The sequence below is a fragment of the Drosophila busckii genome, chromosome 3R, assembly GCF_011750605.1.
Source record: "Drosophila busckii strain San Diego stock center, stock number 13000-0081.31 chromosome 3R, ASM1175060v1, whole genome shotgun sequence".
In the NCBI taxonomy this organism is placed as follows: domain Eukaryota; kingdom Metazoa; phylum Arthropoda; class Insecta; order Diptera; family Drosophilidae; genus Drosophila; species Drosophila busckii.
The window spans coordinates 10562997-10704656 of NC_046607.1; the positions used below are offsets into that span (position 1 = coordinate 10562997).

At 39.6% G+C, this 141660-nt stretch overlaps 11 protein-coding genes and 2 long non-coding RNA genes across 22 annotated transcripts; 3 read left to right on the forward strand and 10 right to left on the reverse strand.

Annotated features, from left to right (window-relative positions):
• Nucleotides 1-16878: 16878 nt before the first annotated feature.
• Nucleotides 16879-61064, reverse strand: LOC108604810. Of its 2 annotated transcripts, none has more exons than XR_001915362.1 (3): nucleotides 60766-61064; nucleotides 40008-40445; nucleotides 16879-16930 (listed from the first exon to the last, which is right to left on the reverse strand). It is a non-coding gene; the product is annotated as an uncharacterized LOC108604810 (long non-coding RNA). The 2 variants fall into 2 exon arrangements; XR_001915361.1 differs by lacking the exon at nucleotides 16879-16930 and adding an exon at nucleotides 31851-31881.
• Nucleotides 61065-68339: 7275 nt separating this feature from the next.
• On the reverse strand, nucleotides 68340-71140 carry LOC108604288 (homeobox protein abdominal-B). Its single transcript, XM_017993699.1, has 5 exons — nucleotides 70661-71140; nucleotides 70061-70260; nucleotides 69726-69933; nucleotides 69063-69277; nucleotides 68340-69008 (listed from the first exon to the last, which is right to left on the reverse strand). Exons 1-5 carry the CDS (start codon nucleotides 71052-71054, stop codon nucleotides 68817-68819), a joined length of 1209 nt encoding a protein of 402 aa, XP_017849188.1. The 5' UTR covers nucleotides 71055-71140; the 3' UTR covers nucleotides 68340-68816.
• A 43559-nt stretch (nucleotides 71141-114699) lies between these two features.
• LOC108602662 (V-type proton ATPase subunit e) lies at nucleotides 114700-115140 on the forward strand. Its single transcript, XM_017990808.1, has one exon. The coding sequence runs from the start codon at nucleotides 114754-114756 to the stop codon at nucleotides 115018-115020; it is 267 nt and encodes an 88-aa protein (XP_017846297.1). The 5' UTR covers nucleotides 114700-114753; the 3' UTR covers nucleotides 115021-115140.
• A 1176-nt stretch (nucleotides 115141-116316) lies between these two features.
• Nucleotides 116317-119123, reverse strand: LOC108603666 (adenosylhomocysteinase-like 2). Of its 2 annotated transcripts, XM_017992659.1 has the most exons (6): nucleotides 118803-119122; nucleotides 118684-118744; nucleotides 118157-118226; nucleotides 117432-118098; nucleotides 116678-117361; nucleotides 116317-116619 (listed from the first exon to the last, which is right to left on the reverse strand). In XM_017992659.1, the coding sequence occupies exons 2-6, from the start codon at nucleotides 118732-118734 to the stop codon at nucleotides 116613-116615; spliced, it is 1479 nt and encodes a 492-aa protein (XP_017848148.1). In that variant the 5' UTR covers nucleotides 118735-118744; nucleotides 118803-119122; the 3' UTR covers nucleotides 116317-116612. The 2 variants fall into 2 exon arrangements, with proteins under 2 accessions (XP_017848148.1, XP_017848150.1); XM_017992661.2 differs by lacking the exon at nucleotides 116317-116619 and having other exon boundaries at nucleotides 116673-117361; nucleotides 118803-119123.
• A 1279-nt stretch (nucleotides 119124-120402) lies between these two features.
• Nucleotides 120403-123762, reverse strand: LOC108603669. 2 transcript variants are annotated; one of them, XM_017992665.1, is made up of 3 exons: nucleotides 123531-123762; nucleotides 121008-121048; nucleotides 120403-120740 (listed from the first exon to the last, which is right to left on the reverse strand). In XM_017992665.1, the coding sequence occupies exons 2-3, from the start codon at nucleotides 121018-121020 to the stop codon at nucleotides 120469-120471; spliced, it is 285 nt and encodes a 94-aa protein (XP_017848154.1). In that variant the 5' UTR covers nucleotides 121021-121048; nucleotides 123531-123762; the 3' UTR covers nucleotides 120403-120468. The 2 variants fall into 2 exon arrangements, with proteins under 2 accessions (XP_017848154.1, XP_017848155.1); XM_017992666.1 differs by lacking the exon at nucleotides 123531-123762 and adding an exon at nucleotides 122364-122651.
• Nucleotides 123763-125090: 1328 nt separating this feature from the next.
• LOC108603667 (leucine-rich melanocyte differentiation-associated protein) lies at nucleotides 125091-126902 on the forward strand. 2 transcript variants are annotated; one of them, XM_017992663.2, is made up of 3 exons: nucleotides 125091-125185; nucleotides 125331-125753; nucleotides 125819-126902. In XM_017992663.2, the coding sequence occupies exons 2-3, from the start codon at nucleotides 125440-125442 to the stop codon at nucleotides 126270-126272; spliced, it is 768 nt and encodes a 255-aa protein (XP_017848152.1). In that variant the 5' UTR covers nucleotides 125091-125185; nucleotides 125331-125439; the 3' UTR covers nucleotides 126273-126902. The 2 variants fall into 2 exon arrangements, with proteins under 2 accessions (XP_017848152.1, XP_017848151.1); XM_017992662.2 differs by having other exon boundaries at nucleotides 125111-125273.
• Nucleotides 126790-128098, reverse strand: LOC108603668 (ER membrane protein complex subunit 2). Its single transcript, XM_017992664.2, has 4 exons — nucleotides 128000-128098; nucleotides 127417-127825; nucleotides 127205-127361; nucleotides 126790-127141 (listed from the first exon to the last, which is right to left on the reverse strand). Exons 1-4 carry the CDS (start codon nucleotides 128031-128033, stop codon nucleotides 126860-126862), a joined length of 882 nt encoding a protein of 293 aa, XP_017848153.1. The 5' UTR covers nucleotides 128034-128098; the 3' UTR covers nucleotides 126790-126859.
• Nucleotides 128099-128223: 125 nt separating this feature from the next.
• Nucleotides 128224-129495, reverse strand: LOC108602633 (retinol dehydrogenase 12-like). Its single transcript, XM_017990777.1, has 5 exons — nucleotides 129426-129495; nucleotides 129117-129368; nucleotides 128903-129059; nucleotides 128584-128843; nucleotides 128224-128525 (listed from the first exon to the last, which is right to left on the reverse strand). Exons 1-5 carry the CDS (start codon nucleotides 129437-129439, stop codon nucleotides 128303-128305), a joined length of 906 nt encoding a protein of 301 aa, XP_017846266.1. The 5' UTR covers nucleotides 129440-129495; the 3' UTR covers nucleotides 128224-128302.
• On the forward strand, nucleotides 128646-129723 carry LOC108602636. Its single transcript, XR_001915251.1, has 2 exons — nucleotides 128646-128732; nucleotides 129446-129723. It is a non-coding gene; the product is annotated as an uncharacterized LOC108602636 (long non-coding RNA).
• A 3-nt stretch (nucleotides 129724-129726) lies between these two features.
• On the reverse strand, nucleotides 129727-130236 carry LOC108602635. 2 transcript variants are annotated; one of them, XM_017990780.2, is made up of 2 exons: nucleotides 129905-130236; nucleotides 129727-129849 (listed from the first exon to the last, which is right to left on the reverse strand). In XM_017990780.2, exons 1-2 carry the CDS (start codon nucleotides 130160-130162, stop codon nucleotides 129766-129768), a joined length of 342 nt encoding a protein of 113 aa, XP_017846269.1. In that variant the 5' UTR covers nucleotides 130163-130236; the 3' UTR covers nucleotides 129727-129765. The 2 variants fall into 2 exon arrangements, with proteins under 2 accessions (XP_017846269.1, XP_017846268.1); XM_017990779.2 differs by having other exon boundaries at nucleotides 129733-129855.
• A 177-nt stretch (nucleotides 130237-130413) lies between these two features.
• On the reverse strand, nucleotides 130414-137494 carry LOC108602628 (acyl-CoA Delta(11) desaturase). 4 transcript variants are annotated; one of them, XM_017990770.1, is made up of 5 exons: nucleotides 137410-137494; nucleotides 132904-133226; nucleotides 131650-131986; nucleotides 131399-131584; nucleotides 130414-131337 (listed from the first exon to the last, which is right to left on the reverse strand). In XM_017990770.1, exons 2-5 carry the CDS (start codon nucleotides 133214-133216, stop codon nucleotides 131019-131021), a joined length of 1155 nt encoding a protein of 384 aa, XP_017846259.1. In that variant the 5' UTR covers nucleotides 133217-133226; nucleotides 137410-137494; the 3' UTR covers nucleotides 130414-131018. The 4 variants fall into 4 exon arrangements, with proteins under 4 accessions (XP_017846259.1, XP_017846260.1, XP_017846257.1 ...); XM_017990771.1 differs by lacking the exon at nucleotides 137410-137494 and adding an exon at nucleotides 135693-135720; XM_017990768.1 differs by lacking the exon at nucleotides 137410-137494 and adding an exon at nucleotides 135502-135672.
• Nucleotides 137495-138275: 781 nt separating this feature from the next.
• LOC108602631 (acyl-CoA Delta(11) desaturase) lies at nucleotides 138276-139828 on the reverse strand. Of its 2 annotated transcripts, none has more exons than XM_017990774.1 (5): nucleotides 139777-139828; nucleotides 139349-139625; nucleotides 138955-139291; nucleotides 138710-138895; nucleotides 138276-138652 (listed from the first exon to the last, which is right to left on the reverse strand). In XM_017990774.1, the coding sequence occupies exons 2-5, from the start codon at nucleotides 139623-139625 to the stop codon at nucleotides 138334-138336; spliced, it is 1119 nt and encodes a 372-aa protein (XP_017846263.1). In that variant the 5' UTR covers nucleotides 139777-139828; the 3' UTR covers nucleotides 138276-138333. The 2 variants fall into 2 exon arrangements, with proteins under 2 accessions (XP_017846263.1, XP_017846262.1); XM_017990773.1 differs by having other exon boundaries at nucleotides 139733-139789.
• A 263-nt stretch (nucleotides 139829-140091) lies between these two features.
• On the reverse strand, nucleotides 140092-141604 carry LOC108602630 (probable enoyl-CoA hydratase echA8). The gene is made up of 3 exons (XM_017990772.1): nucleotides 141404-141604; nucleotides 140561-141349; nucleotides 140092-140505 (listed from the first exon to the last, which is right to left on the reverse strand). The coding sequence occupies exons 1-3, from the start codon at nucleotides 141501-141503 to the stop codon at nucleotides 140246-140248; spliced, it is 1149 nt and encodes a 382-aa protein (XP_017846261.1). The 5' UTR covers nucleotides 141504-141604; the 3' UTR covers nucleotides 140092-140245.
• Nucleotides 141605-141660: the final 56 nt, after the last annotated feature.

The following is a 141660-nucleotide window of genomic DNA, read 5'->3' on the forward strand; positions in this document are numbered from 1 at the left end:
TATCTATATATAATAGGGTGTGTTCACTTAATTGGTGTGTAAATTGTACAAAATGCTAGTGCAAATTTGACATCTGAAACAATTCTGAGAATATTTTCTATAACAAATATGATTCCGGATAAATTTATATAAAAAAAAGTTCTATTTAAAACTATTATTTAGCATCAAGACGAAACATGATGACTCGGCTAATATATAGTGTGTAATTGGAAATATTTGAAGAATTTTTCGTGGAATGTGATTTTGCAATACTTGTTTATTAATATATATGAAAATATATTCGTAATATATTGGTTTACTGCTGATAAGCATGCAGCGCTACAGGCGACAAATGTTGCAACATAAGCAGCGCCATCTATTGCGCAAGAGCTGCAACATGGGCAAAAGGGAAACTGAGCACTGTAATGTTAAAAACAGAGGAAAGAATGTGAGTCCTGTAGGATATTGAAAGCCTGATTGAAGACTAATTTTCTAATTTCCAAAAACAGTTCAAAATTGCTGCCCCAGGTATATTTATCAACTAAATATTTATACAAGTGAGTGTATTTATAGAATTGGATGAGCAGGAGCAAGCGAAGCTATAGTTGGGCAACGTGAATTGAAAAGCCATTGAACTTCAGCGCACAGATACAGATACAAAAACACTTACAAATACAAATACAGCATGGAGAGGCAGAGAAAATATATACGGGCTATAGCGACAGAGATAACGTAACGAAAACTCACTTGACAACGCCAAATGAATTTATGAACATGCGCCTCCGTTTCGTTGTCCCGGTCCCGGTCTCGGTCTAGAGCAAGAATAAGAATACGAACAAGAAGAAGAATGAGTATGAGTTTGAGTGTGAGCATGAGCAACAACAACAGCATGCAACCGGTTGTCATGGCAACAATGGCCGCTGTGGCTGGCGGCGAAGGAGCGCACAAAGCGCACAGCCGAAGAACATATAATTCGGCCATATTTGATTTTGGAAATGCTTGAAATTGTTGTTGCCTGTCATTGCCACTGCTACGCCCCTGTTGTTCTAGTTCTCCCTCCCTCTCCCAACATTGCTCTTGCTCTTGCCACACAGATTGGGGTGGGTTTTCAGTTCAGTTCAGTTCAGTTTTGCTCTCTACTCATTTTCTATTTTCTGACTGCGCGTCGCTCGGACTTAATTCGTTGTATCTTTTTCCATATCCCATTATTGGTATTCAACTAAAATTGTCCTTATCTACGCATAGCGACGCATACAATCATCAGCTTTAGACACATGGAGCTAAATATAAGCACACAACAATGGATTCGATTCCCACACAGCTTTGAGTTAAGATTTTACGATGATCTGTAGTAAAAATTTACGATTTGGCAATTAAGAAACAGTGCGCTAAACACGTCTTTAAAAACAAATAAATCACCTCGATATTGTCTACTAGCTTTTGTTATTTATATATAAATTTAGATATGTATTTGTATTTTGTATTTGTTTAGCTGGCTGTGAGTGAGTGAGCGAATCTTGTATAGACCTCAGCCATATTTAATATGCAGCGGAGGCTTATGGGCTTAAATGGCCATCGATTAACTATAAAATTGACGATTTACGATTACTCGTTCCGCAATAAAATCAATGATTCGTTGAGTTGGACGCACGTAAACTTGTCGCTGTCTCTTTCTCTCTCTCTCTCTCACTCTCGCTTGCTCGACTAGCAATACGTTGGATCTCATTGGGTTGGGCATTATTTAATGAATTTCGCAATGTATATATAATTAAATGTATGATTACAGATAGCTATGATCATAAAATAACTAGCACGCCATGGAAAGTTAATTTTACAAATTGTTATTTATTTTTACTGCATAAATGGAGTAATTTGTAATAAGCAAGATTTATAATTTTAATAAGAAAATATCAAAGGAATGAAATGAAAGTAGCGAACTCAACGAATTTTGATTTAACTTTAAAATGTATGACAAAATGAATAATAAGTGAATTAAACTAAATAATATCTGTATTCAAATACTTATGCTCATATGCAAATTTGTGCTGTGTATTTGCAATTGGACATGACTTACAATTGAACAAAGTATCCATGCGCACGACTCCGACGCCAACTGCAAAGACAAGAGATAAAATATAATATATTTAACTCGCATTGTCGCATATAATAAGATAGAGCCTTGTGGCACTCTTGTATAAATGTTCATAATGTGTCTGATTTGAATGTCTGGCTGGACTCGGATTGAGCAGCGCATTGAACTCCCCGCCGACATATGTGCCAAAATATAAAAAGAGAAGCGAAGAAAATTGTGACAGCCAATTGGGCAGGCAGGCAGGCCGACATGAAGGCGCTGATCAAGTCTGCTTTGGTAATTTATGCATTCTTTGTTTCAGTCGCAATGTCTTGTGTTAATTCATTTAAATAATAAACAGACAGCTACACACACGTACATAAAGATGGTTGAGTACAAACATTGAATATGTAAATGCATTTGCTTTGGCGAGTGGAGTGGTCAGGCACAGATAGCGCAGAGTGGATTCCCAGGCTGTTGAATTGGGGAGTCGTGCCTGCAAGTGCAATAAATAAGCAGCCACAAGTGACAGGCGTCATTTTGAATTCCTGTTGATGACTGCCTGTCATGGAATGATATACGTACTATAGCTATATGCTTAGCCTCTCGGGTCTGAAAAAAAAAAATCAAATGAAAAATTCCGTGCATGTGCAAAGTTTGTAAACGCGATTCTAATTCTAAAATAGACAAACACACGCAGGCCACATTTTTAGTTCTCTTTTTTTTTTTTGCTCGACCTCGAAATCATAATTCAGCATTTAATGGTTCTTTAAAGGCCCATTAAGTCAACTCTTTTGCCTTATGCCAACCACTTTCGTTTTTCCTTGAACATTCAGCGGGCAATTAAAATTTATAATTGCAACTCTTTGACGAGCAGCAACGACCAAGGCAGACAGAAACCAAAAACACGCCAACAGTTCGCAAAAAAGAAGAAAAAATTCCCAAGCCCAAGCCGAGGCGTTGAGTTTTTCGTTGTGCGCGCTGCACGTTTTTCCGATTTTATGTTTTCCTTTGGCTTTTTTTAGATTTTCACTCTATTTGCGGTGCCGCCGTTTAGCAACCATTAAAACTGTTTTATGGCACTCTTGAAGCAAAAGCGAGAGTTGTGAGTTCAGTTCCAAGGCGGAAGGATTAATATATATATTTTTAATGTTGCAATTTGCCGCTTGCTCGCTTAAAATTGCAACAAATTGTTTTACGATCGGCAAGCTGTGCGTGTTGCATGCAGCAAAGTGGTGCAGATCTAATAGATTCTCAGTTGAGCAGACGGCTTAGCTAAAATCAAAAGTCTAAAGCTTCAATTGAGTGTTGAATCGCTTGAATTTTAATGCAAACTCCAAACTCCATTTGTATGCAAAGTGTTGCTTGGCTAGCAATTAAAAATCTATAAAAAATGCCTGTCAATAGTGCAAATTTTCCATTTGATTTATGTTTGGTTGCCAGCATAGTTTTCATAAACTTTTTACAATAGATAAGAAGAACTGCCTGCACTTCATTTTGAAAGCGATCGTTTCTCCCCTTTCGAGGCACTAAAAGTAAACAACAACAGCTTGCGCCATTAATTGCGCGGTAAGTGTGCCAGATGCACTTGCTCCGCGTCCGTCCAAGAGCCAGCTGCGAGGCACAGCGGGGCACGAGGGGAGCTGAAACTTGTTGAAGTTGCCAGCGTGGCAAACAAAACAAACAAATATCAACATTTAAGTGCTTAGCAGTGCACTCAATGGCCGCAGTTTCCATGTTCAATGCTCAACCCCTTTATGCTCCTAAACACTCCACAAACTATATGGACCCTAACCCCGCCGCTGGCTTTTACGAGCAGACGAGTCTTCCATTAAGCAGCATACACCGACTGACTGACGGACGGACGCACTGGCGTGGCGTCCACCTTGCATCCGTTTTGGCGACGCAACAACAACAGTTGCTATTTGTTTTTTTTATATTTTAGGCGCATTAACTTTGTGTGTTTAATGCGAAAAATTATTAACCATACAATCGACATTTTATGGTCTTTAAGTTGACAGTTTGGCTTGCTCGGTGCTTGGATCGTTGCCCACGCTCATTTGCCGGCGTATTCCGGTTGTTGTTGTTGTTGTTGCTGGTTTTCTTTAATTTGTGTTTTGGCTGCGCTACTGTTTTTGTTTCTAAGGTATGCGTTCATTAATTAAATTAACTAACATTGTTATATTTTTATGGTTCGAGCATAGCTAATGGATTAACGCTACATTTGGATTAAAACAAATTTGAATTTTATTGAATTCAAATTAGTGAACAAAAGCAAAAATTTTAGGAGCGTTGCGTACATTTTGCTTAGCTGTTTTGTTTGTGCCACATGCAACGTTAGTTGACGCCATTAATTTAATTGTATGGCAAACCAAACAAAGGTCGCAATTAACCTTAAACCCCAAGCGTTGGCAGTTGGGCAGGGGCGGGGCTGTTACAGGGGCTGTTGGCAAATAGTTGCACACGCGTGTGGCAGCTGCGGCAACAGCGCTACATTGTGGCTAAAAGTTATTCTTTTTTTTGTGCTAATTTAAAATTCTGTGCTGTAAGCAAACACACTCACACACACACACACACACACACACACATGAAGTTACATTAAATTTTAGAAAACACAAAATGCCGCTTTCCGAGCTGGTTGCCAAACAATTTCCCATAAATTTTCGTCAAAATGCAGCAAAGGGGAGCCATGTACATACACGAGCAGTGGGTGGGTGGGTGGTTGGGTGGCTGTAATATATGTAAGCTTGCTGGTAAGTCGTGCCCAAAAGTTTTGCTTGCCACTCATTTTGTACTTTTTTGCTTTTGGCAAACATCAAAATGTATTCCAGACACGCATTTGGCCATTTTGCAAACGTGCCAGCAAATGTGACTCCTTCTGCTTCTTCTGCCAGGACGACGAAATTTTCCGCCCGAGTTTGCGCTGCAGTCACGCAAGTTTGGGGGGGGTGGGGGCATCAAACTTGTTTCTTATTTTGTTTTTTTGTTGGTAAAGTTTGAATTTGGCAAACATAAATTATTTGCAAAAATGTTTCCCCAAAGGCCACGCCCACGCGCAATGTATTTCATTTTTCTTGTGCGCTTTATAATCGCTAGCGGAAATATATGAAATATAAATAAATAAATAAAATACACTTGCAAGCTGGGGCGGTCCATTTGCCCCAGCCCCAGCCCCCAGCCTCCCGCTCTAGTTCTCGCTCTCTAAGGCAAAACTTTTGCTGTTATTGCAGTTGCTGCTGCTACTGCTGCTGTCGGACTATAGATACTTTGTGCTGGTAACTTATGGCTACGACAGCAGCAGCAGAAATAGCAGCAGCCTCTGAGGTAGCAACAGCCGTTGAGGCTGCGGGAAGGTGCGCAAATTGCCAAGTCTGTGAGGGAGGCGCACCTTGAAAGCTGTGGTGTAATTTGTATCTAATCTTGCCTCATGTTTATATAAAAGCAACGACAAGCCGGCATGAGAAAAACTACACTCACACACACACATACATAGACACACTTTGTGCAATATGGTGAAAGCTGACAAGGGTGCGCTGTTGCTTCTGCACATGGCATGTTGCTACAAGTCCCTGATGTCCTTGCTTCAAGTCCAAAAACTAACTAGAAATGTATGTAAGTTGTTGCTCTATGTACACAACCATTCCCATGTATATGTATTTGTATATTTATGTGAGCTGATGCTGAGCTGGAGCTGGAGTGGGCCGATGGTGGCAGTTGGGGGTTCTTGCTGGTTTTTGGAATTTTAATAAAATTGCACAATTCCCAACTAAAGATAGATACTTTTCGTGTAATTTACGATGATGGCAGATAGCAACGATAGCAAAACGAGCCAACTATCGACAGGGGCATGAGGACTGTGATGACTTGGACAACTTTAACGCTTAAGCAAGACAACAAAAGCGTTGCCAGATTGAGATGCTAACTAAATGAAAGTGCAGTATAAAGTTCGAAGGACTTCAGCTTAATAAACACAAAGTCATTTGAGGTTTCACTTTTCTTTAGCATTGCAAAAAGAGATGCACGCAAATGAGATTTTCGAAATATGCGTTTTAAATTTCGAAAGATATACAAATATTCTTCTAGAATTATCATATGTGATATCTTACGAAATTCAGCATTTGTTGCAAATTCAATCCTCATCATTGTCACAAAAACAGCTTAAGTTAATTCCAAGTTAATTAGATTTTGTAACATACGATAATTCCAATAAGGTATCGATATTTTAGAAACAAAGTTTGATTATTAAGACAAGAAGATCTAACAATTTAACTTTGAGGATTGAGTTTTGTGGCCTATTTTACTAAATTATCTGAACCATCTGGCAACTCTTAGAATGCGACTAGCAATTGCCCTAAGACGTGTCCATGTCCTGGGCTTATTTATTGATGAAATCAACTGCAAGTTGACACGAAACTCCCAAGTGGAGGTAAGCAAACAGTTGGCTTAATTTTACCCAATTGATCAATTTACCTCCAGCCACGTCGCATATGCAGATGGACGCCATTGCCGTTGCCGTTGATTGGGAGGCCCACAAAATCGAAAGTCCATAATATATGATGGCAATTCGTAATCAGCAGTCAAGCGAAAGCCAGCGGGGCGAGCTTAATGTAATTACTAGAGGGTGATGCGAGACGACCCCAGCCCCAGCGTGGGTGCCCTTAATTGGCTATCGAGGCCTCATTGCCGCTAAATGGAAAGCGCATCAATTGAACTTCGAGCGCGCTTCTAATTACGTAAATAAATTGTCAATCGTTCCAAGTCTCGCCTCGACTAACTAACAAATTGACTTGCTATGCATGTCTTCATATAATTTTTACCTGCACTCAAAGTGAAAGTTGCCAGGCGTTTACCTGTGTCTGCGGAAGGATTTCGAGGCATCAGGTGCTCATGCCGCGAACGGCAACGGGAACGGGTTATGCTCTACCCTTGTGTGCGGAAAATTCTTGTAGCGAAAACACACAAATTTTCACGGTAAAAAATAAGCAAACGCTTGTTTTTTATGATATGCGGCATAAATGGATTTTAAACTGCTGCCAAACAGGCAGCTGATGCGCATTGTCTTATCCTGCCATATCCTTTCTTTTTTTTTGGTTTGACAGCGAGACTGCGACGCTAAGCCTGCGGCAATTGCGTTTTCAATGGAAATACTACTGCGTCTCGAGTTGAGTTGCCGTCAGGTTGCCGAGCCCGATCCGGAGAGTCACAAAGGGTTGTGCTGACAATTGTTGCAATTTGAGTGAGACGCAGTTTTGGGTCTGCAAATTTGCCAGCCACGGCAACGGCAACGGCAACGGCCATAAATCAAAAGCCCAGCCAAAAAGAAAACAAGAAAAGTGAAAGTGAAAGTGTAATGGCCAACCTTCATGGCTGCCATATTGAAATCTAGCAGCAATCACCCCGCTACCCCAGGTGCAATAGTTCAGCTTGAAGGGTTGATATTATCTTTGGGCGCTGCTGTTGAACCCGAGCATGTAAATGTTTCGTTTAATCCTTGTAATGGCAAACATTTGCTGTAACTCCCATGGAAATTGTTTCAGCTCCTCCCATTGTTACCAAAACCGCAACTTAAGCACCAGGCCTGATTCTTTCCTTCGAGCTTACCTACTTATAAATGTTTTTTTTTTTATACTTTTTATGCAAGCAGCAGCATTTATTTTGACATATTTTATGCGCATTACTTTTATAGGTCTAGGAAAAAATAGGCGTGATGCAAGGAATATAAAAATTGAACTGACAAACAAAGCAGACAAATGACGTTATGTTCAATAAAATTTATTTTCGGTTTCATTTTCTAACTTTAGCTTCTATGAAAATTTCTAAACTATGTGAAAAAATAAAAATGTGGTAAATAAATTTCTACTGCATTTAAGTTAAAATCAACTTAAGTTCAAATTTCTCTTGTACATTTATTGTTTGTTTTATTTTCAAACTATAGCTATAAACATTTCTAAAATATGAAATAAATTAAGAAAAAGGTAAAACAAAATTTTGTTTACAGTCGTTTGAAACTTAATAACTTTATTTGTTTTATTTTCGAACTTTAGCATCTGTGAAAATTTCTAAAATATTTAACAATAAATTAGGAATATGGATGAAATATATTTAAAGCAGATGTTAGTTGAAAGTATCTTCAAAATAAATTTCTTTCATGCTAAATTTGCTGTTTATTTAATTTCCTAACTTAAGTTTCAACGAAAATTTATAAAGTATGTTATAATAAATATACATTCTTGTGTTTGAATATATTTTTAGTAAACTTTAGTTTAAAATAGCATGGGCGTAGACAGAAGAGAACACGGCGGGCGTTACCCATTATATGAAGAAGATTTATGTTTTAAATCTGGAAAATTAGAATAAAAGCTGTCGAGGGTGTAAAAATTGTGGCGCACCCCTTTAAATTACGAGCTAGTTACGCCTATGTAAAGTAGTTTTGATTACAAATTTAATGTGTGCAAAAATAAAGAAATTTTGACCAAACTAGCCTTAAAGCAACTGCATCTATTTTTAGCAAATTAACCGTTAAACTATAACTTTTAGGCAAACTGGAGCTGAAAGCATCTTAAATTTAAATTCTCTGCATATGAAAGAAACTTTTGTAAACACCGCATCAACATGTTTTTTATTTAAAAGCTTGTTGGCTACTTAGCATAAAAAACCGGTCTAGTTAGTTAGACTCCTTTAATGCATAATTTGCACATAAATTTCAGGCCAAAGACGCATTTCATTTATTTAAGAAATTAGCTCAGCCCGGTCCCTTCTCTTTTGAAATTTGCATTTAATTCAATTAGAGTTCTTTACAAAAAGACTCCTTTAATTTTTAATTTGGCCCGTCTGCATAAATTATGTTTATGGACATAATTCAATCAGAATTTACTTTGGGCTGCAACTCCCTAGAGCAATTTTTAAAGTTGATAAACACAAATCTGTTAACATGTGTTAAATTTGAAAACAAGTGCCTAATGCACAAAATACAAAATTCGAAATAAAGCAACAAAAAAGGCAAACGCATCAGTAAATAATTTATTTAGTTATTTTGAATTTTTTAGGCAAAGATAAGACGTGGGTCAAAGCCAAACTATGGACATGAGTTGGGTTACGGGATCTGCTGTCTTATGTGTCAGCATTTGTAAATTATGAGCTGGAAATATGAAAACAAGTCAAGAGACAGAGACAGAGAAAGAAAGACAAAATGCATTTTAAAATATTGAAAACAAGTTTCTATCGAAATGAATGTTTTGGTTATGGCGACAAATCTGTGCGCCACTTGAGTCGTGAGTCTTGAGTCGAGTGTCAAGCGCTGGGAATCGGATTTTGTTGTTTCTCTTCTTTGTGGTGTATGAATTGCAATTAGATCAGAGACATCGCTCATTTTGAAGTGCTGCATGGAGCGGAGTGGGGTAGACATAAAACTGTTTCGGAAAACATTGAGAAAATGAAAAATGGTGCTATACGAGTGGCATATGAACGAGCCCAGCGACGAGTCTTGTGAGTAATCCAAGGAGGCAAGTCCAAGACCTGATAAATGCAGCAAGTTTGCGCGTTGAATTTCAATGGCGGCCACAAGTGACAGCAACTCCTTCTCCCATGGGTGCCTTGATGTACTTATAACAAGAGTCAAGTGCTGGCTCTAGCCGACGCAGATAGCCATAGATATATGTACATTTGTATCTTTATGAATCGGGTATCTGGTATGAGTGAGATGTGGTCTGGTCTGGTCTGGCCTGGGGGAGCAGAGCGCGTCGCCCATTTTAATGCGTTTCTTCGACAGGCCATGAAAATATGCCTGGTGATTTTTAAAATGCTTTAATTGAGGCCCCAACAAGCCACAGACAATGACACACACACACACACACATTGCTCGCACTCGATTCAGATTTTAAATCTGGGCAGCAGACAAAATGTCTGTTTTTCGTTGCTCGAGATGCGAAAGTGGCCAGTCCAATTAAAATTCTTAAAGCATTCACTTTACTCCAACATGCCTCTGTGCCTCCGACTCTGACTGCTTTGTTGCTTAACAAAAATCATTTCAGCTCTGCCAAAGGCTTGTCTGTCAGTCAGTCAGTCAGTCAGTCAGTTGTAAAAGGCGACGGCATTTCATTTTGAATACAAATTTTTTTTGGCAATTTTCTGTAATTCCTTTAGGGAATAAATTATTTCTCAGCTGACACAAATCAAAGTCTAAACAAGTTGACAAACTTATGAAATATAATAGGCCAATAGTAGAGTCGTAAAATTTTAAGCCATAAAATAAAAACTTGAACGATTTGTTGTGCTTCGAAATTTATCACTTCCCTTGGCGGCAAAGATACATTTTTGGAAATGTAGAATAAAACTACTTTGCTCTTAAGCCGATTATAAAAAATATGATTGTATAATATTTAAAGAATGTTATATTATTTTTGCTTAGTCAGCAGAGCTAAAAACGAAAGTCTACAAATGAATGAATTCCTTAGATTTTCATTCAAAGTGTTGAGTTGACCTTTAACGCCGCTTTTCTATAAATAATATAACAAAATATAAAAGTATGAAGCAATATAAAGTCGAATTAGACGCTTCATTAGCTAAATTAACATTTATTTTTATAGCAGTTTACTGACACGTTTCCAATATAAATTGGGAATTTTTATACACCTAATTTAAATTCAAGATTAAGATCTAAGACATTTTCAATCTAAATTTTATATCAAAAATTAGCAAAATTAAAAGCTTTTTTAAAATTCTGCTCACTAAAAAACGAATAAAATGTAACAAATTGATTTTGCCGACGCCCAACGACAAATTAGCGTAATTTATTTAACACTTTAAATTTGTAAACACCTTTTACTGCAATATTTAATAAGAAGCAGCCATTTTACTTATGGCTTGTGGAATTTGTTAATATTTCGTGTTTAAACAACAAATAAGCGCACAGTTTACGGCCTGAGTCAGGTTGACAAAAATAAAGATAAGTGTTAATGCAAAGTGAAATGCAAAATGTCCTTTTTCGCAGAGTGCGTGATAAGAGCAAATGGCGGAGAGGCCATTAAGTGCTTCAGTTAATTGCGCCAGGTACCCCCACTTAGAGCACCTGTCATTGTAAACTGCATGTTTTATATGCGCTTTCAAAAATTAATATGCGCTTATGTTATTTTTGGGGTGTGGCGTTTAATAAGCTTAACTTGAGCTGCGAAACTTTAAATTGATTTAGAGTCCAAGCTTCAATGGCCGCAAATATATGCAAAAGGCAGGATGTTGGCCCGTTACGCATTTTATTGCGCATATTAAATAAAATTAATGAAATTTTCTGCTTCATAATCCTTTGCAAAACGCATAAATTTACTCATTAAGTGCGTCGCAATCTTTCTGTATGTGTGAGTGCGAATTTTCGTGTGTACCTCTATGTAAAAACATATATACACTTAAAATGCCAGCTCGTTGCTCTTAATGTATATAGAAATTCAAGTATTTCTATTGATTTTTATCTGGCCCGGCATCGCAACGAGGGATGTTCAGAAGCAAAAACCAGGGCCCCAAGTACTTTATATAGCCATGCGATTATATGCATGTAAGCGAACAAAGCTCCAAGAGTACATAAGCGACGCCCAAAAGACAAAGCTCTGCTTTTGCATTTCTTTTTGTTCGAATTTAAAGAGAAGCCGGCTGGCCAAGCTTTTCGAAAAGGGAAATTTACAAACAAACAAACAAAGTTGCAGCTACGATTTGACAATATTTGTTATTGTTATTTTTTGTTTAACTTTCAGCAGCCGCTTTTGGCATGATAAATGTAAGGGGCTCATTTGTTTTTAATAATTACTTTATTTAATTTAATATATAGCTTGTCACAATCATATATCGTCAGCGACGAAAATATTTACAGCAAATCCGTTGAATATTGTTGGCGGAAATCGTTGCTTTTGCGATTAACTTGAAAGGAAAAAATCCGGAAAAAATTGTTTATTTTTGCAGGATTTTATCAGGAGTTTTTAGCATTTTCATAAAATTTCTAACACGCCAACTTAAAAAAAACTGCATCAAAAATTAAATATTTTCAAGAGTAACGGCCTTATTTTTTGTATGACTTAGCGAATGCATAAACCTTTGAGGCATGCGCCCTCTGGCGCTTTTTAGGCACACTACATGTTTCATTAGCTGCACGCAGGTTGGCGCATTGTACGTGAGCTTAGCGCACGCACACAAGTGCAATGGAGAGCGCTGGCTCTCAAACTGGCACGAGGTGGATCTCAAACTGCACACTGTGTGTGCGAGTGAGAAAGCACTGTGGGAAAGGGATGTGGTTAGGCAATTACAAATCCAACATGGCTGCCGCCAAACACATGCGCAGCAACTGCTTTAGCCGCAGATACTTTTATCTATGTGTGTGTGCGTTTTGTGCATGGCGTGGGTGTTCAAATAGATTTCATTTATTATGTGTATGTAGTTTGCTTTGTTTTTGCTTCATTTGGCTAGGGGATGCGAATGCAGTTAAAACTTGGCTCAAAACTTTGAATGCAAATTTTAAGCATAATTTGCAAAGCAAAGAAGTGCATAGATAAGCAAACAATCTATACTAAATATATACCATTTTGTTATTTAAGATAAGCTCGACTTTAATGCATTGCTATTAAGCTTTTGTCTCTGCAGAAACAAAACAACTTCATCTAGATGCGTGACGCGTCAGCATTAAAGCTGTCGAAAATTGTCAAATAAATCACTCATATTTATACAAACACCCCTGATATGCCACAGACGCTTGACTTTGGCCGCAGCTAGTCTTAGCTACCATATCTACATATAGTATATGTTAATAGGTGAGCCGGCAAGCGCTTAGTCTCTGTCCACGGCAGCCAGATAAGCTGAAACCGCTGAAAACGTGTTTACGCATAAATTATTAATCGCTGGCACGGACAGGCGACAAAGAAGAGGCCAGAGATACAGAGAACTTTAGCGAGCGAGCAGGTCTCAGTCATGGCTAGTGATGGCAAGAAAAATTCGTTAATGGATTATTGAATCCTATGATTAATTGAAAGCACGAAATTATTAATTGCAAAAAATTAAAATAATCGATAAAACAATTAATGAGCGTTTAGACTCTCACTTACGCCACCCCTCACTAATAAAGACACTTCTTTTGTTTGAATTTCTAAGCGCCAGCGTCTAGACTCTTCGTTGTATGCTAAAGACAAAAACTTCTCAGTAGGATATTTTTTTTAAGGAAACAAAATGAAAACTTAAAATCCTATGCCAAAAATGTAATCGATTATTGTGCATCATACTAAATTAATCGATTAATCGTGCCATCACTAGTCATGGCAGCTTGACAACTACGTCAATGGCTGACTGGAGAGCTAAGAAAATACTTTCAATACTTTCGCTTCAAATCTAAGTTTGTGCTTATGAATAAACATAAGCTGATTTAAATCAATTTACTAAACGAAGGCATAGTTTTGCTTTATCGGCATGTTCTTTTAAAAAATAAATTAAATTAATGCATTTTTTTAAACAAAAAGAAAGTATTGAGATAACTCAATCTATTTTTATTTGAATTTTTTTCCCATATGCATTTGCTTTGGCATAAATAACAAATTTTCAATAATAAAGAATTTGACATTCACTTTAATCATAAATTAAAATTCATTCAGCTCAGCCCTTTGTATAGCCTTTCTATTTTGCTAATGATAAATGGTTAAATATAAATATGCAAATATTTTTCGCTTTAAAGCGTGCCTAGCTTCCCATACTTTTTATTTTATTGCATTCTCCTCCTAATAATTATCTGATTTATTGCTTGTCAGTCATAAATGAGTTTGATGAGTCTCTACTGGCAATATTATTGATGTTGACAAAGGCTTGTCGCAAATAATGTGACATTAGAGCCAATAAAAAGTCGCTAAAAACCAACAAAAGAGCTGAGAAGAAACAAACAAAACCAAAGGGGCATTTTCATTCATAAAAAAGCGACACCAAAAGACGCTGCAGAGACACTTTTACTATAAAGTAAATAAATAGTAGATACAGAGAAGGGCGGAGGGGGAGGCGAGTACTTAACTCGCGTGTTTGTCGCGCGCCGTAGACAGCTTCCGTTGAACGTCTTGAGCCGCACTTAACGTCGTCGCTTGTCAGTTGTTTGGTCGTCGCTTTAATGGCGGCCATAATAATGCTTTATTTTACTATCGCATGTGGGTAGCCCCCCCTGTCACCCTGTCACCCCCATGGCCCAAACCCAAATCATGTGTGTTGTCTGGCGAGCGTCTGCCGTTGACCGTAAAATTTTAATATTCCCTCGTTACGGTGCGTGCGCTCGCTCGCTCGCTCGCTCTCTCGCGGAGCTAAAGTCAAATCAATTGCCTGGCAATCTGCAACACCTTTATGACTATTTTATGTGCTACACTTTTCACCTTGACATTGACAATTTGACTGTTGCGGCTGCTGCTGGCTCAATGACCAGCAACATTCAGCGGTAAGTGGCAAGTGGCAGCAGCAAGCGGCACAACCACAACCTGCCCCAACGTGTGTCCCACATTCAAAGTGCCATAAAATACAGAAAGAGAGAGCGAGAGAGTGCTCGCGCGTCTTTAGCGGGTTGCTGGGCGCTCAAAGCGAGCATAATCCATCATAAACATTTTTATGGGCCCACTGTACTCCCCCACTGTACGCTCGGATCGGCTGGCTTTTGTTATTCTTGTTACAGGCGGCAGTAAAATTCGTTAAATGCGCAACAAATTGTTTATTATAGCAGTTTGGCAATAAATGCGACCATTAGCTCATTTTAGGTGTTGCCACCGCACTTTACACATGGTCGGGCCGTGCGTATAACTACATAGTAGACTGTATGCCACATTTGCATTCACCTGACCAACATTAATTAGCTGTTGACCGTTGGCAATTGAAATAAATGTGTGCACGCAGCCAATTCTATGCCAGTGAATTAATTATTAATGTGCGATTTCATTTAAAGCAAACAAATAATCGAATGTTTTTAATTCAACAAACAGCAGCATCAAAGCAATCAAAGTAGAACGATTAGCAAGTGAAATATGTCTGCATCAGCAGGCAAATGTATAAATTCCTTGCTTTTGTTGTTGCTTTTAAAGCACTTTGAATTTACTGTGCCATAACCAAAGCAAATCAGTTTGAGCAAACTTTTGCTCATATCCCCTGACAATAGTGATTATGCTCGATGATGACAACGTTATAGGGAAGTCGGAATGCGGCTATTTTTGTATGGATTTCATAAATGAAGTCATAGGCACACACACACACACGCAAAGTGGCAGCCTCCAAGCAAATGGCTGTGTGTGTCCATCTCTCTGCTCGTTATGAGTCCGAGGGAATGAGCATGGAGTCCAAAGCGCTTGTCTAACGGCCCCATTCAGTTTCACGCCCAGTGAATGCAGTCAGACCAGGCTGCCAAACAGATTTGCTATCCGTCCGCCCGTCTGTCCGTCTATTCGGCCCCAAATGCCGTGACCTACTTACGCATCTATCCAAGCATACATATATATATATATATACAAAAGCAATGTATGCGCGTGGCAAGTTGCTTGTGAAGCTGAGAAGAGAGATATGTATACATATAATTGTGTTGTCCAACGACTTGTCTAAGTTTCGTAATTAATTCTATTGCCTTTGATTGGACTTAATTAAAACGATCTGACGTGCGTCTCGAAGTCGAGCGCTCGCTCGCTCAAGATCGCGTCAATCGATTGTGGCGCAACGTGTAAATTGCTAATGAGCACAAAAGTCTGCCCGCATTAGCTTGGCCAGGCCAACACAATAGATTTATGTATATTCAAAATATGTATAACATACGTCGCTTTGATCTAGTGCAAAATTTATGACTTTAGCTGATTCATTTTGATAACCAGCAAGATATTTAGGCAGCGATATTTTTCTTAATTAATACATTATTTATTTCTTGGTCTTTTTGCTATTTTCGTTCGCTTCTCAATGGGCACAGTGTACACCAACTGTGCGTTTCAAAAACCAAAAAGATACAGTTACAGTTCAATTTACTTGTGCGCTTGGGTCGCGGTCGCAATCTTTGGGGCTTTATCAGGGCAGGTCGCTCTAATGGTTTTAGTTCGATATTTTTGTATTTATGCATAGCATTTTGCTTATGCATTCCCCCCACCACTCGCCCCTCCGTTTTAGCTACAAACGTGCGTGTCTCTGATACAGTCAGAGTCGAAGTCAACACACAGAAACTCATTTAAATTCAATTCGAATGTGACATTTTTGTTTTTTTCTTTTTCTGTGTGTGTGTGTGTGTTATTTTTGTATATTTTCGTTGAAGTTTCTTTTTTTTTTTGGGCCTTTGACAAAGCTGCGAAGGACAAGCGGAGGGGCCACTGAACGCTTAAATCGTTGTGGACGGGCTTCAAAAATTCTACCTCAGCTCAGCTCAACTCAACTCAGTTCTCGGTTCAGGTCTGGTTGTTGTTGTGATTATTATTATTGTTGTTGTTGCTGTTGTTGTTGCCGTGTGCTTTGTTAACCTTATGCCAGCCATTGTTATCCAAAATGGCTGCATTATTTGTACACAGTTCTTTGCTTATTTTGGTTCTTTGTTGTTGCGCCAGTGGCAAGCAAAACTCTAAACGTGATTCATGCAACACAAGTGTGTTGTTGTTGTTGCTGTTGTTATTGTCATTTATATTGATAGGGTGTATTTTATTTTATGGCGTTGTGTGGACTGTGGCATTCTTCAATATTATGTAAAAGCTGCTGGCTTCGCCTGCAGTTGCTCGATTATGGTTTTCTGTCTGATTGTTGGCAGTTTTTATAAACACACTAAATAAAGTTGATGATACTTTCGCTTATTATACTGCTTTTCGTCTATATAGCTTACCTCTGAGCGTAAAGTAAGCAAACGTATTGATTTCAATTGTGCAAATAATTTACCTGAAATTGAAAGAAAACAATGCAAGTTAATAATGAATTTTGACTCCCTCAACCTATTTGCATAAATAACGAACATGAAAATGAACTTAATGCAATTCATTACGCACTCATTATAACAAATGCAAATGCAGCTGATGTTGGGGACTATAAAAGCTCAAATCCATTAGAAATCTTCAAGGATGAATTGCACACCCCACTCGAGCTGGCCAGCGGTTTTCTTCCTTTTTTTTTTTTTTTATAAATTTTTTATTATTTTCTACAGCAAAAAAAAAGGGAAAAAATATGAAATTCGTTCCAGCTGAGATTTCGAGTGCGCAGCGAATTCATTTAAAATTCATAACAAGGGCTGGCTCAACGCAAATTCCGCCCTTTAAATATAAATTAATGTTTGTGCTATTATACAGTTGCGTGCTTGGACTTAAAGCTCTCAAACAGATGAATTTGCCTAAAGTGGAGTGGGCAGGGAATTCTACAATTTATTATTTGCCAGTCACGCAAATCTTTTATTTCATATAATATAATATGTGATAATTAATACTAAGAAATACCTATTGGCATGGCAACTAATGATTACAGACTCGACTGCAGACAGTTTCTAATTTATTCTGACTGGCACATAATGTTTAAAAATAATGCTTTTCATTTCACCTTAAGGCGTAGCAAGAATAGAATAATGGCAACATTTGCAATATTCGCAACCTTGCAGACAAACCAAATGAGGCAAGCAACAATGAAGCTAAATAGACAGACAGATAGACAGACAGATAGAGAGAGAGAGAGAGAGATAGAGGAAAAGCTAGCTAGACAAATTTTATATAAATAATTCATTGTTGTAACGTGCAAAGCTCGTTGAGAGCATTTCAGTTAATTAATGAATCGCATCCCACAGGCTAAGCCAAAAACTAAACTAAACTCAGCATAGACGAGCTCACAGACAAAGACGCAATTGGCGCTAAACGGCCCCAAATGAAACGAATTGGAGAACGTAGTAGTAGTAGGTGGAGCTGTGGCTTGGCAGCAACTCAGTTGGAGTTGTGCAAAAATTAATAACAGACGCACAGCGTCAGACGAAGGGCTTTGAAATTTCGAACAAATGGCGCAGCAAGGCGCATCCAAGGGTGTTGGGCAGGGGGGAGGGGGAAGGGCATGTGGCAAGGGTTTTTAGTTGAACGTGGCTGCAGAGAAAAAGTGCAAATAACGACACCGTGCCAACGTGTGCTGCTTAGTTGAGGTTGTAGTTGCTCTGGAGTTGGTGGTTGCAAGCGTTTCCACCACCATTAAACCTGTATTAGACTGTGTGTGTGTGTGTGTGTGTTTGTGTCTGTGTGTGAGTGTGGCCAGAATTCCCGGTGGGCTTTGGGGTGAGCACAATATATTCAAATTTTGTGCAGAAAGTTCAGCAAGCGCAGCGCGGTAGCAACAGGGCGCATTCGTTGAGTGGGCGGGGCAGCGTGACTTTGCATTAGCATTAGCATGGGGTTTTAGCCTAAAATGAACCTCAACTTAAACTTCAACTTCCACTTCCAGACCCGAACCCGAACCCGAACCCATGTTCATTACACAAAATTTGCATTTAGACGCGGCATGGGCTTGTGGCAGCAACAAGCAGCAGCAGCGGCAGTGGCAGCAGCAGCAGCAGCAGCGAAAACAAAAAGAAGTGCACTTAACCATAACTTTTCGCTCGTGACATTTCTCGAGCGTTTTCCATTAGTTTTTTGCTTGCTGCCATTTTTTTCGCTAAGCTAGCAAATCTTTCATGCTTCTTGTTGCATGCGAAATTTAACGCTTCACGTGGCAAGCCATGGAACATTTTCATCAGCGACACGCCATGACTTGGCCATAATCATCATCGATAACGGCGAACAGAGCCTTCATCCCCACTGATTGGGAAAGCCATCTCCATCTCCTCCTCTGGGTTAATAAGCTCATCGATTGCGCCATTCAATGTCTGCTTTGGTCGAATATAAATTATTCAATTTAAATGCAAATTGTTCATAATTTCAGCCAAGTCAGACAATTTAAAAAGGCTTAAATATAATTTGCATAAATCATAAATTCAATATGTATTTAAATGTTGCCACTGCTGTTTCATCCGTTTAAAAATAACAAAATATAAACACAAAATAAAAACAGCTGCAAGCTCCAGCTCACGAGTCACCCTGTGACAACACACACGTGAAATTCGTACCAAAGAGAGCCAAAAGCGCTCTCTTAGCATTCGTTTCTCTTCACAACAAGCAGCTGTGGGGATGTTTTCTAATAAACATTGAAACTCCCTGTATGGCTCGCTTGCTAAAACATACAATTCTTCTTCTTCTTTTTATACAATTTATAAATAACAATTGGTTATATAAATAATAATTCAATACAAAAGATTTTATATCGATTAAAAGCAAATTGATTTGCAGTAACGTTTGATTTTTTAATTGCAAAATATAATTCGATATCGTGAATTAAACTATAGACAAAATGTTATTGCATTATATGGTAAATAAATAGATATTCATGATAGCAAAAGCTATTTTAAAAATTTGTTTTAGTAACATTGTAAGAAATGTAGATTGTTAAATGAATATTTTAAGGCTTCGGTATCAGTTAAGTTTTATGTCTATAAAATGTAACATGGGAAAATTATAAAATACATTTATTTTATTTAAAACTGTACGCCAAATTTAAGAGTTCATCTATTGTTAACGAACTGAAGCAACTATTTTTGAATTCTTGAAGTGTTTGCCGTGGGTTTTCGTAAATTGCTTTTCATGTGTAGCACTTGCAACTGCGTTTTGTTCTGTTGGATATTGAGTTGCAAGCTGTGCTGCGAGTTACTTTTATGAGGCTAAGCAATTTTTCGTTTCAATTATTCCCAATGGCTGGCAATGTGAGAAGAATGCGAGAAATGTGAAAAAATACGAATTCAAAATGCACAAGCTCCAGCTACAGCTCAAGCAATCGCAATCCAGACGCATTGCTGCCTCTTTACCCCTCAGCACAAACGTGAAATTGGCAAATAGAATTTGTTCACTTTTAGCTTCCCTTTTGCCCTTTTTTTGTACTTTTGGTAAACTACGGAAAACGTCTGCTAAGTCCAATGCTTGTAATCAAAATGCTTGCGCAGTAGGTGTGGATAATTCCCGAACTTGCTGCAGTGTGAAAGCCCCTGCTCGAGTGCGTTGGCCTCGCCGGCAGACCTTCCACCTCTTGGTGCTGGGCACACTAAGCTCAATTGAACTTAATTCAAGTGAATCGAGAGTGGTGCGACTGCAGCCGATTGGAGCTCAACTGAAGGAACGTGTTCAATTTGCGCTCATGAATGTTTCAGCGCATAGTTATTGGATTTAGTTTTGGCACTTGCTACTAAGCATTTTTCGTTGTCTCAGATATGCTCATATCGAATATATATACATATATAGTTTGGCAAAGCGTGCGAAAAATTGCCAAGTAAGCCAAGCGAGCTGATGGAATTATCATAGCAAGTGCAAAAGCCGGAGCTAAGCCTTGGCTGAAGTTCAATAAACCTGGTCTCGAGTTCATCAACTGCATGCAGAGATGCTTAACGCAGTCTTTAGGCAAATTGGGTCAGTCAGCGGCTATGAGTAGGGGAAACCTGCCGGCAGCCAGAGCCAGAGAAGCCGACTCTTTGGCTTGGCTGGCTGACGAGTCGTCGTCGACGACTAGTGCCATAAAAAGTAACATAAAATGCCATGCAGACGACCTTGAGAAGCAGTAAAAATTTTTTAATGACTCTCACTTTTTTCTTTACTGCCAACTCTCGTAGACCATAAAATCTGTAACTGAAAGGCGGCATCGTAAAGAGTCGCTCTCTGGCACATTTTGGTGATCAGTCCACTGGCCACAAGGCAAGGCGTCAATGGCGTCCAGCAGTTCATCATTCTCACATGTGTGGACTGTAGCCTGCCTGAGTTTAAAACCCTTCAAGGCCCTACCCCGATTTTCACTTTCGCTCGCCTTGGTTTCACTTCAGTTCGGTTCGGTTCGGTTCGGGGTGTTGTCTGCTTGTTTGTCTTTATGGTTTTTTATGCCCTACGCTTCCTTTTATTGTTTTATGATGGCTAAACGCGCTCGCTGCATTGACATTGGCATTGAGGCTAAGACGAAGGCTCTGAGCAGCAACCCCTTCTAACGCATGGCCTAACCCTTTGGAGGAAAGTCTTGAAGGCAAACTAACGATAATTGCGCGCAGGTTGTGCCTAATTTGCTTTCAAGGTCTGTTGTTTTTTGCAACGACTTGGAAACTCATAAATATTATTCTACGCGCGCCAGTTCAAATTATATTTGCCTCAGCAGCAATGTGGCAACTGGGAACTGGCAACTGACAACGGAAACACTTTCATAATTAGCTTTGCCAAAGTGTAAATAATTATGTACAAGGTAACGGCTTTCTTAGTATAGGCAAGACTCTAACTTGGAAATCATCCGATGCTGCTCGATTTATTTGAATTAAGTTGCTTAGCGATTAAGCGCATTGACACCTGTTCATTATCTCTCGCTCCCTCTCTGTCTCTCTCTGCTGCGTATGACATTTGCAAATTTTTGCATTCCCCTCGCCTTGCTCTGGCCCATGCGGGCCACATTATTAAGATGGCTTTTGTCTGCTGATAAGAACGCACACAGCACCGAAACTTTTAATGAGAAATGTCGCCAGTGCATGCGGTTCCAATTTTCTCATTCACTTTTGTTCACATTCTTTTTCAAGTGCTCTTGTTGTTGTTGTTGCTGCTGTTGCGTCCCAGCGGCGTTTTGGCAAACTCGACAATTTACGTTACGAGCTCGCCTGCTCGCATCTTGCCAAAATGAGAAAACTTCTGCCAACACCAACAGCAAACGTGTCGATGTGGCTGTCAGACATGTCAGGAAGCCAGGAGCGGAGCGGAGCGCCAGCCAAACATTAAGCTTGCCACAACTAAATCTGTTACAAGTGCCCAGTCACTTGCCGAATTGGCTTCCAGCTCTCAACTCTCAACACAACTCCCAAATCTGCCGTGTGGACGTGGCCATCGCCCAGCTTTGGTGTTTGTTAGTCTGGACGCAGCTCGGAGCGCTTGGTTTGCCATTATTTGCACAGCACTTGCCTACATGCAGTTCCAGTTTGTTTCTGCTCAGAGAGAGAGAGAGAGAGAAAGAGAGAGAGAGAGATCCAGGTTTGCTCTATCCATCACCATCAGTGACTTTTCTCGTTTATTTCTGCATAAGGCAATGGCAACGATGCGGAAGAATGGCTGCTCGACTATGTTACGCTCGGCTGAGGCACTAGCTCTGGCTCTGCAATTCTCTAGATGGCATTCGTTGCATCTGCGTCAAGCACAACCACAAGCACTAACTAAATACACTGAGAGATATTTGGACTAATTTTCTACTACCTCATATGAACCTGAATATCATATTAATATGATTAACAGACTTTACTTTCTATACACTTTGACATTTTTAACTAATAATAATAAACTAATAAATTTTAAAAATAGAATGATTTCAATACCAAAATAATTCATTTGGAATAAGCCTGAGCGTAATTCAAAAATAGATTGGAATGAAAGGAATGCAATCAAAAGTATCCTAATTCAAGATGAATTAAATTCTGGAATGATTTGATTATTATTTTGATTCTTCCAATCGTACCGAATGCATGAAATGTGAAGAGATTAAAGCTTGAGTTAAATTTGTCCGTCAAATTTCAAAAAACTTTAGTTAACGGCAGGTAGTGATACTTGAGTAATTGACTGCCTATCGTAAAAGACAATTTAACTAACAAATACTAACTATTAATAGTTTATTTTGCCAATCAAATTCAATAAAGCAAATGATATGTGAAGTTGATTGATCTCATTTTATGCAAGTTGCTTACATATAATTTATATAACCATTAAAATATTGATAGAGTGTGTACAATGTTAAGCTTTATACATTTTTGTCTGTCGAACAACAAATAAATGAGCAAATAAAGTTCAAGAATTTTTCTTGAAACAAACTCAAAAAATACCAAAGCTTAAATTAAATTTTCACTCCAAGCTATTTTAAATATTTGCACTATACTTTTGTGTTTTTAATATATAATTGCATTATCTATTTGCAGATTATACAACAGCTTATAGAGAGGAATTTTTTTAGCTCAAACTTACACAGCTTTTGTTTCAAGTGTATGCCGCTTAAGCTTGGCAGCTACAAAATTGTTGAATAAGTATTTCAATTCCACGCTTGTTGACATGCACACCAGGCACACCCACACACCTTGGTGTATACAAGAATTGAAGGCAAATAGCAACAGCAGCAGCAGCAACAACAACAACAGCAGTCAGGCCAAGCCAAGCTGGGCCAGGCCAGGCCAAAAACAAAGCTCGTTGAATATGTTTCTATTTGGCCATGTTTTTGGCTTTGTCTGTTTGCTTTCATATTTTTGTTGATTGTCGCAGAGCCCAAAATATAAATTGCCCTGGGGTCGGGTAATGGCATGGAAAGAGGGCAAAAACAAGTCATGATTTTCTAAGGGGTGGGGGGGAGAGGGGTCTCGGTCTCTGTGTGCTGGGACAACAAAGTTTTCTTTTGGCTTAAAGCTTAAAGCAATCCCGGCTTGCTGGCTCGAGCATTTCTTTTTAATTTGGCTGACAAAAGTGTTGGACAAAGTTTTTATAACCCCAACAGATTTCTACGTTCTACGTTCTCGGTGCTATCTTGTTGTTGTTCTGAGCAGTAGTTTTTGGCATTGGACGTCTAATGAAATTCGCCACCTTGCCGCTTGCTGTTGTCTCATGTGCTGTGCTTGGTGCGCATATTGCGTCAACATGGCCTGACAGAAACTTTGGCCAACTTCATTTCAACGCAGCTCTCGCTTAATTGCTTCCGGTGTCGGTGTCGGTGTCGACGGTATCGGTAGCGCCGTGTGTGGCAGCTGGCGAGGACAAAACTTTGAATTGTCAGGCCGTAAACATCAGGCACAGCTTATTCACAAAGTGCACGCTGTGCACTCGGATAGGAAGCGGGGGGAACGGACTCCAGCGGGGAAGCGGCTGCTTGTTTGCTCGGGAGACTACATAAATCAGCGGGGCCAAATGCAAGGCCTGGCCAAAGGCATCAGTATAAATCGAACACTTAATGGACGGCTGTCCCACCTGCATGGGGGACAACGATTGGCAGTTGCTCTGCTCTGCCTCTGCCGCCGGCTCGGTCCGGACACCGGAGCGGTGGCCCAAGTCAATAAATTTGCGTGCATTATGTGCATGAAATAAGTTGAGAAATTTATTCCTGAATTAAACGTGAAATGAATTAACGTGACTAAAATATTCATCTTGCCAAGTCCAGCTCATAATCCGACTCCGGCATTTGCATAAATACAAAATACAGCGCATAGCGCAATTTGTACTCGCACTTGGACTTGGACTTGGCCAAATGCAAATGCAAATGCCAATACCAATTCGTCTAGAAATGCTTCCTCTTGCTCTCTGCCAACTTATTGTTATAGTGGTGGCTGAGAAATGGAAAATACGCTTGCATATAAAGCAGCGAATTTAATGCAATGCCAAAAAATAAAATTAAAATTATTTCTGCATAGCAAGTTATGCAAATTTTTTAAATGCTATAACTAAAAAGCGTTCTTCTATCTTGCCGCCAACTTATCAGAGGGTTTAGTCTGGGGCATTTAGATTTCTATCAATTAACTGAAAAATAGTTCAACGAAAAGCAATTTGCATTAAATGTATTCATGAGCTTAGGCAAATGTAACCTCAATTAGAAAAAGTCCCAATGATCCCAAATTAGCTTGCAATTAGCACTTTGCTCACTAATTGAAATTGTTTGCCGTACTTAATGTTGGAATGAAATTAAAAATAAACAAGCAATTGCCTAGCCACAAGTACCGTCGGCAAAGGCATCGACTGTTTTTTCATTTTTTTAGACAAATGTGTCTTAAGTATGGCTTATCTTTTAAGTGTATTAACAATAGCCACTAATTGGAATACCTACATATTTAAATTAATTTCAATTAAATTTTAAAGAATATAGAATATATAATTAAAATACAGTTTGAGTTTCAATATTCAAAAACCATCTATATTGCTTTCGCTATTTCAATCTATTAATCATAAAGTAAAGCAAAAACTTAAACATAATTGCATTAATTTATAAATCAAAAGTAAAACTCTTCTTTTGTTTGAAACATTTCTTTTAAGCGCTCTGTGCGCTCATAGCGCGTTTCAATTGTAAATGACGCATGGCGTCGCTTCAGATTTAGTTTCAACTACAGCTGCCAGTTTATCTCCCTGACCAAGTCGTCGTCGTCGTCGTCATGGCAACGGGTACACACACAAATAATGGAAGCCATGCGCATTATTGTCAATGGCCGAGGGACTTTTCTAGATACGGCACAAAGGCAGGCAGTAGATTGATTTTGTCTTTGTGTTAGTGCCAGAACGCAATGGTGTGCGTGAGCAGCGCTGTCTCAGTCGACGCCGTAGCGACGGCGCTGGCTGGCTAAGCGAGTTTTCGACACGCCCCGACGCATGTGCGCATGTGCGAGAAAAGGACGCAATGTGGTGTGTGTGCGTGAGATACATTTTCGGGCGGACAGATAAATCCAACATGGCTGCCAGCGAGATAAACTTCATCTACAGCAGCTAATGTTCTAAACATTGCCTGTTCTAAAAGTCGCTGTTAGCTGGCTGTTGCTGTTAAAGTAACAGGAAGTCAACAGGGAGTTAACAGCGAAAACGAAAACATGTTTGAGCTCGCAATGTAATCACAATCTGGTTTAACTTATCGCTGAGAATCTTGCCATGCCAAGCGATAATGTTAATTATTTTATTGGGAGACTAAGCAATGGCTGAGAGGGGAGTAAGCAAGTTTAGAATTAACTTTTAGTTAGTCATGCGTCGCTTAAAGATTAAACGCAACGCAGACTATTAAAATGGAATTTCTTCATTCGCTCACTATATGAAAACTGCCATTAAAAATCGCTTAGGCTTGAACCAATCGGTTGTCAACAACATTAGAAGCTAGAAGAACTTTCGCTGCTATCAATTCTTTTATGTTAATTTGATTGGCCGACTAATTCGAGCATTAAAGATATTTATATATTTATATAATGCATTTGAACAATCAAACAAAGCCCACCTGCTGCAATTAACATAGTATGCCAATCATTTTGTTCAGTTCGTGCTGACTGCCACCAATTAGGAGAGTAATCTGCTTGCTTCATGTCCTTGAGGCAAGACATTGCGCAGTTTGCAGGCAACATAAGTAATTTGTAATCAGTGGTGCTAACAATGCGAACCATAAATTTCTATTGACCTCTATACCCTCTGGAGAAGCACAACCCAACCCCAGCGCCAATCTGCCCCGTTGCCGTAGCGCGTGAATTATGCAAGTGACGCGATAAAAGCAGAGCCAAGCAAACTAAATTTATTGGATGCCATGCACTCATTAGCATCCAAATGCGGAGACTCTGCCGCGAGAACGCGAACGAACTCATTAACGGCTGCTCCCCACCCGCCCTGCTGTGCCCGTGCCCTGCCCACAATTGACAGCCCAGCAGCAGCAGGGCCATGGCGCTGAATAAATAACAAAGTGACAACCACAAAAAACCAACCGCGCCCGTGAGGATGGAGCTGGAGCTCAGACGGAAAAGAAAAATAAACGAATGTACCATAATTGAGCTCACAAATCACAGGACGAGGCCTGGGCACAGGAATAGCAAACGGCGTGGCATGTGGAGCTGGAGTTGGAGTTGGTGTTGAAGTTGGAGCTGCAGCATCAGCAGTGGCAGTGGCAGTGGCAGCAAACTCTCAAATGAACACGAACCAAGTAAATTGAGATTCTTTAAATTTATGCACCTATTTTTTCTGTTTTATTTTTGCTGCTTCTTTCTCTGGCTACGTGTAGCCACTTAAGCTTCTTGTCGCTTTGGCCTAACGTTGCCGCGCCCCGAGGCGGCCGCCAGGCTAAGTCTGCCAGCCACCCCGACTAAAGGAGGCGCCTCCAATAGCAACGTCTTGCTTCTGGCTTCTTACGCCATTTAGTTGGTTAGCCAGCTGCAAGTCTATATATGTCTATGTGTGTGTGAGTGTGTGTGGCGTGGCATATTGATGAACCGCAGCAAATTGGCTTCACAGTGGCAGCGAGTGGCTGCTGCTCTAGACACTGTGAGCAATGTAAGCGCAATAATTTATATAAACAATATTTACATAAACAAAAAGATATAATATGGTATTTAATAAATTAAATGTGCTATTCAGTCGATTAGTTTCCATTGATGCAATGTAAATATTTAAGCGCATGTTTGCATAGGCAGCAACCACTGTGCAATCCTATACATCTCTTGTCTCAACTTTTGCCGTAATACTCGAACTCAAATTGTAAAAAAGCAAAAGCAAAACAAACGAAAAATGTGAAAAAAACGAATACACTGGCATACACTAAAAATCGTGTTGTCCGCCCCTTGGCTTCGTTCTCTGACTCCGATGCTCACTCCCAGCTCTGTCTGTTTGTAGTTTGTAGTTGTAGTTGCAGCTTGGCAATCTGCCATCATTTGGCATAAATCCCCCATGATAAAACGCCTGGATTGCTCCCCGAAGTTCGTGGCGCAAGCTAAGCCACGCAATTTCAAGTTACGCCGGGACGCATAGACGAACTTGCTCTAGCTCTGTCAGTTTTGAGTTGCGGGTTGTGAGTAGTGCGCCCTCAACTAGAAATATTCGCAATAAGTATAAATTTTTTACAAATATTGCTTCGCCCTCACGAGCCACTAAGTTGTGGCCATAACCAGCGCCATCTTGGCCAACTGCGCAATTGGCCATTCCTATGCCAATTGGCAACAGCAGTCGACAGTCGCAACAGCAGCGGCGGGTTCAATGCACAGCTGCTGCTGCTGCTGCTCCGCTCTGCTGCTGCTCTGCTCTGCGTACAGTTTGACAGTCAAATGTCTCTTGTTAATTGGCGTGCTTAAGCCACAAAAAGCAGAACATTCATATTTAAGTGCTGGCAGTTGACTTGGCTTTATCTTTGACTAATCCTGCACTTTTCATTGTTCAAATATAAAAATGTTACAAGACGTCGCAAACGGTTTCAATTTAAAGTTTTTGCCATTTACTAAACGTAAACAAACAGAAATAAACTTGATTTTCAAAATAAAATTGTATATAGTGTGCGCGTGTGTGTGTGCGTGCGTGTGTGTGTTAAAAAAGAAATGTAAATAAATGTTTCAACACACACAAACAAAAATTGCCTTAATTTTCCCAACCTAGCATATAAATTAAATTCCACAGCAGCAACAATAGAACATTTTACAACAACAAGAAGCAGTGGCATGAACAGATTTTTAGAAAACCCTCCCCGACCCATCCCCCCTCACAGCATCCATGGTACATCCATCCACCTTGACCAAGTATTTTGCTGTGCGCAGCGTCGCGTTGGCTTGTTTAGGCTACAGACTCACTACCAAGGTATAGAAGTTGGGGTAGAGAGGCCTTTCAATGGCCGCCGCCGCTTGCTTTGCTTTGCCTTGTGAGTGCGACAAGGACGCAGCGAGGCACTGCGCAGATGGCAGCATGTGTGTAAGGAAGCGAGATGACGCGTGTTTAGGGCTGAGGGCTTGGGCTTGAACCTGAGAGTTTCAAAATTCAATTCAATCTTTGGTGTCTAGCTGGTAACCCATAACAGCATTGCTGTCTGGACAACGCGTTTAATCCTCTTGTGCACAGCTGCTAATGGATGCTCTTGCTCTATTTCGGTTTGTTTATTTTACACATTTTGTTTATGCTTTCATTTTTAATCTAGCTCTGACGCAAATAAATCAAATTGCGCGCAGGTGTCGGACAGACAATTCGTCTGCCTTGCCAATTAATAATTCTCAAGTTCAGCCGCCCCCACTTGGGGGCCACTTGGCATGCAAATGAGTTTGGTTTTTTTTTCGAGGGGTGTAGCAATTCACCAATCGACAACACCTTCTGCCACTTAATGGTGCCACCTTAGAGTCAACCCTTCGGTATCTGTTTGGACTCGCTGCGCCGCTAATTGCGCGCTCGCATCTCTAATGTAATTAAGTAGCTTCATCCTCGCAGTCTCATGCAAATTCCGCTACCAAATTAGTGGAATTAATTCAATTCAGCTACGCAATTGGCAGCTGGCTAAAGTGCTGCTCTAAATTTCAAATGAAGCTCGGCAACTGAAGCTCTCATTTTGCACCCTAGAGGCTTTGCCCATGCCCCACCACATGCCCCACACTCTTATTGTCGCTGTGGCTTTAGCAACATTTTTTGTTTGCTGCCGGAATAGACAAATATATGAATTAGTGGTCAGACTAAGAGATACTCTAAGCAAATATTTATATTATATGTTTTATTTAAAATATCTTTGAATCTATAAAACATAATTATTTATAGATATTTGCTGGGGAGCTTAAAGGGGTAAAGTCTAAGGGCATTCAAGTAAATGAAAATAATTTTAAGCTGAATAGTATTTTGTAAGTTTTTAAATAAGAGTTTAATTAAATACATATTTTTCCCCCGATACTCTTCTTCCACCCACCTACTAGTTTCTTCTTCTAATATACATAAATAGAATGCATTACTTCTTTAGAAAATGTAACCAAATATATATAATAAAAGAGTATATACTAATAATAATATTATTAAGTAATTTTGGATAATAAAAAGAGCTATATTTTTTCTTAAACCAATTTGCACAATCTATAGATAAAGAACAACATTTTACATTCAGCACAAACAGATGAATTAGGTCTAGACAGCGACTACACATCACTCATATGTGAAATTGTTTTTGCCTATTTTTAGTAAGCATTTATACATAAAATATATGTTTTTTAGTTTAGCAAAAATAAACTTCAAATATTTTACTCATAGTATGGCATAGACTGCAATTCACAAAGCTGTGGAGAGATCTACGTGAAATTGCTCGGCCCAGACGTAATTTCGTTATTTATTCAAAAGATATTCCACATTGTCGACTACCCGTATTGCTCCCCCCTGGCCCCAAACAGACAAAGGCAAAGCTTTGTCCAATTTACTTGACAGCTGCCACAGCAAGATATATACAAAATAATTATATATATGATGAAGATATTTATAGCATACATGTATGCCAAGTTTGAAATTTGTATTTAACATAATTTCATTTGCATTTCGTTTGCTTTCATTTAAACAAAATGTATTTGTTTTAAAGTGATACGCAAATGGATATTTAAAAATGTATTTCAGTAGTTAAGCTTCAAGTCTTGATGTCAATGCAAATGAATTTGCAATAAAAACGTTTGCGATTTCAAACTCGAGTTGATTGAAATGAATTGTTATTTAACAATTGCATGCAATATGCAAGCGCAAGGAGCTGAGCTGTAACGCATTCAATTTTAGTTTTATTTGCAAGCGGAAAGCGTTTAATTAAAAGCGGCAAACACTGCCAAATTGCGACCACAAATAAAGGAAACAATTGTAGCGGGTGTGGAGCACGCTTAATGAAGCAACAACAAGACCAAGACCAAGAGCAAGAGCTGGAGTAAGCAGCACACGCAAGCAGCAAACTGAGGCAAGCAAATAAACGAGGTATTTATGTGGCCTGCAAAGACGTCAGAGCTCAGATGTGTCTATGCGAGGGGAAGTCAACGAAAGCTCGTCTAAATTGAAGCTAGAGAGAGAGTGAGAGAGAGCTCACATACATAATTGACTGACGGTATAATTTACTTCCGTGCACTTGCGTGTTTATTAAATTTCTGGGGTTGTCGACGAGCATTGATTCTACGACTCTAGAGCAGCAACGTGGCTGGGGCTGGCTGTGTGACAATGGCATTGCCAATGGCCCCGAACAAGCCGCCTCTGGGCCAAAGCGCTTGGCTTGGCTCATATTGCGTACCCACGTGTAATTACATGTATTCCTCATTAGTTGGCCCAGTTTTGTAAGCGTGACAAGCTTTGGGCGCTCAAGACATGTACAATGGCATCGAAGTGGATGCGAAACATTTAAATTTATATGCCATATGCTTAATAATTAGATTCAAGTGTCTGTTGTTTTCATTTAAATATTTTGAAATTTATTTAAAGCAATAAAAGCTTCGACTTGTATTTAGGAACGATAAAAGTTTCTAAATTACTAACTAAATTCGCTCTGGAGCGGCTTAAATTTGTAATTTTATAGCAAACGCTTACCATTGTGCCATTGCCATTGGCATTGCCATTGCCTGGGTGGAGACATATGCGTTATTGAAGCTAAGGAACTGCTAGTCACGTTCGCCAGCCAAACCCATTTACTTAGCTAAGCGATAGGGGTGGCACCTGCCCGCACCGCACTCACAACCACCCAATACAAATGGCAGCCATGCCATGGAGCGCAAACAAAACCAACCAAACCAACCCACCCACCCTAGAAGATTCGCACAACTTGTTACTTTGGCCACTTTTGGCTTGGGCCCGATTGATGAAAATCTTTTGAGGCAAGCCTACGTGGTGCACGTTTCAATGCTTATTGTTGGAATATGGAAATTTTGCCATTTATTTGATCAACTTTTGCCTTTTTGCCGCATTTCATATTGAGAAAAATAAATGTGAAAAAGGTAAGAACAAAAGTATGGGCCGGGCAACTATTTCACACACACACACACACACACACACGGTCACACACATGCATGCATGGGTTGTATCCAAATTGCAATTTAGCAAAGAAAGCAAAACTCATGTTGGCAAATAAAAAATGTAAAAATGGCAAATGTCAGTGTGAGGCTGAGCGGATACAAATGTATCTGACAAGTTGCACCTGCGCGCACAGTTTCGGAATTGATAGTTCGCCAGTTGCCATTTATTGTTACTTTTATTATAATACAGCTACAAATACATATATATTTGTATTTATATTTGTATGCGTATGTGGCCTCACCTGCAACAGCTGCCCGCGATGGTCGTTGTGTCTCCTCGGGGGGGCCGCTGTAAAAAATAATCCAACTGCTTAAGCAGCGACGTACAAAATATTTAATTAAATAAGCTGTTGACTTTTGTTTGTTATGCCCGGGGTTGGGCTCAAAGTAAAATGGATATAAATAATTATGAACTGCTTAGGGCATTTGCTCTCAAACTCTAAAGTCTTGAAGCAAAATTTATGGGCGTATACGCGCCATTGCTTGGCCCACAATGTTAAGTGATCCGTTGCGAATTCTCGTGCCACACCCCCCACACCCCCCACACACACACCTCCCACACCTTGCACCCTTTAACACAATTATGTTTGCATGTATGGAGTGCTCGGCTCGCATGGCCGCCGCCATTCAAATCGAATCTCTTTGGGCCCGCAGCAACGATTTATGCCGGAACACGCTCCTCATTATTATTTCATGCTTATCATTTTATTTCAATTTTGCTGCTTGGCGAAAAGTGCGCTTTCTTGTATATACAATAAATTTATAGTTGGTCTTGTTCGCGCACGGACACGGACACGGGCACGGGCACGGAATCTGTTCCGCCGAACAGAATATATACACCATATAAACATATATATATTTATATTTATATTTATATGGTTGGTTGTGGGCATAATGGAGTAGAGTGCGTTGCTGCTGATGCACTCATATTCCATTGGGTCCAGTTGTGAGTGTCCCAGGCTCTTACTCCTGTGCGCACCATTACCCGTCGCTCATTCGATTATGTCGCCATGCCACCCACCCACCCACACATGTGTGAGCTTTTATAGGTCGTGTGGTCGTCCACCCGTTCTTCGCTCCAGTTTGCAGCAGTAGCCGCTACGCCTTGAGCCTTTAGTCGAGTGGTTGCTTGTTTGGCTGTCTGTTTATTTGTTTGTCTGTTGCCCAAGCCTGCCGAGCGACCTCTGCTGGGGTCGTCCACAAATATTCTATACGACGTCATCATTTTTTCCCATCCATGTATCTCTGTTCTCGTTGCCGTCTGCTTTTTGCCAAAACTTTTTAGTTGTTTAGCCTTGTTGTTGTTGTCCTCGAATTCCCCAATGTGGTTCGCTCGTGTGCATAAATTCTAGTTAAGCATCGCCATCGACTGTCTGCTGCCAAATTGGTTACATTTTCATAATGAGCCAACATGGAGTTCGGTATTGGTATCTGACGATATGGAATTATCATAAAAGTTCTCTCCCCCAAGCGCGCTGAACTTTTTCTCATTAATATTTTCCATTTTCAGCAGATTAGCAGCCAAATGAAAAAGTTTTCTCCTCGGCGTTGATTTGTTGTATTTACTCGTGCTCAGACTTATTTATGAACGCCAGCGAGCTATCGAAATGAGGGTCACGACTGCCGCCGACAAGATGGGGCAACCGATCCCAATCCCAAGCACACAAATTGCTCTAAAAGCGAACAACATGAAGGTGCCACAAGATGTGAAGATTGAAAATCAAAGCAAAGTCTTTTATTTATAGAAGCTACGAGCAATTTGAGCTTTATAAATTTTCTATAACTTGTATTTTCATTTTTCAGTTTTTAATATGTACTTGCAACTCAGTCAGAGGAGGCGGCTCACTGTGCACCACATGCTGTGGAAATAGAACGTTACGCTTGTCAGGCGGGAGACTCTGGCGGTGCACAGCGGTTGCGAAAGGGTTCAGGACCTATGTCTGTGTCACTCTGAATGCAATTACGCTGGAGAGCAGCAAAAAACACACAGAATTGCTGGTCAAAAAATGAAGCATTGCTAATGTTCCAAGAACTCAGAGCAGGCCGCTCTGGTTCGCTCTGGTTCGCTGCTGCTGGGAAAAGTGAAAGTGACAAATGCGCGGAGCCGCCGTTTATGACAGCCATAAAAATGGAAAAAACATTTTCTAGCTGCAATTCGCTTTGTTTGCATTCCAGCTAACGGGTTGATGTGCTTCTGGCTCTGGGCGCTCAATTTAGAGCAGGCCGGGCTGGGCCACATGCCGCCAGGCTGCACAAATATTTGCAATTTACAGCTGCAGCCAGGCCGGCCGCTTTGTTATGACAAGAGCGACTGTCGCTCTGTCGTTCTGTCGCGCTGTCTGTTCAAATTGATTTCATATACCCGAAGAGTTCTTTAAAAACTGCGCATAGTGCATTTAAAAATTGCTCAAGTTATGGCAAAGCAAATGCAAAATACGAAACTGGTTCAATGAACTAATGCTGCGAGGCGAGTATTTCCTCAATTCGAACGCACACATAACCTCAATTATTTAATTCGAAATAAAACGACGAGCTTAGCTCGAAACTTGGCACATAAAGGGCAAAGCGGCTTAGCAAAACGAGTTTCACTGTAGCTCCAGAGCAAGTGCATCGTAAATTCTGGCATTGGCCAATGTCAAAGCGGCTAACTGCGAAGAGTAAAGCATTCATTTTATGAAGACAGCCAATCGCTTAATTTGTGTATTAATTATATATTTATTTTTAATACTTGATATTTAATTAATTGACAGCGCACTTAACTGAGCGTGTACATATTAAATTCAATTGCTGCCACACACGGTCGTTTAATCAATCAGCCAGCCAGCCAGCCAGCCAGCCAGAAGTTTCAACACCCCCACCCACCAACCCACTCCCTTTTAGAGTGGAAAACTAAAACTATTCGTGCGCATGTGCGCTTATTTTTTTCGCATTTCTCGCTTCACATTTTCAGCATTCTAGAGAATTTATAGTAATGCATAGCGTGTGCATTGCCTTTAAGGTTAGAAGTCGTATTTGGCAGAGATGTTTTTCAAATTGGCAAGCATCGCAACCACCTGCATTGCAAATAAGCAGCACACACACACAGCCACACACAAGCATCTAATGTGTGTGTGTGTGTGTTACGTGCTGTCATGATGGCTAACTGCACGGAAATAAATCCGGTAGCACAGCAATGGCAACGACAACGGCAACGTCATTCGCATTCCACGGCATGCAGCTCGAAGGGGGCATGTGGCGAGTGCGAGCGAGACAACGCTAATAGCATGGGAATGCAGCTGCTATTGCTGCCTCGCTTGCTTTTATGCCAGAGATAAGCAGAGCGCTTAGTCTAGGTCCTTTCGGTCCTTTTGGTCCTTTGCTGCTCAGTCATAACTTTCTCTTCATTTAACTCTTGTCTCTCAGCTGCTTGTCACATGAGCAAACTAAATGATTTGCCCAAATGCAAAGCATGCCCAACTGCGATATAAGCAAATAATCAATTTCATTTATCGATACTTGGAAATTCATAATGCATTTTTTATCAGTTCAATTGAAGCATTTAATTTAATTTTGTGACATGCAAATTGAGTTGTTTAAATTCTTAATTACGCTTCGTATCTCGAGAGTTGTTAATTTGAATTCACAATGAAATCAAATTAATGCATGAACTTAAAGGCTTTAAACTGAATTAAAATTAATGGCTGCATTTAAAGATTTCGAATTAAAGTAAATAGACTAGCTCAACTATTTATATGAGCAGTTGAAGTCTTCGAGCTGATTAACATACAACTCCGCCAGGTGTAATAGCTTCATTTACAGCTACAGCTACAGTGGTAATTACCTAAATGGACAATCAAGCGCATAGGCGTGGCAGGTGCTTAACTTAACGCTTAAGAATTGAGCTGAAAACTTTTAGCGTTTCGCTTAAGCGCTGCTCATTCCGCTGGCAAAGCGCGTGCTTTATTTACAGTCCATTTGAAAATTGCGGACCAGACCCCAACTAAATGCCCAACTATGTGTAAGTCGAGCTGAGTGTGTTTGGGTGGTGCTTTGGGTGGCTGGCTGGATGCTCAAACTGGAGGCTGCAATCGCTTGTTCTTTCTATGGCCAGAGCGGAATCTGAGGAACGTGATTTTCAATGCTGTTGGCTTTTGTCGTTTTGTGCAAAATTATGATGCGAAACGACAAAATGCGAACGAGTCGAGTACGAGCCAAGAATGAATGAAAACTTTTTGTACACAACTCAGAGTCTATATACCAGATATATATATATATAGTTAAAGGTGCACACACATAGATATACAACAAATATATGTATCTGTGTGCGTGCGGAAAAGTCTGTACGTGCCGCCTGCGGAGTGGGAGTGGATGGTGGGTGCTGGTGGCAGAGACAACGCACACAGCTGAGTAAAAATAAAAGTAAAATACCAAATACAAATACAAAAAATTGGCACAAATGGCAGCAACAACAAGAATGGAAACATGCCCATGATGATAATGGAATGTTGACTGATAGCTTCGAGCGAAATGGAAACTCAAACCAAATCAACGAAAAAGAAAAGACAAAAAACATTTTTGTGAAAAGCACAGTCAGAAATGGAAACTAGAATCGTTTCTAGCAAGATACAGCTACGAAAGTATATATGTATATGTATGTGTGTATTATATATTTCAAGTTTGTCTTTTCTTTTGCTTGTTATTTAATTTTATTCGAGCAAGCGCAGAGCAAACTGCAGGCAAGCAAAACTTCTAAAGCTTTTTACAAAATTAAATATTTTTATTTTTCTTGCTAGTTGCATTGTAAAAACTTTTTGTTTTTGCCAATTTTCAATGGAAAATAAACTTCAAAGGAAATGCGGTATAGCATTCAAAGCAAATGTGCCATAGCATACGAAGAACTTGAAACTTTTGAATAAAAATAAATGTTTGATGTGTGTGCAATTAAAATAATTAAATAGTTAGCATTGATTGATGTCTTGCTTGAATTGAATTCTTATTGAACCAGAAAGGTGATTAATATTAGTTACAGATATTGCTTTGCCTTTTAATCTTAAACTGACAGTTTGACAGCAGCGGAAATGCTAAAAGGAAATTCATTCTCAACGTTTGAATGCAAATGTATTTGTGTATTTGTGTGCGTGTGTGTGTGGGAACACCGGATAATATCAATCAGCGGACATTCTTCATTTTTGTTTACTTACTTCAGCTGCGCTGACTGGAGCTGGAGCTGTTGGAGCCTATCAGCCTGAAGCTTCAAGCCATGGCCGTGGCAGTTGTTTGTTTGTTTTGGAATTTGTGGCACATTCATTCACTTGGCGGCATGCAAAGCCATTTTATTTATTCCGGCAACGCACAGCCAGTCTACGAGTTATGAGTGTGCAACGGAGTTGAAGTTGAAGGCGGTCTTGGCAAAAGGCTGCTTGATATGTAAATGCCAAGTCAAGTGGCAGTGCCACACACTCGGCTGCAAGTTACGTTTACGAATAAACTTTGATGTGGCGAGCCCAAAGCTCATCACTGCCCATGCCCAGTCCCAGCCACAGACGCAGACCAGACCAATGCCAATGCCAATTAGACACGGCGCGTTTCAATTGATTGCGATTGCAACTTCTGTCGGCGTGTTCAATCAATTTCAAATGCAATTGAAGTTACCTTACCAAGTGCGCCGTGGCAATTGCGATTCACTTCAAAGCAATCGAAGGCCACTGGGAATTTTAGCATAACCAGCAACAAGCAATTTAATTTCATAGCCAACAAAAAAATAATTGCAATTAATTGATGCGAGCTTGAAATAAACTAAACACTCCGAAGGAGTTTTGTTAATTTAAATGGTTTTGGTACCACTGTGCCTGTGCCTGATTGACGACCAGCGACAAGTAGCAAGCGACAATTGACATTGTGATTTACAGCAATAAAAATTATACAACAATACAGCCGGAGACATATTTGTTGTGCCCCACCCACCGCACCCCACCCCATCACACGCCTGCAACTTGAGCCCGGACGCACCTGTACAGTGAAGCAAAGCCCCGCCCGCTGAGTCATAAAAAACCAAAACGAAATTGTCATCACTTTTATGAGTTACTGTTGCTGCTGTTCTCCACTCTCTCTCTCTCGCTTGGACTGGGACTGGGACTGGGACTGGGATTGCTTGGCTGGTTGCGTGTATATTAGGCAGCTCCTTAAAAAGTCACTTGCACGGAAAACGCAATGCCATGGCCCATGGCATGCAGACGAGCGGCCCAGAATGAATTTACAGCTACTGGAATTCAGTCTGGGCTGACTCAATACTTTTAATGAGCTGTCAAAATTGTCATAAAACAATTAAATGCATTTCTCATTCACGCGGGTGTTCCCAAGCATTCAATCAGTCGTAGCCAAGTCAACTCGGTCTAAGCAGCCGTCTCCTCACTGCCCATAGCCATGTGGGCCCAATGATCGCTGGTTTGGAGCAGCGTCTGAGTCTGAGTGGAAGTCGAAGTCTTCGTCTTCGTCTTCGTCTTTGCCACTGACACTAATTGGTTGCTTTATAGCCCAGTTAAATCGTAAAACTCAAATTTTATGCTTTGTCACTGAAACGATTATGACGTCCGTTCTGCCAGTCTGTAACAACAACAACAACAGCAGCAGCAGCAACAGCAAGTGATGCCCCCAACGCCTCTTGCGTCTTGGTCTTGGCACTGTGCTTACCGGTAGCTTAACGCTGCTGAGATTTATGTCTTTACTCACAATATTTTGCGCCAGTTTACAGTTTGATTTCAGTCTTAAGTTCGCCTTGTGTTTATTTATCGCCCTTTGCACCTACTTAATTTTTTCCCTCTGCAAACTCAAACTCATTTTATGGCCAATGACAATTTTCACTTGATGTCGTATGTAAGTGTCAAATGCTGTGTGCGAGCGAGAGCGCGCATAATTATGGCAAATGGCAAATAAAATATAAACAAATGTAAACACACCCCCAGGCCATGCCTGAGATATTTAAATATGCAAGGTAAACAACAAATGTAAACTGTTTATTTTGGTTTGGTGTATGAATGAGTTCAATAACAAAACGTGTGATAAACATTCGAGCTCGAGCTGTATTAACCTGACAACAGCTCTAGTATGTTAAATGGTGTTGCTTGACAAGTGAAGGGGCGCGTCCATGGAATGCATTAGAGACTCAGCTGAAAGATGGCAGCTCAGAATAATGAGCAGAGTTTCTTGCTGCTGAGTTCTTTCATTTCAAAAAAGAATCTTAGCTGTGACACAAACCCTACGAAAAATCCAATTAGATTCAGCCAACTAGCGTTAATTCATATTCAGGCTGCTGTCTTCCACCCGTATACATAACTATTGTTGCTGTTGCTGTTGGTGTTGCTGCTGCTGTAGTTGCAATTGCGCCAATCATTCTTATCAGCATTGCCAGCAGCGTTGGCGTTGCCATTGTTGTTGAGCTATATTGGGCACATTGCAGTCAGTTGCAAGTTGCAGGAATTGCATTGGCAGGCGGCAACAACTTTGTTGCCAAGCTGGGGGAGGCAAAGCGCCAAGCGCATTATATTTGCCAACAAAAATCCCACGAGAGTGCCGCAAAGGCCAAGGCGAAAAAGTTATGCAGGCAAAGGCAGAGGCAAAGCGAACTGCAGAAAGAATGCAATGAATGCGAGCGACTCGTAAAAAAAGGAAATTGCATTCAACCCAAAAAGCTCAGAAACTTGCGCAGGACTTTCAGATTCTAATAAATTCTAACAAGATTTCAAGCTGCGCCGCATTCCCAATGGCATAGCAGCTGCATTTTGCTCACGACCAGCGAGGGGTGGGGGGTGCATATGGTTTGAGCGCAATGGCAGACAGAGACACACTGCGTCCAATAAGCAAATGGCAGCAGCAGCAGCAGCAGTTGGAAAAGCAACATCAAGAAAAAATAAAGAACAAGACTTAAGAGATTGAAACAGAACAGGTGCAATTTAAGAGCGGGAGAGAGCCCATAAAGAGAACAACTCACCAATACATATGCAAAGCGACGCTCGAAGAGAGCCACTGCTAAGAGAGTGCTCACGCACACAATGACACAGCTACGGCTTAAGAGCATGCTCACTAACACAAGCAACGCTGGTTGTCTATGTATTAGTGAGAGCGCAACATTCAAAATTAAAAACATTTCAAGCTAAGCAAGCTAAGAAAACAGGTTTAAGCAAATATAAAAATATTTTGTATACTTTTATTTTATGTATTTTTTAAATATGGCAAGTTAATGAAATCCAATTGGATTGTTTTTTATTTAGTAATATAATTAATATTCGTATTGGAATGCAAATATTCAAATTCATGAACCAAAATAACAGCAAAGACAACAGTTTGGTTTGTGTATTTGATAACAACCCTCGTGTCGACTAGTTATACTATCTGCTTCTCACTCGCTCACTTAGAGCGATCATAGTCCACCCCCTTAAATATTTGTCCTTTACTTACCACAACGATGTACACGACGCCGCTGCTGCTGCTGCTGCTGCTGCTAACTCTGCTACTGCGACGCGACGGCGAACGCAGGCGCACTCGCTCAACGGGTCGACACTGGCAACTGTTGGCCAGGGCCAGGCCGAAAATTGCCGCACATCCACCAACAACGTCAGTCACGTAACGTCACAGAACTTTACAACTGCCGTCGCTGCAGGTGAGTGCCGGTTGCCGTTAGCTCAACGGCAGCATGGCTGATACATGGCTGCTCGCTCGCTCGCGCTCTTTCTCTCTCCCCCGCATTCAAGATGGCTGCCGCTGTGATTGCTGGTTGCCATAGCAACGTTCGTGCTCTTCTCACATTGCTTAGCGTCGGCGCTCTCATTCTGCTGGCGCTCTCTGCTTCAACATTTTTCGGTGGCCATTGCAATTTTTCCCGACGGCATTTTGTAGCTACGGGTAAATGGTAAAAATAAATTATTTAAGCAACGCAAATGATTTTTTAAAAATGTTATTTTTATTTTATAATAAAAATAAATTAATTTGCTGCAATGTAATTTATCTTAGCACAGCATTCACTATGATAAACTTATAGAAATAAAAGCAAGAACCACTACGGTTATAAATTGATGGTTATGACGCAACAATTACAATAATAAATAATACTTATTAGTTTAAATTAATAACTCTTAGTTTGCGTCTCTGAATAAAAGTCCTAAGCATCAATATGTTTGAGTTTATCCTACATTTATTACGATAAGTATTCTCTAAACAAAGCTAAAGCCTATTTAGTTTTAATTAAAATCAAAAGATTAAATTTCAAGCATTGGCACAACTATTCAGTTGAAAACGGTCATAAAACGCGTGACAATGAAAACTTTCAATTGGATTTCCATTTGGCGCACAAACAGCAACTCCCAACGGAAAAGCTGGAACAACAGAGAAGAAAAGAAAAAACAAGAAAAACACAATTTCTATGATCAGGCTGTGCGTTTTGATGCTGACGAACAAAAGGAACAAACGTCTCGTTGACATTTGCCAATAAAAATAAATAAAATGCCATTTGGGCCTGCCCCCCGACCGTCCGCCCACTTGCTTGGCAAGCACACCGGACCGGTGTGATGGCTACAAATAAATGCCAGCGTTTAGACAGCCCCAACGCAGTCAAGGCGCTCTCCAATCGCCTGGGAGCTGGAGCTGGAGCTGGGGATACTTACTATGTATGGGAAGTGCGTGGGTGCGTGTGTGCGCCTCGCATTTTAATACAATTTAATGCCCCATCGAGCGCCAACGCCTGCTACTCCTCCGGAAGCTGCAGCGGCTTGGCATAGCAACAATTGAAGCCGATAACATCGCGGCTAGTAATAGGAGCTGACAAAGCGCCGTGCTGGGGAAAATAGCAAATAGCAATGGCGAGGCGGGCGTAGAATTCCCGGCACACGGGCAATGCCGTATTTTTATTGGAAATCGTTTATCTCGACTGCAAATGCACGGCCCAGCGGCCCTGAACGTGCCCACAGTCTCAAAGCCATGTACAGTGGGTGTGTTGAATAAAATACTACACTAAAATATATTATACAAATAAACAATAAAGCTCTAAATATGCTGAGCACACTTTGATTTTTGTATAATTAAATTGTTGCTTAATTGTCAGCTCAACACTTTGAGTTAATATTGAAGCAACATCCACTGTAGCGTGACCTCCACCTCGCTACATTTCTTAGGTCTTAGCATTTAAGTTAGAAACGACGAAATTAGTTTTCCGTTTCGTTGGCATCTCAGTTGCCGGCCATTAATCTGTGCCCATCTTCAGCATGTCACCCACCCCGCCTCCAGCTCCAGCTCCAACGCTACTCACATTATAATGGAGCTTTTTCAGGATTTTCTGCTTCATTGCTATGTATTAACGTTGCCTTAGCCTTGGTAGATGGGGTTAGGCTCGTGTTGAATTGCACCAATTTAGTATTGGGGAGGTGGGGGGAGGAGAACTCCCCCTGCTGCTCCAGAAACTAGTTGTCACTGTGCGCTGTTTTATGGTGATGAGTTCAGAGCTCGGGCGTGTTCAGCATTAATGTACGCTACAAGAAATTCAGTCGAACGGCAATCTCGACAAGGACAATCTATTCTGAAAGAGTTCGAATTACAGCGCTTGTCAGTTGCAGCGGCAACGGCAATTATATTTCATATTTCAAGGCTTTTGTAATCACTGTGCGTGCCCATGAAATTGTTTCACATGAAAACGAGAGCAGCGTCCACAGTCTGATAACAATTTGTTTGACCTTCGACTGCTAATTTCATATTTCATGCCACAGCCATAACTGGAGCGGGTGTCTAACACCTAAAAAGGATGCATAAACCCATTAGCGAGCATAACAAACGATCTTTTGTGCCGCGGCGGCTGCCTCGAGATTCGAGGCCAATCCCGCTGCGTAACTCGCTCGAACCGAAAAAATAAACAACAAGCAAAAAACCCATTAGCCAACTTCGAGCTGGCAATATCAGTTTGTACTTCAGTGCAAAGAGTCGACTTGGCTGTGTGTCTTGTATCTGCAGATAGAGCTGTGTGCTACTTTACATATTGTGGTGGCTGGATGGATGATAAGCTGGCTTAAGGCCTGGCACTAATCCATGAAGTGAGCGAATGCGTTAAGTCTCCAACACTGACAACAATATTTGCGTCATGTTCGCCTCCAAGGATGGCTTGGAATACTATTTTATGCTTGACTTGGCAGTCGTCCCCAGTCTGGGCAAATGGAGATGGAATTTTGCCATGCAATGCGGCTCGAGCCACGACCCTTTGCATTTCTCATTTACTTGAGCGCGCGCGGGCTTTCTAAGTTTTCCTCGCCTGGAATTTTATGCACGCTCTGCACTGGCAGCAAAAGTGAGTAGCGAATCGCGTAGCTTGGGTAATCTTCAATTATACAGTATGCTGAATTTCTCGCAGTGTGTTTGTAATTTGAGCCAAAGCGCAAAATGTGTAAAAACTGAAAAAAGAGCAAAGTGTACAAGGAAAAAATAAAAGCTGCTCGTCGACATAAAACTTGCAAAATAAGTTTCGCATGTTTCAGCAAACTCACAAAACTCTCACAGGTAGCTAAAGGTTCTTTTGCTGGATTGTGTTAAGCCAGTGGGCTGGGAGGATTGGTGGGTGGGTGGTGCCGTTCGCTTGAATATGCAGCAAATATTCTTCAAACGACACAGCTCAGCCAACTGCTTTGCTTGCCATTTTATATGCCCCTGCCAACGCCCACCGCCCACCTGAACGGCGCTACGTAAATGAGCGACGTCGTAAGCCGCCATAGCTGGTGCTGGTGCTGGCGCTGGTTGAAAGGGGAGCGTAGCACGAAATGTACTCCAATTTAATCAAGAATTCTATTCTGTAAATGACTTGCACAAAAACACGAAGCGGCATTAAGTCTAGAGGCAAAAAGAAAGGCGACAAAGGGCAAGCCAACTGATTCAACCTGCTGGATGGCTGCCTGGCTACGTATGCACGATATATTTTGTGTTTTTCTTTTTTTCATTTCGCGTTACTAAAGGGCATGACCAAGTGCAGGGCACAAAGTCTCCCAAGTTACGGAGAATCATTTCACATGAACGCGACTTTGTTGTTATTAGTCTGGCTTACAAGATATAAATCTTTTGGCGAGCATATTAAATACAATTTCCAACTTCAAAAGCTCTCTTTGAACCTTTGAACCAGAGCCTCTGATAAATAGTTGGAGCGCTCAGCTCAGCGCCCTCATGCAGTATTTTCTTAAAGAATGAATCGATGCTTATTTATTATCAGCGATAAATATGTAGCTCATAAGCAGCGTGTTCGATGCTTTTTGTTGGATTTTCTTTTGCTCAGTGCCGCTACTTTGTTAAGCGATTTGAATGCAAGACGAGCCACATAATGAAAAACACTTTCCCCGCACACAAGCGACGAGCACTCCGAACAGCAACGGAAAATGTTAAATTATGCTGGGCCCCAAATACTCAAATAGTCCCATTACAGAAACGCATAAATTGATATCCGAATATATACATATATATACAATACATATATTTATGCAGTCCCAGCGCACAAATATTTGAAATGTAAGATGAAGTCTCAACGGCAAGAATGGGAATGGGGCTGGGGCAGGGGCTGGGGCTGGGTCTGGCAATAAGGCATGAGGGAAGATGAATGGTTGGCGTTGTTATTGAAATAAATTATTATAAATAAATACGCAAGTCGAATTTATGAAGTCGTCGATTATGATGTTTTGTTGTTTGCGCTGTGTCCGGGACTGGAGCTGGAGCTGGAGCTGGGCGGGTTGTGACTGCCTTGCCCGTGTCATTATTTTTGTTTATGCGTCGAGCGTCCATGCGCCGTTAAAACAAACAGCTTATTACGCCAATGACAGTTGGGCAAAGGACGGACAGAAGCCGTAGGATATGCTATGTGACTGGGGCGCCAATGACGGCCATTGATAACTGAAGAAGTTGTTGGCTTAGTCGGCTCGGCTCGGCTCGCGCTGCATTTGATGGATGGCTGACTGACTCTGGAACTTTGTTTATCTTACGTTTGTCAATAGCTTGTTCTTGTCGGTGTTGTCTGTCTGTCTCTCTGTCCGTCTGTCTGTTTATTTGTTTGTGCTTGTGTCGGAGTTGTTGCTGTTTGGGTTGTGCTGTGTTTGGCCTGTAAACATTCCGCTGCCAATTGAATTCGTTTCAATTTATTTACTGCAATACATTGCAGAGCAAGTGAGATGGTGGGAGAGGGGAGCAGAGCAAATGTTTGTGTGGCCAATAACAACATGGGGGCAACGCTTTTTATGGCCATAGCCACAGTCCAGGGACAGTTCAATTAGAAAACGAATTCGTTTGCTTGAATTCTTGGCAAGATTTTCGCATTTTCTCTTTATATCTTGTCGCATTTCAATTTATGCAGAAACACATTCGATTTAAATGAATGGCAGCTGCTGCTGGTGCTACCCCCCTCACCACGCCCCTTTCTCTATAGCAAAACAGGCTGTATGAGGCTTAATTACGAACTGACTATGAACAGCGTCTCTCGCTCTCTCTCTCTCTTCAGTCCTGACATACTTGAGGCCATAACATTGTGCTCCATCTTCTGCTGCTGCTGCTGATGCTGCTGCTGTGGGTTTTATTGCCAAACTGACGTTGAGATTCAAATAGTTTTGAACTTTTGTTAGTATTGTTGTAGCATCTCGAAGGATTCTTGATGCCGCGCCAAGAACTAGAAACCCGCATAAGAAAGTTTACGATACGAGCGCCACATACTGCTCGCATGTAAATACACCGAGCCGAAATTGTTAAAGTTTCAAGTGCTGCGGCATACCCAGGGAGCAGCAATTAAAGCAATCTTGGGCTCACCCGCCCAATCTCTCAATCTCTCAGCATTTCCGAGTGATTTAGTAGCAATGCAAACGCTCTTGGCTGACCCCAGACCACAGCAGCAGATCATATAAATTATTTAAATCGATCGCATGCGTTTATTTCTTTCAGTGCAAGCAACTTGAGTTCGGTTATTTCGTTCGCCACGCTTCCTTTGGCACTTGCAACGGCAGCGGCAATGGCTTTGCCCAATAACGCGAAACGTAGCAACATTTTTCTTGGCACCAACAGCGCGGACAGCGATCTTTGCTTTTTACGATTGCTGCTCTTGCCTCGTCCTTGTCATGGCTACAAAACCTGAAATGCAAGCAACGCAAAATTGCAACTGTAGTTGCTAGACAAAAGGGGTGGTTGGGTGACTGGGTGGTTGGGTGGTTGAGTTGGTTGCCAGCGGCGCCAGCTGGCTAAGCGCATATAAAAAAGTTTAGTTGAATTAAGGTGGGACGCCAATGAAATCATTTTCAGCTGCAGCTGCAGCTCCAACGGCTCCTCCCAACACTGGACAACATAATTCCGTATTACTTGTCAGTTTATAAAACGTTGTTATCTTGAAATATATTACATCAGGCTAATTTACATTTTAATACGCAAGTTATTTTCGTATAACATGCGCTGGAATCTTTTATGCTGTTGCTTAGTGCAGCCGAAAGGTCATAGGGCGCAGCAAGCAAAGATTGCGGGTGGGTATGCGCTGGCTTAGGATGTGGCTCCAAGGATGTGGCGTGACTACGACTCGGTGACTTATTACTTTTCATGCCGCCCCTCTGGCTCCGCCCGAGGACTGTCAACTGCCAACTGGCAAATGAAGTCGTAAAAAGATTGGCCAAAAGTTTTTTGTGTGCTGCACACCCACACACACACACACACATATAGAGCGCGCATATAAAAATGGCAAAGTTGGGATTAGTTTCATCAAGGATAAGCCAAATAGCTGGACACGCTGACTAGCGCATATAAACGAGGCGGGCACAATTTTGTAGCAGGATCTGCAGCTCTGGCTTGCCAAAAACTTTATATGCAATTGGCTCTTAGCTCCTGGCCATGTAACAAATGCGTACAAGCGCAGCATCCCTACTCTCGCACACACATACACATGTCACTCACATATGTGATGTATATGTGATGTAAGCACGCGTGTGTGAGTTTTTACCTTTATGGCAGACAGCACGGGAAAATGTCATCTAAGCACGTTTACAGGATCTGCATAATTTATGCTTGCAAGCACTCCTGCCCCAACGCGCGGGTGAGCCAGAGCCAGAGCCAACGCCAAAAGCCTTGGATTACCCTAGAAAATTAGGTTTCCAGTTTCATGGATGCTGCGGACGCTGTTGCTCGTATAAAAACGGCACGACCTGGCGGCCATCTTCATAACTGCATGGGAGTGTGGGAGTAGCGGACGAAGAGGGGTGGTGTGGTTGGGATGCTGCTGTTGGGGGCTGCACGCTCAAATGAATTTATATATTTGTGTGCTCGTTTTTATGACTAATATCTCGGAATATCTCAGAGCATGCCAAACGACATTCGTCGCTCAACAGCCGCACTATCAGCCGCAGACCCCGCCCCCCTTAAACAGTCCTACACACGCACACACACACACACACACACTTTACAGAGAGGGCAACGCATATTTTGCAGCGCTGTGAAAAATAAAACACAAATATAAACCTCGAGCCAAAAAAACACGTATAAAAATTTGTTTTTCCAACATTTGCCAACGACCAGAACGACAAGCTGACGATGACGCTTTTTGGCCACGACGGCTGATGGCTGACGGCTGCCACTAGGCGACAGGCAATTGCCAAGCCCAATCCCACCCAGACTAAACTCCCTCCACATGGCAGCAGCAGCAGAAGCAACAACATCCCCATCCACAGGCAGACAGCATGTTATTGTCGTTGTTTGCATGTGACAAACTCTCAGAATGCTCCTCCATCTCCTTCCCTAGCCAGGTGCTCAACACAGCCACAGTGGAACCAAAGAAAAGTAGCAGCTAAATAAACGAACATTTTTAGCAACAAGTTTTTAATTTTACAGTAATAAATTATACAGAACTTTCAATAAAGGCAAGAAAAGTTGCCCAATTTAAATTTGTAACTCAAAGTTGAACATAGAATCAACTTTTATTTCCAAACATTTATTTCAATATTATATTCAACGATTAAAATAATAATTTATATATAAATAAAAATAATTTTATTGTGCAGTAAACTTTTTTATAGAAGTAACGAATACAACTCTATTTAAAAAGGTATTTTATATAGCAAGTCTACATTTTAATATAAATCAGTTTTGAGATTTCTATATAAAAATTACATTATACTTACTTAACTAATAATTACTAACACTAATCAGATGTGATTCTTTGCTGAGTTTTTCTCATTATAAATCACATTTAATTTCACATATTTATTTTAATTTAATTTAAATACATTTTGTATTCACATTCATTCACCGCCGACCGCCGTTCATAGAAAACATTAAATAAAAAAATTAATTATATTACATTTTGTTGTTAAGTTTTGTCAACACTAAACTTTCTCTGATTCGTCGCTGTAACAAGATATTGTTACAAAGCTTTAGCTTTGTTTTTTATGAAATTGATATGCTGACCTGTTTTTATTTTTGATTGTAGAACTAAAATTAAAAAAATGAAATGGATAGAAATATTTAAATGAAAAAACTTGTTAACACAGAGTTTACTTTTTTACAATAGAATATAAAATTGCTTGCATAGGTTGTTTACTGTATTTAAATTTTAACAAACAAAATAAATAAATTTAAATTGAGAGTTACTTTTCAGAATTTCTTAAAACTGATTCAATAAATTACTGCTTATTAAATGTTTTGTGTGAAATTAGTTTTTCGTACCACTGTCTGCTGCCCTGCGAGCTGCACATTCATATGTATGAATGTATGAATGTGTGGATATTTTTGTAGCCAAGTATTTTATAGTGTGTGTTTGTGTTTGTTTGTGTGTGTGTGTGTCTTTTGCTCTTTGCTTATGCTTGTCGCATGGGGCAATAACAATATTTCCAGATCTGCCACTGCTTATTTTTTCGATTTGCTTATTCATTTTCTGTTCGCCATTCGCGGACTGCGGGAATCTCAAGACATGAGTCTCCCCCATGCTCAAAATATTATTCTCTTGTTTGCGCATATTTCTTCTTCTTTTTTTTTATATATATTGTTTTGGTAAGGAAACCTCGCAAAAAGACACGAAACAGAATTTTAAATTTATGTAGATACTTAGTATATCCCATTCTTTATGGGCGTGCACATGTGTGCGTGTGCATCTAGTCACACACACACACACACGCATAACTTTTGCTTGGAATTCATTTCTGTTTGCCATAAATAAAATGGACGAGACACGTTTGCAGCTCTCAATGCTTTTCGGCTGTAAATTGAAAAGCCAGCGAAAAACAAGACAAAAGTTTAATAAAATAAAATAAATATACAAGCAGACAGGCAGCCTGTGCTTATTAAAATTTCCGAGCTGTGGCACTGCAGCTGGCAAACATTTCGGCTCCATAACAAAAATATTATTGTCGAAAGTAAAGCTCCCATTGTCTCCATAGGCATTGAAAGTTCATTTGCCAGTCAGCTTATGACAAAATATCGTATATAGTGCACTGAACTTTGGACTCGTCGCACTGTAGCTTGAAGAAGAGAACTCCAGACCGCAATTAGTGAGACCCTCAGCTCAGCCCTAGAGCCAATCGCATTGCAACCATTAGCAGGCAAATGTTCACTTAATAGAGCGCTTAGCGGCAATCAATTGAACGTTTGCATTAAACCGCCATTAAGTGCATGTGTGTGTGTGCGAGTGAGTGTGTGTGTGCATTCAAATTAAAATTGAATCATTATTGAAATTCGTTTAGCAGTGCGGCGGCCAACGGCTGAACTGACTCATTAAAGTTGAAATTGAGAGACGACAGGTTCGTGTTCTACGGCTGAACCAATGACAGGAATTGAGTATCAGCTTATACACACATACACAACTATATGTGAGTGTGTGTTTTGCATTTGCTAAATTGTAAAAAAAATTTAATTCGCATATCATGCGCGATAATCAGCGGCGTACATTATAAAACCATAAAAATCGCAAAGCGATGCCATAAACTCAGAAACAGGCAACAGGGCCAGACCCGTAGCCTTTGCTGCTGCTGCTGCCGTAGCCGGAGCCAGAGTGGGACGCACAATTGTCGCATGCAGCGTCAATAAATATACGATTATATGGTAATTGTATATATGTTGGCTTGGCTTGGTTAGTTTTTTTTTTTCCAGGGTTTGGTTTGCCATATCAAACGACCGCCCTCGGCGCTAAATTTGCATTTTCATTTTCCTTCATGTTTTTTTTTTTTTTGCACAGCTGCAAATGGCAAATTGCAAATCGTGAATTGTGAATTGAATGCACAGGCGAGTATTTATTTTATTATCAAGCTTATTATTTGCCAAGTCGGCTGCCACTAAAAGTTCTGCTGCTGTAGTTAAGAGCCAAAGATGCTTAAACAAAAATGGCGACGTGCTTAAGCATTTTTAAGGTGTGGCTGGGGGGGTGGGGGTTTAATTTTCATGTCCATTAACCAAGCAAAATGGAAATGGGACGAGCCAGGATGCTCGCCTAGAATTTGAAATTGGAGCTGACACACACACAAAAATATACCCCGAGTATAAATTCAAAATAAAGTTTAACGAAGCCAATCTGCTGGCTGTTGGCTGCTGGCGCAGGGATCAGGAGTGAGCAGCAAGGCGGGCAGCCAGGCAGCCAGTAGGCCATGAAAGTTATCAAAGCGTGTTATTACAAGCAACGAAGCGAAACGCGACAGCAGCTCAAGTGGTGCCCCAAACGGTGGCAGCAGCCACTCTTGTGGTTGCCTTGCCAAGAAATGATTCTCGGTTCGGAGTTGGAGTCGCAGTTTGGAGTCGCCCCAAAGCACGCACGCAGCAAATAATCAAATGAAACGCATCAAATACGTGAAAGGGATAAAATGCCAAACAAAATGGCTGGCGATTTAAACAAAAAAAAAAAAAACAAAAAAAGGCAAAAAAATTCACGGACGTGCGCTCGATTCTCAATGGTTGCTCTTTTATTTTTCTGTCGATGCAGCCCACTTAGCATTTACCAGGGCTGACTGGCGTTTCGTTTTCGTTGCTCTAAATTTTGTGGCTGCTAACGGTAATTCAATAAATTTTAAATTACGACGCACAGTGGTGCAAAAGACAAGTAATTTGTATGCAGCAAAGTCTTAAATATTAAGCAGTTTATTAATAAATTTTAAAATATATATTTATGACTCAGCACAAATCTTTTGAGCTTGCTTCAAAATCATTTTCCCATGCTGCTCCACTTTTAAAGAGCGCAACGAATGACTACACATACTAGCACATAAACACACGTATATGTGTGTGTGTGTGTGTGAAGGAGGTTTCAATTTATGTTGCGCTCCGACGCACGTGAAATCCTGTAAACGATTTTACGGATTTTTTAAAATAAAATTTACGGATTAAGTTATTGTGCGACTTATGCATGAGTTTTTGCAGAGCAGGGCGGGAGGGCGGCAACAAGGTAGGGGCGTGGCTCAAAGGTCGATTACGTTTTACAGCGCAAGCATAAAAGTTGATTGAAAATGCTTATTAGATGCAAGATTAGATGCGATGTCGAAATCAAAGCCAAGCGTCCAAGCATAAAATTCTCTCATAGCTGCGACGTGAGGAGAGCTAAACCCCTCCCCGCTCCACCCCGCTCTAGCCACAAGCACTTAATTGAAATGTCATGCCACAGGCAGAAGCTTAAAGTTTTAAAATATATAAATTACAAATGCAAAAATTAATTTTTTGACCAAAGGCAAAGAGCCAGACGGCCCAGACGAAAAGAAAAACCGAATAAACAAAAAAACAAAGTTTGATAACAAAGCTCATCAACATTTTAGCTACACGAAAATACTTTTTAGGAATGGAAAAGGGAAATGCCACACACACCGCCAAGCAGAGCGAGCGAGAGAGAGAGAGAGAGAGAGAGCGAGCGAGCCTAACTAAATTTTAAAAACATTTCTTTGCGCGCCAAAATATCTTTTAAATAATGTAGCATAGCTAAGAATTGTTTTTACGCCCATGGAGTTCTGGAATTCCACTCACGGCCGCATACTAAAGCCAGAGTCATGCGAATTTCATGAAACATTCATGACAGACAGCAGCAACAATCATAAATTCAACGCCTCAGCGTACAGAACAACGAAATTAAACAGATACCAAAACGAAAAGAAAAGAAAAGAAAAGAAAAAACAAAGTTCCTATTTACAGAGTACACATAGTTGGGTAATAATGCTGCCGCAGGAGGCGGCGGCGGCGGCGGCTGCTCGGACGGCTCTATGCCAAATCCACACACACACACACACACCCCCTAAATGGCCATCAGCAGTGCATAAAAAAATGAATATTTTGTTCGCTTTGCGGTTTATACTTTTGGGTCAGCAGCGCGCGAGGCCAAAAGTTAAATGAGAAAAGTTCGGGCCGAAAACAAAAAACACAAAAAAAACTAAAAGTTCGCGTTTATTAAGCGTAAATGATTTCAAAAAGTTTGCGCATGCACACAAAGAGCAAGAATTAAAATATTTAATACTTAAAGTTAGAGTACACACACACACACACATATATAAATGTTTGACAGCAGCTAATAAACTTTTTTAATATAAATGACACAAGTGTAAAATATTTTATTAACCCAGAAGCAGCAGCTATGATCATAGCATTATTGTAAATTTCAACTTTTATGTTTATGGTTAGTGTACACATATAAATCAAATGATTGTCGAACAAAACAGTTTTGCATGCACTGCAAGCAAAGCAAATAAAATAATTCAAATGTAAAAATAAAATAAAATACTAAACAATTATAATGAGTGCATGTAAATAATTGTATAAATATAATTTAAATTACTTTTTTTTTATACAAATTTACACTTTTTGTTTGCAGTGTATTGTGCGCAGTGCTTGACAAAAACCCACCCCTAAAATAGCAGCCAAATGCACAGAAGGCATTTGCCTTTGTGTTAGTGCTGTAGGAGGGGAGGGGAGGGGAAGCATACACTATTGTTTTTTTTCTCAATTTTTTCTTCAGGCAAACTGGAAACTGAGGCTGAGGGTTGAGACCGCAGATGCATTGATGGCTGCCAATGGCGGCGGCCATGATGCTCCCGACCCGCTTTGCCGTCGCTATGCGTGTATCTGTATCTGATGGATACAAACTCAACGCATGCACACTAGCCAAGTATACACACACACACACACATGTGCGTATGTGTGTGTACGTGACTAGGGCGTGGCAGCGCCTGCTGTGGCGGCGATTGACATAGGATTTTCCATTCTATATATAATTCCAATTTGATAGAAATCTGCAGCGAGCTGTGCCACTGATTTGAGCTCCTACGATATATGGAGAGGGAGCGCGCCTAGTGAGCAACATTTGTCTATTTGCCGTAATGCGTGTTCCGGCGTAATTTACGAGTGAGGCTGCCGTATGGGCATAGGTGCGTTCTCAGATTTATGAGCGCATCATAAAACAATTAACAAGCCTAAAACTCGTGCCACATAAATTGCTGCAGTTGCTCCTGCCGGTTCGCTCTCTCTATCTCTTTCGCTCCTTGGCAACTTGTGTTACATTTCACAGCGTTTTATTATTAGAGCGGCAGGCGGCAGATTTGGCTTTGGGCTCAGGGCCAGGGCCAAATTATTCAGTTGAGCTCTCTTATTTTTCTTCCGACTCCGACTCCGACTCCAGCGCCGACTGCTGCTGCTGCTGTTGCTTTTTTAATTAACCACACAAGATTTCTACTCATTTTCATATCGTAAACGTTTATCCAACTTAATAAGTCGTAAACGCACCACCGACGACGACGACGACGACTTCTAACAAAGTTTCATGACACATTCGAGCTCGAGCTGCATGCGTGCGGGATTTGCAGGTGAAAGTGTGTTTAATATCTATATGTACTATATGCATATGGATCTGCGACATCCTGCGTCTGATCCCCTTGCCGTGAGCCGACACAACTGCCGGCGATTACTTGACAATAGCTCTGGAGAACTCTGGGCAATAATAAAACGTTGAATAAGCTACAAAAGGCAATTCACAGTTCACAATGCACAATGGCAAAAAAAAACATAAAAAGGCGCAAGCATTAGTAAAGCAAAAATAAAAAATAAGTTCAAATTATATATTTTTTAAATGCGGAATTTCAACAGAATTATGTTTACACTTTCGTTTGCTCTTTGGCCGCTGCTCACCACTGTACCTTACATACATAATTTTTGTAATTCAACAAGAGGTAAATGCTTAAAAGTAAAGTTCTCTCCTGCAACTTACTTAATATTCATAGCCCTCTCCTGCTCCAGCGGAATGGGAATGGCCGTGTCACTCGGCCTGGCAGGTGCTTTTAGCAGCTTTTTGTTTTAGCGCCATGACAATATTTTTTTAATGACAGCGATTAACTCACACACACACACACACACACAGAGCGACTCTAGCTCACTCTTTTGGCTGGAGCGCAGTTCACGATTTAATTAAGTTGTCGCTGCCACGCCCCCAAAGTCAGCTAAAGCTGCGCTCCTTGCTCGCAATTCTTTACTTTTTTTTTGCTTTTTTGCTGATGCCATTGTTTGTCTAATCTCAGTTGACACAGCGAGACCCCAAGGGGGCGCCCCCAAAAAGAAAAAATTTCTTGCCGCGTCAGCAGCAGCATCGAATGCTGTAAACCCTTTGCCGCTTAAGCAGTCAAGGCACACACACACACTTACATTGGTGACTCTTTGGCATCATAAAGCTACCCACACACACACGCACACACATGGCTGAAGCAGATACTGTCAACATGTTTGTTAATGCCATTTTGGAATTAACAAGTTTTTTTTTGCTTTTCAGATAAACTTTGCATTTAATTTTTAGCCAACGTTGCGCCCATTTCTAAATTCCCCCTTCATACACATACATATGTTCCATAAAAAACAAAAGTTATGCGTTAATCAGCTTTGTGACTTGCCATGGATATCGCATTGAGTGCTCTTAACCCTTTAGCGGCCATTGGTATTATGCGTGGCCAAGATCGTTGCCATTTGAATCGTTTGAGGTTCGGCTCTTCGGTTCTTTATGCTTTTGGTTTGCCGTTTCGCTTTCGCTGCGAGTCTAAAGCCATAAAATTATTTATGAGCCCATTAAATCATCATTATTATCCCGGCGACCTTGAGCCCATTAGCCGCGCTCCCATTTACAGTGAGTGACACTCACATACACACACGTTCACTTTCTTTTGCATTTCTTTTATTTGCCGTTTTTATTGTTGCTCTTTTTCCATTTAAACCTTTTACTTTGTTCGCCGCTCAGATTCTTTTCGTCTCATTTTTTGTTAATTGGGTCAGGAATTGTTTACTTGACGGCCAAAAAGGTTACCAAGGTTTTTATTTTACAATTTAATGCATCGAGCTAAAGAAACATTCGGCTCTAAGTAAATTATTTAATTAATAAGCAAATGCCGCGCTGTTAATTATGAAATTGTCTTTGCCGTTTATGTCTGCAATTAGTTGAACTAATTCGAATTATTAAGTTGAGCATAAGCAAATTGAAGCATTTCAGTTTCCTGCCAATTAAGTTGTCTTTCGGATTCGGCCGAGTCGGAGTCAGAGCCGGAGCCGTAGCCATTGGCGGCTTCATTGGCTTTTAGTGCGGCTCGATTTGTGCGAAATTTCTGGCTGATAAAGCAATGGGCAGCGGCAATGACGCGCACGAGTAAATTTCCTTTTTGCGCTTTCTTTAGTTGCCACGGCTTGTTGCCATTTGTCTTCGCTGTTTGTGTAAGTTTTCCATTTGGATAATGGAAAAAGGCCATTTCATGCCACTTACTTGGCGCTAGCCGGCGGCCGGGGGCAATTTGAGGCGCACTATTGTAAGCGGAGGCAAGTGGCAGGCATAAGTGGCAGTAGCAATGGCTGTGGGCGCGGCGCCACTGCTGATAGTTTTTTTTTTATTTTGCTTTCATCTTGTTTATTTGTGTTTGTTTGTTTTAGCTTTTTTACATTTGCAAAATGAATTGTGATCAGGGGGAATGAGACATGCCACGCCCCGAGCTGTGGCTCAACCCCAGAACGGCAATGACAATAGCCCGAGCCCTTTGGAGCAATGGCCGTCGCCCCGCTGGGCCAAAACGTCAGCAATAAAATCATATTTTGGCCCCGGCGCCAGCCAGCTCTTAAACATAATTTTTGCACAAAAAGTCGTTTGCAGTGTCTTCCCACTGTACAGTGGGGTCAGTCGCCAGTAGTTGTTGTTGTTGCTGTGCTTTTATTGGTGTTATTAGGTTGAAAGCACTTTAATGATGGGCGACTTGTGATGTGGCACAGTTAATGCCTAATGGGTTTCAGGTCAGCAATCCCATAATCCGAATCACAGCAGCCAATAAAAAACAATTGCGAGCTGCAATGATATTGAGCAATCGAATTGATAGCCAAAGGGGCTCGCAAACGACTATTAATGTCTAAATTAAAATATTTCCAAGCAATTAAGCCTCATTTATAAACTTGCAAACACGTTTTTATATTCAAGCCGTGTTTGTTCTATTCTTTGCAGTTTGTTTATAAATGTTGAACGAATTAATAAGCATAAAATTATTAATCAATATGCAAAGTAATGTTTTATAAATGCCGCCAAGCGGAAAAATAAATAAGATATTGCTGTCTAGGCCAATGGATGAGCTTGTAATTATTTAATCAGGCATCGGACTGTAAGTACTGATGGTTAGCAATGCAATTTATGACTTCCTCTTGATTATTTTGACGTTTGCATTAACGAGGGTCCTCTCGAATATTATTTATGTCTCTATATCCTCCACTTGAGTGAAAACTGAAATCAAGTGCCACCATTTGTCTGACAAATTGAATTGATAGCCAGGGGCAACATGGCGTATGCTTATGTCTATATCTGACATTTACTTCCTGATTTCGATTACCATTTTGAATTTCGAATCTGCCGTTTCAAGCTGTTTCTGTTTATTCCTTTGGCCCCGCCAAGTGCAGCACTTGAGAATCGTCCAACATTTTCATTTGTAATCCATTGTTATTTTAAATGCCAGACCCGTTGCCATATGTACTTATGATTTTCTCTCAGTTTGCATTTGAATTGAATTGTTACGCATTTTTATGCGACGCTTGACAGGTTTGGCATAATTCAAACGCCTACTCGACTCGACTTTGTTTTCCTTTGCTGGGCGTGGGCACGTGTTTGGTTTTCCTTAACACATTTTCCAATTAGTTGAACTTTTTATGATTGCCGTAAATCAATTTGGAAAACAGGCAGCAATGGTTCCGCTTCGATTAATTATGTCTGCCTATCTACTATCAGCTTGATTAGCTCCTCAGATCTATGGCCATGCATATATTCATGGATATATAGTTATGCATATAAAAATAGCTCAGAGAACTCAAAACATATAGTCGCTGCTTATTGGAGTGCCAGTGCCTTGGAATGCCAGTCCAGTCGCTATTCCGCTCAGAAACCCAGAGAGAGGCAGACAGACAGATAGAGAGAAAGAGAGAGCGCGCGGTCTCACTAATACATTCAAATTGGCTGCACGAACACATGTGCACTTCGCATTGTTCGTCTGTGTTGGTGAGCCAAAGAGCACAAAGAGCGAAGAGCGAGCGCTATCAACAACGCAACATCAACTGTGTGTGGAATCTCAATGTGATTGTACGCCACGCCATCTACAGCTCGATTCGTGACTGACGAACAACAGAGGTCGCATTTAGCGGGGATGCAACACTAAGCAGTGCTGTAAACTGATGTTCAAGCGCTAAATTTCAAAAATGCGATGTATTTTGTTTAATTATTTCAAATAGCAATTAAGCCTAAGCCGCCTAAGCAAATAGTAAATATTTCATTATAAACGATTAATATACAGGCAAGTTTGAAAGGGACAACACTTCATATTCCAGCATGCGAGTATCTGTTCTCGACAGCCAAATTCATTCCTAATGAAGAGTTTTCTCAGTGTTACCGTTTTATCCTCTTTCCGAAGTTATTAGTTGCAACTTAAAAAAGGACAACACTGGAGTCCTCTTTCCTATTTTTAGTTGGTTATCTTTTTTTTAGCCTTTTAACGTTTTATTCGGATTTATAAAATATTATTATCAATACAATTTGACTACACGACAGTTCGTTTGAAAATTGATTGAAAATTTAAGAGTTTTATTTAGAGATTAAGAAAGAGGATGATCAGAGAAAAAATGGATAAGAATGCGTGCTCTGTTACTTTTGTGAATTAACCTATTACAAAATGATATTCATCAGTACAAAATAGTTATAAAAATTATTTTTGTAAAAAATATGATCCCCAGTACTAACATATGTTTAAGAAAGTATTTATACAAAAATAAACAAAGTGTCATCCTTTCTTTAAAATATTTTATATTTTGTTTGTATTCCGCATCGAGTTATTTTTATTATATTTCACTAAGAATGTAATAAAGAGCTAACAAAATTTTGTGAAATGCAAAGAAAACATTTAAAATTGAAAATGTTTTGTTAAATTTCGCGCAAAGGAAAAATTGCTTAGATTTTTTAGAGTCAAATAAATGCATCCCTGCTACAGTTTGGGACAGCTTCTACCATTTTGATAGGTTTTGCTAGATTTCTAACTGTAAAAGAGTGTAACACACAACTTAACTTAAAACCCAACTAATGATAATATTGTAATACCAATGTACAATATCTAAGATTATATAACAACCAGCCCAACAGAATACGACGACATCGTTAATATTTATTTGTAAAGCGTTCAAAATCATTTACATATGTGTATTTTTATATAAGTAATATATAATATATATAAGTAATATATAATATATATAAGTAATATTAAAATATTACAAGCACATTAGCGGAAAACATTTTCAAATTAGTCAAATTGAAATATTTCGACGATACCTGAATACTTCTTTTATTTCATACGCATGTTTGAGAATTTTTGCTATTATGTATATTGCTAACGAAGAATTGCCTAAAACCTACAAAATGCTAAATATCCAAATCTTTTTTATATTGACTTTCCCTTTAAAACTTTCACTGTCGCGCGAGATATATAGAAATGGCCATATGGTATATTTCTCTATAATCTTCAGTTTAAGTTTTCCAGCAAAAAAATCTAATTAAAACAAAAAGTTTCAATATACATATTTTCTTCCTTAACGAGCATTTGCTATAGAGAGTCTATCTCTTCTCTCTTTTCATACTTTTACTTACAAAATAATAATATTATAATATTATAAAATTCAAACCCATATGCGTACTAAGAATTCTATTCTTAAGTGAAAAACCATTTTTGATATTTGATATTTTAAAATCATTTTCCACGTTGTGGCTTTGAAGTCTAGACAAGCGTAACGTCAAGCAGGTCCGTCAATTCCACCACCGCATCGGCACAGGAGTCGAGAAATTCACCACGCTGCTGTGCTGCCTGCTGCCTGCTGCCTGTGCATTGAACCCTTGAGCTGTGACGAGCTAAGCTCCGCCCATTTTATAATGGCCTCTGCCGCGTTGCTGGCGAACGCATGCGCCATGGCCGTGGCAGCGAATGTGAAGCACAAAGCGAACGGGGAAAAAAGTCATCAGGCCGACGGCGGGGCACTCAAAATGGGGATGCGTTCAAATGATTGGTGACATGTAATGGGGTTGGGGGGGGGGGAGTGCGTGGCTTGGAGCTGGAGCTAGAGCGCGATTCCTTCCATTGCTGATTAACATTTTGATAAATTTATTCAAATGAGAAGCGCTCAATATGGAAATTACTCTTGGGGCTAAGACTGCAGCCCTTGGCAAGGCAATTAAAATGCAAACGGCTTTATGATATTTCTTGGTGCCGACAATAACCAAGCCAGCCAAAAAGATGGCTGGATCTTTTATTGTCCCATTGCACTGGCGCGCACCAAGTTGCCCCAATGCGTGGCAACATGTGGCATTAATTATGCGGCGATAATGTCTTGCTTTGTTGCCAAGAGTTGGAATTCTTTTTATGAAAGTGTCAGAATAAATTACATTATTTTTTGTAAGCCCGATAGCTGGCATAGCCGACGATTATAGAGCCACTCGCAGTTGGCACTTGTCTGGCAAATTGGAGTCGGAGTGGGAGTTGAAGTTGAAGCGTACTTGAGAGTTGGCGGCGGCTGCCTTTGAATTTCAATGAGTGTAGGCGGCAACAAACTGTCACTGTCTGTCGGTCTGTCTGTCTGTCTGTCTGTCTGCATGTAAGGACATTAATTCGCTTGCTCTCTTGTAATAAACATTCATTCATATGACACTCGAACTCGCAAATGTGCCTCCCTTCCATACTCGCATTTGTTGCCATTTGTGGCAGACATCGAAGGGAGCAGGCACAGCCCAGCATAAATGGGTGGTTGGCTGGTGCCATTTAAACAGAGCCATCGACATGAACTTAGCACACATCATCAATTAGTTATTCTTGTATGCATTGGTCGTTCAATTAGAGCAGATGTTACATCATTTCGCATATGTACATCACTGAATGCAAATATGAACAACATTTTGTTTTTATTCAGCTCCATCTCCAGCTGAGTGTTCCCTACGGTCTTCGCATTGTTTAGATCAAAATATTTTGAGAAACGGGCTGCTGTAAACCTAAACCCTTTATGGTGCGGTCATAAACGTGCCGTGCCGCCTTCACGCTTTCGCCGGACACAGCTCGCTCCGGACCCTAATTAGGCCAGATACTGTCTGTTTGCCCCGTGGCCGTGTTTTGCGTCATTCGCAGTCTAAAAAGGGTTTTTGCTGTCATAAATCACTCGAAATTTAACTAAAAGTAACCCTTCTCAGCTGCCTCGCATACCTGTCTGGATTTCACAAAAGACTTTTTGAGGATTGCAGGAAATCCTTTCAGTTGTGTTTTCTGTTTATTTAACAATTTGGCATGCAAATCTACAAGATGTAACGAGAGGTGAGAAAAGTCTGTGGGAATAGTCAAATGTCAAGAGCTAAAACTGCGATTTACATTTAATTAAAGTCTTCTGAAGATATTTCTTAAGAGTTGCAAATCTACACAGAGAATAAAAGTCTGACTTTTGACATTTTAGACACATCAAAAAAATAAATAAATCATTGTTCATTTAAATGAATAAATAACAATAAAGTTCAAAGCAACATGATTTAATATCAGAATAATAACTTTGTGACATAATTGGAATATTCTTAGTATGTTTTTCAATTTATTGCTGAGGAACACAAGACTTTTTAAAAATGAATTCTATCACTAAATTCAATTGCACATAAGATATATTGGTAGCGCTGCTTAAGCCCAGCTTGAATAGGCTTATGTATTTGTAGACTTACCACAAAATATGCTTAGCGGCTCCAGCTGTCTGTGTCTGTGTGTGTGTGTGTGTGTTGGCCAAGTTTGGTTGGGGAGCAGCACTGCGCCATGAATCAGACTCACTATTTATGTCTCGAATGTCAAAAACGGCGGCAACAAATCACTTTAATTGAATGCACGCCCAGCGTACCCAGCCAGAAAAACCGACGAAACGCGAGGCACTGGACACGCCAATCTGCTGATGTCCCGGGTGCCTAGTTCCAAACCGCAAGCATGCCCGAGCTGTGGAGCAAGGCCCACAAATGTTGTTTGCCATTTGGCATTTGGAGCCAAGCGAAGAGCGAAAAGCACACGCGAAAATGTAATCGACATTCACATTCGTGTGAATATGTAAGCGTATTTATATATATTCTTATTCGTCTCGACCAATTGGCCTGCCGGCTGGCCGCGCGCACTCCTTTGTTGGCCATGTTCTTCTTTGTCATTATTATAATTAATTTTTGTATTTTGGACAGCACACGAAGCGGCTCGAGTTGATTTACAGCTTGTGCTTGTGTTATTTTCTTTTCGCACATTTTGTTTTTGTTTTTTGTTATTTTATTTTTAGTCCGGTTTCAATTATGCACAATTGGAAGCGTTGCCGTTGCCCATTGCCCATTGCCCGTTTGAATGGCCGGCGCAAACAATGGCGGCTGAGTAGCTGCCGCATAGACGTCCAGGCTTCAGCTGTCAAAGAGCGAATGCAACACCTCCAGACAATGAGATGGAAGTCACAATTGCAGTCTGACCTGGCTGCTGCTGCTGCTGCTGCTGCCTGGGACGATATCAATCGCTGGCAGGCGAATGGAGCAGGATGTGAACGCGACGTCGACCTGATACCAAAGTGTCCAAAATATAATATTTGCTGTTCAGTTTGACACAAGTTAGTGGCGGCTGCCGAACCCGAGAACGAAACCGAGTCCGAGACCGGAGGCCAAGCCATGGCAGCGGCAGAGGCAGTGGCAGCGCGGCCGGCGCACGAAGCGGCGTCGAAACAAGAACGAAGCGTATACAAAAAACAGAAGAAAAAAAACACAGCACAGAATCGAAAAGTACGTAGCATGAGAGTGAGAATATGCTTTGGCTTTGGCTTTAGCGCTGAACTGCGCCAGCAGTAACAGTAACAGCCGCAGTCGCAGCCGCAGCACAGGCAACAGCAATCAGATACAGATACAGACAGACGAGCAGACGCTTCGTCCCGCGCAGGGGAAAAGGTGTCCGTAACTCTCTGTGTGTGTGTGCGTCGGTGGTTGAGAGCCTCAAATGGCTGGCAGGCCTTCTGCTATGCGTTAGTGTGTGTATATATGTGTGTTTGTGTGTCTGTGTGTGCGAGATGAGAATGACGATGACAGGCGAGTATGACAACGAGAAAAAAAGGTCGTAAACCCGCAGCAGCTACACTTACGTGAACGCCAAAAAGGACGGCGCTGGAGAACGAAAACGAATTGAGAATTGGAATGAGAATGAGTATGAAGTATGAACTGCTAGCTTGCTGGCTGCACCACATGGCACCAACAACGATGAACGCAACAGCAAAATAAAAGATGAAAAGCCAGAGGAGCAGCAGCGCAAAAACGAAAAGGCAAAGCGGCGCGGCGAGGCAATAAAACGCGTGTACTGCAGCGCTCTCTTTCATACGCTGTTAGCGCTCTCTCTTCCACACACACAGCAACGAAACAACCACCACACAGAGCCGTACACATAAGCGTGCACGTCCAATCATTTTATATACGCCATTTGCTGTCTGCTGTAGATACATTTGTATCTTTATGTGCCAAACAAGTCCACAGCACTCTAGAGATGCCCGCTTCTGCCTCTGCTCAGAGCTCTCTCTCTCTCTCTGTCTACATTATGTGTCTGCCTCTGTGCTTGTATTCGTGTATTCGTATACTCGCTGCTGCTGCTGCTGCTGCTGCTGTTGCCAACGCTGACGACATCGACATCGACATCAACGAGTCAATTTTGAATTCGAGTTTCGCATCACAGTTCTTGTTGTTGTTGTTGCTGTTATATCTGTAATCATTTGATTGTTATTCTTTCTGCATTCTCTACCCTCTCTGCCATCAATCTGTTCAGATTCCACCACCAAGCCAAGCCAAGCCAAGCACCGACTTCTAACTGGGGTTCAGCTGCCCATCAGCCAGTTTCTATCACACGTTCCCATCATTTGATTACCAAATCGAATTGTATTGAATTAGGTACATATGTACCTTGTGTATAATATCTTTGTACATTTTCCGCTTCCATTAAAAAAATCCTAACTAACAATATGCCAGAAAATTCAAAGTGCAGTTGGGGAGAATTTACTTTGTTTTTTTTTTTAAGTTTTAAATCTGTACATATGTCCAATTCTATTTTTTATTAAAACTATGCTCTCCTCCATTTTGAAAAATATTCAAAAACAATACTGTGAGTGTTGACTATAGAAAAAAATTCAAAAATATTGTTAATATAATGCCAAAATATTACAAGCTAACATTCTAGTCTAGTTAGTCTAGAGTTTTTCCTACAGTTGCTAATTTTGTAACAGTTTTCGATAGATTGCTGTTTGTTTTTCATTGTCTGGATGATTATGATCTTAAATTCATCAGAAACAGATTTTAGCTAAACCTTTATTATTTTATGTGGAATGAACAATCCCTCTAAAAAATACTAAAGAATTTAGACATAACTCTCCTATTAACAAAAAAATACTCAATCAATACAGATTGAGGGTGGTGGTTTCTTTCTTTTTTTGCTACAAAGCTTTTAAAATTCTAAGTGCTGTCGATAATTTAAAATTTTCAAAGATGGTGGTTGTAAATTTCATTGGACTGCAACCCGTCAAACTCAACCCAACTCAACTCAACTCGATGGGCAAAACCGCTGGCGCTGTACATAACATAAAAAGGCAAAACGTACCGTACCGAACCAAAACGAAACACTTTACCGAATCTATGAACCTTCGCTGAGGGGAAATGCCAATGTTTATATAGCAGGGTGCAGCTAATGGCATTTCTCTTTGCTCTTGTATGTATTTCAGCCCATGTCTCTTTGATTCCTTTCACACAAGCATCACATAAGCTCCAGTGCAAAAGAAGTACACAAAAGTCAACTGTTTACATACATGGGTCTACATCTATATGCATACTATATATTGAATAGAAGGTTTTATGTAAATTTGTAAGCAGTGAAAGCTGATTTCAACCCCATACGTATTTTAATTAAAATAAACTAATAAAACTTCTTTTCTGATCAAAATAAAGTAACCGGTCGCAAAGTTTAATTGCCAATTACAATTACAATTGTCCTTTCTTCAAATTATATTGTCAAAGAGACTTTAAATATTGACATATTTGCTTACTTCTGACAATGAGACAAACCAAATAATGTATAATATAATGTAACTACATAGGTAACAATCATTCTTAATATAGAACACTGAGCTGCAGGTAAGTACATATTTTATATAATGCGCTAGGCGTAGATGTAATTTAGGAAGAGAGGAATTTTCACACCACGTATGGTACTATACATGTATAATTAAAATTTTATTATATTATATTATAATTATTAATTATCCAGAATTATTTTTCAATTTTAATCATACGCTGCTGGTGAAAGCTCAGCAAGGTTTGAAATAAAAAACAAACATCATTGTATTGAAGCTAAAAACAAGTTGTATCATTTCATATTGGATTTCATAATTATTATCGTAGTTTTTATTTTTTTTAGCAATTTAGAATAATTATGCTTTAATGTATTTTGTATTATATTACTAATTAATAATAATACTTATATTGAATTATAAATATTGTAGATACTCCTACGTGTCTAAAAATGTATAAGACTGTGTTATCTGTCTTTATTTGGTTAATATAAAACTTATAGCTATAATCTAACTATTGTTTTAAACTGCAAATTAGATATAATATAATAATATAATAAATATAATAATATAATAAAATAATTTTAAATATAATTTGAATACTCTTTGATAAAACTCAACGGAAGGTAAGTATGGCAAGTAAGAGGTAAGGAAAGAATTTTTTCAATTGCAAAAGGCAGCAGCCAATTTAAATAACAAACAGAGTTCCTTTAGCTCACTCCCAGTGGAATTCCTCTTTGTCAATGTCTTGCCTTCAAAAAAAAATGAAGTATATATTTTCATGATCCCCATTCATCTTATTTGGCTACACCCATGTGCTGTAGATTAATACAGCGAATTCCTCTTATCTCAATTATAACCATTAATGGCAAAGCTTTGTAAATCTGAATTTATAGCGGGAATATCAGGAGAACAGAAACCACCAGCAGGCGGCTGGTTATTAAGTGATGTTCAGCAACTCACATACTGCACTCTCTCAGAGACAGTGCGAATACAAAATTTCTTGATTGTTTTAAAATTTTCTCTGCAGAAAATTGTTTAAAAAATAAAACGATGTGCTCCTCCTTTGACGTTCTCAGCTGTTTTTCTTGTTTTTTTTTTTTTAATAACAAATAACAAATCTGTACACTCCAAAAAGGGGATATGGTCAATAGCTCCGCGTGACCGTTTGATGCTCATACATATTCTAGTTGTTGTATATCATTGCCATTTTAATCGTCTTAAGCGGCTCGTCACTCGTAGTTCTCCTGCCAGCAAGCTGTGGTTATCTGCACTTTTCTTTTTACCTGCTTGTATATCTTTTAATTTGTTCTCCGACTATTCCAACCGATGTCATAAATATAGCCCGATAAAACAACATTGCAAATGCTCAAGTTTCAGTTTTGTATATAGGCAGCATCAGTCAAGCATCGTGATGTGCTAAGTGCCCATGGATTGTGTACTTATTATAGCTCCCTAGTTAAGGTGTATTCAAAAAAAAAGCTACTCCCTTTTTTTCTGCGCATTTGATTTTTATGCTATTTTAAGAAATTCTATACTTAGCTTCTATACTTACCCTCAAGTTTCAGTACTAAATATTACGAGAAGCCAATAAATGCTTAAGAAATGCAAAAGGGTATAATGAAGTTGTGCAAATGTATGTAACAGGGATAAGGAGCTGTGGCAGACCCCACAAAGTATATATATTCTTGATCATCATGACAAACTGAGTCTATATAGCCATGTCCAATAATTCTTTAAGAATAATTCTCCGCGAAATTTTAATTCAGATTGGCAAAAACTGAATGCATTCAAAAAAAACTTGAATTCAAGATGAATGAATCAGGCAACAACCCTAATACTTGCTTTCAATCCAATTTTGACTACAAAATATTACGAGAAGCCAATAAATATTTAAAAGAAAATAGTTTCATCGTATTTTATTCACTGCAATCATAGCCCTTTCGCTCTTTTTAGAAAAACCAAACTCAATTGAAATTAGCCACCAGTCAATGTTTAAAAAAATACATTTGGGGACTCAATGGAGCTATGCTTCAATTAAATTTATATCAAAATTAATTGTATATTTTACCAATTCAATATTTTTGATCTAGTAAAAGTGGAACTCCCCAAAAACAAGATCTAGTTAATTTACAAAGTTGAATAAAACTTCAAGCACACAGTTACATAATAATTTATTTAACCTTATGACATATTTGAAAACAAAACTATTTTAATCTATATTTAATTTATTTAAGCACAGTATTACATTACTAAAAGCCAAATGATACTTGAAAGTCAACTCAGAGATAACAGATGAAGACAAAGGCATAGCAAATGATTTACAGTTAATTATAATATATAAATTAAGTTGGATACACATTCAATTATATGCATAGGTAGTAGTGTGTGTGTGTGTGAGATGTTTATAGCTTGAGATTAGAGAGTTATTAATGCTATTAAGTATTTTTCATTATTTTATTTTAAGTTAACTACAATCTGCGCTCATTAAAGGTTTTGTACGAGTATTTTCAATGGATGCTTATGAATAAATTCGATGCTGAGAGGTTGTCTAGAAGTCGCGTTTAGCGAAAACCTCTGCTCTGGAGGGGAAGTGGAGGTGGATGTGGAGGGTGTGTGCCTACTGCATGTGTACTTACCAAAAGAAATCAAAAATATAGTAAATAACAAAAGTGTCACACAAAAAACAAAATGCATTAATCTATGTCTAGTATGTCTAGGGGTTCGTTGACTATGCGCTTGGCTTGAATGAGTAACAAAATTGGGAATACTCATGTTTAAAATTGTGTTTATTTGTTGCATTTTATATGTTGTTGTTGTTTTTTGTTTGCAATTTTTCGCTTTTATTCACAATAATTAACTTTTTAAAAAAGAGAATTGCTAATGCTAATATAAAAATTTACTAAAACAAGCTATAATCGAACATAAGCATAAACATAACCGACTTTAGACTACAACTTATGAGAGAAGGGGTTGTGAAATAATAATAATACAAGAACTAGGATAAAGCAATTGGCGAAATCATTTCATTAATAATTAATATGTAAATATGTATGTAAATGTATGTATGTAGTAGTATGTATAGGCATAATTACAATCATATAGTTAGGCATATGTGCATATACATATAGTACAAGATAGGTTTATATAATGTATGAAGCAAAACATTAACAAAAATCGATAATTACACAACATAACTCAACTTAGATTTTAATATCAGGATTAAGCAGAGTCGATGATGATGCACATCAAATACATATGCCAAGTATGTATATGTATGCATAAAGTTATTTTGTTTTGTTTTTTATCTTTTATGTATATAGAGTTATATGTATGTATCGTATATGTATATTTAAGTTATTTAAGTAGCTTTAAGGTATGTATTGTAAATTACTTGCTGCTCTCTCTCTCTCAACTTCAACACTCGACATTTACTTTTGTTTATTTTAGTGTTTATCATATTAAGATTTATTTCTTTTAGATCGAAAGCGACTTGAACTATAGTTTAAACATGCACACACATCAAAATTCTTACGCTTTACTATGATTCGAATTCGAGTTCGACTTTGAGTTGCAATTACTTAATAATTTGTTGTCATGAATTTTAATTAATTTGCCTTTGTTCAAAGTGTTTGCTGCAGACGGTTTCGCTAAGTGGTTTGCTTGTCATGATTTTTAGTTTTTACTTTTAGGTATGTCTTAGTTTATATACAGGAACTTAAAATATACATGTTTATCGATATATATCTAGATAGTTGTAAGTATCTAAGAACACTGACACAACGAACAAATATACGGCAAAAATTTATGCTAAAAGTGCGACGCTGTCTAATTGCTGTTGTGTTATTTCATACTACAATTAACTGTAGGTGTGTGTGTGTGTGTGTTTCTTGTGTGTGTGTAAATTGTTAAACAATTTTGTTCGTTTTTGTTTCAAGAACATTTGCTGGGTCTACAATGTGCTCATCATCATCTTTATCTTCATCATCATCGCATTTTAGCTGCACTTACACTTAGTATATAAACTACTCGTACTCAAATTTATGTTTTGTGTTTATAATTTATGTGGATAGAATTTTTGTATTTTACTTGCTGCATATGCATGCGCATATACATATATATTTATATATATATATTTAAGTAGTTAAAGTGAAAATTATTAATGCATGAGAGCGTTGAGTGTGTGTGTGTGTGATACATACATACATTAGATCATACAAATATATATACACAGCTATATATATTCATACAAATTCAAGTTGTGGTAGTTTTTGCTCAGCTATAAGTATCTATCGTATTCAACTACAACGCCGATCTGTAATGAACTGGGCGCTTACAATTTTCATTTGTTAATGGTTATTATTTAGTATTTGTTTGTGTTTGTGTTTTTTGTTGTTTTGCTGACTTATTAATTAACTGCATTTCATTAAAACGTCCCCAATAGTACTAAACTTCGAAAACAGCGACGCCTGAGCCGTTCAAGGGGCTGCAGCTGCCCTCCCACCCCCCATTGCTTGCTTGATCTTCCAGCTAGCAGGGAAAGTCCATAATCATTTCATTCTTGATGCTGTTCATGTTCGCATTGGGACTCGGATCGGGAGGGGCATTGGCTAACTGCTAGTAGCTGGCAAAGCCCATGGCGCTGGCGCTGCTGTTGTCCAAAGGTCACTGGTGCATTTTCGTTGCATGATGCCCCATGCTCAGACCCAAGTTCAAGTGATGGTTGTTGTGGTGCTGCTGGGCCGCCTGGGCGTGGTTGTGATTGCTGCTGGAGTTGTTGTTGTTGTTCTGCTGCGTGGCCTGCCGCTGCGAGTTCTTTTTGTTCTTCATGCGTCGGTTTTGAAACCAGATCTTAACCTAACGAAACGAGTGTAAAGTAGAGCTCTGGTAATTGCTTTAGGTTACGCTTACCTGGCGTTCCGTCAACTGCAGATTTCGTGCCAGCTCCCAGCGCTTCTGCTTCGACACATACGCATTGAAGAGAAACTCCTTCTCCAGCTCAAGGGTCTGAAACTTCGAGTAGGGCTTGCGCTTTTTTCGCACCGACACCTGTCCGGTCCACTCATGCATCGCGTTTGTTGGCGTGCACGGGCCCACAGCGCCCACGGAGAGACCACCTGATGTGCCTGTAACAGATTCACGGCGTTTGGTTAGCTTATCGTTTTTTAATAGTTGTTGTTATGCAAACAAGGCTCATTAAATTCAATTCAGCATTTTAATTACGTCTTAGCATTTAACATTGACGGAGTGCGATTAAAGCTTGGCTACTCCTAATGAGCAGCATACGTAATCTTTACTTCTTTGAAGTTGAAAAAGCTCAGCCACAATTTTAATTTAAGTTCATTTTTCAAAATTAAATTACTAACTATTAAAGCAAGTGCATTTTGTAGATAAATACTTGAACACGCAGGAACTCAAGCTTGTCTATGTGTATTGAATTTTCAACTAATAATTCAACTGCAGGCATTTTGCACTATGCTAATTAAAATGCAAACTTGTCAGTGTCGCAATTTGCAATTTGCAACAACAATAACGAGAAATATCTGAGCGCGTTTCGTTATGCTTTAAACTCACCTGTGCTTGAGTAGGCCTCGGGGAAGGCGCGCAGCCCCCCTGGGGAGGAGTAGGTGGGCGTCTCGTAGCTGGACTGCGAGGTGCCCTCCACAGACTGTCGCGCCGCTGCTGCTGCGGTGACAGAGGCATGGCGCTCGTCGGTGGCGCTCATATAGGCCGCTGCTGCAGCGGAGGTCGGCTGATCACGATAGTTGGGCCAGTAAGCAGGCTACAGTGGAAAGAGGTGAATGAAGGGGAGGGAGAAGTTGACATTGAGTTGTTTACGAGACGCTTGGCGATAGCTCTGACGCGACTGGCAGCGATTCGTGCCGGAGGCAAAGGCTAGGTGCACTCACCTGAAACTGGGTCTCTGGGTAGCCGTGATAGAACATCGGCTTGCGGTCCCGGTCGAGATAATATGGCGGAGTATGGTACTGATTGAAGTCGTTGTCATAGGGCCAAGGATGCGCGTGCCGTTTAACGGGCGTCGTTGCGTCTGACTCGAAGCCGGGCCTGATGGCGGGAATATGTATTGGCGCTAATGAGATGGACATGTCTGCAAAGTAAAAGAATAAAATAGAGTTAATAAATTGTAATAAATTACTTAAAAACTAACTTAAAATTAATATGTATTCAATATAAACTGATTTGGTCATTCAAAGAAAATAATTGTAATGAGAATCTCACATATTAATTGAAATAAAATATCACAAATTTCCTATTATTCCATAGCTCTACATATGTCTTATTTACTTCATTTTGATTGACTCAAGAAGCAGACCAAAGAACATCTCATTAAAATATCCATAAATTAAAAATATTCCTCATAACATTTTCTCAATGAAACTTTCCAAGGCAAAGCGAATAAATTTGACATATTGCATTTTGTTGAGCTTCCATAAAAATAAATATCTGAGTATATTTATGGGGGAGGGCTGCCTTTAAGTGGGTCTCACCTGCTTGCTGGGAACTAACACTGGAGGGAGAAACACTCGCCGTTGTCGGCGCAACAATTTGACTTTGGCCGGTCGCCACAACGGAATTTTGTTGCTGCTGCTGTAGACCCGAAGAGACGCCATTAACACTGGAGACGCTGTTCGATGTTTGTTGTTGCTGCTGCTGATGATGAGGTGATGTGAGATGCTGGGGCTGCTGTGAGGCGGGTCCATTGGGTGTTTGTGCGGGACTAAGGGCGCCACCAACGGGAGTTGTTGCCAGCTGTTGTTGCTGCTGCTGTTGTTGTTGCTGTTGCTGTTGCTGCTGCTGCTGTGGCGGAGGCAGATGCTGGAGCGGCGTCTGTTGTTGCTGCTGCACGGGCACAATTGGCACGGGTGGGGGATCCTCATACATAACCGCATGTGTGGGTGTGGAATGTGTTGTGGGTGTCGTCTGCTGTTGCTGCTGCTGCTGCAGCACTGAGGTTGGCGTGGACAACGCAACCGTCGCTGAGGAGACGACTGTGTGCTGCAGGTGGTGGTGCAAAGGTTGTGGCTGAGGCAGGTGGTGGTGGTGCGGATGATGATGCAGTTGCTGCAAATGTTGCGCGGACTGTTGCAATTGCTGCTGCTGCTGTTGTTGTTGCTGCTGTTGCTGATGCTGCTGATGCTGCTGCTGCTGCTGTTGTTGTTGGTGTTGCTGCTGCTGCTGCTGCTGTTGATGGTGATGCTGCTGCAGCGCAACGGCCGCCGCACTGCTCGTCGAGGTGGGGTGGGGATGGGGATGTGGGTGTGTGTGATGCGGCCCCCACCAAGCCCCGGCAGCGGCGTGCGACCCGACTGCCGTGACATCGTGGGGGTCGTAGAGAGCGCACGCCAGCGGGATGGTTGGGGTTTGGGGAAGGGGTGGAATATTTACGGTTATCTTGGTAGCGTTTCTGGCAAGGCACGGAAATAAAAGGCACTGCACACACTACCAAGCGTCCACGTCCAGTGGGACTTGGCCCAGCGATCCAAGTAATTTCCTTTCCAATATGCTGCCCTCTCGATTTTATTTTTAACAATTATTTTGCAATATTTATTGCTGATTGTGGCGATTTGGTTTTGATTTTTATATTCGCAGTCAAATGAAAATGGTTTTTTACGATTCACAACCTGCCAGCGTTGTCGATGTCAAACTCACACACACACACACACACAAACACGCACGCACGCAGGCACTGACACATACGCACACACGCACACGCCACTGAATGAGCGAGAGAGCCAAACGGGCAAAGAGCGCTGCGCTGAAAGAGAGCGCGAACTGAATGCCACCCACAGTTGCTGTAGCTTCTGGGCGAGGGGAGTCGGAGTCGGGCGGCCAAACGCTTTGATCAAGGGCCAGACCAAAGAGATAGAATCGCTTTAGTAGTGTTCAAGTCACAGGGTGTTTATGGTTAACAAAACCTGCACAAATGTTTTCCAATTGGGCTTTGCTTTAGCCGTTAGCAGTTTAATTATTTTACAACGTTTTGCATTTTTTGATAGTTTTAGTTATTTGTGTTGCTCACGTTTTTTTTCACTTTTGCTTTCAATAAGTTTAGTTTTTTCCTTTTTATTTTTTTTTTTTGCTGTTATTATTGTTTTAAGTTGATGTAGTTTGAAGCCGGCACAAATGGCGCGAGTAATTTCTTATTTCTTTTTTTTTTATTATTTAGCTGTGCGTGAGAGCGAGTATGAGTTGTTGTGGTTGATTTTTTATTATTATTTTTTCGTTGTTGGTTTTTATGTTGCTGGTCATAAAATTTGATTTTACGATCAAAACAAACAATTAAACTCGACGCTCGCAACAGTTAACAAAATGTTGCGATTTTTTAGCATTACTCGCAACGCTCTCATACGTTTTTGATTTTTTGTTTGCTTTGATTTGATTTTTAATTACTTGTATTTGTTTCAAATTTTGTCGCGTATCATGCTGAACTTGAGAACATTTCGAACCGCACGGCAACAACACTCCAAACAGAATGGAAAGCTGAATTCTCGTTCTCGATGTTGCGATGTTGCAGTTGCTGTGCTTGGGACCACTGCGCTATCGTTGCTGTTGCTGTGTTGGACTATTGGACGCCCGCACGTCTTCAACCGTACAGAGCGAAGCACAAATCTACACTGACAACAGCGGCAGCACCGTCGACAAGCAGCACCAACAAACGCAACAACACTCACACACACACACACACAGGCAACACACAAACGGTGGAGTCTACTCGACTCTCACTCTCACGGACGACACAAGAGTCAGCCAGCCAGCCAGCGAGCCCAAGTCAAGATGTGAACAAAAGGCACACACTCAATATGTGTGCGGCGCCGTCTTCTGCTGCTGCTGCTGTTTCTGCTTCAGCTCGTTGTTGTTGCTGTTGCTGTTGCTATGTTCAAGAGAAACTCGCGCACGCGCATTGCGTCGTGAGAGGCAGCGCACCGTTCTGTTGCTGTCTTTGGTGGTGGGTTCTGTTTCCTTCGCTGGCGCTCTCTTCGTGGGGTTACGTTATGCACACGTACACTATGCGTGTGATTGTGGACACAGAGAGCGTGTACGTGTGCACATGTACACGCGTACGTGTGTATGCTCCCAACTGCTGGAGCTTAAAGAGAGCGCAACTTGACTGAGGCTTGTTGTAATCTTTTTTCTTTGCTTTTTAAACTGTCTTGGACCTTAAATGCGAATCGATGTGAATCAGTCGCTGGCTTAGCAGGTGCAGTGGCCAAGGGACGCTCGCTCGCTCGCTCTCTCTTTCTCTCTCTCTCTCGCTCTCACTCTCTTGCACGCATTTTTGTATTTAGTTGGGGCTGATTTGAATATGCAAGACTCGCGCTACGCAGCGCCATCTATGGACGAGATTTGCGTGGAATGAGACTGGGGTGGGCTGGGCTCGACATTGTTGTTGGCGGCATGCGATGTTTTTGTTTTTATCGAATTGCGTTTGTGACTTGGGGCCGCCCAACAGCCACTTGGGGCAACTTCTAGTCGCATTTTACGACATTCTGCACTACACACACGTCGAGACAGAGACGGGGCGAGAGAAGCGAATGAATTGACCCCTCTGCTAGGCGTTAATTAATGAAAATGAGCTAAATAAATACATAGACACACGCACACACACACACACATTCAATAAATTATGACAGTAGACAAATTAATAACAATTGCCAAGCCTTTTTCCCAGCACCCTTACGCTTCCCTCTTGGATGTCTTGCTCTCTTGCTGCTGCCTCAGGACCGGTTTTGTCTCAATCCGTTGAACAATTGCCAAATTTAACGCTGCAATTGACAATTATGAGCGTTTTACGACAATTTCCATTGGAAGCAAGCAAATGGCGCTAGGACAACAACGAAAAGATGTTGACAAATCATAAAAGAACACAAATCTTACACTCCCTTCGTATACACACACAAGGGTTAAATTGTCATAAAAAGGAGAGAGAGAGAGAGAGAGAGAAAGTCTGCTGACTACTTATGCTAATGAGAATTTTTACTTACAACTTATTTTCTTACAATTAGTTGAGCAAATCGAGTATTTGCTTAAGCTGTACCTACCTGGTGGTTGGGAACTGACGCTGGAGGGAGAAATACTCGCCGGTATCGGCGCTACAATGTGTGAATGGCCGGACGCCACCGCTGAGATTTGCTCCAATTGACGCTGTTGCTCTTAGCCGGGGAAGCTAGGAAATAGCTGCAAGTTATAGGCTGATCCAATGTGCTGTAAGAGAGAGAGGGAAAAATAACGTTCAACAATCGCTTAGCACACGCAAGGGTTAAGGCTGCGCCGACGTCCTTGCGTGCGACGTCCGTAGAAGTCATCTTACGATTTTATGACTGGCGCAAACGTCTTGTTTGCATTTCATTTGACACCAAGCAGGTAATAATGCATATGCCAGTCTCAGTCTCAGTCTCAAAGCTGCAGCCGCAGCCAACCAAGGCGCAGGGCAAGACGGCCCGGAGCGCGGAAGTGAGCGCCGGCCTAGGCTAACACTGACTGACGGACGGACGGACGGACGGACAGACGGATGCTGAGGGAAAGACAGTCGTCAAACACGTCGTAAAATTTGTTTCCTCGTTTCGCATGTATGCATTGTGCAATAGTTGAGAGAGTTCCACTTCCATTTCCCAATGCTGACTTCACTGCGTTTGCTGTCAGGGTCAAAGTCAACTCTATTTGTACTTTCATGCTCAACTGCATAGCACACACACACACACACAATTGCATAATGCAATAATTTGACTTGAGAGGCGCATGTGCCGCTCAAGAGCTGCGCTTCGATCGTCTCTTCGAGGCGGATCTTGTACCCAGGCTGTCGCATAAAAACCATTCGACTGCAACGACAGCCAACTCCTTTTGAGCTGGCAATGGGCAATGGCAAGCGTTCGCCATTATAGTCAATATTTTTAAGTAAACATTTGAAACACAATACTTGAGGGGTTAGGGGACAGTTGAAACTATCTTAGGCCAACTGGCTGTCGTGTAATTTCTAATTTCTCAGCAACGACAATAATAAATGCCATCATTATTTGTTAACAACAATGAAACCTTTCTTTCTGTTGGGAATATGTGACTGGAATGGCGGCAATGTCGTAAAAAGTGTTTCTTCTATATTTAATGACGCCCAAATTTGAATAAGTTAATTAACAAAATTAATATTCAAATAGGTTTATGGCCGCCGCCATGGCGGCTTATGGCTTCATCATGTGGACCTGGTCCGACAAAAAACTAAAAACTCAGACAACTATAAACCTACCACAAGCAACAAGAATGATCATTCGTATAAAATTCACATGCAATATGAAGAAGAAGAAGCAGCAGTAGTAGCACCAAACAGTAAAACCCTCCAGAAGCAAAACTTATGGTGAGAGAAAAGTTCATTGGCTCTGCCATCATAAAATAAAGAAAAAACAAACACAAGACGAACAGAAATTGGGACTTTCGGTGGTCCCTAAGATGCTGCGAACGAATTAAATTAAAATTTTGTGTTATCCAATTAGACACAGGGCACCTTCCATGGCGACGATGGTATTTTGAACTCCCAGCACCGGCAGCAGCAGCAGCAGCAGTGGCTAAATTTAACGATCTTTCTCCCAGCTAATTATGAGACGCCGTCTATTCGGCTAACCCGTAACTGGCCAATGGAATGGTGTTAGTAACATCAAGTTTTAATTGTCTCGAATTTCTTTATTCCCAGAACCCTTTTTCTTCATTTGGCTTGAATTGTTTTCCATGTAAATAGTCGTAGCATCTAGATATCAACGCTTCCAACTAAGCAAGTCGAAAGAAAGAATTCTGCTTGTGGCTGGCATGAAAAATCTTGTGGTTTTTCCAGTTCCCAGCCGCGTAGCTGCGGTCACTGAATCAAGATGGTATCCGGTCCTCAGGAGGCAACGAACAAGTTTTTGTTCATTCCAGTTTTTTTCTTTATATTAAAAAAATCAAAAGAACCAAAAAAAAAAAAAAACAAAAACAAAAAACGTGTTCCAAACGCGACTGTGCAATTGGCATTCTTTTCAAAAGGAAAAAAGAATAACGCCAGCGCAGATACAGTCGACAATAAGATACACAAGCGAACACAGATACACACACACACATATGTGTATACAGAGAAGGAAGTCAAATGTTCCATATTTAGAACAAAGAAGCAGCAGCAGACAAAACATGAAACATGGAGGCTGAACAAGCGACTTGTACAGCTACAAAAATGAGACAAAGATACAAATGAGTATGTATGTGTATGTATGAATGTCTATATGTCTATATGTAGTTGAGGAGCATGTGTTCCTACTCATCTCGGTTGCTGTCAGAGTCTTTGCCCAAAACATGGCCACGACTTTCCTGAGCAATTGTTTATAGTATTAAACTATTGTGCTCGCTTGTTCTATATTAGAATGAAAGTGAAGTCAGACATTAACTTACTTTTTGTTGGGGCTGTAAAGACATTTGGCAAGCCGTAAACTTATAAAATGAATGCATGGTAATTTCATATAGTAGTAGCTTGTTTATGAATTGCTACAGTAAAAACACTTGATGATTCTTTTACGCCAGGCAGTTAGTCACAATTGGGCAATTAGATAAACGGCTCGTTGCTACCAGGCTTCAAATTGAATCACCTGTGAAAGTGCCGTGTCCGTGTTTGTTTGTCTGTCTGTCTGTCCATTCACCTGCTCTTGGTGTTGTTGCTGTTGCTGTTGCTTGTTTGTTGTGTACTTAAGCAATATTTTAGTACAATAAATCTAGCTAGTTAACTGCTTTTATTGCCAGCAAAGCGTTTTACGACAAGCAAACAGACGGCCTGCGCCATATCAGAGGGCAAAAGCAAAAGACGCACAGCCAAAAGGGAAGCACACAGTGGCGCCCGTAACTCTTTGAGTGGTGGCATGAGTGTTGCATGCGGCATGTTAAATTACTATGTAAATTGTATAATACCCACAAACACACACATATACATATACATATATATATACATACTATACATATATGTAAGTAGATTGCAATAAAAATAAAAGTAAACACCCTTCAAAATTAAAGCAACACTTTTTGTTTTGTGTGTCGTTTTATGGCAATTCGCGGTGGAAATGGAAATGGAAATGAATATGAGAAAATGCAAGCGCTTGTTAGCCAGCTAGCCTCTAAAAATCATTGATTGTGGACAACGAAACATCAAAGCAAATAAACAGAGCGTTTAGCTATTGCAATCGACTCTTGAGTCGACTCGAGTCGTTGCTGTCGTTCATCTATCTTAATGCCTTCCGGCGACCTTCGGTCATATAAAATATGTAGTATGTGCTTCATTTCAATACTCAGCCCACGTTCAGCTCTACAGTCGCGGCCATAACAACTGAGACACATTGGCAGTCAGCTCGGGATCGGGTTGGCTTTGAGCTTTGCGCGCCGCCTGCTTAGAAATTCAAATTCTGCGCGTGCATTGGCCAAATGTCTTCTATATAGAGTAATCAATAATTTCTCACGCAACTATTTACATTTCATTTGAAAATATTTCGCCTGTTTTTAATTTAGTTTATTAAATGCAAATGACTCTGCATTCTATTCGCTTTACACTCTCGAGTATGTGAGTGTGTGTGTGTGTGTTTGTTTTTGGATTTGGTTTATGGCCAATGGGGCAAAGTGTTAATTGCTCTGCTTCAGTCCAACAAGGTGTTAATTCCATGTTTATGGGCATTAAATTGGCCACCAGTTAAAATTCGAATATGTGTCTGTCTGTCTGTCTGTTTGTTTGTATATCTACAAAGTTGACGAGTCGAGAGTTATGATGTCGTTAGTTGATGGCCAACTCTTCTTACATACATATCGACATGCACTCGAATTTATGTGTGATAAAATTCAAGATGTGCCGGGGCTCTCAGTTTTTATGGCAAATTAATTGTCGCAGCGTCAAAAATTGAGCTAATCTCTAGCGCAGTCGCTGTCCAACATATTTGCAATAGAATTTAAATTTAATTTAAGTTTTTACTTAGCTAAAAGCTATGCAAAATCCTCACTAAGCTTCGCATAGCTAAACAAACAATGAAAATAGTCCAAGAGTTTGTAGAGGGCGGTGGGGGGAGGACATAAAACTCATTTTGGCAAAATAAGTGAAATCATCAATTTTGTTTTTCTTTCTGCTTGCCAACTTTCTTGGTATTTTCTTATCTTGCCCAGCAGGGGGTTGAAAACTTTGTTGCTTTTAACTTTCAGTGCTCCCCCCTGAGACGCAAACTTTGCTTTGCTCCCACATTTCCATTTAAAAAAGGCCAACACAAAAGCGACTAGCTCATTTACATAAGCATAATTTACACATAGAGTAGTTACATAGAGCCAAATAGCTTAGAAAGATACACACACACACATGCATGCACACACACACACACATACACATACATTGGCAACATGGCTGCCGGAGCAGCAGCCAAAGTCAGCAAAATATTTATTCAAATAGCGTGTGCTACGCTCTCGCTGCTGCCCTCGCTCCCCAGCTGGTCTGCCGACGTCTCCCTAAAGGTTAATTTCAGTTTTTGCTCTACCGCCGACCCCTCGTGCGTCTCCCGAGCGCTGACTGACGATGACGCCAACGAGTGCGACGACGCTGGCCCAAGAGCAACCCCCACAATTGACGGGCGGGCTGGCAGCGATAAGCAAAGTCAAAAGCATTCAAGGATTTTTGGGTAAATGGAAAATGGGGGAAAACGACAACGGCCATGGCTGCCAGAGTTCAACGAAGCTCACACACAACAACCCCCAATAAAAATTGCCGAAGCAGCCGTCGGCATTCAGCCGAGTCGCAAAAGAAAGAAAAAAAAACAACAAATATATATAAGGAAAGCACTTTTGCTGACGTTTGTCGCTGTGTGGCTTAAGTCTGAGCAGCAGCACCCAGGACCACCCCCAAGAACAGCCAAGATGGGAGGAGAGGCAAGGCAAGCTGTTTGCCTATTTGACGTTCGTTGGCAAAATATCGATCCCGTTTGGGTCGTTGCCTGCACCACTCGATGAGTTCTCAATTTACTGAGCGCCCAGCGCTCAACCCACTTCCCCCAGCTTTGTTTACGTACAGCTTGTGTATCTATAGATACAACCCACGCACACACACACACACATGGGTGTATTTGTAAGCAAATACTTGGCAATTAAAGTTATTTTTCTTATACTTGATATGCCTTATTGAAGAGACAGGCGGGAATGTGGTTGGAATTTGTGTTAAGCCTGCATTCGAGTATCTTTTGGATACATAAATGGCGACGCGTCGTTCACGTTGACATTATTAATTGAATTATAAATTTAACATTTTATTATTGTGTCTGCCTCCATTGCTGTTGCTGTTGCTGCAACTGCAATGTGTGTGCTACGTGATATGCCTTGCAACTCCCAAACTCTCCCTCCCCCCTCGTTTCTTTCTACGCTGCAACATGCGCTCGCTGGCTTCGTGGAATTGCGGCTGAGTAAGCTGCTGAGCTGAGGACCTCGAGCTAATTTTCATTTGGGCGCACCAGAAGTTGATAAGCTGCACAGTGGAGCAAAGTGGCGAGCGTAGTAAGATGTTTAAAGTGTGAACAATGTGAGTTTAGCTTGAGACCACTGTGCTGCTGTTATGTAGCGGGGGTTAGCGAGAAAAGGGATCCCAAGTTCGAAGGCGAGCCATTGCTCGATTAGCCAGGGCAGGCTTGAGATAACAAGTTGAACCGGTCCGTTGGTCTGCAAGAGGGGGCAGACTGCCAGACAGACAGCGAGTGGGGGAGAGGGGGGAGGGAGGGAGAGACATGTGAGTAGAAAGCCACAATCAGAAATTTAATAATGGCTGCACAAAAGGCCTGCACGAAGCGCGTTGACGTGCACATATATTTTATGAGTTTTATACACACAGGCTGAGGTATCTGTATCTGTATCTCTCGGATGCACACACACACATGCAGCAGACAAATAGAGAAAGGTAGAGACGAAGAAATGCCCAGAGCAACGAATGAAGTCATCAAAAAATAAAGATGGCAGCCGCTGCCTGTGGCTCGCTAACCCGGAGAAAGTGGCCGCAGTGCACCGGCGCACTCACCTGCGGCTTTGGGAGAAAGAGGTCCTGCCGTCGTCGATCTGGCGATCGTCAGCTGCACTGGACGCACGGACGCATGGACGATTGCTGCTGCCCTCGATTAAACCAAACGATAACCCACTAGCTGCCTGTTTCTTTTCTTTATTGTTGCTGCTGCAAGCGTTTTATGGCTTCATAAGTGGAACTTGTTCGCTGCTTGTCGCGCACGTTTGTGCCTTTGTTCTAGCGAAAGTCGTAAACATTTTCCACCAGCTAGCAACTCCACTTGTAGCAGCAGCAGCAGTAGTTAGCCCTCTTCTCTTTTTTTTATATTGTTTTTGACAATGCATATGAAGTTGTAAATGTCAGGATTTTTTTGAAATGCATCGCTTAATCGAGCAGCAGTTGCACCTGACCAGCAACTATCCTTTGGGCAGCTGTCGCCGCCGCCATCAGTCGCTTTGAACTCAGCGCCAGCTTGGCAATTAGTCCAGTTGCCCAATTTCTCACGCCCATAAAAATTCACTTAAACTTTCAAATGTAACCACGATTGAGTGCCACCCAAATGGCATATCAATCAACTACCTACGCCCCGCCCACGCCACGCCACGAAGCGAAGCACTGAATCCACTCCATAGGCTACTCTTGCGGCCGCGCGCTTTTGTGATTTTTGGCAATTGATTTAATGTGTCATTCATAGATTTTTATTGCGTCATTTTATTGCCGTCTTTAACTTCCGATTTACCACAATTGGCCCGCTCGGACATAGCCCCCGACCCCCCACCCACCTAGCAGGCCACGCCCATGCCCACAAGCCATGTTCTGCTCCAGCTCTTGTCGCTGTCGTTGTCGCGCCCTGTGTGGCATCTTAACAGGGAAATCATGTACTCGCCGTACTTTACTTTATTTATTGCCATTTTTAATACCGCCCGACTCGCCGGCTGGACATTTAACGCCCTTACGAGCGGCCCATTGCTTGAGCGCTGCGTTGCATTTGCCAGGACGAGCTGCGGAGTAGTCGTGTGGTGGGGGGGTCGGGCCACTTTATGCTACAATAATGTTCCCTCGACACTACCGCTGCCGCTGCCGCTGCCGCTGCTAGCAATCGAATTGTTTTAGCCATAAAATCAAAAAGGTAATTCCATATCCTCATATCCTTACAGGACAACAGGTACTTACGAGCTCACTTTGCATACTCTGATTATTAACTATAGGCATTAATTAAAGCATTTGTTGCACTTACCCAGAAGATTTATTAATGCGAGCTGCGCTTAGCTTTATTTATATTTGTTAATTTATGTGCGAAAATCTATAAAAGACAAAATAATGTTTGTTAATTATAAAAAAGTTAAGTTGCGAATTAAATCTTATTGAATATTATTTTTAAATACTTAATGTTTTTTATTTCTTGTTTATTGCTTTCATTCAATTTTATAAACAAGTAAAATATAAACGGTTCAAATCTTACAAATTTAAAATTACTCCATACATATTTACGATGATGACTTCCATATGAATATTTAATACAAAATATATTAAAGTTTTAAAACTCATATGGAATTGCTTATGCATTACAATTGTAATTAATTATTTATTGCCATAAATGTCACTCACCGAGTCGTTGGCTGATAATACCAATCGATAATTTATACAAATCAATACAAATTATGAGCTGCCAATGAAATGTTTATTAAGATCGACGCACTCGTTAAATACTAAATTCAAATATACAAAACGCACAAAGGCACACACGCTCATAAGCTGATATAGATCGGAGACGAGAGTGGGGGGCAGTTAATATTCCTAAAACATATTTTTAATGTTGTTGCATTGTTGTTGTTGCTGTTGAGGGGTTAACTTTTCAACAAGTTAAAACATGGAATTCGAATTCGAATTCAGAATCAGATTTTTATTGCCATTAGCCGCGGCGACCCGGCCAGCGATAATTCCACGGACTCGAACTATCGTTATAAATTTGTACGACATAATTTACGAGCGCTTTAGCCAGTGGGCACTTGGGCGCGGAAGCTGCTCCAAATTGGCCAGGAGATGCCTGTTGTCAGTTTCCAGTTGCTGGATCGGGACTCAAGCTGGGATCAACTCGTATAAACGCACACACACACACACACAAAGGTACGCACGGACACACACACACAGATACACAGATACAGACACAGATACACTTGTTTATTTAAAGATCGGTTAGCAGGGCGCAGAAAATCAAATCCGCGACGCGCATGCGAGATAACGACTCTGAAATTGTTAGAGAGCAACTAACACTAAAAAAATTAAATTCAATATTTTTTGTTTAGACAAAAACTGAACTGAAACGAATACCGACAAACGAAATAACGACTAACGAAAAGCTGGCGAACCCGACTGCGAACGCGAATGCCGCGACAGAAACAGAGAGGGAGAGAGAGAGACAGACAGAGTAAGAGAGCAAGCTACAGTCTATGCTCACGCTCTCATGTCTCGTTGGAGCAGCGATGCGGGTCGAGCACTGCGATCGCTGCAGTCACCAGCTGGGGTCAGAGCAAGAGAGGGGGCCCCAGAGATGTTGACATGGAGGATTCAGAGAAACACACACACACACACAGGCAACAACAACAATTTTTACATAGTATTATTTTGGTTTTTATTGCCCCCCACTGGTGGCAAACGATGGAGAGAGAGAGAGCGGAGACGCGGGGGCCAAGAGAGCGCCAAGAGCTGACGACTGAGACTTGGAACGAACATTCACATTTAGCATTCAAATGCCAGCACGCAATCTAGAGATCTCGCGATCTTGGAATTGGACAAACGCTGGACGCAAAGATGACAGCGAGAGAGACAGAAATAGAGAGAGAGAGAGAGAGAGAGAGAGACACGAGACGTGTGGGCAGCGTTTTAACTTAAAGCTTCAGCAACAAAGCGTCGGCATACGCGTTTAATGATATAAAACAAAAAAATATAATTTGTTTCCTTTTATTTTAATTTGCTGCTGTGTCGTCTGTATATTTTAGCTTTTAGTTTTTTTTTTTAAATATATGTATTGTACTTCTAAAGAAGAATTTGCATGCATATGTCTGAGTTCTGAAATAGGAATATGAGCAAATACTTATGCGACCTCAACTAAAATATTTTAAGCAGCTGAGCAACTTTGCTTAAGTATGTCAATATGGAACTGAAATCTAAAAATATGACGAAGAAAACTTTGAATAAAAACTAATTTGCATTAGCTGCACTTCATGACTCTATCAATATATACAATATATATATATTTATGAGCTTAAGCCTCGAGAATAACACACAGGCTAATATAATATAAATAATTATAAATCCATCCAATATGTTAGCTTGAAGCCAAAGCCTTTTGCTTTTGAAAATTTCCAATTTGTACTCATTGTAATATCAAGTGAATTGTAAGCATTTAAATTAGCTTTCCTTCGAGTGTTGGCCAACAATATGGAACTAAAAAGAAATCATTAAATGTGCGCAATTGTTGTAGTTGTTGCTTGTTGCTGTTGCTGTCGCTAGTTTGGCATCCTTATTGGCTTAGAAACTCGTTTTGGCACTGACAACAACGCAGTTGTTAGCAAGTTGCCAATCAAAACCTGTTCAGCGTCAAGTGCAAAAAGCAAAAAAAAATAACCACAACAGCTCTGAAATTGCAACTTAACTGAAAATCAAGTTAAGCTTTAATTAAAAACCTGGAAAACACAATTAAAACACCGCCAGCAGCAGCAGCAGCAGCAGCAACAACAGCAACAACCTGTGTAATTAACAGCGGCTGAGGCGAGAGAAAAAAAAAACTTAATAATGTTTAGAAAAATCTTGCCAATGTGTTTCGTGTGTGTGTGTGTGTGTGTTTGAGTGTAATTGGCTAGCAGGGCAGCCGCTTTAGAGCAAAGGGGGCACGGGGTTAAGCTGTTTGCTAATGCTTTGGCTCTGACTCTGGCTGTGGCTAGCGACGGCTTTTGGCCATGAACGTATGTAGATATTTGCTCACATATATATCGTATATGTAGCCTGATCAGCGGTGCGAACAATCTGGCCCGCCCCGCCGACCGCTCGTTCCATGGAATGCGGCCTTGAGGTTGGGCCTGATACTACTACTACTACTGGTATGGACTGCCTTGTTACCTGACGTAAGCAAACAAGTCGCGCGGACAGCCACAGCCTTTGAAGAGTTTTACACGCTCATGTGTCAGCCTGGCGATTGAGCGAGGGGCGGCGGGCAAACACACAGTGTAATAAGCGAGTTTCATAAATTGAAAGCTGCCGACGCGGCAAAAAGTTATGAAAACCCAGCTCAAGTTAGGGGCAGTCGAGGAAAGCAGCTACAACGACGAGGAGAAGAGAAGAGAAGAGAAGAAAGAAAAAAACGCCATTTAGATTGCAATCAGGCAACCAAACCGGCGAAACGAGGCGGTCAACAGCAAGTGCTGACGGGGCCAGAGGGGCAATCACTGGCCAGTGGCCACTGGATGACTGGGAAAAGCGCTCGACTCGAAAATGGCCGTCAGCAGTTGCTGTAGCGATAGAGCGGGCCGTGCGGTGTACTGTCGGACAGTCGGACGGACGGACGGACGGACTGTCGGAGTGTAAGCCAAATGTACACACACGAAACGAAACGCGGCCATAAAACGCTTCAAAATTGCGGCTTTCAGCAGCAAACAAAGCAAACGGCAACGGCAAACGGCAAAAGAAGCAACAGCAGAAGAAAAAAATGCGAGTAATTATTTTTATTCAAGCAAAAAGCAGAAAGAAAAAAATTATATACACTCGACCTTTGTGCCGCCAAACATATCCACCATACCCCCAATTAAAACTGGCTTCGAGCTCATACATGGAGAAAGGAGGCAGATGCCATAAAACCAAACCAAGAGCCTGTACTAAACGAACCAGTTGGACTTGTAGAAATTGCCACAACTTGCCAAATTTTTAGCCAGCGCTTTGGAAACTTTTGGCAAGAAAAGTTGCAATAAAAGAAGTTAACTGGAAATAAACAGCACAGCTCGAAATCTAAATACAATTGCAAAAGTAAATTCAATAAAATGATAAACATTTCCAAAAAAAGAACACAGAAAGAATTGTTAGTGTGTTTTCTTTTCTCACCCTCCATTGTAACTATTGGAAATTGAAACATAAAATACATCGTTGAATTAACTTGATCAATTAACAACCCTTAGGACATTTGTATGGCCTGCTTTTCATTGGGTTTTGGCTGTTAAGCCAAAAGATTAGCGAAAAGTCATGTTGGCTGCAATTAGATAAACACACTTATCCCCAGAAGTATTCGCACAGAATACTAACAGCATTGAAACTTTAACTGACATTTTATGGCCAACTAAATTACAAAATGGTTAAACAAACACATTGGCAACCGAGCACTGAGCACAGTTCCAATGTTGATTTTGCAGGGGAAGGAAAAACACAGAAAACTTGTGCCAAGTTATTTGAAATATGCAACTGAGGCAGCAAAGCAAATAACACGAAACAAAAACAGCGAGAGCAACAAAGGCGACACGCCGCCGTTTGCTAACAACAACATGCCGCAAAAAGGAAGTTCAAATGAAAAAGAGGAAAGCAAGAAGCGAAAAAAAGAATATAGTAATTTTCCATCCATCATAAATAATGTTAAGCGCCACGGCTGAGGGAAAAACATGCACGGTCCATTAACTTTTTGCGGAGCGCGGGGCGCACAAACGGCTGTTCGCTTGCTGCTTGCCACGCCGACAGCAGCCGATGCCGATGCCGACATCTAGGCGGCCTCGACACCAGACCCACATGTGGAGCCTCCAAATAAGTTTGTCTGTGTGTATGACTGACATTTTGAAAGCTGCGCAAGATTTGCAGCCAAGTTGAAAAAAATAGTTGAAAAACTTGGCTTGCTGATTGTTGTTGTTCAGCCTCGACGTAGTACATAAGCTTATATGTATTTGTGTGTGTGTGTGCTTAGAGGTTAAACTGAGGTTAAGCATTAAAGTCAGTTTGAATTTGGCAAACATATTTCTGGCAAGCAGCTCACAGCAGCAGCCATCTAATTATCTTAATTGCATATAATACTTTAATTAGATTTATTTTGCTGCAAACAGCTTGAGGAGTCATGCTGCGAGTGTTGCATATATAGTTCACTTACTCGAGATAATAAAATTCATTTTAGGGCCTACATGCAGCTACAAAAGGCGCAATATCGTTAAACTACACCTCCGTACAATTAACTACGGGGAAGACGCTGTCGGAGATCATTGAAAGCTGTGCAAAAGGTTAAGTGCTGCTCAGTGGGCAAAATATATTAAATTGAGTTGTTTTAAAATCTTGGCAATTAGCAATTAAATTAAATGTAACACAATTAATTGAATTCCCTTGTATAAAATGCAATAAAATATAGCAATTTATGCTGCAACGCTTTAAATTTAATTAATGCAATGAAAGGGCTCTGGAATAAATTGTTATATCTTAATGCGCATAATATTATCAATGCAGTAACTGAAACTTATCTAGCGTTTAATGAATGTTTCAATTACGCAACGCACACATAAATACCTACTACCTACATATATATGTATGTATGTATATGCACTGCCAACTGTATTTTTATTTATAAAACTGTTGCAACAAGAAGAACTCAGTGAGTTGTTACGTGAGCCCAACATCTGTGTTCACAGCGCTGATCAAACTCAACACACTGCCAAACTCACCACGCTGCGTGCACAGCAGCAAGAGCAAGAGCGAGAGCAAGAGCGAGAGCGAGAGTGTGAGTGCGCCATGTTGCTGCTGCTGATCTGCTCGCGCATACGCTGCTTAGAGCGAGAGCGAAGACCAATGGCTGACACTGACAGGGGCCAGCCCACTTAATGGCAGCAGAAGCTTAAACAGAAATCTAGAAAAACAAAAGCATGGCAACGCAACATTCGTAATGCAATGAGACAAGTGTGTGCAAATAAATAGTTAATAAACAACGAAATTTAACAGCACAAATAAATGTATAAACATAAGCGATTTTTAATTGTTTAGCTGGCTCTTTGTTGTTGCCGACGTTGAATCACTAATAAAATGTCAAAAGCAAAACAAAAAACGTACAACAAATCAAAGTCACTTTTGTTGCCTTTGTTTGCGCGCATTAAGTGCCACACCACAAGCAAGACCCGCACGTCCCCCCACCCCTCACCTACCCATAACAATCACACACTGCCGTGCATGTGTCTAGTGAAATTATTGCTAATATAAAAATATTTTGTAGGCTCATAAAAGCAACCACGCCGCGCAACAGACACCAAAAGCATTCAGTACTAGACACAGCCCAAGTGTGGGTGTGCGTGTGTGTGTGTGTGTGCGTGGGATTGCGGTGTGTGTGGGCACTGGTGTCTATTGGATGCAGGCCCACTCCAGAGCACATTCCGGCATTCGCCAAACGCAAATCGTACAATATTTTAAGGCCTAATTTTTTGACGAGTTTTTAAACGATTGTAAAACTCTTCTTGTTTTTTTTTTTTATATTTTTGTTTGTCTCGCTCGCTCGATTTTACGAGGGCCAGTGCCACGACGACGATGACTATGAGTGTTTGAGCGAGTGAATTATGGGCCAGGCCCAAGATAGCAACGCCCGCTGTTGTTCTCGTTATTTGTTTGTTGCGGTTTATGGAGCCAACGGCTACCAGGTGACAAAGCCGAGCTGAGCGCATTAATGGTGTGAGTTATGACACGTCGGAGTGCCCCCCGCCACACTCTCACTCTCACTCTCACTTTTCGTTTGCCAAAAGAACTATTAACAATGGCACAAAAATTAATTGCAAAGCCATAAAAATTCCCACTAATATTGCATAAGAATGAGCAGCGGCAGCGCGAGCCTCAGCTCATAACATCAGGTAGCGCCCTAATAAAAACGCCAATTGCAAAAATCAAAACAAATCATAAAAGTTTGCTTTTTAATTGCCATCATTTGGTGGCAGGCACTTAAGCACGCCAGAGCTCAATCAATCATTAAAGCCTCAGCAATTTAATTCATATAAATAGTAAGAATGCAAATATAATTGCGCTATTAAGTTAATTACTATACACATATATTTATTTTTAGCCTCTGAAAATCCCACACAACTCGCGCGCACTCACACAACTTAACATATTGTAAAACAATTATCACCTGTTGCAAATTATACGAATTTTATGCTCGCTGCGTAATATCGGTGGCTGTATTTTTACCTTTTGGCCAACAAGCAAAGCGCTCTCCCTCTCTCTCTCTCTCTTTCTGTCTCTCTGGCAGCGTAAAGCGTTTGCTAGTAGGGCTCATAAATGCTGCAGAGACATCATAAAAATGTTTCAACAACAACAACAACAGCGACCAGCAGCAACAAGTTCAACATCCATAAATCCCGATTATGGTCGCTGGATTTATTGCCAGCCAATGCTAAAGACTCACAACGGCGACGGCGGCCTGCCCAAAACAGTAACACACACACACACGCATACAAATTCAAGCCAACACACACACAAATGCATATGTAAAGTTCTCATGTTCGAATTCAACAAAAATTCTTAATTGCACTTTCTCTTTATAAATTTTTGTTGGTAAATTTTATGCATTGCATTCCTTAAACAAATTCATTTGTAAATAAATCAATTGATTGTTTATAAAAACACAATATACGGTACACATTTGTGCAAATAAACAAATCCCTGGCGCATGCAAATGAACAACATTTAACGCTTTTGCATATTTGTTTGCGCAAAGAAATTGAATTTTTATTGTTTATTTACTGACACGAGCAATAATTTCACTGCAGTTTATTCACCTCGCGCCAATGGGGCAGCCTCAATGCATCTGCGCCCCAAACTGTGGCCATTCGTAGGTATTTTGGGCAACGAGTTGCTCATTAGTCTGTTGCTCTAATCAGCAGTGCCTTGGGCAACGCTCTGGTCACATAAAAAGTGACACTTTTATGGTGCGCATGGAATGCAGTCGGAGGGAGTCTGAGTCCAAGCAACAAATGTGCATTTGCATAGGTTAAATTTACATAGAGAGAAGAGTCAAACGGCTGCTACTACCAAAGCAGAGCCCAGTGTTCATGCCTGGAATGTGAAAAGCAAAGCGTTTTACGAGTCGAGTCGAGTCGAGTCTGTGGCAGCCAACTCTTTGGCAGCCGTATCTTTGCCTACATATCTTTGTATCTTTCGGATGCGTGGACTGAAAGCGTGTGCGCATCTTTCAAATTAGAGCATGACCTGCACGCGCTGCAAATCAAAATATGTAAATAGAACAGAATTGTCACAGCACTCAAGCAAAACGAGCTGCTGCTGCTGCTGCTGTTGCCTTATGCTTCCTGCCTGGCTGTTATCCCTTTTGGCACTGCTCCCATGTTGTGCTCTATTTGCGTCCAGTTAACGCGTTGAGTCATAAAAGCCAGCCGCCCATAGACAGACAGAGAAAGAGAGATAGAGAGAGAGAGACCGTCCCGTGGCTTCTTCTTTACGCCAGCAGAAATTCAAATGTAGCTGCTGCTGCTGCTGTGACATCCTACTTCGTTCTATTTTGCCTTACACAATTCGTTTTATGATTTTATTGCGCTGCCCAACTGATTTATGAAGGCGACGAACCCTTTCGCCTTTCGCCTTATGCCTTTCAAAAATATGAAACGCTGCGTATTCAAAACTCAAACAATGCCCAAAGAGACCGTGAACAATGAAATTAGAGCAGCAGCATTGAGGGTGGCATGCGAAATAAACATGGCCATTGGAAAAGAGAGCTCAGGGGTGAGTCTGTGTTGTTGTTGATATGCACAGAAAGATAATTTAGGGTACGCTTATGTAACTTTCTAAAAAAAAAATGATATGCAGGCAAAAGTAAATTGGAAAACAAACAAATTTGAAAACATCAAGAGTCGAATTGGATATTTTATATATGCTATCAGCTTGATTTTAGCTAGAAATTTAATCGAAATAATTCTTTTCATATTTAAAAGATTTTTATCTTCAAGCTTAGATCTTAACTTTATAGTTATAAGTCCTTTCACAGCTACAAATGCAGTCCAAGCCAAGTTCACAATGCGCACCCAAAGATAACAAAGAGAAAATATAAAGCATCTTGCATCGCGTCCAACTAAAAGGCATAAAAATTCAACAAAAAAATAAGAAGATGGAAAAAATAAGTGTAGAGAGAACCAGCCCAACCTTCATGCCTATAAATCCATCGAAATAATGGATCGGATAAGAGGCGCGCATTTGAGATGAGCTCAAGTTGGAGTTCCAGCGGCGACCACGATTGGTGTGGGATGCGAGCTACTTGTGTAGGTGTGTGTGTGTGTGTGTGTGTGTGTGTCTGCCCCGAAGCTGTAATTTGAAGTGTCTGAGCCAGCAAAACCAATTGCAAAGCTGCTGGGGCGTGAAAGCTAAACTTAAATGTGAGTGTATCTTATGGATACATAAGTCCGCACACAAGATTTGGTAGCATGTGCAATTGCAAATGCCGTCGGCTTGACTTCAACCCACCACCATAGCCCAACTGATCAAAAATTCCAAATACGTTTCAAATTTAATATGTGCATTTAACCCCAAGCTCAAGCTTGCCTCCTGCCTCTTGCCACTGCCACTGATTGTTGTGGGGCGGGCACATTTGATATTTCCTTTATGGAGCTTAAATATGTATAAGCTTAGAGCGCGCTACGTGCCACACGTGTGTGTGTGTGTGTATGTGTGTTGTGTGTGTGTGTGTGTGTGTGCGTATTCGACTAAAAACTTCGCGCCCTGCGTTATTCTATCAACACCTCAGCATTGTCGCTGTAGTCACATGCCCCACTCCAACTCCAACTCCAACCCCGTGTATCCAAAAGCGACGGCTGACGCTGCATACCAAATGAGATTTGCGGCAAAGCGCAGGATTTGCTGTGCGTATATTTGTGTGAGAAACTGTAGCGTAAGTCGAAACTTAAGCTCGCGGTTTGACGCCCGAGTTCACTGTACGCGATTATTCTCATAAGTATTTACATATTTATGCCGTTTAAATGGAAATATGAGCAGGTGTGTGTGAATATGTGTGTGTGTCTGCCTCAGATTGTTGTAACTTAGATAAAGCAAAGCTTGGCATGACTTTTGCATTTTAACATTGTCTGAGATAAACGCAATTTTTTAATCTCAAGCAATTGCTTTTAGTCTAATTACAAGTTAAAGTTCGTAAACTTTATGTATAAACAATTTATTAAAAGCTTTGCTTACTTAATCTTTCAACTAAAGGAAGCAAGCATGAAGTTATACATTCTATATATTCCTCCAAGTCTATTGTAACATTTTTATTTTGAACATTTCTGTGCAAACCTCTTATTTTTCATATAGAATATTTGCTGCATATAGAAACTTAGCCTGAAGGCCTTTGTTGCTCTAGCTATACCAATTGTATTAAATTAAAAAAATAAATATAGAAACTGCTGCAGAATTTTTGAGTTTAGCTTAAACTTATTTTTACCACTGGCCTTTTGTATATTCTTTTCTTTTTTTGGACATTTTTTTAATGCGGCGTGTGGCGGTCTTTGTGTATTTCTACCGAAAATATAGTTCGGTGTAATGAAGTTATTACGAGTCTTAATGCTGAAATTTATGCGCGGCCATTAAAAATCGAAAGACACGTTTTTTGAATATTTTAGCTTATTCGTTTGTCTCTTTTTTTTGTGTTTTTTAAACATGTTTTTCTTTTTTGTCGTCGCCGTCGCCGTCGCATAAATTAGGCGACGTGACTTGTTTCTACCAAAACGATAACGAAGCGCAGGCCTTTGGGTTTGCAGGGTGTGCGCATCGGCCATTGTCAGCCGATATCGGACAATAATATCTTTGAATTTACAATGCAAATTCATTTCGAGCTCGAGCTTAATCGAAGTCTCTGTGTGCAAAATGGAGTTCAAGACCAAAAGGGTTCGCCGACGCCGACGCCAATGACAAACCCAAACCCAAACCCAGACCCGGTTGCTACCTTGACGTTGGTTTGTGCAAGCTTCGAGCATTGCGAACTTTGTTGCAGCTTGGCGGAACATATTAATTGCATTTTATTGGTCTACAGGTGAATTTCTGAGGGGGACAGAGAGTCGCTTGCCTGCTCGCTTGCTTAGTTGTTGTTTGCAGTTTAATAACGCGCATTAAAATCACAGATTTATAGCTACACGCAATCCGATTTCACGACTGCAATTGCCGTCCCGATGCCAAGAGAGAGAGAGGAAAAAACTTTAACCAAACCGCATTAGCCGCATAGCAAGAGCCAAAGCTGCGGACCAACTGGCAACTGCTTGCATTTAGGCCCTATTGGTGCTTTTGGGGTTGTAGTTGGGGTTGTTCAAAGCAAACGGCGAGATAATTAAAATAACTTAGAAAAGGGTTTTGCAGCCCTTCGGCGCGTTTTAGACAAATTTCATTAAAACATTTTAATTGCCGACGTTTTGTATCCAAGAAATTATTGCATTCCTATTCCGGCAAAATTAAACACAATTTCATTTTGGCGCAGCCCAAGAATGTTCTCCCCAAAAGAAAGGGTTGCCCAGCACCCAAGCACCCCCTTGCGCGTTCCCATCCAATGTAATCAGTTCGGCACGCAATACAATCCCCAACTCCAACTCCAAGCTCTGCCCCCCGTAGCTTGGCAAACACGCAATTTTAAAACAACAAGCCTCACGCGCCACAGCCACAGCCGCAACCACCCCCACCCTGCCACACCCACTCCTCCTCCTCCTCCTCCTCATGCTGGGTAGTGGGTTAAAGTGCGAAATGGCCCAAGGACTGTCCCTGCTGCTGTTTCTGATTTCGCGCTGCCTCATTCGATTGCGTAACTTTTCGTTACGTCGGGGTGCGCAACAACAACAACAAACTACAACAACAGCAAACCTCCCCTATGTTGTATATGCCATGTAAATATGTAATTTCCTGTCGAGCTGCCATTGTACTTTACACTGGCGTCTCCTCTCCCCCCTCGATGCTTTGATGCCTAGTTGCTGTAGCCGCAACAGCCGTCGCACTCTAAATTTAGTTAATGAACGTTGTCAGGCACAAGGAACAAGGGCGCACAAAAGCCAACAAGCGTATATACATATGTACACCCCCACCCCCCTCTCTCATGCTCTTCCTCTCTCTATGGAGACACTCACGCACGCACATTTTTGAAAGTAAACAAAATTAGACATGATTATGTTTGTGCCTCGAGACATAAAATAAATTGGCTACGAAAAACTAATCCCAGCCATGCACGTGGATACGCCAATGTTTGTCTCGGCTTCAACTTGCTGATATTCAGTTTAAATTACTTGGCAAGACAAAAATTGAACATACTGAAGTCCAACTTTGGACCTTAAGCAGATCAGGCAATTCAACTTATTTTATATATTGATAAGTTTGTAAGTTTACTTATCTTTACTTATTAAATTCAAATTGTATATTGCCTGTCAAAGTTTAATTTTAATATTTCAATACTTAATGTTTAATTGACACGCTTATGATATTAAGTTTCATTGTATTTTTATCTCAAACTTTTATGTGGAATGCGCTTAGCTTATTTACCAATTAACTGCAGCTACCTAAGGTGCCGCTAATTTATTTAATTCGTTAAATATTCAAAACTTGTTTAATGCACATAAAATGTTGAAAACTATGCGCGCCCAAGCTTTATCATTTATTATGTGACTCAGCTACTAAAACATAAAAATGTTAAACATTAAAAGTGTAAAAATAATGCTTATAAGTATTTAAGAGCCCGTTGACTTGGCGATAAATACGCAGATAAAGCTTTAAAAATAAAGTATAAGAATCCTAAGCCGACGGCTAACTCGAGTTTTAAACGCAGTCAAGCAAATTACACGCATACTCATGCAAGTGAGCGTGTGTGCGTGCCTGCGTTTTGGCGGAAGTCAGCCAACGCCAATGTGGAGCAATCCTTGGCTTGGAATTCCAAGAAACTGAGCAGCGGCCAGTTGAACAAGAAGTCGAGTATGTTCGCATTTTCAATTTGCGGGAAATGCTAAGAGTTGGAAATGTGTGCGACGCTGACGTCGCCGCCGCCGCCTCTGCTGCTGCTGCCGAAAAGTTCTTGGAATACGTTTCCATACGCTCAACCCTCAGTGCCCCTTCCGTCACACAAATACAATTTCAATGACATGTCCCCGGAGTGCAGCCGCTGCCCCCGTCGCTATCTCTTCTCCTCCCACACCAACACACACACACACACACACACGCAGGCAACTAACAACTGCAGCTGAAATTGGTTCATAGACAAATACCAAACGAGGGCGGCTCTGTAGCTCGTCCCTTTGCTTGTCTTGGGCAACATCTGCAAGAAGTTCAGCTCCACCCCCCTAGAAAACTGCACTAGTTCAATATATGGAAGAAAAAGAAAATCCAGCAGCGAATCTGTTAAGAATTATTATGTTGTTATATTTAATGTGTCAAGCTATTAATCAACACCTTACAACACACACACACATTCGCATGAGCATAAAATTAATTTCTATATCATAAACATAAAAGCAACACATTTGAATTTGATTATCAACGCAAATAGAATATACGAGCCATGAATTTAATTTAAGTGTGTAGTTTAGCAATTAGCTCGTAATTTTTAATTGAAAGCACTTGTAAACTTGTGTGCAAACAATTTAAGAACCCGTTAAATCGCTAATCTTGCCCCCACGCAACACTGTGCTCCCGAATAGAGTCACAATGTAGTACAAAGTCCTATGGAAACCAGAAAGTCAAGCAGACTGTTAACAAAAAAAAACTTGAATATATTTTTAAAAAATTCTGCATGTTCCAACGACTAGTAGCATTGCTGCTACGAATCTAACACACCAATCTAATTTTTTCCAACTTTTGAATTTGCCGCCAGCCCAGTTAAGTCCGTTAACACGCGCTCTAGTGTCGAGTCTGCGCAACAGCTAACAAGCCAAGCCTGTGCACAAACCACTGTTATTTTTAACATACTACTACTACTACTAACATACTACCACCAATGTTACATTTAACATTACAGTGCACTATGGCCTTGTTTCATCTATTTATTTTACATAAAGTCAATGTTAAACCAATAAGTCAGTTTAAATAAAATGACAAAAATTCTGCCTGTTAAGTTTACTATTTACAACTGAGCAACTAAAAGGAAAGCAGCTATTGTTATGTAAATCATAATGTGCAGCTCATCAGTTGAGCTTTCCCAGCTTTTCGTTATTATCAAAATGCTTTTGCATAAATTTTAAGTTGAAACACACCCTAATTAGACAAAAATGTTATACTCGCTGTTTTCTAAATAACTTTAAGTCCGTGCTCTGGGAATGTTTTTATAAAAGTGAAAAAGTTGACTGTGGTATATAGAAGAATGAAACTGTACACAGAATAATTATAACCTATTACCTATTCTAATACTATTTCAACCAATGCTTATGAAACTTGATTGGTTACTAAAGAAACGTAATAACGAAATACAAATTATATTTAAATTCAATTTAAGCCAAAAAGAAACATAGAAAACCATATTGCGGACTAAAACCTATACTGCATTTGCATCAAAAAAAAATTGTTAACAAAATTAAACTAAAATTATTAAGTGAAAGAAAGAACTGAAACCCTCAGCTACCTTTATCATTACTCAATTTTAAATTTAGGTGTTCTATTTTAGAAATTAAGTCGACATAATTCTATAAGTAACACAACTATTTATTTAAGTGTACACGTGCTCACACACGAAATGGCCGTCGACCCACCACCATTGGTATAAAACTCGTTCTACGCATGTCTACACCAAAAAAGGCAATACACAAATACAATTTTTTAAGCCTGGCCCCTTTGCTCTGTCGCTTCAGGTGGTGGTGGTGAAAGCGTCGGCACGTTCTGGAGTGGGGTGGGGGGCAGGAGCAGTTAAAAACTTGAATTTTGATTGCAATTTAATCAACTTGTGATTCGTGATTCGTGCAACTGCAATCAGAGTTTATGAAGTAGCCAGAGCTACTGCTGAGCGTTAAGCGAGCGTTAAGAATATTTATGAAATTATTGCCTCAATTACCGTCGCTTGCTAGTTGCAGGTGCGAGGCACGCAACCGCTTGGAAATGGCTATGACGATAATCAAGCGGCGATGGCAATGACTTGACGTTGACTCGACTGGCGCTAATGACTTTAGTGCCACTAATAAATCCATTCAAGCGAACTGGGTACTGGGTACTGTGTACTGGGGACCAAGTTGTCCTGCATTGAGTGCCAAGTATTAAGTGCGCCATCAATTCTCAATGCGCTTAAGCGTTGCCATCATAAAATGTGGCAAAAAGGAACAAGCAAATAGTCCTTTTTGCAGCCATAATGCAGTTAACACCTGATCGGTAATGAACTGTGCACGATACGCGTTTATAAAGAGAATCAGAATAGTTTGCCTTAAGGAAATCAAATTCGCGATAGAATTTCATTTCGTTGAAGCAAATGAAGTTATTTTGCAATTGAAATTTAGTTACTTCTGCTCAGAGTTTGAATCAAATAAATACACAAATTCTTAGCAACTACACATTTGTTTAATTTTGAACTTCTCAAGGTAAGTCGGCACTTCAATCCAATTCTCTGCGTTTACCGTGCTACACTTTGGCAATTGTACTCAGAGTTGAAAGGATTGCAGTATGGCATTTCACACCTTTAAGCCAGAACCCGTTACGGCAATTGCATAGCGCAACTCAAGCGTATTGTGCATATTCAACAACATTGCTGCAAAATGTTGTGGCAATGCCAAATGGCCAAATGGCCAAATGGCCAAATGACTGCGACCTGAGCACATTAAATGACAGCAGCAGCTCCAGCTGCATTAACAGCAGCCTTGAAGCATTTAACACACACACACACACAGAGACGGACGGACGTAGGTGTCGAGTAAGGTAACCTTGCCACACGGCTAATCGTTCAAATTGGACACATGCACAATTTGCAGCAGTTGGGAGCACAGCTTACCTCTTTATATGCAATTGCTCTGGCGGCATGCAACGTTTATTGCAACTGCAACTGCTTAGCAGCCATGGCAAGCGCTGTCTGCTTGCTTGCAATTATTATTTTGCGGCATGCTCACACACGCGACACTTTGTGGCAAGTTGCACTTTAAATCTCACTCGTAATGTTCACTTGAACTATGCGTTTAATAATTCTTATTGTTATTGCAATGTCTAGTTGTTGTTTTGCTTTGCTTCGTTTATTTTTCTTCTGCGCTTTTGACGATATATTGGATTATTGTTGGGACGGTTCTCACGCGCTGCGATCCGCTCCACACTAACAAGAAGTTTATGACCAAATGCCATAAAATTCGTTGTAAAATGTCGAACGAAGCTGGAAAATGTATTTTCCGTTTGCTGCTGCGCCTTCGACTTCTTCTTGCTCTTCCTCTCGCTCTCTTTTTTCGGCTTGTATGTGCATGTATGCGTGTGTTGGTTTTAATTTTGTTTTCGTTTGCCTTCGCTACGTCACCGCCCCTCTTTCGCTCTCTCGCTTGCTCGCGCTCTCTCAAAGCGCTGCCATCTCGTTTCAACACTTGCGCACGCCCAGTGTGTGTGTATGCGAGTCTCTTTTACTGCATTCGTGTGTGTGTGTGTGTGTGTGTATCTTTTGTTTCGCCTGGCATCTGTATCTCTTGCTGTTTGGTATCTCTAAAGCAGACAAAAACAGACAATAAAGCAGCACAAGACTAAAACTGCCCCTGTGCTAAGCTCTCTTGTGTTCTTTCTTTCACTCTTTCTTTCATTCGTTCGTTCGTTCGTTCGTTCTGCCTTTTGGCATTCACATTCGCAGCCATTTTATTGCTCACTCGCATTGTGTTCGCGCCTTTGTCTTGCCTCCATTTTCTCAGTATTTTTGGTATCATTTATGCTCTGTGACAGTTTCCATTCAAAGCGCTCACCCAACTCCAACTCCAACTCTAACTTTAAACAAAGTCTTGGCATTATCTCTTCTGATTTTGGTGCCCAGTTCGTTATTGAAAATGAGGCACCAAACGCATTTAAGCTATGAACACTTGACCTTTAGATTAAAACTCAAATGCATTTGGAGAACATTGAAGATAACAGTTGCTATATCGAATAGAAAAGACTTTAGAATTTAGAGTTTCTTAAACATTAAACTGCGTTACCCAAATACAATTCTATACAATAGAAAAATAAAAGAACCAAGCATACATGGCATTTTAATGATATTAGAGCCCCATACTATAAAATCAATAAACAATATTTTCTACATGCCCACATGCAAAAAGTTCAACGTAGAAAGTTCTTTCAATCAATGTCTGCAGGTATGTTTTATAGTTAATAAAAAGCAACTTTCCCTGAGACTTTTGCCAGCTTGCATCTATCTCATATATACACTAATACCTATGTACTCCAACTGTGTATACCTATTTATATGCTTATACATTTATGTGTTGGATACACGTGTGGCGGCTGCTGTTGGGCAACTTAATTTTCGTAGCATGCTAATGCAGATTCAGTAGCAAACCCCCAAATATGTATAAGCTGTTTGCTGTATTCGGGGGTTGCAAAATTAATGAGTATTTCTCCCCCTTTTACGAGCGTCCCTTCAATGCTTGGGCTTGCGCTTGGGCTTGGGCCACCGCCAGAGACGGAAGCATCAGTCCCCAACCGGAGCAACACGCATTGCATTTGTTTGGCATATTTTACGAGCTTAATTCCTTTGCCAAGGGAGGAATGTACAGCAGCAAAAAGCACACACACACACACACAAACACACATTGGCATCAGAGACCCATTACAGTTTTATAAAATCCGAAAGTTAATCATACGAAATGGCTGCGCTGAAGCAGAAGCAGCAGCCAAGGAACTGGCTTCAATTCCCCCATAGAGTGTGTCAGCCATAAACCAAGAGCTCAGCTGCAGCTGATGCCACATACATTGGCTTTTAGCCCCACTTCAACCTACATAACATACACACATAGGTGTATATAGTATATAAAGCCTTTGTCTGATTTGCAAACTAATTAAAAAGTGACAGCAAAGCAGTTGCTAATGCGCTTGAACTCTAATTGATTTCATTTATCTATTGTTTTCCTTTTCTGTTGTGTTTTATCAATTTGCGCTGTTTTCCTTGTGGTGTCCAGCCGCCACTCAATTTCCATTTAACGAGTACTTAATGCGAGCAAGTGTTTGCTTGGCTGTAAATATTTATGGCCATAGCCTGGCACTTGGGCCGCCTGACCAAGTGTCTGAGTCTCTCATCGCCATAGCGAGTGCTTCATAATTTTATTGTTTTATTGCTGTAATTATACATTAATTTTATCGAGATAGTCGTAAATGGAGGCTCACACAGATCACAACACTCAGCCAGCAATAATGCTCGCAATTGGACCAATTGTAATTAGCCAACGCCGTCCGTCTTGGCCTGCCCAATTAGCAGCAGCAGGAGCTGCAAAGCGTGTGGCGCACATCAATATTCACTCAGAAAATATCAAATTTTATGCCTAGTTGAAATTCAATTGCGGCAATTATGGTGAAAGAAAATTTAGACCAGAACACTGGATCAGGGCTGAGCAAGACAACTAATAACATTTAAGTTTTTAATGGTTAACAATAGGGAAATTCTTAGGTTGCTTGTAGAAATGATGACAGGTTACTATCCTTACCCTGCTGTAATTTAACTCACTTATGTAACTATTAATTACTAACTAATACCTAACCCAGATCTGATTAGCGGCTTACCCAATCCTTGTAACAAATATTGGATGTTAACAGTCGCAATATAATAATTTACATAATTTTTTTCTTTTTAAAGAACAATTCATTTTTATAAATAAATAATTGAAATATTTATTATGGATAATTTTAAATACTTTTTGTTATCATTTTCATTTGCAGTCAACTGTCCAGAGTCGATATTAAGTAAATAAAATAAATCAACTTAATGGGGCCTACGCAAACTTGGACTAGCTAGTCAGCCGATAAGTCCGTATCCAAAAAGAATTCTGGGGACATATGAACTCCACATAAAAAATGTATTAGGTTGCGATTCATTGTAAGTCCTGGCACTTGACTTGAGATTGGGTTAGATATAAAGTTCTTATAAATCAATTCGAAAAGAAAAATAAATTATATTGAACTATTTTTAACTATGTTAATTTAAAGTAATTGGTTCAATTGTATATTTTAATGTAACTTAGAGTGTTTATTCAAAATCAATATTAAGTTGTAATCAGTACTGACAGATTGGTAGACCATTCAAGATGAAGCTGGAAATTCAAATTGGATATTGAAGTAAGTTCAAAAAGCCAATAAAATAGCTAATTCCATACAGAATTTTATAAACTATGCTTAATGTAATTTATTATTGGTAACTTATTGGGCTAATCATAAAAAACAAAAACGGAAATATAGAAAGAAATAAACTGCGCAAACGATTAATGAGCTACTCAAAGCTATTAGATCTTAACTTCATTTATTTTAAATTCGGTAAAATAACTTAAGAATTTAAAATATGCCGTCGGCATTGCAGCCAAATACAATAAATAAATTATAAACTAATTGCTTAAAATTGCATAAATTGTTATGCTTATGAATTACGCACCTTTATAGTAATTTAACACTCAGACAAAGTCATTAAAGAACTTTAATTGCTTTATAGTTTTGTATATCGCTTAGTATTTAGCACTTGGCCAGCGCAGTTTCTTCATTTTATTCAAGTTTTTATTTATATATTGTGAGCGTACATAAATTTAAATGAAACTCTCAGCACGCGGCGTTGGCATCATAATCGAGCCAAGGTTGCACACAAATATGGCTTTTATATGTGATTTTAATATATTAGAATTGATTTAATTGACGTTTTAAAAATTATGCACTATAATTGGCGTATATTACTGTAACTGTGGATTTAATGCCCGATGCTCGCTGCTCGCTGCGATTGGCGCTGCTTATATCGAGCTGGGATTGTGTTGATTCTACTGGTTTATGGCAGACACTGCGCGGTTTTAATTTCGACTTTATGCGGCGATGATGACGACGACAATGACGACTCGCGGGTACTAAAACTCCATTGTAAAGTGGTAAATACTCGGGCGGCGCACCGTAAAAAAACGCCAAGCGCCAAAACCAGAACAACAACATTAAAGACCCACACACACCAACACAGAGTGTGTTTCTCTGTGTGTGCGATTGTGTGTGTTTTGGTGAGTATGCATGAGAGTTTCGTGTGTGCATGTGTAAGCCAAATTCAAAATCACCACTTCGCGCTGGCAGGCGAGCTGAAATCTCTTGGCTTTCGGCTCGTTTTGACTCGCTCTACGTTCGTGATTTCCTGCCAGCGGCAACCAACACTCTCCTTACGCTCCCCTCTTACACACTCTCTCTCTCTTTCTCTCTCTTTCACTCATACTCTTTCTCTCTTGCTGATGCCCCCTCGCTTTAAATTAAAAATAAAGTCCAACTCGATTGAGGTTCTATACACCAAAGAAAGAGAGAGAGAGAGAGTTAGGCGCCTATTTGAATTTTTAGGATGTTTAATCTTTTCAACTAATTGAAGCAGCCTTTCTTATTTCAATATATCAACTGTACCTATAGTTAATATATTTAAATTAAAGTCTACAACAATTATTCTTTGTATTTGTATTTGTTTGGAATGTAAACAGTTGCATTTTAAATAAATCAATTTCGTTGAGGCTTTAAGCAATTTTGTCACAGCTAAATCGTAGCCATTTGTATAAATACTTTAAATTATTGCCAAGAAAACTGAAACTAAAATGAAAACAGCAGCAGTTTGTGTAAAGTGCAAACAAATTGTATACAAGCTGTAATTTATATTATTTTAACGTTCTTGTTTTCATTCGCTTTTGTCGGAATTGAATTACGAGGCAATAATTTACGATGCGACTCACTGAGCTTGAAAAATATTTTGCAATTTCGTGAAATTGTCGTTTGCCAATTATTTTGATATTCCTTCTTCGGTATTGCTTATTTTCTTTTTTTTTGGGCAGCAAATAAAACTGTCCGTCCGCCACCCCTGAAGACCAAACCAAGTCGGCCATCTTGAACGTACAAGATTCCGTTAACTGGCAATGGCAATGGCGACAGTTTAGTTTGGTGTGGGTAACGCTACTGTTTCGTGTTGGGACTACACAAAAGGGACGACGGCTGCTAATCGCATGGCAAATGCGCTACAATTTTGGAAATTGTTCTACACTTTTGCGCATTCCAAAGTTTCGTGGCGATTTGAGCGCCGTCTAAGAAGCGAACAAACGTTTTACGACTTATAAATTATCGTTGTTTTTCTTTTAGTTGGCAAAAGGACACCCAGAAGGGTGTGTGCGGAGGCCATTTGGTATGCCTGTGCCTGTGCCTGGACTCATGGCTCGAATGGCTGCTAGCTGCTGATTGTGGCATAAATTTAGGACAGCCGCCCCATTAAGGCAGTGACAGCCGCAATTTATGGCCTCTGCAAGGCTTGGCTCTCTCATTTTCTTCGCTTGCCATTTCTGTTTATTTATGTGCACACACACACACATACATACAAATATATATATGTATATATATGTGTGTGTATGTGTGTGTGTAAACAGACAAACCGCACATGTGCTGAGCAGTTGCTTAAGATTAAAAAGTCACAAATTCAACTAATAGATCAACCAGACCCATAATAAATACAGTAGCTGGTAAGGACATTAACTTGGCCAGCAGCAAATTGCAATTGATTTTATATATCTATATATATATATATATATATAGATATATATATATATTATGTATAAGAACGTACGCATTCCGAAACTTTTGTTAAAATTTTTTTGCATGCGACCTGATTTCTTATGCTACAAATCATAAAATTCCGTATGCAAATTACATTTTACATTTTGAAAGCGCTCCCCATAAAATGCAAAGATTTTATTATAATTTGTTTTTGTTTGTGATAAATTTTTTGAAAGAACGCACACTGCATTTGACATCAGCTGTGCGCAGGCCATTTTAATATTGCCAAAAAAAAAAAAAAAGAAAACGTAATTTCCGTCGTCGACATTTTTGCCACAGGGCCATTAAAGTGGTGCAACGTCCAATGGCTTCATCAGCGTAAAAGCTGAAGCCCTGGCAACAATGAAGGCGCATGTCAGAGTTGTCAACCATGCGGAAGAGGCAGAAAATAAAAAATAATAATCATAATAATGACATCGATAATCAACGGCAGACAATCCTTTCGGCGTTTAATGGCATCGCGTATACGCCTAGTATGCATAATGCCAGCGATAAGCAAATTGAAAATTGCACAAAGAGCGACAGTGAGACAACGCAAGTGTGAAAGCAGTGCAAAGCACTTTTATTATTTTGTTTAATTGCTCAATAACAATTTTTTACTGACGCGCGTCGGTAGTGGAGGAAGAAGAAGAAGCAGCAGCAGCAGCAGCAGTTTGTCGACTTCGGGCAACACAACTTATCATCGTAGCCATAGTTCATGACAGCCAAATGGCAAATGGCACCCATTCGTCTGCCAACGCCCTTTTTATTACACTTCTAGGCAGTTGAGTTGCCTTCCGTTGAGTTGAGTTGACGGAGGGTTACGTTACGTTTCTTTTGCATTTGTACTTTTTTTTATGGAACCTCGGCTTGAATGTAACCAAATTGTAGCCAAGCTCGCTTGGCTCGACAACTTATTATTGATGGTTGCCAACTAATTGAGTCATAAACTTAATTTGATGGCTGCTTCACTTGATTTCAATAACTGCTCGAATCAATGCAAGCCATAACTACGATTCAAATGGCGTGAGTGCTACACTAACTCAATTTGCATAATGAGTTGGCATGTTGGGTATGGGTATGACATGGGTATGAGTAACAGTAAGTGCGCCGTTTATTTCTTGTAATTAAATCAGCAAACGTTACTCTTTATGAGCTTCCGTTGTGCGGGTTCAGTGAACGTGTCTACGCTGTTAAAAGTCAAATGGCTCCGATTAAATCTTAAATAGTTGTATTAATTTCATTTCAATTACTTGGTATTTGATGTGTTTAATAAAATGAGTTTTTATAAATTTATAAAAGTTTCAACTGCTTGGATTTATTCTATTGTACAGTTACTCTCTGGGCATGCTGAGCAGCTCTCTGCTCTCTGCTGTGCGATGCTAAGTCGAGATAAGCAAGCAGGCTATAATTTATGTAAATGCTGTGGTGGCACCATCATGTTTTGGGGGCAACAAGATGGCGGTCGACGGGAAGACAGACAGACAGACAACGCCTGGTTGCCGGTTGCCGATTGTCGGTTGCCTGTGGCGAGTTAAATGGGCGCGTCTGCGCTGCGGCTTAGAGGCGTTCTCAGCGCAGATTTGAGTTGCGTCTGATGTGTCTGTGTACGCTTGTTGTCTGGCTTGGCTTGGGCTTGGTGTGGTGCCCGCGTCTTGCGTTCAATTACAAACACATAAATTCCCATTTCCATTTGACACATGACAACCCATAAAACTTGTTAAAAAGTACAGCAACAAAAGGCCAGCAACCTCACGGTGGTCAGGCTGACTCTGACTCTGACTCTGACTGCTGTCGACCACGACAGGGTCTCGAAGCGAAGGAAGCAAGACACAAAAACTGTATCCAAAATGGTTAAATCTGCTGCACAATCTCAACGCGTCGCACATAAAAGACGCGGGTTCCCTTTATTTTTACGAACGCCGAATGATATCAGATTTCTCCGCTCTCATACATTTTTTTTGGGCTCAACTCGACTCAACTCAAGATAAAAGCAAATGGCGTACATTTTTATGGAGTCCACCACCGCCAGGCTCATTATACAAATCCCATTGATCCACCATTAAAACTAACTTCTCCAAATGGACAACAGCGGCACCAACAACAACAACAATAATCAATACAATACTTAGTAACATTTTTATGTTGACTGGCAGCTTGAACAACAAGCTTTGTTTCATATGTAAATGTAGTTGCATTTCTAAAGCACAAAGAGCAACTTGCAACAAACTAACAGACACGTATGTAAATGAAAGGCTTTCAGTTTTAAATGCGTATTATGTGTAGACACTATTTGCTTAAAAAAATATATAATTCAACTGATATACATGCTTTGTTATATAGTAAGTACATGCTATGTATGTAGTCCATACACATACCCCCGAAGTAGACAAAGGATATCCGCCAGAGATACGTTGGGAACAAATCCACTTTGTGACAGCAATCCACATAAGCTTGGCCAAGCATTTAATGTCATAAAAATGAAATTGACATTTTCGGCAACTCCGTTGTTGGCAATAAATTTGCTTCTTTTTCTTATTGTTCTGCTGCTGCTGCTTCTTGTCGTTTATTTCTACGCATTTCTTTGCCACTCACAAACAATTCAGATTCAACATTGTAAGAAATACAGTCTCAGCTGGAGCTGGAGCTGATGCTCAGGCTGAGGCTGAGGCAGGAGCTGGACTGTAGGAATGAGAAAAAGGTTGTTGGAGCGACTGCATTTTTTCTTTTGCTGTAGTTGGAGTTGGAGCCGCCTTTTCTTTTACGAGTTCACGTATACGGGTTGAGCTTTTGCAGTGAAGCGTACCGATGCAGACCAGGCAAACGATTTGGATTTACAACAATGACGATGACGCTCTAATTTCGCTTAGATTTCGCAATCGACTGAGCAGAAGCGTTCGTACCGTGCGTTTCTTTTATTACCGCCGGCATTTGTAAAAAGTGCCAGCACGCCGCACTTGAATGCCATTCGCAGTTATTTTACATTCACGCGAACGCGAAAGAATCGAAATTCCACTCACTAACACCAATCGATCCACCTTTAGTTGGCAGCAACACATGTTGAACTGCCGGCAAGCCGAGAGATAAACTGATTTGCATCTTGGCACCGACAGCAGTTGCTGACCCATCGCCCGCTCTCGTTGACCTTGGACACAAGACGCTACTAAAGATCACTTAACAAAACCGAAATGGGTTTAGAAATCGCCCATGCCCAAGCGCATGCACTGTGTGGGCGATCCTCAAGGTCATGCATTTATTCTAATGGCTTACGCTCAAGCCTTTGTTGCATCTTTTCTTACGCAACACATAACTCGTTTAATTGCTAGGCCGAAACCAAGGTCAAAGACAGATTTTATGCATGATTTAAGTCAACCCCAATGTCCCAATTGCTTGTTTGGCGAACATTTTCAATTGCATTCTTGGATAGAATTTGGAATTCAATTCCTTCTGTTTTAATGATTTAATTACTTTAAATATAAAAATAGTAATTTATTATCAAAATAATTATAAAAATACTGTTTAAATTTTATTTGAATTATAATTCAAAGAATAAATTCCATTTGAATCACAATTCAAACAAAACATTCAATTTGAATTAGAATGCAAAGAATGAATTCAGTTTGAATTAAATCAATTTAATGCATTCAAAATAAAAAAGAATTACCTGAATATCATAACCATTCTTCAAGAATGCTTCTAAGCGTAATTCATATTCAGCTTGGAAAATAAATGCATTCAAAAATATCTTATTTTATCAAGAGGAATTAAATTCAAAAATGTTTTGAATCTTTTTTTCTCTGACTAGTGCTTTTTATTAAAAGAAAATAATTGTTTAGCTTATGAATAAATAAAAAAATAAATAATGCTATTGTGATATAAATTGGATGAAGTAAAGACTTAAATAGTTCTCTGTTCTTTTTTTCTAACTTTAAAGTATGAATTTAAAGTCATTTTCCTTCTTGAACACTTCAGTATCTGATAAGGCGATCGATAAATAAATAAATAAATATATACTACCAAGAAAATTCTTGGATGAGCTTAGTGAAGTAAAGCAAATCTAAGCTGCTAAGAGTTGTAAGCCACCGCAGCATAAATGAGATTCTATGTTTGTATTTTAAAATTTAACTGAACCGTTAAGAAATTGGGATTGCCCCGAAACCAACTACTTGGCTTTTCTCAACGTCGTCTGTGTGAGCTATACAACGTTCACAATTCCCATAAGAATTATTAATTTAAATCAATATTAATTTTAAGTAAGTTGTAAGTTGTTATTTTTTCCAGTGTACTTTTGCATTTTATTACTCTTGGCGGCCATTATGGAATTAGGCTCCGCCCACTTACAACCAAGTTTCAAACCATATAATGCAAAGAAAGCGCCACCTAGCGGCGTAGCGCAGAACCAAAACAGTGTTGTTACAGCGACTGTTAACTCTGAGCTATGTTAATGTTAGCTCACTGGCTCCGAGGTATTAGCAGACACTTTTTTTTAACTAATCGAAATTATTTATTTGAATTCAACAAAAATTGAGATTTATTGTTATTATTTATACATACTCCAAAATTACCTAACACTTGTGTGTGACTTATTTACTTTTTTTTGTTATGTATTGTTGTTTTTTTGGCGAGAAAAACATCTACAAACATCTGCAGTTCAGAGTCCTGCTGGCACGCCTACGTGTTCATGCTGCGATACCCTCTAGTCAAAATGTACCAAAAGTTTTAATCCGTTCTTTATCTGTTATTTATTTATTTTTTTTCAATACTCGTACATTATTGGCTGATAAAAGATGAATACATAATTATTATTTATACATACTATGTATCGTCAACTAAATTAATAAAAATAAATAAGTTTGCTAGGTAACAATTTTGAATATTATTATTATAATAATTATTTTTTAAAATTTATTTCGCCTATGAAAACCGGATTTACATTTAGTTAATCTGTCATTGGCAAAAAACATTTGTTTTAGAAATTCAAAGCTACTCTTTATAGGGTATGCAGAAGTTGGGCATGCACAACTAGCAGCGTCGTTTCCATTATGATTCGCCATTGCAGCTCACACTGTTGCGACTTAAGTCCCGCCCACAAGAAATTCAATACCACGTCAGCGCTGTTATTGTTATCTGCGAGCAGCAACAAAGTGTGTCGCAGTTTTATAAAAGAAACACAACAGCAGTTTGCTTATGTGTGTGCGTGTTAGTGTGAGGGTTGAAGCGCGTGGTTCCATTTTTCAGAGACGGATTAGGAAGTGCCGCCATTGCTAATAACATTCACCCGTATCGTATTTACAGCCGTACGTGATCTTGGGCCACGGATGTCGTGGGAACTTTTGCGCCCGCGCCATTTCACGCTCTCCCCATAAAGCATAAATGGAGGCAGGAAACGCTTTTTATTTCGAACTACTATTGGCAGCCGGGGCGTATAATTGTATCACGTACGCTCAAATAGTGCAATATACTTAAGCTGCGATAAAACTCAGGAAAGGAAAACTTTGTCTTTTTAATTGGACTGCTGCAGTGCATAAAGAATATAAGAAAGCAATACCTATTTCAATGAAACTAACGGATAATCAAATACATTTTTGATGAACAAATTTAATGACACTCCAAAGGTATGTGAGATTATTAATTTTATGAATATACTTAATTATTATGATAGGTTTGCTATTTTACTCTCGACTTACTGAATTGATGAAAAGTTAATGGATTTTGAGACTTAATTATAAACATTAACGGGATATTCTAAACAAAAAGGGCTGTACCTATTTTCTGGCACTCTGGTTTGCAAAAATAGAAAAAGATTTTATTTTTATGCGATGTTCGAATTGTTCAGCTAATGATTATGCTATAACACTCTTTTATATTTTCTAAAAGCAAAACAGTATAGAAAACTACAATAAAACTAACTAGTTCACGTTATCGCGGTGGGAACAAGTGAAATAAAAAAAAGCGAAGCATTTTTGTCAAAACAATTTTAAAGCCCAAATTTTGCTTGACACATTTAATGCTTAGCTGTTTGGACTTGTTCCATCACTAATTACCCATCATCTATTGCAAATGTTTTATTTATCAAAGCTTTCATAATAAAATAATAGAATAAGTACACATTTGCCAAAGAAATCTATTTAATGTCACAAACTAACTAACTAATCGTAAAAGGCGCAGGACTTAGAGAGATTTTATTAATTGGAATATCGAAGCCTATTTTCAAAAATAATTAATTTCTTATTTTATGCAAATGTGTTCATAAGCACCAACCCATCTGCAGCCAGCCAATTAATCTTTAAATAAGTTTAATGATTAAATATCACTCAATGAGAATTCCAAGCCAATTTAATCAGGAAAATTCTTGCCTTAAGCCATCAAAAAAGTAAAAGACAAGCGACGAAGATTTATTATTTTTGTTCCATTTAGTCTGTAATCTCACTTATAAAATTACTTTTAATATATATTATGAAAAATTGAGTAAAATAAACTTAAAAAATAACATATTCACGTGCAACTATATAAAAATCATTTAACGTAAACGAAAATTTTGTAATTAAGCTGCAGTAAAGTCTGACCGCGAAAATAATTTAATCACCAAAATAATGTTTATTTTCGTAAATAAAACCTTAAAACGGATATATTAATTATGTTGTTAATATACAATATATATTATATTACTAATATGACGCATTTTTATAAACATGTATATAAATAATAAATATAAAAAGGATACTTTTTATATCCATTTAACGAAATTTGAAATAATAAAAAAATACTTTCTTCTGTAAAATTTCTTTTTGGATCCTGTGTTATTATTGGGCTCTATATATTCCTTTATTGATACAGCGACCATTTATTGAAATCAATAAAAAAGACGAATATATGTTTCCTAGAACCAGCTCGAAACTGACTTTGGGTAATTAGAGGTTGATTTAAAATTCTGTGGCAACCTAGGTAGTCTAGATTTTTCAAATTTAAAACGCTTAAAAAATTATTTACTAATTAACTTAAATTTAAACTTATTTTAGAAAAACTAGCTCAAGCGCTTTTTAGAAATCTATTACTGAGGAACATCACTTACCAATTGATAGCCAAAGTGTTAGCTCATGGGCTTTCTTCGATCAGCTTTTGTTTTACCAATCCAAATGTGCATTGAATTGAAAGTGAATTTGAGGATCAGAGAGTAAAAGTAAATCGCACTTGCAACTGTCACATAAAATCTATTTCCCGTCGGCGGAAATAAATATTTAAATTTAAGGCTACCGGCTTTAGAGGCGACAACGCGTTAACAGTAGCTAGTTAGTTGTTAATTGGCTATTAACCACTAGCTGTAAACAATTGCAGACGATTGAGAGTCGTTAAAGCCAACGCTAAGCGGTCAATACATATGCATGTATATATGTAAATTGATGGCCATACGTCGCGAAAGGTTTATGGAGAGTAGCTCACAAATTTGTTGGTTTATTATTGCTGTTATTATTATTTGTTGTGATGTGCGATGTTAACTATTGCATTTATTGTTCAAATTTAATGTTGTTGTTATTGCTATTCGGGGTTTATTATCTTAACACTTTCGACAAAAGCGCGCGCCGGCGGCCAAACTGAACAGAGCAGTTCCAATTTAAGTTGGAGCTATGCGTATGCCAAGTATATGATGTGCGGAACGGAACGGAACGTCATCGGGAAACGCTCAAACTGTGAATGCGATGTGCGAGTTTTCTGCTGGGTGTGAATAGCTGTTAGATTCCAGGAATTGAATCACAACCACGCCGACGCTAACTCCGACATTGAGTCCGACTGCGCGACTCCAAGCTGCCAACACCCATACCCAATAAGCAAGAGCAATAGCAACAGCAACAACAGCAAAGCGACCGTAACGAAGCGTCACAGAGAGCGGAGCAGAGCACAGCACACAGAGCATAAGAACATATTGGCAAAGTAGGAGACGGACATGGGCTCGTAAATAGTAGATAAACAAATAAATAAATAAGTGTAAGGGGGACACACAGACACAGACACAGACACACGTTGCTTAGATATATGACGGGGTTATATATCTTTACACTGCCAGACTGACAGACTGAAAGACAGACAGACAGAAAGCCGACAAACTCGATATCTAAACCGATTTCGTGTTCGATACAGTTGGCACTTCAAGGGTTGCTCTGCCATCCGCTCCAGTTACATAAAATCGCCCACGCGATGCAGCCAAAATCAACCACCATTGACTTCTCACCTACCCCCAATGCGCTATCCCATTATGGTGGCTGTGGAAATCAATCCCTATTGATTGCTGCCCTTTTGCAGTGCGCAAACTCTCGTTTGACTGCAGATACAAGATACATGCGAAAACTCAAATGAACTTTGGTATACAATTTCCCCGTCTAGAGGTCAGACTGTCAAATGAAAATTTTTGGCCAAGCACTGCGCTGAAAACGAAAGTTGCTATTATTAAATAGATTGTACAGTGAGCAACCAAACACTGATTCACTATATAAAAATGTTACGATTCCTACGATTTACAATTGCTTATTGTCAATTAAAATATTGACTGCTACGCATAAAAACTGATTCGAATATAAAAATATAGCGTAGCATTCAAAATAAAAGCAAGCAAGCTAAAAGGGTTAAGACTTAAGTTGCCTAATAACTATTGAAAATCAAATCGTTTATTGATATACCCAGGAAAATGTGAAATCAAACATTAAGCTGATACAAAAATTAAGAACATTGCTTTTAAATTTTAAAAGTATTTTTCAGGCAGGCTACTCGGATAATTCATTTCCGACTTCATTCAAGAATCACATCATAATAAATTTGAGAAATATCGCTTATATAGCACATGCTACAATTATAATTTATACTGCTTATTATTTATATTTATATAAAAATAAAAAAAAACTGTTACTTTCATGCAATTTCTACCACTTAAAGTCGAAAGTGAATCGCGACAAGAGCTACAGTGTTACAAAAATATTTAAGCTCATGTCTGTCTTGACAGATTTGCTTCACCGAGCATGACCTGTCATGTGCCAACAAAGGCCTGGTTGCTCCGCCAGGTGCTCCACAGCCGATCTTAACGGGCATTCTCTATGAAACGCGATTGAAGCGATGTTTACACGCGAAATGTGTTGCAAGTTGTCATGTTTCAATAGTCTTGTGTTGTGGCCGCGGTCACTTCACTTCCTTAAACGTTGCTAAAGCTGCTAATTGCTAAAACAAACAACGCGTGCTAGCCGACGGCCAATACAACACTAAACTAAATTGTTCATATGTCAATGTGTGTTGAAGAGGATTTTAACTTGCTTTCAAATACACAACGGTATTGGTATAAAAATTATAGAATATTATATCTTTTAATTGTAGCTGAGGCAAGTGATGTATTGGTATTTATTTTTATTTAATTTAATTTATTTAATTTATTTAATTTATTTAATTTTTTATTTACTGATAATTTTTAACTGCCAATATGTATAAAAGCTGTTGTGGAAACTGGATATGGAAAACAACGAGGTTTTTCGCAAGATATTAAAATTATATCACAACTTTTATTCGATTTCAAATGTTTATTTTTGGCAAAACTTGCACAAATCAAAGTTACAAAGATTATCTGCGATATGTAGTCAAGGAATTCAAGGCATACTGTCTAACTATTTTCGAGACTATCCAATAGTAGCGATTAAAAGACAATAATGCGGCAGTGTAGAAATAAATATCAATACAGAATAGTCTCAGAATGTTAACCTCTCGATTCAAATTTGAAGTTAGCTGCTGTAATTAAATAAAATGCAACATAATTACTTTCTTTCGCTAAAGCTAAAGTCTCGGGTCTTACCTTGGTTTATACAGAAGCTTCAAAACAAAAACCTCATGGAATACAAATTCAACTCTACTACCATATTCTTCTTCTTCTTCTTGTGTGATCACCACAACCAGTTATCGGGTTCAGACAATTAAAGGTATTTCCTTCCAGGCCCTTCTGTCCTCTGCACGCCTTTTCCAATTCCGCATCCCATGGAATGAGATGGCTTTCTCCACTTCGTAATCGTAAAGCTCCGGACAACGTCCGGGTCATCGTAGAGCTCATACAGCTACTTTCGAATACGGATGAACTACTATCATATTACTGTTACCAAAATAATTTTAGATGCATTCATATTCAAATGTTTTAACTCTCTAAGGCTCTTCGAAGGACTTGTCTTCGGATGCTTATCGTTATTACCCCAAAAGTAACTTTATTTATTGAAGCTAAATTAACTAAACATAAAGTTGTGTATAGAGCTTCAGTTTGTGTCAAAACTGTATATGCTAAGCTAGGAGTTAACATGAAGTAACTCGCCCCATCCGAATCGGAGGAGATTCGTTTATGTACAATAGTTCAAAAAAGCTGCATCTTAAAAAAATAATTAGCTTGAAATTAAAAAAACACTGCCAGCAAGAAAATTTTTTGAAGCCAAAATTCTACTTTAATAAAATTTTATATTTATTCCATTGTCAAGTATGCGGCTTTACTAAACTAATATTGAGCTTAGTATAATATTTGCTTCGACAAAAAATTTAAGAAATTATGGCATTTGCCCTAAAGATTACATTTATGTTGCACGCATTTCAGAAATGAACATCCCACAAAATCGATTTAAATGTAGTATATTAACATACGTCGGATATATACATACATAAGTATACTTGAGGTTGGCATGTAACATGTTAAAAACGGAAAGCAAAGTCACGCACACAGTCAGTTCTTGGCCACAAATCAATCAGTTGTTGTCAGTCAAATATTTTGACTTGTAGATGGCTATACACGCGTTATAGACTCTGAGTTCTGGAGTTGTACTAGAGGTATGTCTGTGTGTGTGTTTGTTTTTTTTACTTACCGCCGAACAATAGACAAACTGTTTAAAGCCGAAATCGCACTTTACGCCTGATTTGCATTTGCCTGTGAGCCAAAAGGCACATGTGGCTTGTGAGCCAAGATCCTTGTGATTTATAGCCCACAAAAATGCGGATACTACTCGACAGTAGTCGACTTGACATCGGCATGCAGCGAGATTGATTGTTACTTAAATCGCACTCATAGTTTTTGAATGCAATAACTGAAAAACTAAAATCATATAGCTGTGTGTATAGTATATGGAGCTACTGTTTGCTGTGCGCTTAAAGCGGCTGCTTGACTTTGCCATTGAGGGCTGCTCTCAAATGGCGAACAAGATGGCCGCTGGCAGCGTTTCACCACCAAGAAATTGCGTTTGAGTGGGTGTGAGAGGTTGGCCGGGGGGCTGGCGGACTGGCGGCACCGGCCGTCTTGATACTTATGTCGAGAAAATGGAAAATTCGATGTTGCCATAAACATTTATTGCTACTTTGGGCAAACTCTATTACAGCCAGCCGCTCCTCATCTGCAGCCCCGGCGGCTCCCCCTTAAATGTGAATGCGCAGCCGCCATTTTATGAGCCGCGCCTGGACACTTATGGCATCATCAGGATATGGGCAGACGCCACATGGTCCTCCTGCTGGCTGTGACTAGCATAGTGCAGCAACGGATTTTGCGCTTAGCCCGTGGTTAATGGAAAAAGCCAGCACTGGCTCTGGCACTCGCACTCGTATCGGCGGCCGTTTTATTGATGCTGGGCACTCGGGGAAAATGTATACAATTTCCATTTTTATAACTTTCAGCGCTCCAGTGCGCAACAATAAAATAAGCAAATGTTCGCATTAATAAAACTTAATGGCCACAAAGCATCCAAATTGGGTTTTTGCGCACATAGCAAAGTTTTAAGCTATAAATGAAATGAAAATGTCTGAAAATTACTGAAAAGAAAATCCTGTCAAACACAAAATCTTTACACCATACTCACAAACAAAATAAAAGCAGCAAACAACAAAACTCGATCAACTATGAATAAATACGTTTCCCTCGGTGTATTCACTGGCTTTTGGGTCATATTCGGCATTGTTGGCTTCTTTGTGGCCAAACGCTTCAAGGAGGTTACTATAATAAGATGCTGTGTCCTACTCTCCGCCGTCTGCTGCTGGCTCCTCTGGCTCGTTACGTTCCTGATGCAGCTGAATCCACTAATAGGTCCACGTGCTAAGCAAGTTGTCATTTACGGCATAATGACCTATTGGAAAAACTCCTACATTCACGACAAAAACGATCCATGAAGTTTTAGTAGAACAATTCGTAGCGCTGTTTAAAAACAAACTTCTTTTCACTCGCTTGTACTAGATCTGTAATGCCATCATTAAAACTTAGTTGCCTGCCAGCGATTTTCTTTATATTACTTGTGAAAATAGAAAATTCCCCCGAAAAGTGCAAAAATGTATTTAGAATTTTTAATACTTTTAGAAGTTTCAGCGAAAAACAATTTATTTATTTTTGTACTTTCTTTACATAGTATAAGAACTTTTCTTTTGATAACATTTGTAGTATTTTATTGCTCAATTTACGCAAGAATATTTTTTGTTAATTGTAAGTAAATTAATACTAAGTTCTTAATGCTAATTTATTATTCGAAGTAAACATTACATGAACCAAAATGAATTGAGGCATTATGTATCGGAGATATACATGTAAAATAGCTTATTATCAACTGTTTATGAAGTAATTTTAAAAAATAACTAGAGAGATAAATTAATAACTCATTGCACAAAAAGTGTAACTACCTATGAAGGAAAATTAAAAGAATTAATAAAAAACGTATATACATACCAAATTTATAAGTCTAGCTCCTATCTATAGTCTCTGAGTTCTTCATGATACACAGATAAATGTACAGACGGACATCGCTAAATCGACTCAGTTTGTTTTGCTAATGCGTATTTGTCACATCTCCGCAACCCCTTTAGATAGGAAGGAAGGATATATGAAAGGCAACAGAGCTAAGTCAATCCTTACTTTATACTGATAGTTTTAATTAAATTATAATAAAAAAATGCTTTTATATTAAAACAAATCTTTAACTCAGAAATTAATTCGCGCTTTGAATTTTTTTAGAATTAATACGGCTTAGATTACTTTTTTTTTTTTTAATAAAATGGTCAGCAGTTTAAAAACTCAAATGCTAAACAACTATTCAAATTTCTGTGTTTTCTTTTCAATATTTAGAATCATTTGCAGCGAAGGGAATTTTATTGATTTTATGAACTTCAATGAATGGAAATTTTCGACGTATTGTAACGTATTGTAATTTATCCACTATACACGTAACACTGATCGATTTATTTTAATATTTCTCTAAATTCAGATTATTGTAATGCCTTTAAATAAATATAAGCATTTATATTAATTTAAAGCTGATATCTAAACTTTGTCATAAAACAGAACAAAAAAATAAAAATTTTAAGATTAATCAAATATCGAATTCAGTCACTTCATTCGCAAATTTTTAAATATTTACGCTCGTTAATAAAATTATATTTTTTTATAAATTTTGAATTTCCTGCCAATTTTCAGCTAAAACATTTTCACTCGCCAGGGCGTCGACAAATCGGTTTGTGCATTTGCTAAATAGGTTACTGACACTACCGCTAGATGGCAGTCTTTTATTATCTGCAATCTATTTTTATCTAATTTATTCGCTCTGCACAATCCAAACAAACGATATCTTGGAATGCCATAAACGCTAATAAAATTATAATTTCATACTTAATTTATACAAACAACAAACAATTTAAAAATGTAAAATATGGAATAAAACTAAAATATGCATTCGGTTCAACCAAAGTCAATCGCAATAAGAGCATCAAAATACTGATCAATATCTGTAAGTAAATCAAAAACTTAGTTTAAGAAACTGCAGCTAAATATATTCCGATTTACCTGTAATAGTTTGCCTTGAAAGGTCCAGCCTTGTTCAAGCCCAGGAACTTTGCCTGCGCATCGGTTAGCTCAGTAAGATGTGCATCAAAAGTGGACAAATGCAGACTAGCCACATACTCATCCATTTTCTTGGGCAGCAGGTAAACATCCGACTTGTAGCGTCCCGGCGCCGAGTAGAGTTCAATGAGAGCCAATGCTTGTGTGGCCGAGGCAACGGATACCACAAACGATGAAATGGTTGAGCACGCGAGATTAACCAAGCGCCCCTCGGCCAGCAGTATTATCATCTTGCCGTCTGGCCAAATAATATGATCCACCTGAGAGCGCACCCGTTGCCAGCTCAGCTCCGGCGTATGCAAGCTGCTCACATCTATTTCCGATGTAGAGTGTCCCATGTTGCATACAATGCATCCGTTTTTCATGCGGTTCATATGATCTCGAGTAACAACGTTCTTGTTGCCAGTGGCAGTAACCACAACGTCAACACTGCGTATGACTTCCGAGAGACGCACAACACGAAAACCATTCATTGCCGCCTGCAAAGCGCAAATGGGATCAATCTCCGTGATATAAACAATGCAGCCCTGACCACGCAGGGCTTCCGCACAGCCTTTGCCCACATCTCCATAGCCGCAAACGGCAATCTGCTTGCCGCCGAACATAATGTCTGTGGTGCGCTTTAAACTAAGGATAAGGATAAGGACATAGAATATAATTCAATCGATGCAATGCTTTTTAGGAATGGCGTACACACCTGTCCAATATGGAATCGCGGCAGGTGAAGTAGGTATCAAACTTGTTTTTGGTCACCGAATCGTTGACATTCATGGCCGGCACAGTCAGTTTGCCAGCTTTGGACATCTGATAGAGCCTGTGCACACCCGTTAAGCTCTCCTCCACAATGCCCTTAATGGACTTGAAGTATTCCGGATATTTTTTAAGTATCAAATGCGTAGCATCGCCGCCATCGTCCAATATCAGATTCGCCTGCCAGCCTTCCTTATGCACACACTTGTCCAGACACCACCAAAAGTCCTCCTCCGTTTCACCGCGCCAAGCGTAAATGGGCACACCAGCTTCAGCCAAAGCAGCCGCCACTGCATTCTGTGTGGAGAATATATTGCAGGCCGCCCAGCGTACCGAAGCTCCAAGCAGTGTTAGCGTCTCAATGAGCACAGCCGTCTGGGCATTGACATGCGTGCAGCCCACGATTTTGGCATTGAGCAGAGGTTTATCATCTGCGGCTCGCTTACGCAAAGCCATGATGCCGGGCATCTCCTGTTCGGCGATCTCAATCTCTCGCCTGCCAAAGGCGGCCTTGCCAATGCTCTTGATGCAAAAGTCCGAGCTGCCACTGGAGTTTTGCTGCTTGTTGTCCTTCGGAGAAAAGTCATCCTCGTCGGAGCTGCCAGTGAAGCAGGCTAAGCAGAAAGTAAGGATAAGTTAAAGTTAAGAGACTCTTTTTTGTGTTTATCTTACCAGAGCTAAAGGAACAGGTGGAGACGTCGCTGAATCGACGCGCTTCAAGATTCGGTTTTTTCACAGAAGTCTGTTAAGAGTGCGAAAATATTTAATAAGATTTGTTAATTAAACGCTAATGTAGTTTAAGCCAGTTATAGATTTCTACTGATGATTGGCATCGTTTAGTGTGGCAGCGATAATTAGACAAACCAATTGTAGCTGGCAAATGCGAATTTTCACTGGACCTTAAACTGCCAAACTGATAAATTAATGTATTCACCCCTCCCCTCCCCCCGCCAAGCTAGATGTATGCTTAATACATTTGCGCTGTTCATCTGTCTTATTGAATAAACATTAATAGCAGTATATCAAGTATATACACATACATATGCATGTGAATATGTGTGTGTGTGTGTGTGTGTGTATATATGCAAATGCTGTCGGCGAGAACAAGCACGTGACCTGTTGTTTCGCTTCTTCAATTAAAGCGAATCAATTTTTTTTTTGTTTTTTTGTTATTTTGTTATTTTAACTTTTGTTTTTACCTTATCGGCCAGACTCAGGTCGGCAAACGTTGTCTCAGGCATTTTACTCATTTTGTAGGCACTGCAATATTGACAATGAATTTTATTCTAGTTCTAGTTGTTTGTGTCAAGCGACTCACCTTTGGGAAAAACTGGTTTTATGCTCAAGTTTATCTAATGTATTGATATTGATATTGATATTGATTTGTGTTTGTTCTTTTTTATTCCGTATTTCACTTGCTATGCAGCTTGGTTCAATCGAATGTGCCTGGCTGGCTGCAGATCAGCTGTGTCTGGGGTTATTCCTCTGTCTGCCTTTGCGTCTTTGCTTTCGTCGTTTTGCGCTGCTACTGATCAATTTGCTGTATTGCTGCTGCTGTATTCTCGAAATTCCAAATGCTGATGCCTGGAGACAGAAACTCGTGCGCTCTCGGCTGGCGCGAACAACAAACTAATTCACATCAACTGGTACTGGTTATGTTTATGGCAATCGCGATCGCGATCGCGATCGCTCTCGTTTAGAATTATTACAGCAACAAATTAATACAAATCGAGAAGGAGAACCACAACAACAACAGCAACAATGCAAACAATAGTGAGTGCAAGCGAAAAATAGAATGCCATTAAATTGCTGCTCATTTCAAAAATAAAAAAAGAAAAAGTACAGCAACAATAAGCGCGAGCATCTTATCTCGCAACAGTAAAACTCTTATCGCGCTCTCTTCGCATGCAGGTGCTCTCTCTCCAAAGCGCTCTCACGCCTTTTTGCGCTCTTGCTGTTGTCTGTCATATAGCCTGGAGTTTAGTGGGGGCTTATCAATGGTTTGGCTTGACTCATGTGTGCAGATTATGAAAATCAATCAATTGCCGGTTTGACGTAGGCCTCCCACTCCTCCTACTAAATATAAACAATGTGCAGCTATTAATATCAAATCAACTGATTACAAGTTGTAGCAATGCAAATATATGATAAGTAAACATGTTTAATACAACATTATTATTGTTGTTGTTGCTGTTGTTGTTATTGTTACTTAAATGTACAAAAGCAACTTTAAGTTTTCTCAGCCACTGCAAATTATCAAGGCTAAACTGGGTTGTTTGCATTTTGCAAGGGTGGAACGAATTTTGTTTACTACGTGCCGTTCCGCCATTTTAGCCCAACAATGTCCAATGACTTGATTGCAGAAAATTTAATTAGACGCTCGTATACCTTTTAGCATGTTCATAAAATGGAGAAAAAATGCAATAAACCGAACGCTATGAATCATCCACCACCAACCAGAGGCGCGAAGATGCTCCAGACTGGGCTAAAGTGCACGGCGGGGGTTGCGTCTGCTAGAAAATGGCACGCTTAACACACAAGGGATGAACCAGAGGCTCTAATTATTTAATAATACTGCATTATGCACTTTCCAGTTGCAGAGACGTGAGATATATTTATAGCAACAGCTTCTGTGCAGCTTGAGAGGTTTCAATTCATAGGAAGTCACAAGTTTTGAGCAGTCAAGTAATCTTTATTTTATTAAACAATATATGTAGGTATTTAGTTTTGTGGTCAACGATGAAATCATTTCATTAGCAAACAGTCCCGTTTCATCCGCTGCTTTAGCTTCCTCTTTACATTGTATATCAAATGTTACGCATACGCACTATTTACAAATAATTTTACATCATGTTTTGCCTATGCACTTAAAATCTATGCATGCATCTTTATATACATACAGCTATAAGTCTACTTAATACCATCGAATTAAATATTTATAATAGTATATGTACAATCTGTGTATGTTATATGTGGTGGGTCATTCACAGCGAGCCAACCTTTTCCATCAGGTACCAGGGCAGGAAAACTGAGGCAGCCACAACGGCCACGCATGTGGCACAGAAGGCAACAGTTGTGGGCAGATTTGTGAGGGAGAAATGATCATCCTTGACTTCCAGCTCCTCATTCGGATGCTTCTCGAATTCGAGCACCTCGACGTCAAAACGGAACCGCACCTTTGATGATGGCGACTCTTTGCGCCAGACCAAATGTCCTGACGATTCGCGCCTTTCCAAGCTCCATTTGGGATCGTGTACTATAAGAAAAGTAAAAAGCAATCAGAATTGTTTTCATAATTTGTTCATCATAGTGTGAATAGTATGAAGTTTATACATCCAGCTGAGTCAATGTAAACGTCAAATAAGTGTTGCATACTCTTAGGCGAATATTAACCAAACAAAAAAGATTAATATTAAACTGCTTGCATACGTTTTTTTACACTCCGTCATATTAATTCCTTGTTTATTACAACATAGAGCTTGTGAAAATGATTAGCTTAGTTTACCAATAGAATTTTAATTACCTGAGCCAGTCATTATGGTTGCTTTAATAATTGTCAACAAGCTGAAATAAAAGTAAAAATAAAAAATTCAGCGATTAATATAATAATAAGCAAAACAAACAAGTTGTAATTGTAATGCATGCGGGGCATTGACCTTCAGTCAATTGCCCATGGGAAATGATTCAAACACGTTCTAGCTGAAGTACGACAAACTAATTAGCATTCCAGGCGCATTTGGCATTTAATTAAAGCAAGACTGACGAGGTGTTTGCAATAAAAAAAAAACAAACACATATAAAACTATAAAAACAAAACAACTAAATTGGAAAATGTTCCAGCTGTGATGTATAAGGTAACAGGTGTTTCTTCGGTAAAAAAAGTGAAAATGCCAACAATATCGTAGTAAGTGCTCAGACCCGTTATGTGCTGTACAATTGAGCCGCATAGCACGTGACCTATTTTAATATGTAATTCGACATTGATTTTTCTTTAGCGTGGGCTGGCCAGAAGGTCACGCCACGGTCTAACACCGTGGAATGTTAGCAGCTGCAGTTCGGGGAAAACCATTAAAAAACTACATGCAGCTGGCAAATTTTTAAACAATTTTCCCAAACAGAATGCAACATAATAGTGTTGTACTAATTCAATGACTTACACATTAGTAATAGAACGTTTATTTTTAGCATACGTGTGCTTATTTTGAAATCACGTCAGTAGATTAGCCTTGATTGGTAATCAGCGATTTGGTTAGTGAACCCAATAATCTATTAAAAATAGTGCAAACAGCACGCATTGTTTTTAAACGCTACTATAAACAAAATGCGACTTAATTCATAAACATTTATTCAAATCACTAGCGCATGCTATCAGTTGTAAGATAAAAATTCTGAACAATTTTACTTTCATCAGCAATAAATTTAAAAGCAATATACTATATATGTAACTGTGCAAACATTTTTATTTCGAGTCTATAAATCCGTTTTAATACTTGAATACTTTTCGAATTAAACAGATGTTCGGAAGCTGCATTAGCATTCGCTAAAAATCTCAATGATCTCCACGATGACGTAAGTTGCGCATAACGCAAAGTCAATGAAGCAACGCGCGCAATTTCAATATCTGTGTGGAAAGGTCATTGTCAATATGAAAATATTCAGGCGAATTTCTTACTGCTTATATAACAGCCCTAAACACTCAAACTTTACGATTTAAACGGTTCAAATCTATAATTACTGAGGTGAAGTTACACTAGAATAGTATAAGCAAAGTTTGATTTTTGAATCGCTGAGCTTTGAGTTCATAAAAAAATACTTTCAAACCAGTTTGTTTAGTGAATATTTACTTATTTCATCAAGGTTTTATATTGCAAATTTTTACCTGTAGTGCGTGTGTGTGTGTTTTTTTTTTTTTTTTGTTTTTTTGTTTAGCTCTAATCTAACAATAAACGGGCCTTCAGCTGGCGTTATTTTTGGCTTCTGTTGTTTTTAGCACTTTGCAATGCCGGTTTCTGTTTGGACGACTTGTTGTTGCTATTGCCAGTTATCACATATCAAATATTTTCGTAAATAAAAACAGACCGATGACTGCACGACTGTTATAAGAACTGCATTTAATAAATTTTGTCAACGAGTAAATTAGTAATGCTTTTACATTCGGCGTATGAATGTAGACTGGACTTTTTTTCGCTGGACTTTGGGTTTGCATTTGTATGTATGTATGTATGTACATCATTTATGACAGCATTTGATACATATTACTTTTGCTTTTGTTTTTAATTGATTCTTTTGCTGTTGTTGCCATTGGCAGCTGCCGTTCGTTCGTTCGTTCGTTCGCCTGATAAGATAGACAAAGAAAGAACCGAATACGTCAGCTTGCTTGATTTTTGCTTTTTATTTTATTTTAATCAATGAACCTAGTACTGCTCACTCCACCCTCTATACTTTATCAGCTGATTTCGTGCCATGCGAACAAAGCGCAACAGTAAAAGCTCAATAAGAGCAAAACAGTGAAAGACAAAAATAAAATCAATTCGCTGCTGCTCACTGCTATAAATGTCAATATCAATTGAGTTTCAATTTGTAGTACATCACATGCAAATATGTACATATTGATGCTTGTACATTAAATTGCTGATAGCCTGTACGTAAAGTGGAGCAGTTAACAATTTGCAAAAGCAAACTATCAACAACAATAATAATCAACCGAAAAATTCAGTGGAGGTAAACACGCGCCAGCTCCATCAAAATTAAATGATAAGCGCGCAAATACTCTTCTAGCTAATTGATGTACATGCACACATACAAACATATGTACATGTATGTAAGTATGTATGTACATAGGAAAGTGGCGCGACCGTCAAATTATGTTAATCACCAGCAACTCAGCTCAACCACACGACAGCTCAAAATATTTTTGTTATTGTAGCTATTGCGTTTGTCATCATATAGTACATAATATGTATGTACATATGTGCATATTACAGGAAGTGTCTTACATTACGTTACATACACAGTAAACAATTTGTATGTATGTACGTATTATTACCGTTTTGATTTGCAAAAATTAAGCGCTGTAACACAATGGATCCAAGCAAATGTTTTGACAATTTGTCAACAGCTGTTGCACACACGTACACACCCACTATTAAAAGAGTATGTTGTTATTTTTGTTTTGCTGGTTGTTGTTGCTTAAGTCGATCTTGGAATTTCAAGTGTAAGCGCTCACACGAACTACGCGCCGCGGCCAACTATCGAGGTCTAAGCATAGAGATTGACTGCCGGCTAGCGTAGACGCAAGCCCCAAAGGCCCCCATGCTAGCTACTCTAGCGCTAGTTAAAGAGCGCGCTAGAGTGCAGAGGCGTAGCCAGGTAACATACAGGAGGGGCCCCTTCTCACATGATGAACATTTAAGTTCATTTTTTGTGAGAAGAAACAGTTAAATAAAATTTTTAAGTTGTGATCTGCTGCGTACCCCTTCACATAACAGACTGCATACGCCCATGATAGCTTGTATGCTGGCTGAGCGAGTATGAAGTGAGAGCGAGAGAGCCAAACTGGCTTTTGGAGGCTCGACTTCCATTTCCCATTAACTAGTAGGCAAAGTAGCTGCATAAATAGTACTCAAGAAAAGGTATGTGAATGCATTTGTATGTTTTTTTTCGTAGAGCTCTAATCGAGTTTGGGGCTTGTATCCACTAGCAACACATTCAAAATCAATACCGTGGGACAATGACGCACAAATACCAAGTAAATTTATATAACCCTTTCGCGGTAAGAATTGACCTTTTAATATTTTTGTAAAATTAAAATGTTTCTTTGAATACAAATTAGTGCCAAAGACGAGTTACATAGTTTTTGAAATTAAGCGTATCGTGGCAGGTGCTAAGAGTGTGACAAATTAACAGGTGCGAAATCGATACACGTAATAATTACAGTCAATTCCATAAAAATAGATTAGCAGTGAACCAGATTTAAAACAGTGTTTCTGAATGGGATGATCAGCTATGATCGTACATATTTGCAATGATCTTTGCTCTGTCCTTCGCTGCATACTATATATACATACCTATATATGAGAACACATAAGTTTACAAAATACATACATATGTATGTAAACAAGTACTATTCAGTATATGCTGATGTGCATGACAACAGATTAACAAAAGCAATGCAGTAAAAATTCATACAAGGAACAATAAAAATAATATGATAGATTATATAAAGTGATTCGAACACTGTATACTCTTTAGCCATAAATTTTAAATAATGCCTAAGCTAGTTGCAAATCTCAGAATATAGCCTATTGCACTTTTAGTCAATTTATTTATATACATTTTGTTTAGTATGTAAATCATGTAAACAGCCGGTTATTCCTTTATCTAAAACAATAGAAATGGGCAGTGTATAAACAAAGGCGAAAACAATTCGAGAGATTTCTTTCTAAGTATTATTATTGTGCCATATAATACACTTGTGTGAATGTTTTTACGATCAGAGATTACATGTATAAACACAAATACAAATGTACATGATCTTGTGGGGCGCAAGAGGCTCAAATTCTTTTCTCTTGTCAGTCGTGTTGTTATTGTTTATGCCGTTTGCCAGTGAGTGACTTTTGATAGTCTTTCCAGTCTTGAGCTAGCGTTGGAAGTAGCACCATCCCATCATAAACTACAGCTGCATTATCAACATTACAATACGTAAGATTTACATTATTCCGTAATGCTTAGCAGTAGTTATGTCTGAAGCATCAACATCTGAACGTTCAAACTCTGAAGATCTAACTAGGTATAGTCTTAACGAAATTATCCATATAAATTGAATGCTATTGTTTTCTATTCTTAGCAACAACTGTCGCCTGCAGGAAGTGCTCAAGAGCTGTGCCAAAATTCAGTCACTGGAGAGTTTGCCATTGGAGAACGATTACAACGACGTGTATCTGGCTACGGATAAAATGATCTCACCTAATCCATATTCCATTAGCGGCTATATATCGAACAGCAGCTGCACCAGTGAAGATGCTTATACGGACATTGTACTCGAACAGGACAACCGCATATCACTGGCCTATGAGAATCTCAACACTATACCCCGACGACTGGCAGACAAGTTTGCCGCACAAACAAAATTTCTGGATCTCAGCTACAACAACTTCAAGAATCTTAAGTTTTTGTCATTTTTTGATGAGCTACACACGCTCATATTGGATCGCAATAGCAATTTAGATGTGAATACATTTCCCTATCTGCCTAGTTTGAAGATACTGTGGTGAGTATTAAATGCCTGTTATATAAAAGTAGCTCAGCTCATATATACATATGTTTCAATTCAAGGATTAATAACTGCGATATCAGCAATATAACCGACTGGATACATCGCATCAAAAGTGAGTGCCCAGCCTTGGAGCAGCTCTCCTGTATGGGTAATCCTGGCATGCAAACGGTGTTCCAGTGCTCCAAGAGCGCCCTCGAATATATACTTGATGTGCTGCCGAATCTTAAATATTTAGATGGCGTTTCCCGCCCAGGACTCACTGAGAGAAATCATTATAAAGACAACGAAAGGCGCACAACGTCCGCTTCAACTTCATCCACGACTGGACTGGGTAATGATTCAACAAGCACTTCGGAAAAGCTAAGCCGCCAACACAGAATCGTCTGCCCACATTCTAATCCTACGCACAGTTTTAAGGACTTTTTTCGTATAAAAACCAACAAGAAACAAAACCAAAATTCAACTGTTAGTCGTAAGCTCTACGCCAATGGTAATGGCTCATCCACAAACTAAGTTGTACCATAGGAGTGCATGTAGCGAGAGTCCAATAGAGTCTCATATCGTGCTGTTATTTTTAGTCGCGCTTATCAGGGCAGCTTGGAGGCTTTTGCAATGCCCTCAGCTCGCAGTACATTGCTCTCGATTCCACCTACAAAGCGATATGTGCATAGTAAATACACATTTAAGTATACAAATGTATTTATTTTGCGTATGTTCGCGAACAATTTAATTGTAAAATGACTTGCAAATCATATGTTCTTTTACTTACATGTGTGTGCTAGACTTAGTATTTGTAGGCAGCTTGGCAGAGTTACACAAAAAACGTGTAAAAAATCTTTTAAAATTGTGTGACCAATAAAGACACTTGCTTGGCTTAGTTTTTGACAATACATTATCTTAACTACTTTCATATTTCAATGCGCATTAGTTTCGCTGTTCTCAAACAATTACTGTATTTAATGACATGCATATACACGTACGTTAGCTTCTTTAAAAACAAAATGTGTTTTGATAGTTTCTAGTGTATTTCTTTGTTTTTTTTTTTTTGGAATTATTTAGGTTTTATGGTATTGCATCTACGCTAACAAACATAAAAACGGTCAATTTGATTTGATGTCCAAATTGCCAAAGGCGGAGTCCAAAGATGAAATCCATTTATCATTGTTCTTGATTGTAGAACGACTAGATGTTTCTGCAGTAGCCTGATCGAGTGCCCACTGTGCCAGTTTTTGTGACTCCTTACGCTTGGAGCTGACGGCTCTTGAATTGGCCAAATTGCTGCAGCATAAATACAAACCATAAAGCGCACGCAAATTATGTGGGTTTAACTTGATGGCCTGCGAGTAGTATGTGCGTGCTATTTCAACGTTATCGATGCCACCCTGCAAAACAAAAATAAGTAGAACATTTAAAACAATTCTTAGTGGCTAAATTAAACAGCTTACCATGGTATAGCGTATGTCCGCTAGTCGTTGATGAACTAAATGACTGTGTGGATTGTGCAACAAGACTTCTTCCATGCAAAATGCCGCCTTGCCGTAATCACCCTGACCCATGTACAAGTTGCACAGCTCTTGCCAAGCTTCCTGATCCGACATAAATCTGCAAGCATTGTTTACCATAAGCAACAGTTTAAAATTAACAAAAAGCTATATACTTTTTCAAATACGAATTCAACTCCTTTATGGCATCCATACGCCTTCCACGCGCCTTTAGAATTGCAATTTTTCTTTTTCTTGGCGCCGCATTTGTTTGATCCTTTTCAATTATATTATCAAGCAGCTCATTGGCGGCATCATACTGTTCCATAGCTTCTAAACGCATGGCCTTAAATTTCATCACACGCAAGCTGCCGGGAAATTCTACGCTCAGCTCTTTAATGCACTTTGTGGCTATATCTAGGCGCGCCGTATCCAAAGCAGCAACTATAACCTGCTCTAATATCAGGTGTCGCTCATTGCCAGTCTTATGGACTTTGTCCTCCAGCACAGCAATCCAAAGCTGCACAACATCATCGCTGTGGCGTTCAGATTCCTCACGCCATTTCCGGAACTGATCCCGCACATCTATTAGTTTTAATTAAAAAAAAAGAGTGCACTATTTACTAAAAGTCATCACCAATACATACATATGTACATATGCATGATTGCCTTGCGCCAATTGGCAAGTGAGACACGTCAGTTCGCATAATAGAAAAAACACGCCTTAACTGAGATGCATTTTGTTTTGTTGATATTTACCTGACCAGCTCATTTCCTCGTAATTTAAAGACATTTTTATACAAAATTAGCTTAATAAAATTTTCTAAATTCATTCACTGTCTGGATGACAGTGTGTACAGAAAAATGGTGGAGTGATATTCGAAACCATCGATAGACACAGACACTAATAAACGTCGATAGCGATAGTTAGCGATTTTACCTAACCATCATCGATAGCAGTAGCCTTTTATATATATCAGCCTCCACAGTTTAGTATTTTTATTATTTTAGTATTCGAATCGCAATGATTAAGCCATAAAATTCAAAAGCATAGTTTTAATCTTAAGCTGAACTTGGAGCTCCCGTCCATTTTAAACTCTCCGTCCACAAAAACTTAGCTGTTTCCTCATCTGCGGCTGCTGCAGAGACTTTCTTTGGTTTGCAATCACTGAAATACAAGCCAGTTACATTAACCAAATCAGGATCCAGAGCTGCGTACAAAGTAGTTTGTGCACCACTCTTGGGTGTCTTGACGAATGGCGTCATTAATGGCCTGACCACATGTCTAAGAAATATAAAATGTAGTTACCAAATGGCTTTTATCTAGTTTTACTTGAACTTACTGTCCAAAATCATTTTGAATGCACTTCAAGTTTCTATAAAGTTCCGTATCCACTACACCAGGATGTAATGCATTAACGGTAACGCCTGTGCCTTCCAAACGCTTAGCCAGCTCGCGTGTAAATAATATATTTGCCAATTTGCTCTGATTGTAAGCACCTGTTTCATTATACGATTTCTCACTGTTTAAATCATCCACCTTGAGCTTGCCATATGCATGAACCCTGCTTGAAACATTAACTACGCGACTGGGCGCCGATTTCTGTTAAATAATGGTTTAGCTTAGACAAGTTTTGTAAATATAGTATATTCAACCAATACCTTTAGCAAGTCAACTAAGAGCATTGTAAGCAAGAAGGGGCCCATGTGGTTGACACCCAATTGCATCTCAAATCCATCTTTGGTCAGTCTGCGTGGGCCCAGCCCAAGTCCTGCGTTGTTAATCAAGATATGTAGCCTATCCTGTTGCAGTTTAAAACTAAAACACTTACATCAGATACATATCTATGAAAGGTAGAGCTTTAAAATGACTCACACGGCAACGCATTTTCGCACTGAGTCCAGTGATGCCAAGTCCAATTCAAGAAATCTCACATTCTCATTTTTTGTATCTTTGATAATTTCTTGGCGCGCCTGTTCAGCTCTTTGTTCATCTCTACATGCCATATAAACAGTTGCACCACGACGTGCCAGTTCCCTTGCAGTCTCCTTCCCTATGCCAGTATTGGAGCCAGTTACAATCACCACCTTGCCCGTTTCATCCGTTTGTTTGGTATACTGACCATCCCTAGCATTTATGTACATTTTAAATTGTTTGAATATTAAAAATATCTTTCAATCTTACCTAATCGAACACATTTCTAGAATTTTAGCTGCTGCTCGATAGTATGTACGGAATAAACTGCGACGCAATATGGCTAGACGTATTATTTATGAATTTTCTCGGGCGTAATTAAGTACCCAATGGACTAACTAAAATAATCGCTGCATACATACGTATGTACATAGGTTGAACTAGAACCGGATAAGTAAAACCAAGCTGCTATATTCTAAGCCGAAGATTAGACACACTTCAGCAATCCCAAAGAATGTGGAACATTTGGAAATTTTTATTTATCCAATAAATCAATTATGTATATGTATATATTTTTTTTACTTTTTAAAACTTAATATGTGTGACAAAGTTATAATTTATAGCGTTCCCTTTTTGGTTTTGGCCTTCTGGGCTTAGAGCGGTGCTTGTTGGGCTTACGTGGAGGCTTTAAATTCTGAGGCTTAAAAAACGGATTGTAGAAGTCTTTATATTACAACGTCTAAAATTACCTTTTTCCAATTGAACTTTGAGCGTTTTGGTGCTCCTGGTGTGTTTATCCTTGGTCTATTCCGCACCTTTCCATAGAAGTTGTCGCGAATAGTTCTAAATCTCCGATGTATTGCGTACTCAGAGTTTGCAGTGCCAACTATTACACCCAGATTGGTGAGATGACATAGAGTTTGTCGAATGTGTTTATCCACAGAGATTGCATCGGAACAGTTTGAATGACGAGCTCGCAGTGCCTCGACTACAGTCAGCAGATCCATAATTTTGTTTAATAAATGTGAAATATGCTTAAATGGCTTTTAAAATTTGGTGTGCTGCAAATGTCAGGTAAGGGTGTATTTTGAAAATTAAAGCAATGTGGTTTTTTTATTCTTTTTCTCTTGAGTTTATTTATAACATTTTCCTTAAGGTAGGATCGCTTATAGTTTGGGGTACTAACATTAGTAGATTGTTATTATATCGAGAACGTATAATAGGTATTTATGTAAGTATGCAATGTATTCTTGTGTTGATTCTCTTTTTTTTTTTGGCTTATTATATATACTAAAATCTTTTGTAAAAGTGCTGCTGATAATTCTAGCGTATGAACTGAAACTGTTTCTTACTTTCAAATCTTCAGACAATAAGCTCAATTGTATATTGATGCTGATTAACAGAGAGAGAATCTTCAAATTTAACCAAAAACACAATTTTAATTATATATATGCATATGTGAGTGTGTGGTGTGTATTAATTAATATATGGTATGTTTATGTATAAATATAAAGATAAATTGCTAGCTGCCGTCTAGTTGCGTCACTGTGGTACTCGGTACATCTACGGCTCGCAACTAGGACGGCGATCTGTATGTGTCTCCAAAAATCAAATATAGAGCGACAAAACATTTCCAGAGCTTGTTTAACACAGACAGTATACAGTATCGATAAACAACAGATATTTATCATCAACATCATTTCTTAAAATTATTCAAAAGGTGTTGTAGGCATTCATCCAAATAGGGCGTTAAAATTTTCTTTCTTTTCATTTTACCGGCATTTGTAATTAGATTGAAATTTGTTTGATTTACTTCATTTAAAATCGGCTACTCTCGGCTGTGCTGACTGGCACTAGAATTATTTACTCGCTCTTTTTGTGCGTAATTACTGCATCATCGATCTCCTCCTTTGGCTGATCCTTATCACCCCAACCCCAGGTAGCATGGGTACCGTCACCGGTGCGCTTCACACGCTTCTTGATAATGTCTGGAGACACGCTCTTCAGATCGTATGCCCAGCCAATCTTGGCAAAGAAGTCAATGAAGGCCGTTGTCAAGTTTAGCGAATATTTTCCAAACTCAGCGGTTTTGTAGTCCCAGGGGAACACATGATGATAGTTATGCCAGCCCTCGCCGAAAGCAAGCATGGCAACGGAAATGTTCTCCGAGGGATTGATGAATCTTTAATATAAAGAAAATAGATTAGCAAAAGTTGATGTTACGGTTTTCACAAGCAACTCACCTGTCATAGGGACGACCGCCAAACTTGTGGGCAGCGCTGTTCACCAACCAAGTGACATTCAGGATAAAACACCAACGGAACATGGTGGCCACAAACCAGGCATTGATCAAAGTCTCATTCCAGAAGTACATAGGAGCCAGTGTGGGCAAAATGAAGCAACACAGGGGCATCAGGATCATGTAGTGCCTAATAAAGTGAGCAACAAATTAATAATTATTATTTTAAACATGTGTCAGGTTGTCAGCACTTACTTCTTCTGGAACATCAGAATGGGATCGGCGCGCATGTCGGAAATATCAACACCCTTACCCTTGGCCTTGACCTCGGGGTGCTTCTTGCAAAGCAGCCAGCCGATGTGGGAGAAGAAAAAGCCACGAGTTGCATTATGCGGATCCGCATCGGTTTCCGAGTACTTATGATGCACGCGATGATCACGCGCCCAATGGTAGGCGGCATCCTGGAAGGCTACAGTGTTAAAGATGACCAAGATCAAACGCAGTGGCCACTTGGCCTTGTACGAGCGATGGGCCCACAGACGATGGGCACCAGCCGTAATGCCAAGACCCGACACAACATATAAAGCAAAAGCTGTAATTAAAGAATGAGCATTGTATTAGATTATATACTTGAATATGGTGCGGTATATTTTTTCTGTACAATACAATAAACCTCAAATTTTAAAAGCTACTAAAATCACAATTAAAATTACAATTTAGCTAAGCCTAGATTGTCTTCTATTTGACGCATGCCATACGTTTGGCGATCTTTGTTTGCGACTAATACTCCCGATATCGTCAAAGCCCTGAGCGATGCATTAATGCAGTCTTCCAAGTTCCTTACAGGCTTTAAATTGCGCATACTATATTTTACTGCGGCATGTATATCTGAGACTTCCGCATATTCCAGGCATTCTACCTGACAAATACTGCAAATGGCTTTAAGTACGTGGCGATTGACCTTGCGTGGCACATCAAAATTATCCATATCCAAAAAAATATATGAAACCAGTGTAGTGGGGTGTTATGAAAAAAATAATAAGTGTAATGCTTAAATCTAGTCGCAGCCTACTTTGCTTTAATAGTTGATCGCTAGTTTCAGTACAACTTAATATAACTTCTTTGGAAGAGAAAACTTAAAGATTGTGTGTATTCGAGTATACGAAATGAAAAATCTACTCTGTATGTATTCAACGATGCAACTTTAAGATACCCTTCCGTCATTCCATTAATGTCAAATTATTCATATTATTCAAGCTATATACAATGTGTATATATACAAGTCTGTATTACGCATACGTATATAGCTGATCTAGAAGCCTCGATTATATTATTATACATATTTAGAATATAGCTTTTGGCCAATGTTATCAGTGCCAAATTTGAAAATAAGCAAACGTGATAACCTTGTAATTAAAATGCGCGCCACGCGACGGAAAGATGACGGTAAATAACAAAAATAATACAGCAATTAATACGTGGTTGCCATGTGGGTGTCGATGCGCTTACCAAGTACAATAGTCTGCCATTTGGCGGAGGTGAAGATCAGCCAGGCACCGTAGAGAGCGGCCAAATGCAAGTATCCAAAGAGAATAATGTTGCGCCAAACCAGTTTCAGTTTGCGCTTGTCGGCCTTCTTTAACGATACGATGTCCTTGACAAGACCACCATCTATGGTCTCCGCATCGCACTCGAAGAGGACTCCCGTTGAGTCCTGTTTCAGCTTGGTGGGATTCTGTTCCGACTCGGCGGCAGCATTAGCCGCGGCAGATATCAGCGAGTCAGCAATTGACTGCGCCCCGGCGGTAGCGTTGGGCGGCATATTGTTTTAACTAAAGAAGAAATGAAAATTAAAAATTAATTATAGTGCTTATATAGTCAGGTTGAACTTGACACGCTTTGATGGCGTTGTCAGCACCTTTAGTGGCGTTGTGACAGCAAATTATTTTTTATGGTTAAAACGCTCGTAATTTATACATTGCTGGGAGATTTCTAAATTATATATTAGACGTTACTATGTTGTTAAATGCTAGGTACTTGGGTGTAGGCCCAAAAAATCAAAACTTGACAAAAATCAATAAATCTGTCAATGTCCTTGCCGAAGGATGTCGGCTGCCGCCTTTTTGCGCCGTCAATTAAAGTGCCGGCAATAAAGCTTGGGGCCCATACATACACATAAAACATACGTGTCTATACTCTTTGGGTCACTGGGCGCCTCGTTTTGAAGGACACGTGTTCATTATGTATTAGACTAGTCAGCGGCAACATTCTTTTAGTTGTTTTTTTTTTTATAAGCACTGTACCTACAAATACATATACATACATAGCATAATTAGCTATGCATGCATGTATGTATCGAGTTAATTGTCGTTTTTGTTATACCTGTATTTAGCTAACTATAAGCTAATTGCTTTTTTTAAGTCTCAACGCAGAGCAGTGTGCACAACTTAACGCGAGCCGATGAAGATTTAAACTGTTAGAGGAAAATTTTTGTGCAAAAAGTTATTCCGCCGTGCGCGATAGCTCAATCAAAAAAGCTTTCGCTCTCGCTCTCGTAAGCTTGGGCTCTCTTGCAGCCGCCAAGAAGCTTTGTGCAGGTGTGCAGCGGGTATTAGAAGAAAATCGACCACATCGCTGATCAAAATCCAACGATGAGAATAACATAATATATAGTGTGTTTTTAGTAAACATGTGCATATGTATATTTGATAAATGTACAACACGTTCTGCGCTGCTGATAATATTAAAGGAAATTATCGCCTTGAGAAGGTCGAAAGTCAAGTAGCTAGACAACACGTCAATAAAAGTACTTTAATCAATGTACATATACATACATAAGTATATATATCCATACATACATCCGTACATAAATGCCATATGTACCACTAAGAATCGAATAGCGTGAAAGTATCACTCAAAATCGTACGATGCTCAAAGCAAAAGGTGAAAAGTACGAAAAAAAATCATTAAATCTTGTTAGGCATGTTTGTTGTTGTATATACTATACTATAGTAAGTATGTATGTATGTATGTAAAAGCATAAGAAAAAATAAACAAACAAAAAAATAGTAGACAGAGACAACAAAGAAAGCTTTTGCCACACGTTCACATGATGGGAGCAATTATACGCCATTTTTACAAACAAACCAAATCAACAATCAAAAAATGCGAAAAAAAAGAAGCAAAGCAGATTTGCTTTTGCCGGCAAAATAAACCTTTTTTCTCTTCGCTGGAAACGCAGCCCGCATACGATAAAAACGCCTTGGTTTTGATATTGAACTTGAAATATGTTGACGTCGCCCCGCTACATTTAGCGACAAAAGCGTGAGGCGTGGGAGAGCTTGCAGAGCAGAGAAATTTTATATGAAAAAAGCTTTGGAGAGCACAGACCGGCAAATCACGCTGCAGTCGCGTGATACACTGCGACTCTTAAGTATATGAAATCGGATCAGTTTCAGGTCATATTATTTCCCTCTACTATTGATGTTTTCCCATCTAATCAAACAATTGCGAGCTTCAAATCGCTAGTCACTTAGTTTTTTCTTTAAATTTGCAAAGTATGACAGCTTTGCTACGAATTAGCAATAGAATAATTGGGTCAAATTCAGTTTATTCACCCTTTTAAACATTTAAATTTACAAGTATGCACATTTTAATTGCATTTATATTAATGAGTTAGCTGAAAAGTTTGTACACGAACATAATTTTTGAAAATAAAGATTTTATTTCCTATAAAACTGCACATTATGCGTGTGCCCCCAAGATATACAAATAAACCTTTGTTTGTCTCTAACCTTCATCTACTAATCGCTATGACCGTTAAGTTACAACCTTCAAAAGTTAGAGTAGCGGGGCTTTTAAAAATTATGTATGTCTGTTTGAGCACGACTGTTGAACTGATCTTTTGAAAAGGTCAGTTTTTGAAATCATAAAAAAATTAAAAAAATAAATTTGCCAACTGTATTCTATTAATGCAAATGCATTTGCTCGTGTGCGTTACCAGCTTGTTTACGATTTACGTAAACACTAGTAAGACAGTGTCGCCAATAGTAAATTACACAACATTCAAGTCAACGCACTGAGGCAGCAACAAACAATGCTACTAACCTGTTTTTGGATTTCCCCAACTATTGCTTTTGGCGATTTTTCTTAACAGAAGAAAGATCTGTTAGGTTCGCGAATGAAACAAATGTATTTTATCACTAAACACACGTTCGCACGCTTAACGATTTCAAACCACACTGAGAACAACACTTTCGCACTAGTTGGTTAAATTGTAGACTTTTCGCTAAACGAACCTGTTGATGCTCGTTGCTGTGCTTTCTTTGCTTTAAAGTCAGTCAACAAAGCTCGCAGGCTTTATAAATAAGTACAATTGCAATTGTTTGTGTGCATGTGAATGCATATACATATATAAATATGTATATATATACATACAAACACAAGAAATACATAGATACGTTGCTGTTTTGCGCACACGATCACTGAACAGATAAGAAAACGAACGTAGCATGCACACTGGGAATAATTGTTTATTAGAATCTTTAAGAAATTGGCTAAATTACATACAGACTATTATGAATTAATCTTGCAATTTCGGCCCTTTGAGCACCACTTAGATACACTAATAGAGGCCTATTAGATAAGTTTGCATACATCGTTCACGCAATATTCTTTGTTATTATAAAACGCACACTTTGCACCCTTCGTTTTTCTGAATGAAAACTTATCGGACGGAAGATGCTAATCATCGATAAGGCTGCTATGGTATTTATATGTTTAATCTGAAAGCATAATTTACCTTTAATCAAATTTAATTAAGCGTGGCATATTGCACTTGAGTCTAAACAAACAAGTTAGTCAGCGAAACAATGGAGGGCAGTTCGATCTCAAAGGTCATTCCTAAGTCTTGACGTGGAGTAAACTCAAAGCACTCTAAACTTGGTGATTGCAATTAAATGCTGAATCATTCTAGTTCAAATGTAGCTGGAGTATTTATCAAATCTTTATTTCTAGTTTATAAATCCTTGAAAGTAGTTTCCGTTCTTCACCACAAACAGCACATGTATAATTAGTAAGTTTCGATGAACCTCAAATTGTTTATATATAGTAGCTGACATTGTTATGCAAAGAAGCTTTAACTAGCCAAGCCAGTTCACTCAAAACTAACATATTTGCATTTAAAATGTTGGATATTGAACCGGAATAGACGCGCGTGGTAAATATATTCTTCATTTGTCGAATAATGCGATGACAAACTTACAAATTAATATGTATAAATAAATGTAGTATTAGGTACAGCTATAATGCAGATTTTTTGAATTATAACTGGAAACAGCTCAAATTTAAAGCTGTTTATGTTTATCACATCTGTTTTATGGGTATACATATACATATGTATGTATATACATATATTTTTCCACAATGTTAATCTAAACAAATTTACGAAAGTGCGCACAACTGCGCATTGAAAATGGGAAGTATGGAAAATTCTTAGCCACTTGAACTATATACATACTATGTACATATAAAGGCAAACAGATTAAAATGAGATTAGATGCGAATGCGCAAGTTCATCACGTAAATGAAAGCTGCACGTCAATTGATTAATTAAAGGTTCACTGGGGACTTCAACTTTATATACAAACTTATGTATTGCGAATCACGCGTTACAAACATTGTTTCATAGCAATTTAGCAACGAACCCTTAGCCTTGCGTCATCCCAATGATGTCACAAAAAGCGTGGCGCTGGAGCCTACGTGCATCAGGCTGACTGCTCTGATTAGTAAAATATGTATATATATCAATAAAGTTGCTAATTATTCGCTAATACTGATTATGATGACATGTTTTTAAGGCACATAAAAAACGTGAGGCGTCGACGTTGCAAAAAAAATCTTGGTTAGCACTTTATATAATATGAAAGATGCTAAGATTAAGAACACCTAGTGACACGCTATCAACAGTGAATAATAGCTTAGATACTATTTAAAATTTGTACAGACACAACTTACTTGTTTAAATCGTAGTTAAATTTTCTGTTTAGATCAAAATTCTTCTAAAAACAAGCTAGAGCAAGACTTCTTGCAATTATTCTTGTTTTCGTTAGAGATGATACAGACAGTGTTGCCAGAATGTCATATAAAAAATAGCTAAGTCAATTTAAGAAAAGTGCTAGATCCAGTTAGAAGAGAAAAAAACGCTAACTGAAACTGCCAGTTTATTTTTAACAATAATAATTTACTAAGTTGTATCGTGTATCGACTCGATAAAAGTAACCTACGCATCGATAACGTTACAAACATTGTATTTATTTAGCATCATTGAGTAATTGGATATTATAGATTCTCTTATAATTCTTAGGTAAGTACTTAATATATGGCAACTGTTAAGTTATTTTTGCTACAGCATATTCACAGCCAAATGGCTTCCAATAGCGAACGTAACAAAAAAGCAAATCCGAAAAGCATTGTGAATAAATCACAACGACTATCTGTTGCTGTACATGGAATGTCTGAACTGATTAATACGCGGCTTTCTCCTGAAGCCCTAGAGCTTTGCTTGCGGCTGATTGAAGCAGGCGCTCATCCCAAGGTACTAGCCGACATGGTCTTACAAGTCTTGGCAGTGAAAGAGAATCATGAAGTGGAGAAGATAATGGACAACAATTAAACTTTCCCCTTATGGCTTTGCAACTAATCTCAAAAGACATACTAGTCTTATCAGCACCTGAAACACCCCAAGTGTCTAGACATGTGGCTATAAAATACAAAAATCAGCATTGTGATAATACAGTTAATCAAATTTATGAAGATATAACAAATTGACTTGCACCCATTAAATTTAGGCGTTAATAAAACTCAAACCATTTATTTTGAAATAATTTATAGTAACATGTATATGTATATCTTATATATCCTTTAAACCATTATAATGAATTAATCTTGTTTTTTACCAACGAGTAGCACAAGCTTGGCATCGTCTGCAGTGAGATCCTTGTCGCCCCAGCCCCATAATTCGTGAGTTCCATCCCCAGTGCGGCGAACCCTGCGCTCGATAGTCTCCTTTGCTACCGATTTGAGATCGTATGCCCAACCAATTTTGGCAAACATGTCAATAAATGCCGTGGACATGTTCAGGGAGTATCTGCCCCACTCGGCAGTCTTATAGTCCCAGGGGAATACGTGATGATAGTTGTGCCAGCCCTCACCAAATGTAACAGCGGACACATACGGACTTTGTGACGGATTAATATGCCTAAATTAATAAAGATTAGATAATTGTAGACATTAGGATCATAGATTGTATACGTACTTATCGTAAGGGCGTCCACCAAATTTGTGAGCAGCACTATTTACAAGCCAGGTCATATTCAGCTGAAAGCACCACCGGAACATGGTGGATACAAACCAAGAGCAAAGTAAGGATTCATTCCAACCGTAGAATGGTATGACTGTGGGCAATATAAAGCAGGCCAATGGCATAAGTGTATAGTAGTGCCTGCAAAACAAATTAATTTTTTTTTAACGTAAATCGCCATTAAGCATTAGTTAACTTACCGTTTTTGGAACATTAGTATGGGATCGGCTCGTAGATCCGACAGATCTAAGCTCTTGCCCTTGGCCACCACATCGGGATGCTTCTTGCACAGTAGCCAACCAACATGAGAGAAAAAGAATCCACGTGTAGCATTGTGTGGGTCAGCATCCGTTTCTGAAAACTTGTGATGCACCCGATGGTCACGTGCCCAATGGTACGCAGCATCCTGGAAGGCGATTGTATTAAAAACGATCAATATAAGACGCATTGGCCACTTGGCTTTGTATGAGCGATGAGCCCACAATCGATGTGCCCCAGCAGTTATGCCCAGCATGCCCATTATATATAGCGCCGCGCCTACAAAAGTTGAATATGTACATGTACTTCACTTTCTTAAATGCATTTAATACTTACTGAAAGCCACAGTTGCCCATTTAGCTTGAGTTAAAAGCAAAAAGCCGCCATACAGAGCAGCCAAGTGCACATATGCAAAGAGTATAATGTTGCGCCAAACCCATTTTAGTTTACGGGTCTCTGCCCTTTTAAGCTGCACTACATCCACGTCTAAGGCGCCATCATTTGTATCTGCATCAGCTTCGAAGAGCACGCCCGTCTGCTTGGACTCTTCTCTGGTCTCTTCGGCTGATAGCGCTTGATCAACGCTAGGACTGCTTACGGCGTTAGGTGGCATCTACGAACAAGAGTTGTTCCTCAATTAAAAATTCCCGGTAACTTACAATTTAAAAAGTAATATTTCCACTCGCGTCTGAAAGCATGCATAACAAGCTGAGCACTTACATTTTCCAACTAATTAAAAAAACATGTAGGAGGGTAATACTGACCGTCTTTAACAAGTGTTGACTCTATACTGCTGCGAAAATATTCACATTGTACAATTTTGTGCACTATATTTACAAATGATATTGAAGCACATGTATGTATATCACCACCTTGACCCTTTATATGAGGAAAATAGCACTCTATACTCAATTACATGCTCAAGATAGTACAAAGGTCTGCCAACTAATGTATTTTCTACAGATTAAGATTAAATCTTAGGTGTCTAGACACGTGAATCATAATCTTTGCTGTTTTTTAAGTGATGATTATCATTATCTATAGGTACAAATGATATCAATAGCGTCCTCTGTTGTCGTTTCATTACAATGCATTTTTTTTCAGTTTATTTTTTGTTCGGTTTTAATAAATTAACAGATTCAAGTTAGTCAGTTTTAAACTGCATGTTACTTTGTTAATACGTACATATAACATTTGCTCTGTATAAAAAAAACAATTTTTTTTAAGCAATGTCTATTTGTTCTTTGGTTTGTCATTTGATTCAGGCTTTTCACTGCTCGTATCCTTGTCACCAGATTTGTCTTCAGCTTTGGATTTAGATTTCTTCTGCGCTTTCTCCGCCTGTTTTTGTTTTTCAGCTTCAATCTGTGCAAGTTCATCCTGTTGCTTTTTAGTTTCCTTTTGTGCAGCAGCTTCGGCTACATCCTCATCATCCCAGTCTGCCATAGAGCGATCTCGCTTTAGCCACGAGTGTGTGGTGTCTGCCTTGAAAGCTAAAATAAAATAATTAGAAGCTCATAACCCAAAATTTCCGAAAAAGATACTAACTAGAATTAAACCATTTAATGCCATTTTGCATGTCCTCGATGATTTCGCGTGATGTCAACATGATTTCATTCTGCACAGCCTGGTGGAAAGATGACGTTTCAAACGCAGCAGAATATACAGAGTTGCGATCGTGATTAAGCGCACGCTGGGGAAACTTCGATATACAAGTGGCCAACTCCAGTGCATTGCCGAGAGCTGTGCCCGTTGGCACAATACGATTAACCAATCCTATATCGTGCGCTTCCTGTGCGCCAACAGGTCGCCCTGTAAGTATAAGATCAAGCGCACGAGAAAGGCCAATCATAGCAGGCAGCCTTACTGTGCCACCATCCAGCATAGGCACACCAAAGCGGCGATTGAAGAAACCCAGCACAGCTGACTCTTCCATTACGCGTAAATCACACATCAGAGCCAGCTCCATGCCGTTGGCAATACAATAACCATTTATGCCGCAAACAACAGGCTTCTTAATCTGGCGACGCGTAGGCCCCACTGATCCCTCGGGGCGCATAAGAATGTCTACACTGATCTCCTCCTTCTCGTCTTCACTCATCTCCAGAATATCGAAACCCGAACAGAAAGATCCGCCCACACCATACAGCACCGCAACCGGCGAGGCATCGTCAGCTTCAAAGGCAGAAAATGCCTCACAAAGTTGAGCGGCCGTTGTGGAATCAATAGCATTGCGTTGCTGTGGACGATTGATGCCGATTAGCGTTATATTTTTATCCTTTTCCACGCGTATATTGCTCTCTGGCACAGGTTCTGGCGCCGATTTTGTTGCAGCGTCTGAAAAAATCGCCGTTTGAATAGGTAAATATTATGTCATGTAGCGGTAACTACCTTTGCGGAGAGAATTTGTGGTAGCCACCATGCGGCGAACTGTGAAGCGTGCCTGGTGGTCTAGTTGATGGCCCAGATGCCGGATAACTTTTCCCAACATAATTATATATATCGATTATACTTTCTATTACTTAAATTTGAAGTAAACGCGCTTCCAACTTTACAAATTCTAATATGTAAACCGCAAAACAATAAAAAGTTGTCTTCACAGATGTTGTATTATATCGAAATATCGGCGTAAAATAGTTTGCTAACTA

Excerpts from the sequence above, each read along its gene's own strand:
- LOC108604288 (XM_017993699.1), bottom strand. The coding sequence starts at position 71,054 with ATGTATGAGGATCCCCCACCCGTGCCAATTGTGCCCGTGCAGCAGCAA. Across the intron at positions 70,261-70,660 it reads TGTTAGTTCCCAGCAAGCAG|ACATGTCCATCTCATTAGCG; the intron begins GTGAGACCCACT and ends TTTACTTTGCAG. Across the intron at positions 69,278-69,725 it reads CGAGGCCTACTCAAGCACAG|GCACATCAGGTGGTCTCTCC; the intron begins GTGAGTTTAAAG and ends AATCTGTTACAG.
- LOC108603666 (XM_017992659.1), bottom strand. The coding sequence starts at position 118,734 with ATGAGTAAAATGCCTGAGACAACGTTTGCCGACCTGAGTCTGGCCGAT. Across the intron at positions 118,227-118,683 it reads ACCTGAGTCTGGCCGATAAG|ACTTCTGTGAAAAAACCGAA; the intron begins GTAAAAACAAAA and ends CACTCTTAACAG. Across the intron at positions 117,362-117,431 it reads CGCGATTCCATATTGGACAG|TTTAAAGCGCACCACAGACA; the intron begins GTGTGTACGCCA and ends CCTTATCCTTAG.
- LOC108602631 (XM_017990774.1), bottom strand. The coding sequence starts at position 139,625 with ATGCCACCTAACGCCGTAAGCAGTCCTAGCGTTGATCAAGCGCTATCA. Across the intron at positions 138,896-138,954 it reads ATACTAATGTTCCAAAAACG|GCACTACTATACACTTATGC; the intron begins GTAAGTTAACTA and ends TTTGTTTTGCAG. Across the intron at positions 138,653-138,709 it reads GGTGGACGCCCTTACGATAA|GCATATTAATCCGTCACAAA; the intron begins GTACGTATACAA and ends TTATTAATTTAG.
- LOC108602635 (XM_017990779.2), bottom strand. The coding sequence starts at position 130,162 with ATGGATCTGCTGACTGTAGTCGAGGCACTGCGAGCTCGTCATTCAAAC. Across the intron at positions 129,856-129,904 it reads CAAAGTTCAATTGGAAAAAG|CCTCAGAATTTAAAGCCTCC; the intron begins GTAATTTTAGAC and ends CCGTTTTTTAAG.
- LOC108602630 (XM_017990772.1), bottom strand. The coding sequence starts at position 141,503 with ATGTTGGGAAAAGTTATCCGGCATCTGGGCCATCAACTAGACCACCAG. Across the intron at positions 141,350-141,403 it reads CACAAATTCTCTCCGCAAAG|ACGCTGCAACAAAATCGGCG; the intron begins GTAGTTACCGCT and ends CGATTTTTTCAG. Across the intron at positions 140,506-140,560 it reads CATTAAATGGTTTAATTCTA|CTTTCAAGGCAGACACCACA; the intron begins GTTAGTATCTTT and ends ATTTTATTTTAG.
- LOC108602628 (XM_017990770.1), bottom strand. The coding sequence starts at position 133,216 with ATGCCGCCCAACGCTACCGCCGGGGCGCAGTCAATTGCTGACTCGCTG. Across the intron at positions 131,585-131,649 it reads ATTCTGATGTTCCAGAAGAA|GCACTACATGATCCTGATGC; the intron begins GTAAGTGCTGAC and ends TCACTTTATTAG. Across the intron at positions 131,338-131,398 it reads GGCGGTCGTCCCTATGACAG|ATTCATCAATCCCTCGGAGA; the intron begins GTGAGTTGCTTG and ends TTTATATTAAAG.
- LOC108603667 (XM_017992662.2), top strand. The coding sequence starts at position 125,224 with ATGTCTGAAGCATCAACATCTGAACGTTCAAACTCTGAAGATCTAACT. Across the intron at positions 125,274-125,330 it reads AACTCTGAAGATCTAACTAG|CAACAACTGTCGCCTGCAGG; the intron begins GTATAGTCTTAA and ends TTCTATTCTTAG. Across the intron at positions 125,754-125,818 it reads CCTAGTTTGAAGATACTGTG|GATTAATAACTGCGATATCA; the intron begins GTGAGTATTAAA and ends TTTCAATTCAAG.
- LOC108603668 (XM_017992664.2), bottom strand. The coding sequence starts at position 128,033 with ATGTCTTTAAATTACGAGGAAATGAGCTGGTCAG. Across the intron at positions 127,826-127,999 it reads CGAGGAAATGAGCTGGTCAG|ATGTGCGGGATCAGTTCCGG; the intron begins GTAAATATCAAC and ends TAAAACTAATAG. Across the intron at positions 127,142-127,204 it reads CGGACATACGCTATACCATG|GGTGGCATCGATAACGTTGA; the intron begins GTAAGCTGTTTA and ends TTTGTTTTGCAG.
- LOC108602662 (XM_017990808.1), top strand. The coding sequence starts at position 114,754 with ATGAATAAATACGTTTCCCTCGGTGTATTCACTGGCTTTTGGGTCATA.
- LOC108602633 (XM_017990777.1), bottom strand. Across the intron at positions 128,844-128,902 it reads TCTTAGTTGACTTGCTAAAG|AAATCGGCGCCCAGTCGCGT; the intron begins GTATTGGTTGAA and ends ATTATTTAACAG. Across the intron at positions 128,526-128,583 it reads ATTCAAAATGATTTTGGACA|ACATGTGGTCAGGCCATTAA; the intron begins GTAAGTTCAAGT and ends TATATTTCTTAG.